Below are 118,907 nucleotides of genomic sequence, written 5' to 3'. Positions count from 1 at the left end.
AATAAATCTACATCCAATAGAAAGTGTTCAAGTTTGTTTGCTTCACACTGTACCATTACGCAGTTTGAAAGCTTTCAATCAATGGCCAGACCAAATTTGTCAGCAACTGGTCTGTAGCCCAATATTGAACTAAGTGTGACTTAATTCCGTCTGAAAACTTGGAAGACAAAGACAATAAAAACAAAAAAAAAGAATTATGTTATATGTGACAAATGCAGCCCCAATTTCAATTCGGAGATTGAATTTAAATGTTAAATGGATAATTGGTATGAAGCAACAGAAAATGTTTATGGTATGGAATTAATTAGGCACACCTATCTGTTTGTGCATCACTGTATATTTTCCACCCTCCAAAAAAATGCAGAAGAACTAGATATGCAGTAAAGGCCTATTAACTCTAAAAGTATTCAAATCTCAAAATGCAAAGTAAACAATAACATCGCTCTCTGAACAGCTTGTCATTAGCTGATTTTCATAATCATCATAATCATACTTTAATAGCCAAGAATGATTTGCAACATACAAGGAGTTTGATTTGCCATACAGTCATACCAATAAAAAGCAACAGAACACACTAAATACATTTTAACATAAACATCCACCACAATGACTTCCCCATTCCTCACTGTGATGGAAGGCGAAAAAAAAGTTCAATCTCTCCCTTTGTCCTCCAGCGATCGGGGGCCCCGAGCCTTCCATTGACGGGACAATCTTACTCCCGTAGCCACGCGCGGCCCACCTCGTCGGGGCGATCAAGCTCCTGCATCAGGGGGGAATCACAGCTACCCCGTGCCGGGCGATCTACCCCAGGTCGGGGCTAGTCGAACGTGATGCGGCTTCTGGAGCTTCCCAACGTCGGTCTCGACCCGAGACTGCGCGCCTTTGATGTTCGATCACAAGCTCCGATGGTAAGTCCACGCCCCGCAGTGGGGCTCAAAGTCAGTCCCGAGCAAGGCCTCCAGTTCCACGATGTTAGGTCGCAGAGCGACCGGAGATACAATCTGGAAAACATCTCCGGCAAGGTAAGAGATTGAAAATAGGTTCCCACCCCCCACATAACAAAAAACCAGAGAACATTAACACATACTTTTTAAACACACTGAAAATAACAAAAAAAAGACGAAATAGGACAGACAGGCTGTAGGCGAGGCTGCCATCGAAGCGCCACCCGGTAGTCAAAATTTTAAGGTATGACTTGCATTCAATTGTCCAGGAATATGATATCAATTGTCCAAAAGTTAAGAATATGAGTTCCAAGTCGAGATTCATTCCATTGTTGATAGTTCTCTGGCATGAAGTTTTCTCGATGCTGCATTTGTGTCTATTTTCAGAAATGCTTCCGATTTTCAGAGCTGAGATGAAGTGCAGTTTTATGATTTTCAATGAACTGTTGGGAGTGAAATAGGTCTTAACATCGGTGTAAAATTGTTGAGGTAAAAGATATTGAAACTCTCAATGTTGACTTTTGTGCATTATGCTTAATATTTTCTATTTGGTGTTCACATGCACCCTTGGTCATTTTGTACCTGGATGAGCGGTGTAGGTTCAGCACGTTTTTGTGAAATGAAATTTAAAATTAAGCTATTGTGAAAGGAATCCTCATTGACATGATTTGGGCATTTAAAAAAACAACAACATGTTAAAATAATGTAATAACAGACCTAATTTTGTGTTATGTTAAAACATTCAATCTCCAGAGCGAATTAAAGAATCCTTTATTAGATAATTGGAAATTTAAACTTTCTGATTGGACACCTATTCAATTTAAATGTCAGTATAAGAATTCCGATTATGCACTTTGGTAGTTAAATTTCTGAACCTAATGAGATTGTCAAATTTAACCAAGTAGACATGAATATAATGGTATCCAGCAAGTTGGTTAAGGATTATGAGTTCATGAGTGAAAGTTTAATCTATTATCCAGAATTTGAATCGAAGAATTTCTTTCAAGTTTGTGTTCATTGCAGAAACACTTTCAAATTGACTGTAGGAACACAGATGCTGAGTATACTCAGCAGGCCATGTAGCATCTGTGAAGAAACAAACAGAGTTAATGTTTCATTTTGACTACCCATTGTCAGAACTTAAGTTGTTCATCCTGATACTAGTTTGGCTTCATAAATAAATAGAAATTGCCTCTGAAATACGGTTTGGAATTAATGTCAAGCTGTTTGTAATTCTTGGAATCAACTAAATCAACGGTAAAACTTTGATTTGCTGCTTTTGTGTGGGTTGTATCCTTGTGTTTTAATGTGTCGGCTCAACTGATAAGGGTTAGCATCAAAAGCTTAACGGCAAATAAAATCATACACTGTCTAATGTTTTTGATAATGGTCCCAACTCTTTTTATTTAATAAAATGTGAATAACAATTGATATTAATAAATCTATTGGTTTACATGCACAATCTGTCTTTATTTGGTTCATGTTACTTGATTCAACAGAATTAGAGGGAGACTATCCATAATGTTCAATAACAATTCATTTCAATTCTGTTATTAAGAAGTTCATGGCCTGTCCCTCTCACTGTTCTAGTTTGCTTTTTTTTTAAATTGTATGAACAGAGTTCATGATTAACTGTGAAAAGTTTATCATATTTAGATTACACCAAGTTTGTTTCTGGTACTGAGCATACACAGCTTGCACACCTTATTCAGATACCCCGCTCTGCCCCTTTGATGAATCGCATTCAATTTCTGTTCTTGTCATCCGCACTTGATTTGGACTTGACCTGATTGAATGCTCTCTCCACATCTTTTCCCCACATACATTATTTTGACAATGATTTTGATCAACAGAGATGAATGAAGACATGTTCATTAATGTTGGAAGCTGATTTGGGGCAGGAGAGTGTCCTGAAGAACTCTAAATGCAGTGTCCTGACCCTGTGATGACTGACATCCAACAACCCTAATCTGCCATTGTTTGATTCTAGTGTGGTTTAGTTTATTGTCACGTGTACCAAGGTAGTCATCGGGGAATTCCACACCCTATTACCTGAATTCTTTAGAGATACAGCGTGGAAACAGGCCCTTCGCCTCTGAGTCTGCGCCGGCCAGCGATCACCCCCTGCACTACCACTACACTAGGGGCAATTTAAATTACCAAAGCCAATTAACCAACAAATCTGTACATCTTTGGAGTGTGGGAGGAAACCGGAACTCCCGGTGAAAACCCACACGGTCACAGGGAGAACGTACAAACTCCATATAGACCGCACCCGTAGTCAGAATTGAACCCGGATATCTAGCGCTGCGAGGCAGCAACTCTACTGCTCTGCCACTGATGCCCATTTCTGTGGATATCAGGTTTTCTAGGACTAAGCAGTGACAAACTTGGCCAATTATATTTTTAGTTCATGTCTGTCCAGCTGTAGAATCAACTTCGTTTTATGCATCTTTGAAGCACGAAGTCTGTGCTCAAACAGCGCATTGTTGAAAATGTCCCAAAAGCACATTCGCACTTCTTCCGCTTGGCACCAGATGGCGCTGTATTCAACAAACTGCAAATTGAACAGGATGTAGAAACAAGGAACTGCAGATGCTGGTTATTGCACAAAAGGACACAAAGTGCTGGAGTAACTCAGCAGGTCAGGCAGGAATCTCTGCAGAACACAGGTAGGTGACGTTTCGTGTCGAGACCCTTCTTCAGACTCTGGAAGGAGAGTCACAACCGATAATGTCACCCACCCATGATCTCCAGAGATGCTGCCCGACCTGCTGAGTTACTCCAGCACTTTGTGTCCTTTGGTGTTCCAAAGTACATTTCTCTGTAGAGTGGTGACTATTTCAGAAAGTGGTTGCAGAAACATTTACTATTAGGAAAGCTGCCTCATCGACAGTCAAATATCAAATATTGTATTTTGTTACCACTTGCTATTTAGAGTTTAGTTTTATTGTCGCATGTGCCGAGGTACAGGGAAAATCTTTAGGAACGGGGAGAGCAGAGACATTTTCCCCTCCAGGTGTTAGAAGTATCTTCCATTTGAAAATAAAATAGTATAGAATTTGTCACGCTGTAAAAGCAAAAACACTGGAAATCTGAAATAAAAATCGAAAAATCAAACGTTCAGCTTGTCCATGCAGAGAAACCTAGTTAATATTTCTGCCTAATGACCTCTCATCAAATTGTATACATGATATACGTTTTAGTTAGTTACTTGGATAATATCCTTGTCTTATAACAGTATCCACAGATGCCATCTGAAGTTCTTGTAAGTGCTGAAGTTCTGCTAAACCCACCGTTAACAATTATGTCTTAATGGAATGTTAGCACCATGTTTAGCACAAACATTGTGGGCCGAAGGGCCTGTTCCTGTGCTGTACTGTTTTATGTAATAAGTGATGTGGTTCTATGCCTTATGGAATAAGTGACAAATTATGCCTTGAGGTCCTCATTGTGGGTGTAGGCTCAAAACTGGTCCTAAAAGGGATCATTGTACTGATAGTGGAGTGTTTTGCCATAGTTACAGCCTGGATTGCTGCAAAGACCCTGACGACACACGTTGGTTGCATGGGGACTGTGGCCTGTCTAGGACGTGCGGCACGATGGCGCAGCAGTAGAGTTGCTGCCTTACAGCGGCAAAGACCCGGGTTTGATCCTGACGACGGGTGCTGTCTGTATAGAGTTTTTATGTTGTCCCCGTGACCTGCGTGGGTTTTCTTCGTGATCTCTTGTTTCCTCCCACATGCCAAAGATGTACAGGTTTGTAGGCTAATTGGCTTGGTATAATTGTAAATTGTCCCTAGTATGCGTAGGATAGTGTTAGTGTGTTGGGATTGCTGGTCGGCATGGACCCAGTGGGCCGAAGGGCCTGTTTCCACACTGTATCTATAAATTAAACCAAAACTAAACTTACTCAGTGAGGCAGTGACTTTCTTGTAGCTTGAAACCAGGTAGTCAAGTTGGGTTCCCCGGCAACCATTAATCATTCGGACGCATTATTTGTTTTAAGTCTCCATATTTTGTGAAGAACAACTTGTATTAGTCTTCCACATCCAAAGACACCACACAAATATATAAAGAGAAAATGTGCACAGTGTTAAAGATGGAGTTAGAAGTTAATCACAGTTGAGGGGGAGGAGATGAAGGATAGAAAGAGGTATGTGGAAATATTAAAATATATATAATTGGAGAATTGTACAAAGGATGACCAAATCGATGTCCCACTCCTCCTCTCTTGTACAACGGTCCAATGCTAATTACCCGCAATGTGAGCTTTGTGGATATTTAGTTTGGTTTAGAGATAGCATGGAAACAGGCCCTTCAACCCATAGAGTCCCTACTGATCAGCAATCCCCGTACATGAGTTCTATCCTACACACCAGAATAATTTTACAGAAGCCAATTAACCTACAAACCAGCGTGTCTTCGGAATGTGGGAGGAAACTGGAGCACCTGGAGAAAACCCAGTCACAGGGATAACATACAAACGCCGTACAGATAGGTGGTTGGGATCGAACCTGGGTCGCCGGAGCTGTAAGGCAGCAACTCTCCCACTGTGCCCCCCCCCCCCCTCCCCTTGACCTTTCTCTTTTCCATTCAGCTGAAAGGGATGTTGCCGACAGTCTATTTGGCAATCAGCACCAAAGACAGGAGATGAACAAACTAAGAAGGAAATGCATCCATTTAGAGAAGTTATTAAAATGGCAGCAAATAATATAACTTGCCAAAGGTCTAAACTGATTCCTAGTCACTACTGCAGGCGGCAGTGGTGTCAAATATGTGTACATAAACTACATATATCAGAAGAAACAATAAATAATCCATTACTTGGATGAGTGATAAGTTTACAACTAATAAATAACATTCTAAAACGTTGAAGCTCATTTAAAAAAAAAATGCTAACACACAAATGCTTTTTAAACAATAGGTGCAGTAGTAGGCCATTCGGCCCTTCAAGCCAGCACCGCCATTCAATGTGATCATGGCTGCTCATCCCCAATCAGTACCCCGTTCCTGCCTTCTCCCCATATCCCATGACTCTGCTGTTTTTAAGAGCCCAATCTAGCTCTCTCTTGAAAGCATACAGAGAACCTGCCTCCACCGCCCTCTGAGGCAGAGAATTCCACCGACTCACCACTCTCTGTGAGAAAAAGTGTTTCCTCGTCTCCGTTCTAAATGGCTTACTCCTTATTCTTAAACTGTGGCCCCTGGTTCTGGACTCCCCCAACATCGGGAACATGTTTCCTGCCTCTAGCGTGTCCAAGCCCTTAACAATCTTATATGTTTCAATGAGATGCCCTCTCATCCTTCTAAACTCCAGAGTGTACAAGCCCAGCTGCTCCATTCTCTCAGCATATGACAGTCCCGCCATCCCAGGAATTAACCTTGTAAACCTACGCTGCACTCCCTCAATAGCAAGAATGTCCTTCCTCAAATTAGGGGACCAAAACTGCACACAATACAAAAATGGTCTCACTCAGGCTTTTTGCAATTTATATTTAATGAATCATGATCTATAGAATGACTCAAATTATTGCTGGTGTCAGCTTCCTTACCAAGTGGTTTCTAAATTAGTTTGTCCACATTAATTCAAGTGTGCATCACTATGTGTTTGGAAGATAGCCCAGTGTTTCCAACAGTAGGTGACTAGTCTTCAATTCAAAGTATTTATGTTTGAAATCTGGGCTTTAGTTTAGTTTGGAGATACAGAGCGAAAAAAAGGCCTTTTGACCCACCGAGTCTGCACCGACCAATGATCCCCGCACACTTACACTATCCTACACACACTAGGGACAATTTACATTTATACCAAACCAATTAACATACCGTCTTTGGAGTGTGCGAGGAAACCGGAGATCTCAGAGAAAACCCACGCAGGTCACAGGTAGAACGTACAAACTCCGTTCATAGTCTGGATTGAACCTGGGTCTCTGCCACTGTAAGGCAGTAGCTCTACTGCTGCGCCATCATGAAATCCTCTGTTACATTCTTATTTGGCTAACCTCTAAAGAGCAAATTCAACAGCGATCACTATTGATCCAGCATTTTAGTGAAAAGGAGTGTTTTATCTTTGGGGTGGTGAGGAAGTGGAGCATGTATGAAAATTTACCAGAACATTCACAGTTACTGCCAAGACCATTTCCTGCTACTGATAACAAAGTGGCTTTAAGAACAGCCTTGGCAAAGATTGCTATTCAAACTAGGAGGTACAAGGAATGGCAGATGCAGGTTTGTACAAAAAAAAGGACAAGATGTGCTGGAGTAACTCAGCAGGTCAGGCAGCATCTCTGGAGAAGGTGGATAGGTCCCAACCTGAAATGTCACCTATCCAGGTCACCTAAGCTGAAAATAGCCAATCCTCAATTTGTACATTCTCCCTGTGACTTTCATGGGTTTTCAGAGATCTTCGGTTTCCTCCCACACTCCAAATACTTACAAGTTTGTAGGTTAATTGACTTGGTATATATAAAATATAAAATTGTCCCTAGTGCGCGTAGGGTGGTGTTAATGTGCAGGGTTTATTGGTCGGCGCGGACATGGTGGGCCGAAGGGCCTGTTTACTCGCTGTATCACTAAACTGAACAAAACCTAATGGTAGACAAACTACCAATAAAATGAGAGAAAAAACAATCAACTCTTTTAATCCAGTGTCACGAATTGAAAAATGAAAGGGTAGAAAGCTCACATCCTGACTTCAATGCATTGACTGCGACAAGTTTAAAAAGGTAAAAGGATGGGATGCCGGTCTTGTGGGACCAGTTGGATTCGGACGCCGCACGATTGGCAGCCCCGCCAACAGTCTGTCTGTTTTTTTGTGTTTTTTTATTTTTAGTGTGTGTTAAAAGTTTGTGTAAATGTTCTCTGGTTTGTTTTATGTGGTAGGGGAGGGTGTTGGAGGAAACTTTTTTTCAGTTTCCCACCTTGCCAGAGATCCGATTAATTTTTGGATCGCAACTCTGGTCGCTCTGCGGCCTACCATCGATGGAGCTGGAGGCCTCCTCTGACTGACTTGAGCCCCACCGCGGGGCGTGGACCTAACATCGGAGCTGATCCCTTGCCTGGGATCGCTCCAACCACGGCCTGCAAACTTACCATCAAGAGCTCGCAGTCTCGGGAGAGGCCGAGTCGGGAAGCTCCAACGACGCAGAGGCTCGACCAGCCCCGACCTGGGGTCCGATGGCCGGCGTGGGGGAGCTGACATCCCCCCCCCAATGCAGGAGCTGTGATCGCCCCAATGCAGAGGGCCCAAACGCCGCCGGCTATGGGAGTCATGATCGTCCCGCTAACAGAGGGCTCGAGGCCCCTGACCATGGGAGGACAAAGAAGGGAAGATATTTGAACTTTTTTTCGCCTTCCATCACAGTGAGGAACGTGGAGGAGTCAATGTGGTGGATGTTTATGTTAAAATGTATTTTGTGTGTTCCATTGCTTTTTATTTGTACGACTGACTTGGCAAATGAAATTCCTCATATGTTGCAAAACATACTTGGCTGATAAAGTATTATTGTGATTGTGATCCTGTCAGGTCCTCTTCCAAAAGTGGCAGTGGAATTTATTTGATATGGTAGTGGGTGTCCACTCACATTCCTGACTCTTTGCTCAAACTGTGCTGAGTTCACAACCCCACGCATTCACAACTGGTCAACAAGTAACAACTGGACGCTTTAATGGACACGACACAGACTAAAAATGTATGGACTTTAGTTTAGAGATTCAGCTCTGAAGCAAGCCCTTCGGCCCACCGTGTCTGCACCGACCAGCGCTCCCCACACACTAACGCTGTCCTACAAACACTGGGGATAATTTACAATTTTTCAATGAAGTGTCCCCTCATCCTTCTAAACTCCAGCAAGAACAGGTCCAGTGCCTTCAAACGCTCATCGTATGTTAACCCAATCATCCCCGGGATCATTCTCCAAAACCTCCTCTGGACCCTCTCCAATGCCAACACATCCTTCCTCAGATATGGGGCCCAAAACTGCTGACAATAGTGAGCAGTGCCTTATAAAACCTCAGCATTACATCCTTGTTTTTTATATTCTAGCCTTCTCAAAATAAAAGCTAGCATTGCGTTTGCCTTCCTGACGACAGATTCAACTTGCAAATTAACTTTTTTGGGAATCCTGCACCAGCACTCCGTTTACACCACCGATTGTGAATTCACTCCCCATTTAGAAAAATAATCTACGCCTTTATTCCTACTACCAAAGTACATGACTGTAAGGCAGCAACTCTACTGGTGTGCCATTGAACTGCTAAGAGAGCAACGGAACTGACCCAACAAGAGAGAAGAGAGCAACCACTAAACTACCAAGGAAAAAGAAAAAGCAAATGGGTGACTTTGCTTAAACTCTGTAATTCAGTTGGCCAAACAAAACTGTATGAGAATGCATATTTGTATAGAATAAAAACAACTGGGCACATTTGCTGCGGGCTTTCAATAGACACATGATGTACTAACTGGAACCATGTGTGATGTGGACTTTAGCAATGCTATCATTTATTTCTTGAGCATGGTATATAACATGTATCATTTGGGAGGGCCACATCAGTGACATTCCATTCATTCGTTAAAACCACACGTTATATTTTTCATAAAACAACATTGTGGTTCTCATCATCATCTCAACAGACAATCCTGTCTCCACAGACATCACGGGGTTTTATTTTGAGTTACTGAGATCATTGAAGGTTGGTTGCAATATGAAGCTTTTTTGTTACTTGAGTAATGTCAATTTATGTCAAAGAATCTCAGGCAGATTTGCAGTTCAACCATTAACCTCTTAAAGTCTTTACCAGAATGCTTCCTGGGATTAGAGGGCTTCAGCTACAAGGAGAGATTGGATAAACTTGGATTGTTTTCTCAGGAACATCGGAGATGGAGGGGAGACAACAGTAGATAGAAGTGTATAAAATTATGAGCGGCAGAGATAGGGTAGACAGTCAGAAGCTTTTTCCCAGGGTGGAAATATCCAACATGAAATGGTATAGCTATAAAGTGAGAGGGGGAAAGTTAAACTTGTTCCATTTAACATGTCCCATCTACACTAGTCCCACCAGATGCTTTGGGTAAACGTAACACAGCCCACCATGTGTATAATATTCGTATGCCCAGCAACATTGATCACCATCCAAAGTTGTGATATTCTATCTCATCATAGCAAGAGCTCTTAAATGGCTGAGGCAGCATCTCTGGAGAAAAGGAATAGGTGATGTTTCGGGACAAGACCCGTCTTCAGTCTCTGTTTTCCATGCCTTCTCTTTAATGACTTCCATTTTCCAGGCAATCTGATTAGTATGGGTCAGGGGTTATGGGGAGAAGGCACGAGAATGGGGTTGAGAGGGAAAGGTAGATCAACCATGATTAAATGGTGGAGTAGACTTGATGGGCCGAATGGCCTAATTCTACTCCTCGAACTTATGAACAGTCTTGACCCGAAACGTCACCTATTCCTTTTCTCCAGAGATGCTGCCTGTTCCGTTGTGTTGCTCCAGCATTTTGCGTCTATCATTGGTGTAAATCAGCATCTGCAATTCCTTCCTGCACTCTTAAACGTTTCAATGCTTCAGTGGTCTCTTTATTATCACATGTACAAAGGTACAGTGAAATACAGCTCAGCAAGACTATCTCCATACATGAGCATAATCACCCTGCTCGTACAAAATGTACAGAACAGCCCACTGATGACATACAAGAGGTGCTACAGTGATGCCATATTACAGTCCCAGCTGCAGCTGGCCACAAACGGCAATTGCAGCCATTGGCTCTATAGTGATGGAGGTTCACAATACTCACCGCTTCAGGTCGCAGGGCTTCAGGAACTGATTCTATCTCGGTCTTCAGATGAGCAATTATTGTCCAACATAGAAACATAGAAAATAGGTGCAGGAGTAGGCCATTCGGCCCTTCGAGCCTGCACCGCCATTCAATATGATCATGGCTGATCATCCAACTCAGTATCCTGTACCTGCCTTCTCTCCATACCCCCTGATCCCTTTAGCCACAAGGGCCACATCTAACTCCCTCTTAAATATAGCCAATGAACTGGCCTCAACTACCTTCTGTGGCAGAGAATTCCAGAGATTCACCACTCTCTGTGTGAAAATTTATTTCCTCATCTCGGTCCTAAAAGATTTCCCCCTTATCCTTAAACTGTGACCCCTTGTTCTGTTTGCACCAACATGTCAGAACATTGAACTACACAAGAGAAAGTCTGGCCCCACGCATTTTATCTAACGTCATTAGAAAGTAATAATCTGGTTAGTTGTTAATGGAGGCACCAAATTGTAGCCGGTTATATTTGAAACTTGTAATCCTGCTCTGAGCTGGATTCCAGTTTGAAGGAAGGAAATTGAGAAAGAGAAAAAATGAAAAGAGGAGAAAAAGGAAGGCAGATAAAAGGCTTGCTTTTCTATCATTTATTTTCATATTCTCAGACCACCTCAAGTAGTTTTGAAGTGTGTTCAAAAGATCATAAGATATGGGAGCAGAATTAGGCCATTCGGCCCTACAGGTCTGCTCCACCGTTCAATCATTACTGATCTACTTTATCCCGTCAATTCCATTCTCCTGCCTTCTCCCCGAAACATTTGACGCCCTTGCTAATCAAGAACCTATCAATGTCCACTTTAAAGATACCCAATGCCTTGGTCTTCACAGCCGAGTATGGAAACGCATTCCACAGATTCACCACCCTCTGGCTCAAGAAATTCCTCCTCATCTCCATTCTAAAGGCAAGTCCTCTTATCCTGATGCTGTGCCCTCTGGTCCTGGATTCTCCCACTACTGGAAACATCCACTCCATACCCTCTCTATCCAGACCCGCAGTCACTGTTGTCATCTAGGAAACAGTGTTTTGCAAAATCCTACAATGCAGGGACAGGTTTATTTGAAGCTGGGGGGGGAATGTTGAGACTGCCTGCATTATGCATTGCACTACCACAAAGAAGAATGGTTTGGTTATATTCATGCTTTATCTGGATAACACAAACTCTAGCAGAGTCAAAGCATTTATATCAGAACAGCACGGTGGCACAGCGGTAGAGTTGCTGCCTTAAAGCACCAGAGAATCTGGATCGATCCTGACCACAGTCTATACAGTTCTCCCCGTGGCCTGCATGGATTTTTTCCTGGTGCTCCGGTTTCCTCCCACACTCTAAAGACATACAGGTTTGTAGGTTAATTGGCTTCAGTAAAACTGTGTGTAGGATAGTGTTAGTGTGCGGGGATCACTGATCGGCGCGGACTTGGTGGCTGAAATGCCTGTTTCCCTGCTCCATCTCTAAAATAAACGCTAAAATAAAATCAGCAATTATGCCAATTGTTAGCAGTGAATGTAATTAATTCTGACATTTTGCAACTTCTGAACATTGATGTGAAATTTTCTGTTGGAAGTATAATTTGTGCATTGGTTAGGACTCAGCTTTCTTCCTCCTCGTTATAAAGCTGAATGTCACAGACATTTCAGAGGACAATGCAAGGTATTATTTATGAAAGGAAGGTAGTTCTGACATTGAAAGAACTACAGTGGAAGAACTTGAAGGAGATTGTATATAAGGGAATTTAGCAGGTTGTGGGGTCTTTGGGCTAAATTAATTTTGAATATGAATATTATTTGCATGGTGTAAATGTTTATAGAGTTTAGTTTATTGTCACGTGTACTGAGGATGCAACAGATTACTTTAGAGATACAGCTCGGAAAAACAGGCCCTTCGGCTCAGAGTCCGCACCGACCAGCAATCCCCACACATTAACAGGACCCGACACACACTAGGGACAATTTAACATTTACACATTCATACCAAGGCAATTAACTTCCAAACCTGACTACGGGTGCTGTCTGTACGTAGTTTGTACATTCTCCCCGTGACCTGCTTGGGTTTTCTCCGGGTTCTCCGGTTTCCTCCCACACTTCAAAAACGGACAGGTATGTAGGTTAATTGGCTTGGTATACTTGTAAATTGTCCCCAGTGTATTTGTAGGACACTGTTAGTGTGCAGAACAGTGTTAGTGTGCAGGGATCGCTGGTCGACGCGGACTCGGCGGGCCGAAGTGCTTGGCTGTTTCTGCTTGACTTGTAATCCTGCTCTGAGCTGGATTCCAGTTTGAAGGAAGGAAATTGAGAAAGAGAAAAAATGAAAAGAGGAGAAAAAGGAAGGCAGATAAAAGGCTTGCTTTTCTATCATTTATTTTCATATTCTCAGACCGCCTCAAGTAGTTTTGAAGTGTGTTCAAAAGATCATAAGATATGGGAACAGAATTAGGCCATTTGGCCCTACAGGTCTGCGCCGCCGTTCAATCATTGCTGATCTACTTTATCCCGTCAATTCCATTCTCCTGCCTTCTCCCCGAAACATTTGACGCCCTTGCTAATCAAGAACCTATCAATGTCCACTTTAAAGATACCCAATGCCTTGGTCTTCACAGCCGAGTATGGAAACGCATTCCACAGATTCACCACCCTCTGACTCAAGAAATTCCTCCTCATCTCCTTTCTAAAGGCAAGTCCTCTTATCCTGATGCTGTGCCCTCTGGTCCTGGATTCTCCCACTACTGGAAACATCCACTCCATATCCTCTCTATCCAGACCCGCAGTCACTGTTGTCATCTAGGAAACAGTGTTTTGCAAAATCCTACAATGCAGGGACAGGTTTATTTGAAGCTGGGGGGGGAATGTTGAGACTGCCTGCATTATGCATTGCACTACCACAAAGAAGAATGGTTTGGTTATATTCATGCTTTATCTGGATAACACAAACTCTAGCAGAGTCAAAGCATTTATATCAGAACAGCACGGTGGCACAGCGGTAGAGTTGCTGCCTTAAAGCACCAGAGAACCTGGATCGATCCTGACCACAGTCTATACAGTTCTCCCCGTGGCCTGCATGGATTTTTTCCTGGTGCTCCGGTTTCCTCCCACACTCTAAAGACAAACAGGTTTGTAGGTTAATTGGCTTCAGTAAAACTGTGTGTAGGATAGTGTTAGTGTGCGGGGATCACTGATCGGCGCGGACTTGGTGGCTGAAATACCTGTTTCCCTGCTCCATCTCTAAAATAAACGCTAAAATAAAATCAGCAATTATGCCAATTGTTAGCAGTGAATGTAATTAATTCTGACATTTTGCAACTTCTGAACATTGATGTGACATTTTCTGTTGGAAGTATAATTTGTGCATTGGTTAGGACTCGGCTTTCTTCCTCCTCGTTATAAAGCTGAATGTCACAGACATTTCAGAGGACAATGCACGGTATTATTTATGAAAGGAAGGTAGTTCTGACATTGAAAGAACTACAGTGGAAGAACTTGAAGGAGATTGTATATAAGGGAATTTAGCAGGTTGTGGGATCTTTGGGCTAAATTAATTTTGAATATGAATATTATTTGCATGGTGTAAATGTTTATAGAGTTTAGTTTATTGTCACGTGTACTGAGGATGCAACAGATTAGTTTAGAGATACAGCTCGGAAAAACAGGCCCTTCGGCCCAGAGTCCGCACCGACCAGCAATCCCCGCACATTAACAGGACCCGACACACACTAGGGACAATTTAACATTTACACATTCATACCAAGGCAATTAACCTCCAAACCTGACTACGGGTGCTGTCTGTACGTAGTTTGTACATTCTCCCCGTGACCTGCTTGGGTTTTCTCCGGGTTCTCCGGTTTCCTCCCACACTTCAAAAATGGACAGGTATGTAGGTTAATTGGCTTGGTATACTTGTAAATTGTCCCCAGTGTATTTGTAGGACACTGTTAGTGTGCAGAACAGTGTTAGTGTGCAGGGATCGCTGGTCGACGCGGACTCGGCGGGCTGAAGTGCCTGGCTGTTTCTGCCCCGTATCTCCAAACTAAACCAAACTAAACTAACTAGCTTTTCTGAAGCTTGCAGGGAGTTGGTGCTGTTGGGCTGAGGTAACCCCAGTTTGGCAAGATGTTTTGTAATTAACACATGCCTGGAATGGGCGAAACGCTGATTTTTTTCCATCGCTGTGACTGTTCTCCTGCCCTGCTTGTTGGCTGACAGTTTCTGAACTTTTCAAACTGCACTGTTTTTTTCTCTGTAGACCTACTTGTTTTTGTTACAATTAACGAGTGCCAGCACAGATGGATATAATACGTTCTGACAAAAGGCAATTACCCTGACCCCCACCACTCCCCTTAACAAACTGCAGCTGTAGATAATACTGTGTAGCCAGTCAACAATTTCAGCTCCTTTTATGGTTGGTCAGGCTTTTGCTGCAGGTCTTTCAAAGCCAAAACAAACAGTATTTTATGGAGAAAATGTGTGTTAATAGAACAAAACTCCACGTGGTCTGTGGAAATAACAGATCTGGGAGGAAATGGGCAACTTGCTAACACAAAGTAAACAACCTTATTTCTCTTGCAGAGAGTGTATTGAATATCATAACTTTTTTATTAATATTACTTAAGTTTAATTATGTCTTGCTTAAGTCCGATATTAATCTAATGTTCACAAATTATTATTAAGACATTGCTTTAGACTTTAGAGATACAGTGTGGAAACAGGCCCTTCAGCCCACCGAGTCCCTGCCGACCAGCGATCCCCGTATACTAGCACTATCCTACACACACTAGGGGCAATTTACAATTTTACTGAAGTCAATTAACCTACAAACCTATATGTCTTTGGAGTGTGGGAGGAAACTGGAGCATCTGGAGAAAATCCACATGGTCACAGGAAGAACGTACAAACTCCTCACAGACAGCACCCGTAGTCAGGATCGAACCTGGGTGACTGGCACTGTGAGGCAGCAACTCTGCCGTTCCACCACTGTGCCGTCTATTTTCAAAATATCTTTTCCTTAACCATTTAATCAATTGCTTCTTACGAGTGGTACTCCACATTTCAAAACTCAACTAGGAAATAATAGTTTTAACCTTGTAGCCTTTTGTTCCACATAATCGGCTGCTGAAGCCTTTCCTCCAAACCTCCAAAGACTGGCATGGTGGCGCAGCAGTAGAGTTGCTGCCTTACAGCGCTTGCAGCACCAGAGACCCGGACTACGGATGCTGTCCGTACAGAGTTTGTACGTTCTCCCCGTGACTGCGTGGGTTTTCTCCAAGATCTTCGGTTTCCTCCCACACTCCAAAGACGTACAGGTATGTAGGTAAATTGGCTTGGTTTAAGTGTAAATTGTCCCTAGTGTGTGTAGGATAGTGTTAATGTGCGAGGATCAATGGTCGGCGCGAACTCGGTGGGCCGGAGGGCCTGATTCCACGCTGTGTCTCGAAAATAAACTAAACCAAACCTTATTTATCATTCCCCCCTCACCCGCTCTACTGAAACATAGAGTCACAGAGTTGTGGAGTCCAAATAGCTGATAAATACCCATCATAACAAGAACATTTGGAAAGGCAGCAGCTCCATTTACTCTCCTGAATCTGCTTGCCTTTCAATAAGATAATAGAGTCAGAGTCACAGAGTGATACAGTGTGGAAGCAGACCCTTCGGCCCAACTTGCCCACACCGGCCAACATCCCAGCTACACTAGTCCCACTTGCCTGTGTTTGGCCCATGTCCCTCTACCCTGTTTCTCCTAATTGCCTCTTAAATGTTGCGATAGTCCCTGCTTCAGCTATCTCCTCCGGCGGCTTGTTCCATACACCCACCACCGTTTGTGTGAAAAGGTTACCCCTCATTGGGTTAGGAGAGAGAGATAGATCAGCCATGATTGAATGGCGGAGACGACTTGATGGGCCGAATGGCCTAATTCTGTTCCCATCACTTATGATCTTATGGTTATTATAAAATCTTTCCCCTTTCACCTTAAACCTATGTCCTCTGGTTCTCCATTCCCCTACTCTGGACAAGAGACTCTGTGGGTCTACACGATCTATTCATCTCATGATTTTATGCACCTCTATAAGATCACCCCTCATTCTCCTGCACTCCAGGGAAGAGAGTCCCAGCCTGCTATAACTCTCCCTATATCTCAAACTCTCGAGTCCTGGCAACATCCATATCAATCTTCTCTACACCTTTTCCAAATTAACAACATCTTTCTTGTAACATGGTGGCCAGAACGGAACACAATACTCCAAATGCGGCCTCACCTATGTCTAATGTAACTGCAACGTGACCTCCCAATCTCTATATTCATATTCTTCTATACTGTAACAGTTGATAATTTACCTCAGTTTCACTTTCCCGCAATGACCCTTTGATTCTGGGCAATATCTAAAAACATATTGACCTCCAAACTGCGAAAAGTTTAAAACAAACAAGACTGATTCCGAGAAGGAATATCGAGAGGAAATGAAAGCTCAGAAGTAAACATTTTGATTTGCAACTTTCGCTAGAAAGTATGACAAAGACTGATAAATGTAATGTAAAAGTTGACAGTAAGTACAACATTTCAAGGACAAAGACTAACAATTAGCTGAATTCTTTGTGATAACACCTCCATAATGACAGCTCATTTTTTTACCTTCCTCTATGTGCATTAACTCATTTAAGGAAGCAATTGATTGAATGTTTTTTTTAAAAAAAGGATACTTTGAAAAGGAACATTTAGAGTCATGGAGTCATTCAGCATGGAAACAGGCCCTTCAGCCCAACTTGCCCACACCAACCAACATGTCCCATCTACGCTAGTCCCACCTGCATGCATTTGGCCCATATCCCTCCAAACCTGTCCTATACATGTACCTGCCTAATTGTTTTTTAAATGTTGCGATAGTCCCTGCCTCAATACCTCCTCTGGCAACTCGTCCGTACACCCGCCACCCTTGGTGTGAAAGGGGAGACTGGAATATTAGACTTAAGCCAGAATCATGATTAACAACATTTAAAAGACATTTGGACACGTGTATGAATATGAATGGTGTTGAGTAATATAGAAGAATATGGTATATAGGCCAAAAGCGGGCAGGTGGGACTAGCGTAGATGGAGCATCTTGGTTGTTATGGACAAGTTGGGCCAAAGGGCCTGTTTCCATGCTGTATGACTCTGACTCTAACTCAATGGGCTCTGGTTCACAACACAATGTCAGCATGGTGGCGCAGCGGTAGAATTACTGCCTTACAGCGGCAGAGACCCGGGTTCGAACACATTCCAAAGTCGCACAGGTTTGTAGGTTAATTGTCTTCGTATGATTGTAAATTGTCCCTCGTGTGTGTAGGATAGCGTTAGTGTAAGGGGTGATCGCTGGTCGGTGCGGACACGGTGGGCCGAAGGGCTTGTTTCTGTGCTGTAGCTCTAAACTAAACTGAACAATGAACAGACTGCAACGCCAACCTGACACCTTCAGTTCAGTTTAGTTTATTGTCACATGTACCGAGGTACGGCGAAAAGCTTTTGTTACGTGTTATCCAGTCAGCAGAAAGACAATGTATGATTACAATCAAGCCATTTACAATGTATAGATACATGATAAGGGAATATAGTTTAATGTAAGGTAAAGCCAGCAAAGTCCGATCAAGGATAGTCTGAAGCTCACCAAAGAGGTAGATAGTAGTTCAGGACTGCTCTCTGGTTGTGGTAGGATGATTCAGTTGCCTGATAACAGCTGGGAAGAAACTGTCCCTGAATCTGGAGGTGTGCGTTTTCACACTTCTATACCTTTTGTCCGATGGGAGAGGGGAGAAGAGGGTGTGACTCGTCCTAGGTTATGCTGCTGGCCGTGAGGTATGAATGGAGTCAATGGAAGAGAGGTTGGTTTGTGTGATGGTCCTAATTTCTAGGCAGGGCATTTTCAGAGCAGCTGTTCTCATTGGCTCACTATTGTCCAGGAAAAAAAGCAGAAATATTTCAGTGGTTGCAGATCTCAGCCCCGGGCAGCAGAAATGACGGAATTGTGCAATATCCTGCGGTCACCTTCCTCTCTCGCTCAGTTCAACACATGCAACGTGCTTGATCTATAACTCTGTGAATACATCCAATGTGTCCTGCAGTGGCCAAGCCCTGCACCAGCTTACAGTATCTACCGTCTCTTGAGCCCCCATTCACTTCACTTTAGTTTAGTTTAAACTAAACTAGCGCCTCCCCTCTCTCTACGTCCCTCCCCCACCCTAGTCATCGTACAAGTTTCACTGTCTATATAACTCATTATTACCTAGCCCACAGCCAACAATGGACCATTGTGGGCTCCACCTTACCTTGACCATCGATACCGTTTGCATATCTTTAATTCATTTATTCTATATCTCTCTATATCACTGCCTATATCTCTTGTTTCCCTTTCTCCTAACTCTCAGTCTGAAGAAGGGTCTCGATCCAAAACATCACCTATTATTTTTCCCCAGGGATGCTGCCTGAACCGCTGAGTTACTCCAGCTTTTTGTGTCTATCTTCAGTGTAAACCAGCAGTTCCATCCTACACAAATCAGACTGTGACTGGTTAATACTGAGTTGGTTGGTCAAATATCAACCTTTTCACTAGAATCGGAGTTGGTCTGGATTCTGAGCTGCTCATTGCTGGTCAGTTCAGCGTGCTGGGTTAGATCTTGGCTTCCATTTCCTGCTACAAGATGGAAACTTGGAGCTGAATCAAGATTTCACTTGGATTAAAGAGCAAGAGTGTTAGCAGCTCAAATTCTGTTTGGATTTCATGGATATTTGTCAAACTGATCCAAACCACAGATATTCATTCAGCCCTTTCTTTCTTTTCTCATGGTTGGTTAAATTAATGGCCAAATTTCAAGCATTCTCATAAACAATATTTATTTTCTGGATATTAATTCCATGTACATAAACAGATGAATAAAAAGATTTTAACCATGACAGCAGTCCACCTTGAAATTATTATTTTTACTATATGAGAATAAGAGGTGATAAATTATTAAGGATTGTAAATTATAAATTATTAGGGAGTGGAGAATCTGTGGAATTCATTGCCACAAAAGGCTGTGGAGGCCAAGTTCACAAGTTCACAAATTATAGGTGTAGAATTAGGCCATTCGGCCCATCGAGTCTACTCCGCCATTCAATTATGGCTCATATCTGCCTCCTAATCCCATTTTCCTGCCTTCTCCCCATAACCCTTGATGCCAGTCCAAGTCAGTGGAGGATATTTTTAAGGCAGAGATCGACAGATTCTTGATTAGTACAGGTGTCAGGGATTGTGGGAAGGCAGGAGAATGGGGTTAAGAGGGAAAGATAGATCAGCCATAATTGAATGGTGGAGTAAACTTGATGGGCCAAATGGCCTAATTCTGCTCCTATCACTTATGAACATGAAGTTATGGACATCTCTTTGAGTCATGGAGAGATGGTGAGACAATGCTAATTATCAACCAACCATTTAAACTAATACTGCATTAATCCTATTTTTTTCTTCTTCACACACTCTCATCAATTCTTAGATTCTACCATTCACCTAGGGACAATTTACAGTGACCAATTAAGCATCCAATCCGTTTATCTTTGGGATATGGGAGATAGGATAGTCTGGGCTTGCCTTCTCTGGAACAAACAAGACTGAAGGGTGATCTGAAAGAATTATATAAAATTATAAGGCATAGATAGTGTTACAGGGGCATAGAATCATTCAGCTCCTAAACACACCCTTCAACCCAATTTGTCCATGTTGGCCAAGATAACGGCACAGTGGCGTAGTGGTAGAGTTGCTGCCCTACAGCACTTACAGCACCAGAGACCTGGGTTCGATCCTGACTACGGGTGATGTCTGTACGGACTTTGTACGTTCTCCCCGTGACCGCGTGGGTTTTCTCAGAGATCTTCGATTTACTCCCACATTCCAAAGACATACAGATTTGTAGGTTAATTGGCCTGGTATAAATGTAAATTGTCCTTGGCATGTGTACTATAGTGTTAATGTGCGGGGATCGCTGATAGGCGTGGACTCAATGGGCCAAAGGGCCTGTTTCTGCCCTGTGTCTCCAAAACTAGATCTAAAACTAAGGTACCAATACAACATTACCATCTATTCTAGTCCAATTTGCCTGTGTTTGACCCATAACACTCTAAATCTTTCCTCTCTTTGTATGCCAAAAGACTATTAAATGTTGTTGATATATCTGCCTCAAACACTTCCTCTGGCAGCTCGTTCCACACACACACACACACACACACACACGCCACACTAGACAATATTTTTTCCCCATGGTTGGAGTATCAAAAGAAGAGAGTGCATATGGTTAGGGCGAGAGTTTGGAGTTTCAAAGAAGATCTGAGGGGAAAGATTTTTATAAAGAGGCTGGTTGATATCTCAAGTGTTGCCAAGGGAGATGGTGGAGCCAGATTCAATCACTATGCTTTGGACGCATTTAGACAGACACTTAAACAGGCACAGCATAGAGGGAGAGAGGAGAAAACGAGTGAGGAGAGACTGTCCTGGTTACATTTTATCTTTGTATGCCTCCTTGTCACCTTCCCCTAGCTAGCAATGATCTAGACAATAGACAATAGGTGCAGGAGTAGGCCATTCGGCCCTTCGAGCCTTCAATGTGATCATGGCTGATCCCCAATCAGTACCCCGTTCCTGCCTTCTCCCCGTATCCCCTGACACCGCTATTTTTAAGAGCCCTATCTAGCTCTCTCTTGAAAGCATCCAGAGAACCTGCCTCCACCGCCCTCTGAGGCAGAGAATTCCACAGACTCACCACTCTCTGTGAGAAAAAGTGTTTCCTCTTCTCCGTTCTAAATGGCTTACTCCTTATTCTTAAACTGTGGCCCCTGGTTCTGGACTCCCCCAACTTCGGGAACATGTTCCCTGCATCTAGCGTGTCCAAACCCTTAACAATCTTATATGTTTCAATGAGATATCCTCTCATCCTTCTAAACTCCAGAGTGTACAAGCCCAGCTGCTCCATTCTCTCAGCATATGACAGTCCCGCCATCCCGGGAATTAACCTTGTAAACCTACGCTGCACTCCCTCAATAGCAAGAAGGTCCTTCCTCAAATTAGGGGACCAAAACTGCACATCTGTTCTACATTTTCCTTGATCTTTGTCCCCATCCTTGTTGTGCCTCCCTCTCCCCTGACTCTCAGTCTGAAGAATGGTCTCGAACCAAAAATGTCAGCCATTCCTTCTATCCAGCATATTGTGCCTATCTAAGGCATAGAAGGCAATGGATGAAATACGGGCAAATAGGCTTAGTATAGATGGGCAAAAATGTCAACATGCACATTCCAGGACTCATTTTAAGCTGTATAACTCAATGATCCTCTAATTACATTCAGATGTTGGCAGTGTTACTTCTTGCATCTAATTGATCCTCTATTCCTGCACCCTTATACTCATGTGGAAACAAGGAACTGCAGATGCTGGTTTACAAAAAAAGCCACAAAGTGCCGAAGTGACAGCGGGACAGACAGCATCTCTGGAGGAAATGGATAGGTGATGTTTCGGGTGGAGAACCTTCTTCGTACCCTTCTTCTGAAGAAGGGTCCCAATCCGAAACGTCACCTATCCCTGTTCTCCAGAGATGCTGCCTGACCCGCTGGGTTACTCCAGTACATTGGGTCTTTTTTTGTAAAAACAGCACCTGCAGTTCCTTGTGTTATACCAATATACTCATACAGAACACTCATATTGGTTTCATGACAACCTGAATCCCACCCATTCATTGCAATGTTAATTTTAGATAATTATATTTTGAATTGAATTGAATTAATTTTATTAGCCAAGTATGTATACATACAAGGAATTTGCTCGCAAGTAACAACATGATTATCTAAAATATTATTTGAGATATTATTTTCAGATCTGCATTGTATTTAAAGCATAGAACATTGGAGAGTACAGTACAGGAACAGACCCTTCAGTCCACAATGTCTGTGCCAAATTAAACTAATCCTTTTGTCTTCACATGATTCATATCTTTCCATTCCTTTCATGTCTATATGCCTTTCTAACTGTCTTTTAGATGCCCTAATTGTATCTGTCTCCACTAACACCCTTGGCAGCGCGTTTCCAGGTCTCAAACTTTATGCTGAGACCTGCTTCAATGCCCAAAGACTTCAAGGTTTGTGGTGTGTATAGGATATTACAAAGGTTCTCAAATTTAAAGTTTGTGAGGCATCGAGAGGCCCTTTCACCCATCAAGCCCACGCCAACCATCAACCACTAGCCCTACTCCAACTCATTTTATTCTCACCCCATTTCCAGCAAGTCCCCCATCTATCACACGAGGGACAATTTATAGTGTCCAGATAACTGACCAACCCACACATCAAGAGGGCTTGTATACAAAAACAGGGATGTAACACGGAGGCTCCATGAGGCGCTGGCCAGGCTGCTCTTGAAATATTGTAAGCAATTTTGGGCACCATATCTGAGGAAGGATGCGCTGGCTCTGGAGAGGGTCCAGAGGAGGTTTACAAGAATGATCCCAGGAATGAGCAGGTTAACCTTTGATGAGCGTTTGTCAGCACTGGGCCTGTACTCGCTGGAGTTTAGAAGGGGGGGACCTCATTAAAACATACAGACTAGTGAAAGGCTTGGATAGAGTGGATGTGGAGAAGATGTTTCCACTAGTGGGAGAGTCTAGGACCAGAGGTATTAGCCTCAGAATTAAAGGACGTTCTTTTAGGAAGGTGACGAGGAGAAATTTATTTAGTCAGAGGCTGATGAATCTGTGGAATTCTTTGCCACAGGAGGCTGTGGAAGGCAAGTCAATGGATATTTTTAAGGCAGAGATAGATAGTACTAATCTTGATTAGTACGGGTGTCAGAGGTTATGGGGAGAAGGCAGGAGAATGGGGTCAGGAGGGAGAGATAGATCAGCCGCGATTGAATGGCAGAGTAGACTTGATGGACCAAAAGGCCTAATTCTATTCCTATCACTTATGACCTTATGACCTTGTGATGTGGAAGAAAACTGAAGCACCCGGAGGGTTATAAGAAAACATGCAAAATTCACACAGACAGCACCGGAGGTCAGGATTGAACTCAAGTCTCTGACACTGTGAGGCAGCAGCTCTACTAGCTGTGATACTGTGCCGTCCATAAAGAAGGACGTTTTTTGAGGTCATTTCTGCCGTGTACGCAATGAGGTACAGTGGGAAAGTGAAGACAAAAAATACCAGGTCTTAGACGACAATTTTGTGAATTTCTTTATGGAAACAGGTGTAGATTAATGTCGCTCATACCGTGACTATTACTGTGGCTCTGCCCACAGGTTTAATAGAATGCTCTTTTCCTCTCTCTCTCTTAGTCTAGTGCTGTATGTTGAAATGAAGTTACCTATGCTGAATTGCTAATAAAATACTTTGGATTCCATTCACTTTGTGTGAGCCTTATCAATTCAACATGGTGTCAGAAAGTGGGATTCGAACCCACGCCTCCACTTGGAGGAGTTGCATTCCAGAGGAATCTGCCAAAAAGACCTCTTGGCGTCTAGTACTGTGAAAACAGTTGCTTCAGCCAGCTGCACTGCAATCTCTTCCACTGTGCGCATGGGATAGTACGGTCACTTAATGGCTGTGTTTAAATCCTTAGGATTGATGCAAATCCGTACCTCATCCTTATTTTTCTTTGTTACTATGACCCATGGTCGAGACCCAATCCGAGGGGTCAGCGACGGGGGCAATCACACCCAGAGACACCATTCTGTCGAGTTCACCTTGAACACGGTCCCACATGGCATGGGGAATCCTGTGTGCCGGACGGACAACTGGAAGTACCTCGGTGTTAATTGTAATTGTGTACTTGAAAGGCAACCTGCCCAGCTTGTCGTCAAACAAATGTTTGTACTGTGTCAGGAATTGTTGAGTAAAGTCACATGTTGTAGTCAGTTGACAAACAGATGCACTGAAGGTGACCAGTCCCAGGTTGTTACAAGTCTTAACACCCAGCAAGGATGGCACATTTTCACGAACAATAAAGAAACTCAGGCTGCGGACACGTGAGTCAAGACAGCATCGTAGCGTGACTTGACCGTTAGGGTGCACTGCACCTCTTGCAAATGGAAGAAGGGTGGCAGCCATGTGATTGATAGTCTCTTTTCTTCAACTTCTCTTCAATTCAGATAAGGAAAGCACATTACAGCGTGCACCTGTGTCGAGTTTCAGAAAAATACTCTTTCCGTTAACTAGCAGAACGACATTGGGATCTTGATGTTCATGAGACAATTCAGAAAGGAAATGCACATCGATATCAAGATCCTCATTAGCAGACAACAAGCCTGTCGCTTATGCTTCGCGCACCATGACTGACTCGGAACAACGCTATGCCCACATTGAAAAGGAAGTATAATGACTTTATCTTTGGACATACGGTCACGATTGAAACTGACCACCGACCCCTGGTCAGCATCTTTAACAAACCGATACAAGCCTCTCCAGGACGCCTTGAACAGATGTTACTTCAGCTTCAAAAGTATGACATTGCTCTGACCTATAAACGTGGCAAGGACATGCACCTGCTGACATCCTCTCGTGTGCTCCCCGAAAGACCTGCGAGGGTCCGCCCTCACCGGATGACGACTTTGTGGTAATGACTGTGTCGTTTATTCCCTCATCATGTGTGGAGGACCTGGTTACCCACACTGCTGCTGACAATACCTTACGGTCTCTTGCCTCCGTCATTAAGCGTGGCTGGTCTGACAAGCATTACATTGTACCGCTTCCAGTTCGGCCCTTCTTTACCGTCCGTGATGAACTAATACTACAAGATGGCATTATCGTAAAAGACCACAAGGCTGTAGTCCCTGCTTCTTTACACAGCAAGTATTTTGACACTGTCCATGCAGAGCAACTGACATGTTTGAGTGGCATGGCAAGCAGTACCTGGTTCTTGTCGACTCGTATTCCAGCTGGTTTGACATCGATCTTCTTAGTAGCATCACTTCTCATGGGGAAGTTCTAAAACTCGCTCGCCACTTCGCAGACCACGGAGCTCCTTGTCAACTGCTATCTGATAATGGCAGTCAATTTACCAGCCAGCACTTCAAAGACTTTGCTGCACGCTGGGGCTTTCGCCACATCACCAGCAGCATTGAATATCCTCAGTCGATTGGGCTGGCTGAACGGGCTATCAGGAGTGCCAAACAATTAATGGAATGATCCCACAGAGCTAAATCTGATTTATACCTGGACCTGCTCAACCTGCGCAAAATTTCCCGCGACCCTATCTTGGGTTCACCTGCTCAGTGTTTATTGTCAAGACAGACCCGAGCCACATTGCTTGTAGCAGATCAGGGACTATTCCCGCAGGTGGTCCCACCATCAGAGGTCCAGTCCAGGCCGCAACAACAGCTCGACATTCAAAAAGAATGGTATGACAAAACGAGCAGACCGCTGCCACCATTAACTGAGGGGACGGTGGTTCGTTTGCAAACCGACAAAGATCATGACAGTATCGGTGTAATTTCTGGAACTGCCCGTGAGCCACGTTCGTACTTGGTCAATGCTGATGGCGGCATCTACAGACGTAATAGGCAACATATCCTGCCTGTGAATGAGCCAGCTCCATCTCCGTACTATTCTGACCGCACAAGTGTACTTCCATCCACGTCCAGCGGCATCGGCCGGCCTGCACTAGCACAACAACCTGTTTCTGAAACGGTTACTTTACCAATGGCTACACCACCTCCGCCTGTGCCAAAGTCTCCCGTTTCCTCACCGGGAATGCCGTTTCAATCTCCAACACCAATTATACCACCGATTATGTCCCCGGTGGCGAATAATGGAAATGGTCTATATCGTAAGTGTGATGGTTGTGTTTGTAAGCCCATCATAAAGTACCCGGGCAAAGTTTGACTTTCCTCCAGCTTATTGCCATTTACTATGTATGCTTTATTTAGTCAGTAGTTTTGTATTTGCATTTAATTCTTTAAGAGGGAGGATGTAGATTAGTATCACTCATACTTAGTAACCACTTTCTGTCTCTCCCTTCGGGGGAATGCGACTTTCTTGTCGTTTCCCCCTTCTCTTCCCCCGCCTGAGCTGAGGCCTAATGGCGGAGCTGGTGGCCTCCAACCTGCGACCGACCTTGAGGATCCGGAGGTAGAGCCAGCCAGGACTTACCAACTGGCCGTCTTCGAGCTGCGGCGGCGTTCGGGCAGCGGCTCGACTCGGCGCTCTGGTGAGGGTGGACGGCGCGGGGCTGAGACACTCCTGTGAGGGCGGCCCGGCTCCCGGCTGGAAGGCGCTCCCGTGTGGGCGGCCCGGTGCGGCGCTGAGACGCTCCCGTGTGGGCGGCCCGGTGCGGAGCTGGAAGGCGCTCCCGTGTGGGCGGCCCGGCTCCCGGCTGGAAGGCGCTCCCGTGAGGACGGCCCAGCTCCCGGCTGGAAGGCGCTCCCATGTGGGCGACCCGGTGCGATGCTGAGACACTCCCATGAGGGCGGCCCGGTGCGGGGCTGGAAGGCGCTCCCGTGTGGGCGGCCCGGTGCGGGACGGAGACGGTGCTCCGGTGGCTGAGGTGGCGTTCTGGCGGCGGCGACCTGGATCCGGGGCTCGGCCGCGGGCCGGTGGATGACATCGTCGGGAGCTCGCGGGTCACAGGTTGATGCCTGTTTTCCGGAGCTCCCGTGGCAACAACTGCGTCCGCTGGACTGGAGGACGGCAGCTTCGACCACCCCCGGGCCGCGGAGCTTGAACCACAGGACTGACTTACCATCGCCCGGTGGGGTATCGCCTCAGCGCAGAGGGAGAAGAGGAGGGAAGAGACAGCAACCCTAAGACTTTTGCCTCCATCACAGTGAGGAGGTGCTTGGTGAACTCACTGTGGTGGATGTTAATTTGTGTTTATTGTGTGTTGTTTATTATTACATGTATGGCTGCAGGCAACGACAAATAAAGGATTCAATTATCTACCTTGACTCATACTGTGGCTCTGCCCACTAGTTTAATAGAAAGCTATTTTCCTCTCTCTCTCTTCGTCTGGTGCTGTATGCTGAAATGAAGTTACCTGTGCTGAATTGCCAATAAAAGACATTGGATTCCATTCACTTTGTGTGAACCTTATCAATTCAACAACGGGTGTTGACATTTTTTACACAGAGATTGGTAGGAGCCTGGAATACGTTACCAGGGATGGTGGTGGTGACTGATACAATTAGGGCACTTAAAAGACAGTTGGAAAGACAAATAGACATCAAGGGAATGGAGGGATATGAATCACGTAGGGACAGAGGGATTAGTTTAATTTGGCACAGACATGGTGGCAACGACATGGTTTGTTCAACATTGGTGGAATCAGATTAGGATCGCCAACTTTTTCACTCCCAAATAAGGGATAAAAAGTCAAAATAAAGGCCAAATACCCAACGGCAATTCGTTGACCGACTCAGCCGTGGCTGGGTGAATGATGAGTTGGCTCGGGTGCTGGACTGCACACAAAGCCCAGCCAGCGGGCCAGCTGAGGAGCTTTGGCTCGAGTTCCAGACTTTGCGCGTAACATCGCTCACTAAGTCCGGCATCCCATCCAACTCATGAACCGATGATCGGCCAGGAGAAGGAGGGGTGGTGGTGTCGGCGGTAAGTGAAGGTCCGAAGGTCGGACATGGGCGAGGTGCTGCTGCTGCACTCCATGGGCTGCACTACGCAGGGACGGGTGAGGCTGCACTACATCGGGACCTGACAGTCCCCTCAACCCGAGTAGTAGTAGTCAAATACAGGAGAAGGGCAGTCTTATATGGGACAAACCAATTTAGCCCAATATACAGGATGTCCCGGCTAATACGGGACAGTTGGCAACCCCAAGTCAGATATAATCGCTATGTTTCAGATGCATTTAGATAGGCACTTAAACAGGCAAGGTATAGAAGGATATGGGTGTAATACAGGCAAATGAGGTTACTATCGATGGGCACAAAAGTCAACATGATTTTTTAAGGACTCTTTTTGCTATCTATATCCATGATCTGTGATCTGTAACTATGCTGTGCTGCAATGTTCTATGCTTTACATACAATACATTTATCTAAAATTCAGATTGTCTTGCCAAACCAATATGACCGTACAGTATGAGTATATTAGTATAACACAAGGAACAGCAGATGCTAGCTTACAAAAAAAAGACCCAATGTACTGGAGTAACTCAACGAGTCAGGCAGCATCTCTGGTGATATGTCTGTTGAAGGGTCTTGACCCGAAACATCACCTATCCATGTTCTCCAGAGATTCTGCCTGACCCGTTGAGTTACTCCAGCACTTTGTGTCCATCTTTGGTATAAACCAGTTTATTTTTATTACACTTTTAATAAATATTTCAATCGATTGACATTGATGTACCAGAAATTGGTAATCAAAAAATGTTGCATATTATTTGGCAGCCCAAATACATTTTTTGCGACACCTTGGATTAAATGAATTAAAATATTTTTCAAAATGTAATAAAAATGAACTGGCTTATACCAATGATAGACACTTATACCAAAGACGGACCGCTGAAAATAGATTGTTAAATGCTGGAATCACTCAGCGGGTTGGGCAGCATCTCTGGAGATGCTCTGGAAATTCTCTCCAGAGATGCTGCCTGACCTACTGAGTTACTCCAACATTTTGCGGCTCTCTTTGAAATATTTACTCATTTATTTCAATATAAAGTTTTGAGTTAGAAACTGATATAGTGAGAAAATATTAATTTGTGCATGTAGATTTCAATTTTTCCACCAAAATTTTCAATGGTTTCTGAAATAATCACATCATAAAGAATTTTTCTTGATGTATCCATTTTTTCCTCAAACCTTTCTGCATCATCGAACCTCTATTTAGCACCGTTAAAAGTTCTTGAGCATTAATTTTAAATTATCCGTGTTCCTTCTTGTTTTCTGTCACTGAGAATACTTTAATGTGATTGACCATTAAGCCAGATTGTGTACATCACTGTTGCTAGGCGCCAGAAATCCTCCAGATTTGATAGCAACGGACAGCTGAAAATAGATTGTTAAATCTGTTGATAGACACAAAAAGCCGGAGTAACTCAGCGGGTCAGGAAGCATCTCTGGAGAAAAAGGAATAGGTGACGTTTCGGGTCGAGACCCTTCTTCAGACTGAGAGTCAGGAGAGAGGGAAACGAGAGATATGAGAAGGTACATAGAAAAAATGAATGAAAGATATGGAATAAGGAATGAAGGTCCTGCAGCGGTACTGTTGCTGCCGCACAGCGCCAGAAACCCAGGTTCGATCCTGACTACGGGTGCCTGGTTTGTACATTCTCCCTGTGACCTAAGCTCTGGTTTCCTCCCACACTCCAAAGATGCACAGGTTTGTAGTTTTGCAATTATCACGAAAGATCAAAGGAATCTTAGAAAAACACCATGTTGAACATCGTGTGTTACCAGATTGCCCCATCAAAAGCCATTGCGTTTGTTAGAAGAACATTGACGGGCTGTATCAGAAACTGCTACACTGTAGGTGTTGAGGATATATAATGGTCCTATCCGAAATACTTTAGTCAAAGAGTAGTGAATCGTGGGATACATTGCCACAGACGGCTGAGGACGCCAAGTCAATAGGTATTTTAAAGCAGAGATTGACAGGTTCTTCATTAGTAGGAGTGTCAAAGGTAACGGGAAGAAGGCAGGAGAATGGGGTTGAGAGGGAACGATAGATCAGCCATGATTGAATGGCAGAGTAGACTCAATGGCCAAATTCTGCTCCTATGCCTTACGAACTAATGAAATTCTGGTGAAAGTAGTGAAAGTGAAAATAGTTTTTAATGGAGTAGATAAATTGAATGCAAAAGTAAGATATTAGTAAGGACAGCACGGTGGTGCAGCGGTAGAATTGCAGCCTTACAGCACCTGAGACCTGGGCTTGAACCTGAATACAGGTGCTGTCTGTATGGAATTTGTACGTTCTCCCATTGACCTGCGTGGGTTTCCTCTGGGATCTTCGGTTTCCTCCCACACTCCAAAGACGTGCAGGTTTGTAGGTTAATTGGCTTGATATAAATGTTTTTAAAAAATTGTCCCTCGCATTATTGTGCGGGGATCGCTGGTTGGAGCGGATTCGTGGTCCGAAGGATGTATCTCCAAACTAAACTAGACTAAAAAAAGACAGAGAAACGAGTATAACATCTTCAGACACGTGGGCCTTAGCCAATGCATTTATGTGTGCTGCCAACTTGCAAACTTCTGTGAATTTATTCATAATTATTTTTGACAATTGTGCGAAGGACATCGGGTCGAAACTATCGCAACCTTAATTTCCACTGGAATTCCTCGCTCCCAGCCAAGCACAATTCATTCGAATGAGTACACAGTCAACACATTCCTGAGCTGCCACATCTACTGTTACGCCAAGTTCCACATGTTGGCAGATCCGTTAAGAATGCCTGAAAAGCAAGGCTTGCTAGAAAAATGAAATGGCACCTTGGCCACTATTGAAGAGGCAAGTACAGCTCTCACTTATTAACCTCAGAGAGAAATACAGCTTGGAGACGGGTCATTTCACTCCCCTGTCCCTGCAGTAACCATAAACCACCCACTTACAAACCCATTTTAAAAAAATACTCCCCACAGTGCCATCAATTTGCCCGTTTCTACCTTTCATAAGTTCACAGGTTCTAGGAACAGAATTAGGCCCTTCGGCCCATCAAGTCTACTCCGCCATTCAATCATGGCTGATCTATCTTTTCCTCTTAACCCCATTCTCCTGCTTTCTTCCCATAACCCTTGACACCTGTACTAATCAAGAACCTGTTAATCCCCGCCTTAAAAATTTCCATTGACTTGACCTCCACAGGCTTCTGCGGCAATGGATTCTACTACTACTTAAACTAGCCACACTATTTAAACTAATGACCCAGTGTATCTTTGGGACGTGGGAAGAAACTGGAGCATTCAGAGCAAACCCATAAGATCACAGGGAGAACATGCAAACTCCACACAGACAGCAGTCCAAAGACATACAGGTTTGTAGAGAAATTGGCTTGCTAAAATTATAAATTGTCCCTCGTGTGTAGGATAGTGTTAATGTGTGGGAATCCTTGGTCGGCATGGACTCAGTGGGCCGAAGGGCCTGTGTCCGCATGTTATCTCCAAATTAAATTAAATAACATGTTCCAATGAAAATTTCATTATCATGGGTTTAAGACAGTCCAATTCATGATGATAGCACAGGCTCAATGTATATGGTTTCAATCATTCTAGTCACTGGGGCATCAAAGGTATATGTTAATTGGTGCGTTTATGGATGGCAACCACAGAGATTATCCTCTTTAATCATTTTCAACATGTTTCTCATTTCACTAAAGGTCTATTCCTTCCATCATAATCATTCACTTTGACTTGATTATAATCACTTGCTTATCCCTTTACAATCCTCATTAAAATGTTAGGGAGATATACATGCTGTTTAACTTTCCTTTGATGCTTAACTCATAGGTTCATATGTGACAGAAGCAGAATTAGGCCATTCGGCCCATCAAGTCTACTCCACCATTCAATCATGGCTGACCTATCTCTACCTCCTAACCCCATTTTCCTCCCTTCTCCCCATACACCCTGTCACCCATACTAATCTATCTCTGCTTTAAAAATATCCATTAACTTGGCCTCCACAGCCTTCTGTGGCAAAGAATTCCACAGATTCACCACCCTCTGACTAAATAAATTCCTCCTCATCTCTTTCCTAAAGGAACGTCCTTAATTTCTGAGGCTGTGACCTGTAGTCCTAGCCTCTCCCACTGGTGGAAACATCTTCTCCACATCCGCTCTATCCATGCCTTCCACTATTCGAATGGAAATGGTCATCCTGAACTCATCCTGCTCCGTGTCTTTGTACCGACTGAGAGTTCTTCCCCCATCCAAAACTACTCATGCATGGACGCGAAAATTACTCCAACTGAGGTGGAATTTTGGCTGTAATAAATCTCGAATGTTTAACAAAACATTCGGCTGTCTCCTCTCCCGAGTCCAATCCTTCATTCTTTCAGGAGCAGATGGTTTGCTGAATGTAAGCGTAATTATTCACTGATTGTTTGGCAAGGCACAGCTTCATCCAGTGCCAGATGCATTCTTTTCAACAATAACCCTCTTTCGATTTAACCAGCAAGAAATGACGTGAAATATTTGAAGCTTTAAATTTTCAATATTCACTTTATTTTTTTTTAAAGTGAACACTCCCCCCTCCTTCCAACTCTCCAGGGATAACAAAGAAAGATCGATTTATTCATTTAAAAAAAAACCATGCCAACAATAAGTGTCAACTCTGCAGAATTTACATCATCCATCAGTTGGTATTAAGAATATTCAACATGGATTTCAAAACATGGATAGAACAAGCAGGACATTGCTCCATCTCTATTCATCAGTTCATCAGTTCTAGAAGCAGAATCAGGCCATTTGGCCCATCTTGTCTTCTCCGCCATTCAATCACGGCTGACCTATCTCTCCCTCCTAACCCCATTTTCCTGCCTTCTCCCCATAACCCCTGACATCCGTACTAATCAACAATCTGTCAATCTCCGCCTTAAAAATATCCATTGAATTTGCCTCCACAGCAGTCTGTTGCAAAAAATTCCACAGTTTCACCACCCTCTGACTAAAGAGATTCCTCCTCATTCATATCTTTCAATCATTTGTTCTTTGTACCTTCTTTCTCTCCCATTCTGAAGAAGGGTCCCGACCGGAAACTTCACCCATTCCTTTTTTCCAGGGATGCTGTCTGATCCACTAAGTCACTCCAACTTTTGTGTCTATCTTTGGTGCAAACCAGCATCTGCAGTTCCTTCCTGCCCAGGAAAAAGAAGAAAGCAGGTTGTAAAGTATTATTTCTTTTTTTAGTTTAGTTTAGAGACACAACATGGAAACAGGCCCTTCGGCCCACCGAGTCCGCACCGACCAGCGATCACCGCACACTGACACTATCCTACACACTCTCGGGACAATTTTACATTGGTACTAAGCCAATTAACCTGCAAACCTGTACGTCATGGTGGTGTGGGGGGGAACTGAAGATCTCTGAATGAACCCACGTGGTCATGGGGAGAACGCACAAACTCCGTACAGACAGCACCCCTAACCCGGGTCTCTGGCGCAGTAAAGCAGCAATTCTACCGCTACGCCACCATGCTGGCCTCATTATTCTTAATTATTTAAAAGTCTTTTTACGGTTTAATATTTAAAATATATATATTTTGTCCGTGTTTTGTATTTGTGATTGTTCATTTGATTTTTACATATAGCAGCTTTGATAAGATTGCATCACACTTGGCCATGGCTCCACACTGACTTCACTCTGCATGGGAAGCAGAATCTTTCAACCAACAATTCATCCTTTACTGATGCATTCATGCTGCAACTCGTGGGGAAATTGTGTAGCTTGGCAGCAAGGCAGTGTGATTCAGCACATTCTGGCCCATTGTATCCAAATCAATATGTGTAGGAAGGAACTGCAGATGCCGGTTTAAACCGAAGATGGACACAAAAAGCTGGATTAACTCAGCGGGACAGGCAGCATCTCTGGAGAGAATGAATGGGTGACGTATCTGGTCGAGGCTCTTCTTCAGACTGTGGGTCAGGGGAGAGGGAGATACAAAGATAAGGATGTGTAAGGTGTGTAAAAGGGGTAAAGGGGATGACGTTCAATGAAAATGTAGAATAGGTCATTGTTAGCTGGGAGAAGGTAACAACAAAGCAAACAGAGATAAATCAAGCTGAATTAGGAGTCAAATGCTAATAATGCCTGTGGGGCTGAACGTGTAAACATCAGGTAGGTCCTTGTTAAGTCAGGTTGTATCTTTAGTTTAGTTTAGAGATACAGCGCGGAAACAGGTCCTTCGGCCCACCCAGTCCGCACCAACCAGTAATCCCCGCACATTAACGCTACCCTATACACAATAGGGACAATTTTTACATTTATGCATAGGCTATTAACCTACAAACCTATACGTTTTTGGAGCGTGGAAGGAAATTTACGTTTTCGAAGTGAACCCATGCAGGTCACGGGGAGAACGTACAAACTCCGTACAGAGAAGCAGCCATAGAATCAAACCCGGGTCAGGGGGGAGGGAAACAAGAGGCCTGACAAGGTACGGAACAACTCAGAGCCGGCCGATGGCCAAAGAGCCCAAACTGGTCCATTTTTGGCTGTAGAGGAGGTGGTAACGAGGGGATATGAACAGTGAAACTAGCAGGATCACTAGGGTGGGAGGGGAGGGAGAGAGGAGAGGGAGTGAGAGAGCAAGCGTGAGAGGGGGAATGCAGTAATCTGCAGTTCCTTCCTACACACTCAGGTGAGGAATGTTCTTCAGATAGATGGGTCCCAACACGGACCATCCACCTACCTCCACAGATAGTGCCTGACCCTCTGAGATCCTCTAGCAGTTTGTTTTTGGCTCAAGATTCCAGTATCTGCTGTCTCGTGTCTCCATCTAACTAAATCTTTACAATTTTCTGGAAAGAGAACTTCTCACTAACAAGATAATCTGGGGGTCTGGATAGAGTGAGTGTGGAGAGGATGTCTCCACTAGTGGGAGTCTTGGACCAGAGGCCATAGGCTCAAAATAGGCTCCTTTAGAAAGGAGATGAGGAGGAATTTCTTTAGTCAGAGGGAATCTGTGGAATTCATTACAACAGACGGTTGTGGAGGCCAAGTCAGTGGATATTATTAAGGGGGAGATTGACAGATTCTTGATTAGTACGGGTGTCAGGGGTTATGGGAAGAAGGCAGGAGAATGGGGTTGAGAGGGAAAGTTAGATCAGCTATGATTGAATGGCGGAGTAGATTTGATGGGCCGAATGGCCTGATTCTGCTCCTATAACTTGTGAACATGACACGAGCCCGTAAGTATAACTGACAAATATAGTAAGCAGTTCAACCATTTTCCACCTTTAGTCTTTAAGAACGCAATATTTTATGCCACTATATTTTCAGAAGATTTTGGTGAATGCACCTTAACCTAGTAAATTGAACGTTTCATGGATGAGTCATGAAGAATAATAATTGACTGTAGAAACAAACTCCAGATGATTCTATACTTGATCAATTGATACTTTAGTGCCACATGTACTTGGTCTAGTGAAATTCATTGTTTTACATACAAGAGACAAGTATGCAAATAGTCACCATGTAAAGGGTGCTAAAAAAGTTACAAAAGTATTCAATATATTACTGATGGTCCCCCCCCCCCCCCCCCCCCCCCCCTTCATTCTCGGGTCACTTTTTGTTCTGGCTGGACGCCCCCATGCCAGGACCCACCTATTTCTCTGCCATCCCCCCCCCCCCCCCCCCCCTCATGCTGGGTCCCTCTTCGTTCTCGGAGGCCCACCCCCTCGCCACATCGGGTCACTCATCGTCCTCTGTGGCCCGCCCACTCTGGGTCCCTCTATGCTGTAGTGCACTTGTTCCGATGATGAATAGTTCCTGCAAGAGATGCAGAACTTGTGTACGTCAACAGTCCCACTGCTGGATGGTGTCAGAAGTGGCAATGGCTGAGAACTTCACACATTCGAGGTCTCCTTCCTCATTTAGCTCTCAATCTGTCTTTCAGTTCCTCTTGCCAGGGTACATGACCTCGCTCTTCCCCACGATGACCAATTGCCACATTTTTGGCCAGTCTGCCGACACCCATGGCAGAATCGCAGTGTCCCCATCTATTTTCAATACCTTAGCTCTTAATTTATGCACCAGCCTCTTGTGGCAATTTGTCAAATGCCTTTTGGAAATCTAAATACCCTACATCTACAAATTCCCTTCTGTTCACTCTCCCTGTTGCATTCTCAAAGAAATAGAGCAAACGTGTCAAACATAATTTACCTTATCCTTTTATTTCTTATCCTGATATTTCACTTGGGCAGCTTACAAACTAGGGGTACGATAATTGATTTTCTAACTTCAAGTAATCCTTGCTTTCCCTGTCTATGTGTCCCACCCCCATCTGAGTTCTCCGACAGGGGGGGGGGGGAGTGGGGGTGAGAGTGGGGGGAGGGGAGGGGGGGAAGGGGTGTGAGAGGGGGGAGATGGGGGGGGGAGAGGGGGGGAGGGGACTGGGGGAGAGGGATGGAGGGGGGGAAGAGGGGGAAGGGGGCAGAGGGGGAAGGGGGAGAGAGAGAGAGGAGGGGGAGAGAGGGGCAGTGGGGAAGAGTGGGGGGAGAGGGGGGAGGCAGGTGGAGGGAGGGGGGACTGGTGGAGAGTAGGGGGAGAGGGGGGAAGGGAGGGAAGTGGATGTGGAGGGTGGAGGGGGGGAGGAGAGAGGGGTGAGGTGGAGAGAGGGCAGAGGGGGAGAGGGGGGAGGGAGAGAGGAAGGGGTAAGAAGGGGGAGTGGGGGAGAGGGGGGAAGTGGTGGATTCCCTAGAGAGGGAGGGGGCAGAGAGGAAGGGGGCAGAGAGGGAGGGGGGCAGAGAGGGAGGGTAGGGCAAAGAGGAAGGGGGGGTAGAGAGGAAGGGGGGCAGAGAGGGAGGGGGCAGAGAGGGAGGGGGGGAAATAGAGGGAGGGGGGGAAATAGAGGGCGGGGGGCAAAGAGCCTCATTAAATTTTACTGATTATATACCTCATTGTCACCTTCCCCTCAGCGAACAATATATTATTCTACATTCCCTTGATCATCGTCCCCTTTAATCTGTGTTTTCACACCTTACCCATCCATATTTCTGTTTCCCACCCCCCTGTCTGAAGAAGGGTCTCGTTACCATTCCATCTCTCCAGAGATGCTGCCTGTCCCGCTGAGTTACTCCAGCTTTTTGTGCCTATCCTCTTATGACATCATTTGGTTTCCTAGTCTTTTCTTTAGCACTCACGTTGTTAAGAGGCGTTTATCCTACACAATAAGGACATTTTTTTACAATTTACAGAAACCAATTAACTTACAAACCTGTCTTTGGAGTGTGGGGGGGAAACTGGAGCACGCGGAGAAAACCCACGAGGTCACGGGGAGAACGTACCAACTCCACACAGACAGCACCAGTAGTCTGGATCGAACCCAGGACTCTGGCGCTGTGACACAGCAACTCTACCAATGCGCCACCGTGTCCTCAATGTCAAGACAAGACCATGAGTCCAGAAGGACTCATGAGAGATAACAACAGCGAAATTCATCGAGCGAAAGAATGCATGAGTTACTCAACAAAGAGCCACAAAGTGCCGGAGTATCTCAGGAGAACACGTATAGACGACGCTTCGGGTCAGAATGGGTTACTCAGTTGACTTGGAGGGAGGTCGACAATTTGTCAAAGTCCATTATGTGTCATGTGTCAAATGTCAGGCTTGACTGCAGCTGGGTTTCAGTCATAGGGGTTGACTGCACAGATGAAGGTCATTTGGCCCATTAGTTCAATACTCGCTCTTTGCTATGAAGTAATACAGCATTAGTAATAATAGGAAGGAACTGCAGATGCTGGTTTATATCGAAGATAGACACAAAATACTGGAGTTCTCTGGGTAGAAGGAATGGGTGACGTTGCAGACTCTCAGTCTGAAGAAGGCTTAAGAAACAATTTGTTCAAGAAGAAACTGCAGATGCTGGAGAATCTAAGGTAAACAAAATTGCTGGAGAAACTCAGCGGGTGCGGCAGCATCTATGGAGCGAAGGAAATAGGCAACGTTTCGGGTCGAACCCCTTCTTCAGACGGATGCAGGGTAGGGGGGGGGCGGGAAGAAGAAAGGAAGAGGAGGAGCCAGAGGGCTGAGAAACAATTTGACAGGTACATGGATAGGACCGGTTTGGAGGGCGTGGGGCAGGTGGGACGAGTGTAGCTGGGACATGTTGGTCGGTGTGGGCAAGTTAGGCCGAAGGGCCTGTTTTCACGCTGTATCACTCTATGACTATGAGACTATGACAAAAATATTGTGCTTTGTTGTAATTATCAGATTATTTATGATGATGAAATCAGAATTAAAGATGATTATTGGAGTCAGGGCGTCAAAGAGTTTACTTCTGTGATTTGTTTGGGGGCATTGGAACAAAGTGTTCACGAGTGTGCGATTAGACGTGATAATGACACAAAGAAAAAGGCAACAACGTGACTAACAAACTGGAATTTACAGAACAACAGAGCCCGGCATGAGTGTAATCTTTTTGTATCTAAAGATGATTTGGTCTTCAGTGTTGTGAAGGCAGCATGGAAATACATTCTCAACACTGAAGTAGAGATTATTGTAACATCGAACGCATTATTGTTGGGAAACGATGAAACAAAGTTGTTTTTGTGATAACATTATAATCGAAGAGGCAAATAACATTGTTTCTGATCCTTTGCTTAAATTCCTCATTTTAAAATAGATACAACCCTAACAAGTGAATGTTGCTTCACGGTCAGGCTTGTACACTCTGGCATTCAGAAGGATGAGAGGGTATCTTATTGAAACATATAAGATTATTAAGGGTTTGGACACGCTAGAGGCAGGAAACATGTTCCCGATGTTGGGGGAGTCTAGAACCAGGGGCCACAGTTTAAGAATAAGGGGTAGGCCATTTAAAACGAGAGGAGGACAAACTTTTTCACACAGAGAGTTGTGAGTCTGTGGAATTCTCTGCCTCAGAAGGCGGTGGAGGCCGGTTCTCTGGATGCTTTCAAGAGAGGGTTAGATAGGGCTCTTAAAGATAGCGGAGTCAGGGGATATGGGGAGAAGGCAGGGATGGGGTACTGATTGTGGATGATCAGTCATAATCACATTGAATGGCGGTGTTGGCACGAAGGGCCGAATGGCCTACTCCTGCACCTATTGTCTATTGTCTAATACTTGTCACTGTGAATGTCACCAGGCTTGTTCAATGTTTATTCAGGCAGATGTGTGTGAAGAAGGGTCTTGACCAGAAATGTCACCTATTCCTTTTCTCCAGAGATGCTGCCTGTCCCGCTGATTTACTCCAGTATTTTGTGTCTATCTTCGGTGTAAACCAGCATCTACAGTTCTTTCTTACACAAGTTCAATGTCCAGTTTAGTGTCCAGTTTAGTTTAGAGATACAGCGTGGAAACAGGCCCTTCGGCCCACCATTCCTCGTTGAACCAGTGAACAGCCAAGTACTAGTTCTATCCTAGTCACGGGGAGAAAATATACAAACTCCGTGCAGACAGCAACCGCAGTCAGGATCGAAACCGGGTCTCTGGTGCTGTAAGGCAGCAACTCTACCGCTGCGCCACCATGCCAATAGTGGTTGGCCTGCTCTATCTATAGACAAAATCTATTCTCCACTGTTTGCTGGTCATATTCAGAGAATGCACTATGATGTGCTTAGGAATAAGTTCATAAGTTCTAGGAGCAGAATTAGGCCATTCGGCCCATCAAGTCTACTCCTCCATTCAATTATGGCTGATCCATCTTTCCCCTCTCAACCCCATTCTCCTGCCTTCTCCCGATAACCCCTGACACCCGTAGTAATCAAGAATCTATCTATCTCTGCCTTAAAAATATCCATTGGCTTAGCCTCCACAGATGTCTGTGGCCATGAATTCCACAGACTCACCACCAGAATTCTGTTTTACATACAGATATTTTTAACTTCAAGAAAACAAAGGAAGGCTATCATTTTCTCTAATGAAGCTACCTCCCAAATACCCCATTCAATAGAGTCAAGGAATACGCTCTCTGGCACCACAGAAGTGAAATAACAAACCTTTATTTCAATGCGTTTACAATTTATGTAATTGTCTGAGATGGGCAACACCCATTGTATGAAATAGACTGGCTTTGACAACCAGTGCAAATCTGTAAACTGTAGCTATGTAATGGAGACAGAAATACAAGTTGGAGGCTGGAAAGTATTGTCTGGTAGGAAGCTGGCTGGATATTTATTGGCAATATTTATTGATTCAGGGTAACTTTTCTAAACTTGCCAAGAACATAGCTCTTGGGGTTATTAGTTTAGTTTAGAGATACAGTGCGGAAGCATGCCCTTCGGCCCACCGATGCCGCCCCGACCAGCGATCCCCATACACTAACACTATCCTCCACACTAAGTCGAAGATAGACACAAAAAGCTGGAGTATCTCTGGAGAGAAGGAATGGGTGACGTTTCGGGTCGTGACCTTTCTTCAGACTGGTTAGGGAAGTCATCAGGTCATAAGGTCATCAGTGATAGGAGCAGAATTAGGCCGTTCGGCCCAACAAGTCTACTCCACCATTCAATCATGGCTCCTAACCTCATTCTCCTGCTGTTTCCCCATATCCCCTGACACGGACTATTTACAATTTTAGCAAAGCCAATTAACCTACAAACCTGTACGTATTTGTAGTGTGGGAGGAAACTGGGGCACCCGGAGAAAACCCACATGGTCACAGGGAGAATGTACAAACTCTGTATTGTCTGGTAGGAAGCACCTTTAGTCAGGATGGATCCGTGTCTCTGGCGCTGTAAGGCAGCAACTCTAGCGCTGCTCCACTGTGCGTGCCGCCACGTTATTGAGATGTTATTATCTTGGTCAACATCTCCCTTCTGCACATGCACTGTACCAATATTTTAGTTAGCAGTTTAAAACAAGATGCAAGTAATGCATCTCAAAGGACCTGTGGGTTAACTGGCCACTGTAAAAATTACTCCTAGTGTGTAAGGAAGGGATGAGAAAGTGGGATAACATAGAACTAGTGTATACGGGCGATTGAAGGTCGGCATGGACTCCATGGGCCGAATTGCCTGTTTCTATGCTGGATATCTAAACCAAACCAAACTAAATGTTAGGGTGGTGGGTGTATGGAATGAGCTGCTGGAGGAGGTAGTTGAGGCAGGAACTATCGCAACATTTAAGAAACAATTAGACTGATACATGGATAGGACAGGTTTGGAGGGATATGGGCCAAACGCAGCAAGTTGGACTAGTGTAGATGGAACATTGTTGGCCGATGTGGGCAAGTTGGGCCAAAGGGCCCGTTTCCACACTGTATGACACTAATGAGCACCCAACTTCTCTTCCTGTTATTTGCATTGAATAATAAATACACGTGCGGCACGGTGGTACAGCGGTAGAGCTACTGCCTTACAACGGCAGAGACTAGGGTTCGATCCTGCTTACGGGTGCTGTCTGTACGGAGTTTGTACATTCTCCCCGTGACCTGCGTGGATTTTCTCCGAGATCTTCGGTTTCTCCCACACTCCAAAGACGTGCAGGTTTGTAGGTTAACTGGCTTGGTGTGAATGTAAATTGTCTCTCGTGTGTATAGAAACATAGAAACATAGAAATTAGGTGCAGGAGTAGGCCATTCGGCCCTTCGAGCCTGCACCGCCATTCAATATGATCATGGCTGATCATCCAACTCAGTATCCCGTACCTGCCTTCTCTCCATACCCTCTGATCCCCTTAGCCACAAGGGCCACATCTAACTCCCTCTTAAATATAGCCAATGAACTGGCCTCGACTACCCTCTGTGGCAGAGAGTTCCAGAGATTCACCACTCTCTGTGTGAAAAAAGTTCTTCTCATCTCGGTTTTAAAGGATTTCCCCCTTATCCTTAAGCTGTGACCCCTTGTCCTGGACTTCCCCAACATCGGGAGCAATCTTCCTGCATCTAGCCTGTCCAACCCCTTAAGAATTTTGTAAGTAAGTAAGGATCGTGCTAGTGTATGGGGATCGCTGGTCGATGCGGACTCGGTGGGCCGAAGGGCCTGTTCCCGTGCTGTGTCTCTAAACTAAACTAAACTATTGTAATGGGGACGTCTCCACAAAATGAACTTTCAGCAATCCACAAAGAGAAAAATAGAATACGGAGAAACCAACGAATAAGTTGCAAAAGTTCGGACTGGCAGGCAAACCAATCGATGAACAAAGCCATTGTACTGGTGGAGTCATCGAGTCACGTAGCATGGAATCAGGCCCTTCAGCCCAACTCATCGATGCTGACCATGAAATCCCAGTGAAATCGGTTCCATTTGCCTGCGTTTGGCCCACATCCCTCCTAATCTTTCCAATCCATGTACGTCCATGAATTCCTGGATTTCAAAGGAAATGGAAAGAAATGGATGGGGGAAAAAGGCTCTCAATAAATTAGCATGTAACACGAAATGGACTGCTGGTTTTAGGTCGCTGAGAAAACCAATGGTATAAATTGCTCACAACCCACAAACCTACAGGAAACAGCGGTTAAATTGCAGACAGAATGTTGAAGAAATGGTATGTAACTCGAGGCTGAAGCTGAGCTTTAATCTACAGAAACTAAAGCCACAAATTATAACCTCAATGTGATAATCAGGATTCAACTCTCAACTTACAAATGGTGCAACAGGATAATATGTTTTTGACTTTCCCAAGACACACTGTACCCAGATCTGGATATTTTAAGAAATAGAAAGAAATAATAAATCTATTGATGTTTGTACCGCAGCCCTTTGGTTCAGGAAAACAATCTGAAAACTTTTGTTGCTCTCTATTTGTGCGCAAGATTCGGTTCTATTTATCAAATTCTCTTTTTTCAACACCATCACTTTAGACAAATTGGAGAATTTAGACAAATTTTGCAAAATTGGAGGAACAGCAACTCATATTTCGCTTGGGTAGCTTACATCCCAGCAGTATGAACATTGACTTCTCTAACTTCAAGTAGCCCTTGCTTTCCCTCTCTCTCCATCCCCTCCCCCTTCCCAATTCTCCTACCAGTCTTACTGTCTCCGACTACATGTTATCTCTGTGCTGCCCACTCCCCTGACATCAGTCTGAGGTAGGGTCTCAACCCGAAATGTCACCCATTCCTTTTCTCCAGATATGCTGCCTGTCCCACTGAGATACTCCAGCTTTTTGCGTCTACCTTCGAATAAACCAGCATCTGCAGTTCTTTCCTGCACTTTAGACTTTAGACCTTAGAGATACAATGTGGAAATGGAACCTTTGCCCCACGGAGTCCACTCCAACCAGCGATTTCCTGTACAGCCGAACTAGGGACAATTTACAATTTTACAGATGCCAATTTACCAATGAACCTGTACGTCTTTATAGTGTGGGTGGAAACCGGAGCACCCGGAGAAAACCCATGGGGCCACAGCGAGAACGTACAAACTCCGTACAGACAGTACCCGTAGACACGATCGAACCCGGGTCTCTGGCACTGTTATGCCCCTGTCCCACTTAGGAAACCTGAACGGAAACCTCTGGAGACTTTGCGCCCCACCCAAGGTTTCCGTGCGGTTCCCGGAGGTTCCCGGAGATTTTTGTCACCCTACCCGCTTCCACTACCTGCAACCTCCGGCAACCACCTGGAACCTCCGGGAACCGCACGGAAACCTTGGGTGGGGCGCAAAGTCTCCAGAGGTTTCCGTTCAGGTTTCCTAAGTGGAACAGGGGCATAAGGCAGCAACTCTACCGCTACGCCACCGTGCCGCCCACTTGATGGTAAAGGAGTTTGAAAGCTTGGACGTCCAAACTTCAGAACAACTTCTTCTCTGCTGTGCCATTGTGCCACCCTGCATTAGGATAGAGTATCACAACTGTGTCAGGATGATTCGGTAGGATTGGTCAAAGCATTAGAGGAATATGTCAGGGGAGTGCGAAATCTCTGAACTTGAACCGAAAGCCAAGAGCTTGATATTGCCACTTTTCTACTCGGAAGCAGGTGCTGGGATTGAACTGTGTGTTGCAAGAGCCTTAAAAACAAGTATTGCAACACGACCCTGTGACGGAGCGTGTTTCATGAATTGGGGATTGTATATTGCAGGTGCGAATGGGAAATGAGCTGGACGGATGGATTTTTATCCGTGGATAAGGCATGTGTTTACGGAGATTCCATCGCTGCCGATTCAGAACATTCCCCGATCCGCACAGGAAAGTGGTGACGTCCTAAAATCTTTTGAATTTGTCTAATTATCAACCGGAGGCCGATTCCTTTGAAATAAACACGGAAGTATATTCTATGTTCAGTACATGCTGAGCAATTTAGTTACTGCAAAGTTCATAAGGTCATAAGGGATAGGAATAGAATTAGGCCATTCGGCCCATCGAGTCTACACCACCATTCAATCATGGCTGATCTATCTCTCCCTCCTAACCCATTCTCCTGCCTTCTCCCCTTAACCTCTGACACCCGTACTAATCAAAAATCTCTGCCTTAAAAATATCCATCCTCTACACCCTTCTGTGGCAAAGAATTCTACAGATTCGCCGTGTGCTTGGACCAGAGGGCAAATCCTCAGAATAAAAGGACGTGCCTTTAGAAAGGAGATGGGAAGGAATTTCTTTAGTCAGAAGGTGGTGAATCTGTCTTTGGCAGAGATTGACAGATATTTGATTAGTGCGGGTTTCAGGGGTTATGGGGAGAAAGCACATATCTGCTCTGTATCTCTAAACTAAACTAAACTAAATGATTAACATAATGACATATAGATTAACATAAGGATTATAGTTTTTCTAACAGAGCAATAAAATAAATTTCAACTAAGCAGAATAACCTTCTGAGAGAAATGAATTCAATCCAAATTGACGTCAAATGGAAATGGGATGGACACAGCTCATAGAAAGATATCCTTGTTTACAGGTAGAAGTAAAAATTACATTGAAACTCCTCAGAGAATTATTGCCAATGCTGCAATGCAAGAAGAGGCCTTCATTAGTTTTTCTTTATATCTTCAAAAGACAAGTATGTTAATAGCCTGCTGATTCTTCCCCACAGGTCTCTCCTTGCCTCAAATCAATGTGGATAAGTATCACTCTAAATCAAATGTCAGGCTTGACTGCAGCTGGGTTTCAGCCATAGGGGTTGACTGCACAGATGAAGGTCATTTGGCCCATTAGGTCAATACTAGCTCTTTGCTATGAAACAATACAGCATTAATAATAGTAGGAAGGAACTGCAGATGCTGGTTTACATCGAAGATACATCGAAGATAGACACAAAATGCTGGAGTTCTCTGGGTAGAAGGAATGGGTGACATTGCAGACTCTCAGCCTGAAGAAGGCTTAAGAAACAGGTACATGGATAGGACCGGTTTGAAGGGATATGGACCAAGCGCAGGCAGGTGGGACTAGTGTAGCTGGGACAAGTTGGCCGGTGTGGGCAAGTTGGACCGAAGGGCCTGTTTCCACACTGTATCACTTTATGATTCTATGACTCTATCTAGGGGTCTCAACCCGAAATGTCACCCATTCCTTCTATCCAGAGATGCTGCCTATCCCGCTGAGTTACTCCAGCATTTTGTGTGTATCTTCATTAATAATAGTTTGCCAGTTTAGTTGAAGCATATTCTGGGACTTTATTGTAAATATAGTCGTTCATGCTACTGATTTCATATCCAAGTCAGTTCAGCAGCTTGTCTCTTGAAACTCTACCGATGACTGAATGTAAAGTTCTCTGTATAGAGGAGACTGAAGAAGGGTCTCGACTCGAAAAATGTCACCTATTCCTTTTCTCCAGAGATGCTGCCTGACCCGCTGAGTTATTCCAGCTTTTAGTATATATCCGTGCATATATAAGCTGGTTAGCTTCATACGAAAACCTCAATGGATTTGAGGTGAAATCATTTGTCACACAAGGCTGCGGAGGCCAAGTCAATGGATATTTTTGAGCCAGAGATAGAAAGATTCTTGATTAGTACGGGTGTCAGAGGTCATGGGGAGAAGGCAGGAGAATGGGGTTAGGAGGGAGAGATAGATCAGCCATGGTTGAATGGCGGGGTAGATTGGGCCGAATGGACTAATTCTACTCCTATTCCTATGACCTTATGACCTCAATGGTCCCGTTTGACAAACTAAAAGCTTGCACACCCCTGTGATGTATATCTGTCAGCATCAGGCACGTAATCCAGAACTTCGTTTTGTTTCAACATTTCCCTTTACATAAAGGCATATCATTCCCTGCAGATGCTTTCAGTCAGAAGCAAACTAAAGCCTCAGGAAATGTATGCAATCATGACTTCCTGCTGCAATTGTGCCACTGTTGCTTACAACAACAAGATCCCACAATGACATTGTTTTTTTTCTCTCAGTTGCCGAGTTTCGAAATACAATTGTTCTCTTTCCTTCTTCACTCAGACAATTTTAAACATGTCAGTAACGACACAAGGATGTGCAAGTTTGTAGGTTAGAGTCACACAGCGTGGAAACAGGCCCTTCGGCCCAACTTGCCCTCACCGACCAACATGTCCCATCTACACTGGTCCCACTTGCCTGTGTTTGGCCCATATCCCTCTAAACCTGTTCTATCCATGTACCTGTCTAATTGCTTCTTAAACAATGCGATAGTCCCTGCCTCAACTACTTCCTCCGGCAGCTTGTTCCATACACCCACCACCCTTTGGGTGAAAAAGTTACCCCTCGTTTTCCTATAAGATTTTTCCCCCTTCACCTTAAACCTATGCCCTCTTCTTCTCCATTTCCCTATTCTGGGCGTCAACCCGATCTATTCCTCTTATGATTCCTCTCCAGCAGCTCGTTCCGTATACATGGCTAGATTGCCTCCTGTAAATTGCCCCCTAGTGTGTTGGATGCAAATGTGGGACAACATAGATTAACAGGATTTTAAAAATTGAACCACAATATTCCAACTGTGGCCGACACCAACGGTACAATTGCAACACAATGTCCCAACTTCTATTTCCTGATTTACGAAGGCCAATGTACCAAAAACTTTCTTCACCGTGGTATCTGCCCATTATTGCACTTTCAAGGAACTATGTAGTTGACCTCCTCGATCCCTCTGCTCTACAACATTCTCCAGGACCCTACAATTCACTGTGAAGGTACTGCCTTGGTTTGACTTCCCACAAACAACACCTCACATTTATCTGAGTTACATACATTAGCCATTCCTCAGCCTGATGATTATTTTCAGCATTTTTTGTTAATATTTGCATGTTTGTTTCTGTGTTCAAAAATTTTCATAAGATGGTTGCAGTGGCTTGGATAAAGCATATCTCTGGATTTCAACACAACAAGATGTTCATAAGTGATAGGAGCAGAATTAGGCCATTTGGCCCATCAAGTCTACTCTGCCATTCAATCATGGCTGATCTATCTTTCCCTCTAAACCCCATTCTCCTGCCTTCTCCCCATAAACCCTGACACCTGTACTAATCAAGAATCTATCTATCTCTGTCTTAGAAATATCCATTGACTAGGCCTCCACAGCCTTCTATGACAGTGTATTCCACAAATTCACCACCCTCTGACTAAATAAATTCCTCCTCATCTCGTTCCTAAAGGAACATCCTTTGAATTCTGAGGCTATGACCTCTGGTCCTCGACTCTCCCAAAAGTGGAAACACCTTCTCCACATCCACTCTATCCAGGCCTTTCAATCTTCGATAAGTTTCAATGAGGTGTCCCCTCATCCTTCTAAACTCCAGCGAGTACAGGCCCAGCGCCATCAAACGCTCATCATATGTTAGCCCCCTCATTTTGCTGGGATCCTGGGAAAGTTGTAACTTTAGTATAACAGCCAGTGGAGTAGACAGTAGGTTAGTCAGTCAGTCGACAGTCAGAACCTATCTCCCGGGATGAAAATATTGAAGTATAGAGTTTGTGGCTTTAAAGTGAAAGGGACAAAGCTTAAAGGAGATGCGCAGACTGTTACATAGTGGGCGATGGGTGCCAGGAATGCACTGCTAGGAGTGGTGATGGAGGCAGATACGATAGCAGTGTTTAAGAGGCTTTTAGAAAGGCACATGGATATGCAGGGAATGGCAGGATATGGATCTAGCAGAGGGGCTTCTGCAAGAATTAAACATTTGAAAGCAGTCTCAGTGTAATAATATAGGCAAATTTATTGGCAAGTGATCACCATGATATAATATAATTGTAACACAATAGTTGGGTGGAAAAGATACAGTCTGTGGTGAGTGGAATGGTTTTACCCCCTGCACAAGAACTTGGTGTCTATAGAGCCGAGGATGTTGATTCAAGGGTCTGAGCTATAGGGAGAGGTTGTGCAGTCTCGGACTTTATTTCTTGGAGCTCAGGAGGCTGTTGTGCAACAGAAGTGCAAAGAAGAGAGAAAGACCGGCGTGTAAAAGGTCCGTGACTATATTGGCTGCCTTCATAATAATAATAATAATAATAATATATCTTTTATTGTCATTGCACGTCAGTGCAACGAGATTTAGTGTGCAGCTTCCATCCGATGTACAAGAAAGGTAAATAAATACAATACATAAATAAACAAGCTGAATTGATTGACGTGACCATCTGAGGGAGACTGTCCAAAGGGGGTGGGTGGGGGGGCACTCATTAGGGCCGGTTCAGAGCTGCTATAGCTCTTGGGATGAAACTGTTCCTGAGTCTGGAGGTTCGAGCGTAGAAGGCCTTGTAACGTCTGCCGGAGGGAAGTAGTTGAAACAGACCGTGGCAGGGGTGTGATGAGTCCTTATGGATGCTGAGGGCCTTCCTGAGGCACCGCGTGTGGTAGATGCCCTCCAAGGCTGGTAGCTCTGTCCCGATGATCCTCTGCGCTCTGTTGACGACGCGCTGAAGAGCTCTCCTCTCCGCCTCCGTGCAGCTGAGATACCACACAGAGATGCCATACGTTAGTATGCTCTCTGTGGTGCAGCGGTAGAACGTTGTCAGCAGCTGTTGGAGCAGACCAGTCTTTTTTAATGTCCTCAGGAAGAACAGTCGTTGCTGTGCCTTCTTGACCAGCGCGGCGGTGTTTGTGGACCATGTGAAGTCTTCTGAAATGTGAGTGCCCAGAAACTTAAAGCTGGACACTCTCTCCACACTTTCCCCATAAATGGAGATTGGGGCGTATTCTCCAGAATGGGACCTCCTGAAGTCAATAATCAGCTCCTTGGTCTTGGAGGTGTTTAGTGCCAAGTTGTTATTGGCGCACCAGTCCGCCAGGTTCTGCACCTCCGCTCTGTATTTTGTTTCATCACCGTTGGTGATCAGCCCAATCACTGTTGTGTCGTCTGCAAACTTCACGATGGTGTTGGTGTCGAATGCAGGGACACAGTCGTGAGTGAAGAGGGAGTAGAGCATGGGGCTTAGTACACAACCCTGTGGTGTGCCGGTGCTCAGGGTGATGGTGGAGGACAGGTGCGGGCCCAGTCTCACTGCCTGCGGTCGCTCCGTGAGAAAGTTCAGGATCCAAGCGCATATCGGTGAGCTGAGGCCTAGCTGGTGGAGTTTGGCGGTGAGCTTGGTGGGGATGACCGTATTGAATGCAGAGCTATAGTCAATGAAGAGCATCCTCACATACGTGCCCTGTCTGTCCAGGTGAGTCAGGACAGTGTGAAGGGCCAGAGAGATGGCATCCTCTGTCGATCTATTTGCCCTGTATGCAAATTGATGGGAGTCCAGTGAGGCAGGGATGCTGGATTTAATATGGGAGAGGACCAGCCTTTCGAAGCACTTCATGGGGATTGGAGTCAGGGCAACCGGCCGGTAGTCGTTGAGGTTGGTGATTTTGGACTTTTTCGGCACCGGCACTATGGTGGCTGTTTTCAGGCACTTGGGGACTGTTGCCAGAGATAGAGATAGATTGAAGATTCTCGTCGGCAGGGTGAAGTATAGATGGAGCCGAAGGTGGGGAGGTGATTAGTAGGGGTGTCAGGGGTTATGGGGAGAAGGCAGGAGAATGGGGTTGAGAGGGAGAGACTTTGAATATTCGTACTCTTCTGAGGAAGTAGAGGCGTTGCTGCGAATTCTTGACCGTAGCTTCAATGTGGTTGATCCAGAACAAATTGTTGACAATATTTTCACCCAAAAACCTAATGCTATCAACCATCTGCATATCGGTTTAGTTTAGTTTCGAGATACAGCGTAGAAACAGTCCCTTTGGCCAACCATGACCGCGCCGACCTGCGATCCCCGCACGCTAACAATATCCTACACACACTTGGGACAATTTATAATTATACCAAGCCAATTAGCCTACAAACCTGTACGTCTTTGGAGTGTGGGAAGAAACCGTAGCACCTGGAGAAAACCCACACAGGTCACGGGGAGAACGTACAAACTCCGTACAGACAGCACCCGGTCGATCCCGGGTCTCTGGCGCTGTGATTCAGCAACTCTAATGCCACCCTGCCACCTTGTTACTAATTAAGACGTGTATTCCACCTCGCTTCCTGGTCAACAACTATCTCCTTCATCTTGAAGACATTGAGGGAGAGGTTGTTGTCTTAACACCATGTAACTGAGCTCTTAGAAACATAGAAACATAGAAAATAGGTGCAGGAGTAGGCCATTCGGCCCTTCGATCCTGCACCGCCATTCAATATGATCATGGCTGATCATCCAACTCAGTATCCCATCCCTGCCTTCTCTCCATACCCCCTGATCCCTTTAGCCACAAGGGCCACGTCTAACTCCCTCTTAAATATAGCCAATGAACTGGCCTCAACTACCTTCTGTGGCAGAGAATTCCACAGATTCACCACTCTCTGTGTAAAAAATGATTTTCTCATCTCGGTCCTAAAAGACTTCCCTCTTATCCTTAAACTGTGACCCCTAGTTCTGGACTTCCCCAACATCGGGAATAATCTTCCTGCATCTAGCCTGTCCAACCCCTTAACCTCTTAATCTATTCCTTCTCTCCATATCACCATTGTTGAAGATCTGTCCCACGGCAGTTGTGTCACCTGCAAGCCTGTACATGTGAAGCCGCACCGATCTACCTGTTCAGAGGGCAATTTCTAAGGAAAGTCTCTGAGATCAACTGCTGTCTTAAATACTTCTTCCTTAATGCACATATGCTTTTATTTTTGCTTGGGTTGTATGGAGGTAACAAGCAAGACAGGCATTTCCTGCTTTGTGTACATCCTAGGCTGCTTATCTTCTTGTTCAAGATAGACACAAAAATCTGGAGTAACTCAACGGGACAGGCAGTGTCTCTGGAGAGAAGGATTGGGTGACGTTTCAGGTCGAGAGCCTTCTTTGTGTTCAGATATCTGGCTACTTTCTGAAGGACAATTAATGACATTGGCACCATCTCCCAATCCTTTATCTAGCTGAAGAATGCTGGAGCGAGGCCTGTTTTCTGAACGGTGTCCTTGTCAAAGAATGTTGCCTTCATTTCCAGGGTTAAGTTGTTACCATCGACATGTGTTGTGCTGGTGGCCTGACTGCAACTGTGACAAACCTTTTTGTTTCCACTGCAAAGATTGCAAGTCATTCCCAACTTCTCACCCATTCTATTTGTTGCACTTAAATGCGGTTGTAACTGCTCTAGAAGTTTAGCCTGCGTTTGGGAAAATAGTGATGAGGACTCTTGAAGCTGGAGTTTCACTTTCACCAACTTTCACTGGTGGCGGCACGGTGGCACAGCGGTAGAGTTGCTGCCTTACAGTGCCGGTGACCCAGGTTCGATCCTGACTACGGGTGCTGTCTGCATAGAGTTTGTACGTTCTCCCCGTGACCTGCGTGGGTTTTCCCTGAGATCTTCTGATTCCTCCCACACTCCAAAGATTTCTAGTTTAATAGGCGTGATATAAATATTATTTTCCCTAGTGTAGGATAGTGTTAGCGTGCAGGGATCGCTGGTCAGTGCAGACTCAGTGGGCCGAAGGGCCTGATTCCACGTTGTATCTCTAAACTAACTTTTTTTGTGCTGCCATGTATAATGTAATAACAAGGAACTGCTGATGCTCTTTTATACCAAAGGTAGACACAAAATGCTGGAGTAACTCAGCGGGTCAGCCAGCATCCCTGGAGAAAATGGATTGTTTAGTTTAGTTTAATAATAATAATAATATCTTTTATTGTCATTTTGCACATAAGTGCAACGAGATTTGGTATGCAGCTTCCATCCGATGTCATAACATAACTAACTAATAAAATTTAGATTTAGATACCCTGAGAACATGGTTTGTAAAAGGACAGTAAAATAGTCAAAACAGTTCAAACAGATTAAAGTGCAGATGTGTCTGTGCGACGTGACCATCCGAGGGAGACAGTCCAGGGGGGGTGGGGGGCACTCAGCAGGGCTGGTTCAGAGCCGCTATAGCTCTGGGAAAGAAGCTGTTCCTGAGTCTGGAGGTTCGGGCGTAGAAGGCCTTGTAACGTCTGCCGGAGGGAAGTAGTTTGAACAGTCCATTACACGGGTGTGAGGAGCCTTTATGAATGCTGACGGCCTTAGAGATACAGCCTGGAAACAAGCCCTTCAGCGCACCGAGTGGGCCAGCAATCACACTGTACGCTAGTTCTATCCTACACACTAGGGGCAATTTACAGAAGCCAATTACCCTACAAACCCTCTGCATTACAACACGACCAGAGCCTCTGTGCCCCCAGTCTGAGCTGATTTTTCATCTAAAAGCCGCTACCAAATCTACCTCCACCACCATCCCTGGCAGCGTGTTGTAGGCACCCACCACTCTCTATGTGTGTAAAAGAAAAAACATGCCCCACACCTCCTTCAAACTTTGTGGATCTGAACTTAATGCAAAGCCTTTTAGTCTTTGACTGTTCCGCCCTGGGAAAGAGGTTCTGACTTGTTTATGTACCCGTGGTGTGTTTATTATTGAGAACTATTTTGAATCCTTGATCTTGTTGGCAGCTATAGTTTGTGAAAATGCCTTGAGGAAAAGCTTGTTTCAGAAGGAAAATGGGATTTCCCTCATTGTAACTGAGAGACACCGGGGAAATCGATGTATTGCATGAGAAAAGCGCACGGAGACCTCTGTTAGTTTATTGCTTCAAACTTAAAATCTGATTTCTGTTGTCCGAGCTTTGTGACATCACATGTCATGTACATTTTATTCCTTTTGCTGCTAAGAGCAAGGAAAAGTAACCTCTCTCAGGGATCAACTGCAGACATTTTGGCTTCATTAACCGCATTCATTCAAGAATGTGTGTGCAATTTTGCATTGCTTTCCACAAGGGCAAGGTTTCTGTTCTTGCCTCGTGGTATGGCTAATGTTGTTAACAGCTGCAGTTTTATTTTTTCTCTGAGTCATCTTAACGTTCAGCTTTGTTGGAAGTTCCGAGCATGGTTCTCGGGACCAAAGAATTGCCTTTTAAGTAAGTCTGGATGTTTATTTTCGTTTGAGTTGTATGACAAAGCAGCTCCACCCCCATCAGAGTTTTTCTTTCCCTCAACACTGACGCTGGCTGCAATATTGTGTAGGGTGGAACTGCAGATGCTGGTTTAGCCCGAAGACAGACACAAAAAGCTGGAGAAGTAACTCAGCAGGTCAGGCACCATCTCTGGAGAAAAGGAATAGGTGACGTCTCGGGTCGCGACCCTTCTTCAGACTGAGAGTCAGGGGAAAGGGGAACGAGAGATATGGACGGTACTCAGGACAAATGATTGGAAGATATGATGCAGAAAGTGTAAAGAGTCCAAACTCACACAGGTTGAAACACAAGCATCTTTATTGTTCAGGTTATTAACTACTAAGCAGGTCATCACATGTTCACACTGCTACTCTAACGGGTAGACAGTGGGTAGGATCTTACAATATGAATGTGTAATGATGCCGGGTTATAATTACTAAGCATTCTAATTGGCTAACATGCTATAGCCAATCTACATCTCTTCTTCTATAAATTTAAAATAGATGAAGCGTTATCACTGCGAGGAATACATAAATTGTTAAATGCAAAATACCACATCTAATAATATTGGGTAAACATAATCTGGTAAACTTTGATTAAACATAGTCGCCATATCTAACAGGATGCTTGCTAACCCGCCCAGTCCTCTTACGGTAAGGAGCTGCCTTTGGGGAGAAACCGTAGGGGAAGACCATCGCGGGGGTACCGGTGAACCGGTTACAAAAGGGGAAGGGGGAGCAGACCGACGCGGGGATTGCTAGAGCCAATCTACAGAAAGCAACGATAATCAAGGAAATATGCAGCCCACAATGTTTCATTGTTGGCTATGGAATAGGTGAAAGTGAGTTAATGCAGACAGTGGATTGCAATATTGTTCAACTGAATTGTGTAATATTTCCAGGCCTTTCCTTCATTTGCCAATCAAGAGGGGAGTGCGAGGATTACACTTTTGGTCAACAACAGGGAGCGGATTTTAAGTTTAAAAGTGTATGTCAAATGACTGACTAATGGACACTAGAGAGTGTGACTGGAGCCACACTTGTTTTGTAAGTGGGCCAATGGTTAAGGATTACGTAGTGGAAACAGATGACAGAGTTAAGATCGATTTTAATAAATAAAAGGAGTGACTTTAGATAACATGTCAGCAACTTGCTCTTTGAGCTCATTTATCTGTCACCACATTAGCAAGCTTCCTGATTGTTTCATCTGAAGGAATATTTAAAATCAGCATTGACTATTTTATTCCCCCAGCATTTCATCAGACTTTATCCCCAGCAAAAGTCTGAAGAAGGGCCTCAACCAGAAACGTCACCCATTTCTTCTCTCCAGAGACGCTGCCTGGCCTGCTGAGTTACTCCAGCATTTTGTGTCTTTCTTCAGTGTAAACCAGCATCTGCAGTTCCTTCCTGCACACATTGACTATCTTCCACTGGTGAGCCATTATGTTTATTAGTGGTAGATTAGTCAAGACCAATGTCTTCATGAAACACAAAATAAGAAGGGTTTCGGCCCGAAACGTCGCCTATTTCCTTCGCTCCATAGATGCTGCTGCACCCGCTGAGTTCCCCCAGCAATTTTGTGTACCTACAAAATAATATTGTTTTCTTTGCAGAGTTAAAATATCTACAGTGTGTGTGTGTGTGTGTGTGTGTGTGTGTGTGTGTGTGTGTGTGTGTGTGTGTGTGTGTGTGTGTGTGTGTGTGTGTGTGTGTGTGTGTGTGTGTGTGTCAGAGCATTTGTCAGAGCGTGTGCCAGTGTGTCTATCTGTGTCTGTGTGTGTCTGTGTGTGTGTCTGTGTGTCTATGTCTGTGTCTGAGTATGTGTCTGTGTGTCTATGCCTGTGTCTGAGTATGTGTCTGTGTGTCTATGTCTGTGTGTGTGTCAGAGCGTTTGTCAGAGCGTGTGTCAGTGTGTCTATCTGTGTCTGTGTCTGTGTCTGTGTGTGTGTGTACATGTGACAATAGTAAACTAAACACTCAGGACAATTTACTGCAACCAATTAACCTCCCAACCCGCACGCTTTTGGGATGTGGGAGGCAACCGGAGCACCCGGAGGAAATCCACACAATCACAAGGAGAACTTGCAAACTCCACACAGATAGTACCCATGGCTGGAATCTCTGGCGCCGTGAGGCAGTGACTCCACCAGCTGTGCCACTGTGCCGCCTAAGGTGGACTTCCATTGGGTCAATGAAGTCCAGATACAGATTTGATTGGCTTTATTTAGAATCACAGAGTCATAGAATCATACAGCATGGAAACAGGCCCTTCGGCCCAACTTGCCCATGCTGACCAAGATGTCCCACCTACACTAGTCCCACCTTAAGAGTTATTGGTACAGAAAGCATATGTCCCATCAACCTCATTCCTGTGGGATTTTTGTTTAATAATGGTCAATCAATATTCATCCAGGAAGTTCAATCATGTGTGGGTATCAACCTAAATTGTTTCCTGGGTGTTGGATATTCCTGTGCAGGAAGGAACTGCAGATGCTGGTTTAAACCAAAGATAGACACAAAAAGCTGGAGTAACTCAGTGGGTCAGGCAGCATCTCTGGAGAAACGGAATAGGTGACGTTTCAGGTTAAGACCTTCTTCGGACATTTGTCTGGAGATGCTGCCTGACCCGCTGAGTTACTCCAGCTTTTTGTGTCTATCGTGGATGTTCCTTGTTTGACTGCTGATTGGTGTTACACCAGAAATTGTCCTGAATATTTCTTAACAGTCAATCAATTTGCCTTCTGGGTGAAAAAATCATCAACTATTGAAGTTGCATTTGAACTGCACCACTGTAACTGAGTAGATGTGGAGAGGATGTCTCCACTAGTGGGAGAGTTCAGTATCAGAGGTTAAAGGATCAGAATTAAATGACGTTCCTTCAGGAAGGAGATGAGGAGGAATTTCTTTAGTCAGAGGGTGGTGAATCTGTGGAATTCTTTGCCATGGAAGGCTGTGGAGGCCAAGTCAATGGATATTTTTAAGGCAGAGATAGATAGATTCTAGATTAGTATGAGTGTCAGGGATTATGGGGAGAAGGCAGGAGAATGGAGTAAGGAGGGATAGATAGGTCAGCCATGATTGAATGGTGGAGTAGACTTGATGGGCCGAACGGCCTAATTCTGCGCACACAGAGTGAAATCAGTAATATTTATGCTAAGACAATTGAAAGTTGAAAGAAGGAGGAGTTCTGCTTAATAATTTTGCATGCGCATAAGACTCGAGTCAGAACAAATTCTGGTTTGCATTTTTTTTCATTTTATATATAATAATCTTGCTGTGAACAACTTTTTTGGGGGGGGGGGGGGGGAGGGGGAAGAACGCAATGAGGATTCCCTCTTTCACGTTTTCCACAAACACAAAAGTGGCTAACATCAATTTCCTATATTTAAAAAAAAGATGCTTCTAGAATGTATTATCAACAGGATGCGTTTTGGTTGAAATATTTGTGCGAGGGCTAGTGTCAGTGTACGATTGACAGCAGTTTAAGCCGAGGAGATGCATTAAAAAGTCTGTAAGGCAGGTCAGATCTCTGTATTTAATTTTATGACCAATCCATTTTTTTAGATGAATTGACTCACGACAATGGCCTTTGGGGATCCGGTAGCTCATTATACAAGGATTTTTTTTTGTGTAAAAAATGTCAAAGAGAGGGAAAGGAGGGGGAGGGAGAGAGTGGGGGAGAGAGATATGGAGAGAGAGGGAGGGAGACGAGGAGAGAGATGGGGAGGAGGGGAGGAGGGGAGGAGAGGGGGAGAGGAGAGGGGGAGAGGAGAGGGAGAGAGGAGAGGAGGGGAGGGGGGGAGGGGAGGAGGGGAGGAGAGCGGGGAGGAGAGGGAGGGCAGGGGGAGGAGATAGGGAGGAAGCAATTAAAACAACATGCGTCTTTGATATTTCCCTAAACACTGGCTGCTTGCTGCAACTGGCCCTCCAAACAGGGAGGCGGGGACATATCCCGCGTTAAATAGGGCTCTGCTGTGAGAAGGGCGGCCAGGAGAGGCAACAGCAGCACAAGGCAACTTGATGTTATTTTTTTTACCTCGTTGGATTCCTTCTCATTTACTGCGATCACACAGGCTGACACAACTTGCCCGCTGTTCCCGAAGCACCTGCACCCGAGGCGTTCTCTGCTGAAGGACGACAAGAAATATTATTTTGAGGGTAGGGAGGGGGAAAAAAAAAAGAGAAAATGAGTGCTTGGTTCAGCAGTTTGGTGGCCACGGTGTTAGTGCTTCTGGTGTGGAGGGTGGAACAGATCGCCGAGGCGTGTAGCTGTGCACCGATCCATCCGCAGCAGGCGGTGTGTAACGCCAATGTTGGTGAGTCCTGCTCATCGTTTGTGTGTCCGGCTCTGGCTCGGTCCACAGTGGACCCCGGCCCCGCCAACCTCACCCAGCCCAGCCCACCCTAGCCCAGCCCACCCTAACCCACAGTCTGGCTGGAAAGTTTAAAGAGCCGCCTATTTATGCCTTTGGTCTCAGTCTGCAGGCGATCACCCCCTAACGTTACCCCCCCCCCCCCCCCCCCCCTTCCTTCCCTTCCCAAACCAGCTTGAAATATCCGTGTGTTCATTGCAAACGTTACCCTGTGTGAATCGGGGTTAAAATGTGTTTACTTGGAGGGCGAAGGGAAGAAGAGGGGAGAGATGGGGTTGTGAGTGGAAGGGAGAGAATAGAGGGGATGAAGAGGAGAGGGAAAGGGGAGAGAGGAGGGGGGTGAGGGGAGATGAGAGAGGGTGTGTGAAGAGTAGTGGAGAGGGAATGAAGAGGGGAGAGGTTAAAGGGGAGGGGGTGTGGGGAGGAAGAACCAAGGACCTGTAGCTTATGCATTAAAGCCTCGACTGTCTGAAGTTTCAGATCCGATTATAAAGGATGTGTTGAGATCCTGCACATTAAACGAGAGCCGTCTATCTAATTGACTTGTGCATCTACGTGACTGCCTTGTGTTTAGACTGGGGCTTGTGACTGGGTTGTGTTGTATCCTGTTGATAGCGGTCGGAGTTCGCTCTGTTTGTTTGATGTGAGTCTGTAAACTGCAGACTCGGACGTAAACACGATCCAAAAAAGGATGGCAATTAAGCTATTTTTCTTCTTTTCTTCTTTATTTTAATTTGGAAAATATCCCAGGCACTATTTTAGAGCCAGAGCATTCTTAAACCATTGCACACACTTCTAGCGAACTGTTCGTTAGTATGACATGCATAAAACAATGAATAAGAACGCAAAAAAGATCTGAAGAATGGACTCGACCCCAAACCTCGCCTGTTCCTTTTCTCCAGATCTGACCCGCTGAGTTAATTCAGCATTTTGCGTCTACCGTTTAAAACCAGCATCTGCAGTTCCTTCCTACACAATTAATAATAACAGATGTGGGGGGAACTACATTCCAGCAAGGATTTCATTAATTAGCTTGAACGAGCCACTATCTGGTTCTCTGGCCATGACTGGTGATAGCTGAATAATTTCCTGGCACAGATGCTGGTTTACACCTGAGGCATAAAAGGCTGAGGTAACTCAGCGGGTCAGGCAGCATCTCTGGAGGGAAGGAATAGGGTCACCTGAAAAGGAAGGTATTTCTTCCTGAGAAGGTCGACAGCCCCCTTCAGACAGTGCTAGTAATAGTCACTGTTACTAGTAATAGTTTCAGTCCAGCCTGAAGAAAGGTCTCGCCCCGCGGGAAACGTCACCCATACCTTCTCTCCAGAGATGCTGTCTGGCCCGCTGAGTTACTCCAGCATTTTGTATCTATCTTCCTAGTAATAATTCTTCAGGCTAAATATTGAGAATGTGCAGATTATCACATTGATGCACGGCATATAAGGGTGAGATTAAGCGGCAAATGTACAAAATGTCCAATTGTTACTGAATTATTACACAACCCATCATGGATTACCGGAAAATGCAATTGAATTGATTTGATGTACTGCGAGCACTTTGTCTTCAACTTTGACATCATGTCCAATGTATGTACTGAATCATTGAGGTACAATTTTGTGAGATTCATTAATTGTATCCATACTTTATCCACAGTTTTGTTTATTGTCACGCGTGTCAATGTACAGTGGAAAGCTTTTTGTTGCGTGCTAAGCAGTCAACGGAAAGACAATACATGATTATAATCGAGCCGTTTACATGCAAATGCCTGATACTTGTGAAAGCACTAACTCGTTGGCATATCAAGCAAACAGTAAAAATATGATCAATTATTTTTTTTTAATCAAATTTATCAAATTTATGATATTTCAGTTACTATTTCTAATAAATAATATAATGTTTATTTCATATTTCCACATACTTTAAATAAACATTATATTATTTATTAGAAATAGTGACTGAAATATCATATTCTAAAAAATAATTTTCCTTATGCTTCAATAGGAGTGATGTCTGCCTTAGGAAGTTAAATAATGGGAGCGATAGACCCAGCCTTCCACACTGTCATGGGCTGTGGTATATTCCAACTTGGAGTTGGGGTTGATGTGATAATCCCATTTGGGATAAATCTCCCTTCCGAGGGGATTTTATTGGAGGCCAGATGCAGTTTGACTTTGTCCACGAAAGCTAAATGGATGCAGTGGGCTATAGATGAGCAAGAAATCTGAAGATCCTTGAGAACTCCCACCAGTCTTGTACGTATCATTCCTTGTTCAATTCTTCCCGGGTGCGTGCCGCCCAGTGCCAGTGAAAGGGGACAAGCCTGCTGGTTGGAAAACCTGCCCCAAACCTCTCATTCTTATCATGGCAAGATTTACAACAGCAGACTTGGGTGACCTAACCACAGATAATATACAGAAGGACACTATGTGCTGGAGTAACTCAGCGGGTCAGGCAGCATCTCTAGAGAACATGGATAGGCGACGTTTCCGGTCGGGACCCTTCTTCAGACTGATTGTAGGGAGGATTTGGGGGAGGGGTTAAAAAAACTGAGAGGAGGAACAGGACAAAGCAAGGCAGGTAAGAGGTAAACACAGGTGAGGTGAGGGAGGGTGGGGGGTGGTTTCCACGCTGATTATTGAAAGTCTTTCCTCTTACATCTCTCTGGAAGGGGGAAAAAATGCCTGTTTTTTCCAAATAGTCATAAAGAGTGGAAGCAGGCCCTTCTGCCCAACTTGCCCATGCTGGCCAACATGTCCCAGCTACACTAGTCCCACCTGTCCACACTTGGCCCATATCCCGCTACATTGCTCCTATCCATGTTCCTGTCCAAATGTCTCTTAAACATTATGATACTACCTGCCCGAACTATCTCCTCCAGCAGGTAGACAATAAATGCTGGAGAAACTCAGCGGATGAGGCAGCATCTATGGAGAGAAGGAATAGGCGACGTTTCGGGTCGAGACCCTTCTTCAGACTGATGTCTGAAATGTCGCCTATTCCTTCTCTCCATAGATGCTGCATCACTCACTGAGTTTCTCCAGAATTTTTTGTCTACCTTCGATTGTGTCAGCATATGCAGTTCTTTCTTAAATATCTCTTCCGGCAGCTCGCTGCAAACACCCATCCCTCTCGGTGTGTAAAAAAAAAAGTTGCACCTCAGGTTCCTACTAAATCTTTCCCCCTTCACCTTAAACCTATGTCCTCTGGTTCTCGATTCCCTTACTCAGGGCAAAGACTGTGCATTGGAGATACAAACTGGAAAATCCATGACTACAAACTCATTGCTTGTAAATTCCACAGCATCCATCTCTCAGGCAATCCCTTGGGTTCTACTGGCAGCTTTTCTTACAGACACTCGACCGCAGAAAAAATCAAATCACTGCATTAGACCTTCAGACTTATCAGCAGTCTCCACAATATTGATTAGCACTAATGGGAACAGTGGGGTGAGGTGGTTGATATTGCTAGTGGTTTATTATTGTCACATGTACTGAGTTGCAGGGAAAATACTTTATTTTGCATGCCACGCAGGCAAAACATCCATGCAAGAGTGCATTCAACCCATGCAGAATATAGTGTTGCAGTCACAACGAAAGTGCAGGAAAAAGAAAGGATAGAAGGGCCACGACGAGATAGGATTCGGGTCTCGGGAATATGTCTTTGGCTTATAAAACGCAGCGCAGCAGTAGAGTTGCTGCCTTATGCCCCTGTCCCACTTAGGAAACCTGAACGGAAACCTCTGGAGACTTTGCGCCCCACCCAAGGTTTCCGTGCGGTTCCCGGAGGTTTTTGTCAGTCTCCCTACCTGCTTCCACTACCTGCAACCTCCGGCAACCACCTGCAATCTCCGGGAACCGCACGGAAACCTTGGGTGGGGCGCAAAGTCTCCAGAGGTTTCCGTTCAGGTTTCCTAAGTGGGACAGGGGCATTACAACACCAGAGACCTGGGTTTGATCCTGACTACGGGTGCTGTCTGTATGGTGATTGCACGTTCACCCCGTGACCGTGTGGGTTTTCTCCGGGTGCTCTGGTTTCCTCCCACACTCCCAAGAAGTAATTCTACTCCATTTCCTTATGATCTTATGACTCCAAAGATGTGCAGGATTGTAGGTTAATTGGCTTCGGCAAAAACCGTAAATCGTCCCTTTTGTGTTAGATCGTGTTAGTGTGCGGGGATCGCTGGTTGGAGCAGACTCGGTGGGCCGAAGGGTCTGTTTCCGCGTTGTATCTCTAAACTACACTAAAAAGGATTGTAGAACATTGATGGTGATATTTCTGCTCAGGAACGTAAAGCTCTTGACCACCTCCACTTCAGCCCCATAGTTATTGACTGGGATGAGCCCACCACGCTTTCTGAAATCGACAATTAGCTCCTTTTTGTTTTGCTGTCCTTGAGGAAGAGGTTATACACAAAGTGCTGGAGTAACTCAGCGGCTCAGGCAGCATCTGTGGAGAAAAGGAATGGGTGATGTTTCGGGTCAGGACCCTACTTCAGACTGAAGGTAGAGGGATGGGAGAGGAGGCTTTTTCCTATCTCCAGTTACCCCCCCCCCCCACCTCCCACAACTATGCTCATTTTATACTATGTTTCAATGTACCTGGAAGCACAACGATAGACACAAAGTGCTGAAGTAACTCAACCCTGGCGTCAACTCTGTAGAAAATAGATAGGTGACATTTCGGGTCAGGACCCTCTTCAGTCCCAAAACATCAACTATTCCTTCTCTCCAGAGATGCTGCTTGACCCGCTGATTTACTCCAGCCCTTTGTGTCTATCTTCGGTATAAGCCAGTATCTGCAGTTCCTTCCTACACACCGAGGGAGAGGTCGTTGTCTTGCCACCATGTTGCAAAGCTCTCGATCTCCTTCCTTGTCCTCCTCTTTGTTCGGGATGTGGGCAATACGGTGGTGTCACCCGCAAAGCTACAAACGGAGTTCGAGCAGAATTTGTCTGAACCGTCCTTTGCTAATACGTGCCTGCTGTCCAGGGCAGGGACAGACAGTTAAAGCGACATTTCCAGCGAGGTTGTGTCGGAAGGAACTGCAGATGCTGATTTAAACCGGAGATAGACACGAAAAGCTGGAGTAACTCAGTGGGACAGGCAGCATCTCTGGAGAGAAGGAATGGGTGACGTTTCGGGTCGAGACCCTTCTTCAGTCTTTTTGTGTCTATTTCCAGCGAGGTTTACTGGCAGTATAGTAGTATTGTAAAGTGCAGCAGTTTCTGCGTCCAGCTTGTGACCAGAAGCTGAATCTGTATTTCATCAAACAATTACAGTCTAGAGCCTGCTTCCTGCAGCTAAACTGGAATCAATTGTTTTAAAGAGATCATAAAGACATTGAGTATAGAGGCAGCCGCTTGTTTGCCTCTCTTGGATACTTTCCATTGCAGCTATTACATTGCACAGTTCAGGAAAAAGAAAATCAGCCTTAAAACTGCTCCATAAATGGACTGTAATTTCATGTCTGGTTAGGTATTCTATTTTGGTGCATCAACTCAGGAGAATGGGGCTGCTGGAAGTTTTTAGTAGTGATGTTTTACGAGTTTATGTTGAATAAGCCCCACTGTCTGACTAACCAGCTGCAAAATGCTGGAGTGCTCCTGATTTATTTTGTTTAAGTTACGTTTTGAATGGGCAAACTCATATTTGGCTATCGGCAACTAATTTTCCTTTCCTGATCTATTGTACATCATTAATACCTCGGGTCCACTGTCTGTATGTTCAAGAGATTTGGGCGGCGCAGTGGCACAGCGGTAGAGTTGCTGCCTTACAGCGTCATTGACCCGGGTTCGATCCTGACCACGGTGCAGTCTGTATGGAGTTTGCATGTGACCTCGTGGGTTTTACTCCGGGTGCTCGGGTTTCCTCCCACACTCTTGATTAGTACAGGTGTCAGAGGTTATGGGGAGAAGGCGGGAGAATGGGGTTAGGAGGGAGAGATAGATCAGCCTTGATTGAATGGGGGTGGTGGGGGGGTTGACTTGATGGGCCAAATGGCCTAATTCTACTCCTAATCCTTATGATCTTATGACTCCAAAGATGTGCAGGTTTGTAGGTTAATTGGCTTTGGTAAAATTGTAAATTGTCCCCAGTGTGTAAGATAGTACAACTCCGAGCAACTGGTCGATCCTCTCATCAGCTAGAGGGCAGTGCTGACCTCCCATCTACCTAACTTGGAAACCTTTGAGCTAACTTTAATCAGACTTCAATGTTATATCCTTGCACTAAATATTGTACCCTCTATCCTTTGTCTGTGCACTGTGGACAGCTTGATGTTTCTCTGACTGGGCAGCATGCAAACAGAAGCTTTTCACTGTACCTCGTACATGTGATGATAATAAACTAAACTAAAAACTGAAAAGATTTGATGCTCAATCTTATAGGAGAATTCAAAATTATCACTCAATGTTCTACCTATCATCAACTGAAGTTAGTCTTTATAGCCAGGGTGATGTTCTCAATAACCTTCCCCAAAACATGCTCAAAATTTCAATCTACAGGACTTGGGCAGCGGCAGAGTTGCTGCCTTACAGCGCCAGAGACCTGGGTTCAATCCTGACCACGGGTGCTGTCTGTACGGACTTTGTACATTCTTCCCGTCACCTGCGTAGGTTTTCTCCAGAATCTCTGGTTTCCTCCCACACTCCAAAGACATACAGATTTGTAGGTTAATTGGCTTGGTATAATTGTAAATTGTCCCTAGTGTGTGTAGGATAGTGGAAGTGTGTGGTGACCGCTGGTGGGCATGGGCTCGGTGGGCCGAAGGGCCTGTTTCCACGCTGTATCTCTAAACTGAAGGACTTAATACAGCTCAGAAAGAATGGCACTAAAAATAGTCTTAATAAGATTGCAGTCTCCTCGTTAACAGGCGAATAATAAAAAATCTTTTCCCCTCTCTCTCTCTGGAGACATTTGGTCAATAAATATTTATCAAGCATTCGTAGGTCATGCGGACTAAAATGAAACAAAAAGTTCACTGATCCTCTCCTGCTGTAGCTGATGGGGACAGACGATAGAGTGCACATCCTGTTTATCTGATGGGGAAAAAAACTGTTTAGATGCGGTTTAAGAAAAGAACTAACGAACTAAGCATGAATGGCTCCAACATTACATGTTTGTTTTGCATACCGAACAGGGCAACCCTGCTTGTTGATTTAAGTGGCAGACTTCACAGTCGAGGTTATTTTTAGTTTCTGCAAGTTCAGTCTCCTCTCTATCATATAATAACTACATATATTCTTTGCAAAATGATAATTTAAATTCATTCTGCAAGGAATGAAATGAACGCACTTTTCAGTCATTTTTTCCCCACTGAAGGAAGACCTGATTAGGGAAGAACGACTGACTTTTATAAGTTCAAGAAGCAGAATTAGGCCATTCGGCCCATCAAGTCTACTCTGCCATTCAATCACAGCTGATCTATCTTTCCCTCTCACTATTCTCCTGCCTTCTCCCCATAACCCCTGACACCCGTATTAATCAAGAATATATCTTTCACTACCTTAAAAATATCCATTGACTTGGCCTCCAAAGCCGCCGTGACAATAAATTCCACAGATTCACCACCCTCTGACTAAAGAAGTTCTTTCTCTTGGCTATAACTACCCCAACTGGTCATGAGAGGTTACCCTGAAATGCAGTCATGTAATATAAATATCATATGATGGATTAATGAGGCTGAAATACATTTGGATGTGCCGTCAGATGGTAGTTTAATCCACACGGTGTGTGCTAGGCCTCAAAGTCAACCCGTTGATTTTCTAATCTGAACTTTGGCCTGCTTGTAAAACAGGGTTGCGCAGAGCAGATTTGCATATAAATTGATGTGAACAAAATTATATCATCCACCTGTCTCCCATTTTGATTACTGTTTTCAATTTGGTGTGAATTTGTTGATTTTCCTATGAACATGGCAAGATTGAGAGAGGGCAGTACAGCAGTGCAGTGGTAGAGCTGCTGCCTCACTGTGCCAGAGATCTGGGTTGGATCCTGACCTCGGGTGCTGTCTGTGTGGAGCTTGCACCTTCTCTCTGTGACCACCTGGGATTACTCCGGGTGCTCCGGTTTTCTCCCACATTCCAAATATGTGCAGGTTTGTAGGTTAATTGGCCCTCTGTAAATTGCTCCCAGTGTTTAATGGGTTAACGGGTGGTCAATGGTTGGGCCGAAGGGCCTGTTTCAATGCTGTATCTCTAAAATAAAATAAAATAAACTGAGGCTTGGTTTGGTTAGGTAGTCAGAACCTTTTTCCCAAGATGGAGAAATCAAATACTAGAGGGCATAGCTTTGAGGTGAGAGGGGCAAGGTTTAAAGGAGAAGTGTGGCACAACTTTTTTTTATACAGAGTGGTGGGGGCCTGTAACATGCTGCCTGGGTTGGTGGTTTAGGCAGATGCAATAGTGGCGTTTAAGAGGCTTTTGGATAGGCACATGTATATGCAGGTAATGGAGGGATATGGATTATGAGCAGGTAGGTAAGAGAAGGTCTGGCATCATGTTCGCCAAAAACATTGTGTGCTGAAGGGCCTGTTCTTGTGTTCTGTTCTATGGTCTATAATGTTATATGGAATGAACGTGTTAACTGACTTTGATTCATCTAGGATTCTTTACTATTAATAATTTTCTGGTTGACGTTGTTCGATGTGAGTTGGAGAACCAGTTTTTTAGGGATGCCAAGAGTTAATTTGTGTTTTGTCAACAACATGGCCAAATTTGCATTCTGTGTTTTAGATGAATTGGGTTAACATAGAAACATAGAAAATAGATGCAGGAATAGGCCATTCGGCCTTTCGGGCCAGCACCACCATTCAATATGATCATGGCTGATCATCCAAAATCAGTATCCCGTTCCTGCTTTCTCCCCATATCCCTTGATTCTGTTAGCCCGAAGAGCTATATCTAACTCTCTCTTGAAAACATCCAGTTAATTGGCCTCCACTGCCTTCTGTGGCAAAAAAAATCCACAGATTCACAACTCTCTGGGTGAAAAAGTGTTTCCTCATCTCAGTCCTAAATGAGCCTTAAACCCCTTATTCTTAAACTGTGACCCCTGGTTCTGGACTCCCCCAACATGGGGACCATTTTTCCTGCATCTAGCCTGTCCAATCCCTTAAAATTGGTGGTTAGATTAGAATGTAATGAATACCCACCAAGATTTACCACTCCCTATGCATCCCTATCTGCAATTGTTTTGTACTTTAACCCCTTAAATGCCAATTATTTTGGTTAACATAAATAATTCTTAAGGGCATGGAGTGGCAATGTTTCGGGTTGGGACCCTCTTCCAAGATGGCGCCCAATTCAGGTGACTAAATGTGTGCTAGCCATAAGTAGATTTACAATCATATATCACAATCGCTCCACATTTTAAAATCTGTTTTAAATCTCGATCTGTACACTGTGGATGGTGTGATTGTAATCAAGTATTGTCTTCCTGCAATCCATGGGAGGGGGAGGGGGAGGGGTGTGAAGAAGGGGTGGAGTGGAGGGGGAGGGTTTTATAATTTCCTAAAATTAGAGAATTCAACGTTCATACCGATGGATTGTAAGCTACCCAAGTGGAATATGAGGCGCTGTTCCTCCAGTTTGTGTGTGGTCTCACTCTGGCCGTGACACTAACCACCAACCTTGTTTCATTCTCCCGACATTACCGTCATTCCCTCCAGATTCTACCACCCATTCAGAGAGCAAAGACTAGTTACAACGGCCAATTAACCAGCCTTCACGTCATTGGTATTTGGAAGCAAACAAAATCACCAAAGTTCATTCCATATACCCACCACGCTGAGTGAAAAAAGTTGCCCCTCTGGTTCCTATTAAATCTTACCCCTGTCACCTTAAACCTATGTCCTCTGGTTCTTGATTGTCATATTCTGTGTAAAAGAATCTGCCTTCTCCTTATCTATTCCCAATTTGATATTATACACCTCCATAAGACAATAGACAATAGGTGCAGGAGTAAGCCATTCGGCCCTTTGAGACAGCACCGCCATTCAATGTGATCATGGCTGATCATCCCCAATCAGTACCCCGTTCCTGCCTTATCCCCATATTCCCTGACTCCTCTATTTTTAAGAGCCCTATCTAGCTCTCTCTTGAAAGCATCCAGAGAACCTGCCTCCACCGCCCTCTGAAGCAGAGAATTCCACAGACACACCTCATCCTCCTGCGCTCCAAGGAATAAAGTCCCGGCCTGCCCAAATATCTCCTATAGCTCAGGCCCTCGAGTCCTGGCAACATCTTCGTAAATCTCCTCCGCACCCAGGTACTCCCACACAGAGAGCACCAATGTTGTTAGACAATCCAAGTGGCTGGAGATGTGAGATGGCCGCTCAAATAACTGCGCCACTCTGCTGACCAAAAAATAAAGAAATATATTATCCGTGCTGCCAGACTATTGCACCCGTGGCAGAAGGCTAAGGTGGACACATTTCAAAGCTGGATTGATCCACACTTTTGAAAGTACTTGGCAAGTATAAGCAAGAACATATTTTCGTGTCCTGTTCAGCAAATCTGTATTTGACTATTGAAACAATTTAATACTACTGATATATAAAAAGGCCTGTTTGTCCTATGACTAATACGCCTGTTGCTTTTATGGCCAGGAAGGCAATTTCTCTGATAATTAGTTTAGAGATACAACACTGAAACTCTTAGGGCGAAAGGAATCAAGGGAAATGGGGAAGAAGTCGGAATGGGGTACTGATTTTGGATGATCAGCCATGATTATATTGAATTGCAGTGCTAGCTCGAAGGGCCAAATGGCCTCCTGCTGCACCTATTTTCTATGAAACATCGAGTCCACACCAACCAGCGATTCCTGCACACCAACACTGTCCTAGACGCACTGGGGAGCATTTTTACAATTTTACCAAGCCAAGTAACCGTCAAACCTGTACGTCTTTGGAGTGTGGGAGGTGACCGGAGCTACCGGTGAAAACCCACACAGGTCACAGGGAGAAACTCCCTACAGACAGCACTCGTAGTCAGGATCGAACCCGGGTCTCCGGTGCTGTAAGGCAGCAACTCTACCATTGTGCCGATAATGTGACTGAAATACTGTAGGCATTCTGGCTCCTGCTATATCAAGATTAGCGCATGACCCCTCAAAGGGTGCAAAATGGAGATTTTAAAGAGATCACTAAATGTGACAATGCCTTAAAAACTAACAATGTTAGTTATTGCAAATTTCTGTTTTTAATTTGTTGGATCATCAAAAATGATGCAATCTGCCATTTCAATATATATCACGTTGCCTTGTATTTGATCCAGACTTTTATGGTTCAGTTTTGAAGTTTATAAACCCCAGATAACTGCAAAATAATTCCTTGTGAGTTCTGGGGATGTGGACAGTTGCCTGATGTCATCAGTGGCTCCATGCCAAGTGTGAAGATCAGTGGCTCCATGCCAAGTGGGAAGCAGATACTGGGTGTGAGACATTTCAACATCTGGTTTCCACTCCATTATTATTCAGAGGTGACCAAAAGGTACCCATGTTAAGGTCACTCAAGCACATATATATAATTTTATTATACATAATTATAATGTACATTATGCATAATTTGATGAGCATTCAATATTGGTCTTCTCTACGTAGTTCCACAGGGCTGGTTGTAAAAAACACAATTGTTTTCTGTTTGTGTGTGTGTGTGTATAGAGAGGACATAGATAGAGAGAGCATACCATAGTCAAGAGTGTTTTATTGTCATCTGCCCCAGATAGAACAATGAGATGCTTACTTGCAGCAGCACAACAGAATATGTAAACATAGTACACTGTAAACAATATAATAAACAAGAGAGAAAACAAAAGTTCAGTGTGTAGATATACACACACACACACACACACACATATATATATATAAAAGTTCAGTGTGTAGATATACACACACGTATATGTATATGTATATGTATATATGTGTATATATATATATTGGTGTTACAATCTCGATGGCATAATGTGATAGGAATGTACAATTTCATCGGCAAGCCGCAGATGCTGACAATCTGAAATAAACACATATATATATATGTGTGTGTGTATATCTACACACTGAACTTTTGTTTTATATATATATATATACACACACACTCGCGCATGTACACACACACAAAAACATAGAGAGCGCACAGGTCGAGAGAGTCACACACAGCGTGTATGAGGGAGCAAGAGAAACAGAGTGTGTGAGAGAGGCGGAGTGTGTGTGAGAGAGAGAGACAGAGTGTGTGTGTGAGAGAGAGAGACAGAAAGAGACATTGGGATACAGAAAGAGCGATCTGGTCTTGACTTGACAACATAGCACTTGTAAGAATTTATTGGTGTTACAATCTCGATGGCATAATGTGATAGGAATGTACAATTTCCAGACTCCACCCAAGCAAGGAAATCATTAGCTTCCAATTTGAGGACACATGAAATCACACATATGCCTCATCCAAACCCAACACTATTTCTGTCACAATGATTATTTTATATCAATGGTAGAGGTCATTTATAGGTTTTGAAAATAATTGCCAATTTTAACAATCTACCCTTTTTAGCAAATGTCTCAAATATGTCTCTGGCTCGATGTCGTTGGTGCCAGTTTCACCAAGGTAAATGATGCTTGCCTGAGTTCAGCTGTTATTGGGATGATGACAGAGCAGTAGATTACAGCCTGGCATCTAAGATGTCACCTGTTGTGTTTGTTATATCTCGTGTCAGTTAGCATTTTGATTTTTACTAGATAGCCTTGGGCAGAAATCCAGCTTTTAAAATTAGCTGGCGCATGCTTCTCCACAAAGAAAGGAGTTTATTATGCACATTGATGTAACCAATATTATTGCCTTTAAATATTGTAACAGATATCCAGCTTAAAATAGAACAAACAAAATGAATATGTTCAACGTACTAAAGATGAAGGATGGAGTGGGGGGGGGGGGGAGAAGAACGTAAATACTAAAATAATATGAATTTATTTCCCGAGTTGCCCAGGAAGATATTAAGTTAAATATGAAAAAGGATGCTCATTAAAGTTTTGGAGTACAAATGAACTGCAGATGCTGGTTTACACCAAAGGTAGACACAAAATGCTGGAGTAATTCAGCGGGTCAGGCAGCATCGGTGGAGATAAGGAATAGGTGACGTTTCGGGTCGAGACCCTTCTTCGACTCGACCCGAAACATCACCCATTCAGGAAGAGATGACGTTTCGGGTCAAGACTCTTTTTCACACCCGAAACACCTCCCATTCCTTCCCGCCAGAGATCCTGTCTGACCCACTGAGTTACTCCAGCTTTTTGTGTCTTATCGTTGGTTTAAACCAGCATCTGCAGTTCATTCCTACACATCAACAATCTTGCTCATGCAGAAATTCAGATGCAAAAACATGTTTGCATTTATTTTTCTGTAATAATGTGGTTCTTGGAAAGAATACAAGACCACTAAATTTGAAAAAAGCGATCTGATTTTCAGCACCAAAGAACGACAAGCCAGAAATGGTTTCATTTCACTTCCAGAACATGAATGCACACAGAACAGTGGAACTGACACTCCTTCTCTTAAATGGGGATAGTTTGGTTGCAATAACCCATGATTTATACTCTATGTATTATAGATGCACCATTTTGTATGCAACACCACATTGCACAACATGCAGCAAATAACAGGACGTTGACCTGCTCCATTATCTTGCGAGTGGTTTGGAAGGGCCAACAGTTGATAGCATTAGCCAGTTGGCAAGTTTGGCCGAAGGGCTTGTTTCCACCTGTATCGCCCTATGACAGGCCATGATTGAATAATGACAAGTCCCACCCACAATTAGGGGGCCTGTTTCCACGCTGCAGCTCTAAACTAAACTAAACTAAAATATCATACTGGCATGTTGCTGAGTTTAACCTATGCAGCAGGGAGGGAAGATTATGGCGATCAGAATAAGAGGTTTCTGTGTTATACCCATTGGATTCAATGATGTACTGCACTCCGATGTTGCTGGGAGGGCTCAGCAGAGGCTGCACTTCCTCAGGAGGCTGAAACAAGCGAGGCTTCCCGCACCCATCCTCTCTATGTTCTACAGAGGTACCGCAGAGAGCGTCATGACCAGCCGCATCACCGTCTGGTACGGCAACTGCATCGCACCAGGTAGGAAGAACCTGCAGCGATTAGTCGGTACAGTGGAGAACATCATTGGGGAGCTTTATGGACATTTTCAACAGAAGATGTCTCCGAAAAGCCTCCAACATTACAAAGTACTCCCCCCGCCCCCACCCCTCCCATGGACTCTTTGCCCCATAGCCATCTAGCATGAGGTATCAGAGCATCAAGGCCCAGCACCACCAGGATGTGCGACAGCTTCATCCCCCTGGCTGTTTGAATGATGACACCTTGCTGCCCCCCCAACACACACACACACACGCACCTCACCCAAAACACACACACACACACATGCGCTGCACTCACACCTTACATCAATATCAACCACTGTGCACCTTGCACCTCAGCCCGTGACGAACAGCATTTTGTTCAAATGTATACTTATATGTTCAAATGACAAATGAATTATTGTTATAATCTTGATGACGTTGAACAAAAGAAAATGTTAGGATGGAGAGTGACAATAGATAATAGGTGCAGGGGTAGACACTTTGGCCCTTCGAGCCAGCACCGCTATTCACTAGGATCATCCCCAATTGAGGGGAAATGGAAATTGGAAATCTTAAGTATAGTAATAGCCTTGTGATAGTGGACTGATGATTTAGTGGGCTAAGCATTTGTACATGTCTGTTGAACTTGTGTCACGTGTCTAATCACCACCACAAGGGGGAACATTTATCACATAAAGGCTAACTGAAACGTGGAGGGAATGAAGAATACCGGGATGGTGTTTGGGAAATGGACCAAGGAAAGGCGACGGTGGGGAAGATGACCGACGTTGAGAGTAAAGTCATTGAGGTTTTTAGTGGGTGATGCAAGGTCGATGAAATCCATTGTATGAAGCTTTGTAATGATTCATACAAATGATTTCATACAAAGACACCACTTCAGAATACCCAACTTAGTCTCGATTAGGGGGCATTGGTGAGCCTAAAACTGGCAGACAGACACAAATAGCTGGAGTAACTCAGCGGGACATCAGTATCTCTGGGGAGAAGGAATGGGTGACATTTTGGGTCGACCCGAAACGTGAGTCTGAAGAAGGGTCTCGACCCGAAACGTCACCCATTTCTTCTCCCCAAAGATGCTGCCTGTCCCGCTGAGTTACTTCAGCATTTTGTATCCGTCTTCGGTTTAAACCAACATCTGCAGTTCCTTCCTATCCACTGACTTGCAGGGACTTGGATAGATGGAATGTCTACGTAATTGGCTTGCAATAATAAATTTGTGGCCTGTGCAGATTAAATGCATCAAATATATCTGTACACCGTAAAGAACTGTAGGACTATAAATAGTAGTGAAAACATTACTTTTTAAAAGTACCATCAATTATTTTTTTATTTTAAAGGTACAGCGTGGAAACAGGTCCTTCAGCTCACCGATCCCCGCATGCTAACACTTGACTACACACGCTAGGGACAATTTGCAATTATACCATAGCCAATTAACCTACAAACCTGTACGTCTTTGAAGTGTGGGATTAAACCGGAGAATCGAAGATCACGGAGAAATCCCACACAGGTCACGAGGAGAACGTACAAACTCTGTACAGACAGCACTCGGAGTCAGGATCCAACCCGGGTCTCTGGCGCTGTAAGGCAGCAGCTCTACCGCTGCGCCACTGTGCCACCTGCCATCTAGTTTTGAAATATTTCATTTAAGCATGTGTTGCATCATATTTGGACCAGGGCAACTATTAAAGAATGCTGTTTTTGTTTTGTTGTAAATATCAATGTCCACCACAGTTGATAAATATCCAGCTGAACTGCAGAAGTCCCACAGCGGCCTCTCAGGAAGCTCCTAGTGGTACGTAATCTTGAAAGACTAATGTTCGGAATATCAAGACGTACAAGTTTACATACCACAGGGATCAGAACAGCTTGGCACCAAGTCAGATTACGCAAGCATGAAACTTCTAGTGTTTTCATCAGTGAGGATAGAGTGCTTTGCCTTCACAATCATTGTTCTGCATGAAAACAGCTGTACTTGCAAAATGCAATGGAATGCCGAGGGACACAAAGGCATAATAGCTTAAACATAATCTACAATTACTTTCTTATGGCTCCATTGCCTGCCAGACTTCAACCCACTTGTCAGCATGGCTTTCCTCCTCCTACTTTACACTGAAGATAGACACAAAATGCTGGAAGAACTCAGCAAGACAGGCAGCATCTCTGGATAGAAGGAATGACGTCTCGGGTCTTCAGATCTTATTTTATACTGTTTGTTCAACACAATATCTGTGGTGCTTTTCAATCCATTGGTTATAACTTCCTAGGTTCTAGGAGCAGAATTAGGCCATTCATCCCATCAAGTTTACTCTTCCATTCAATCATAGCTGACCTAACTTTCCCTCTCAACCTCATTCTCCCGCCTTCTCCCCATAACTCATGACACCCTTACAAATCAAAAGTAAGAGACCATTCACGTTTACAAATCAATATACAACAATAGACTAAGAAATAGACTCCTGCCGAGCGCTACAGGGCATTTGTATTACTGCTGACCTTTTCTGCTGAGTATCTTTTGAGGAATATTTGATGCAACCAAAGTAGTAATGATCCCAGGAATGAGTAAGTTGACTTATGATGAGGGTTGGTCGGCACTGGGCCTGTACTCGCTGGAGTTTAGAAGAATGAGGGGGGACCTTATTGAAACATACAGAATAATGAAAGACTTGGATAGAGTGGATATGGAGAGGATGTTTCCACTAGTGGGAGAGTCTAGGACCAGAGGTCATAGCCTCAGAATTAAAGGACGATCTTTTGGGAAGGAGATGAGGAGAAATGTCTTTAGTCAGAGGGCGGTGAATCTGTAGAATTCATTGCCACGGGAGGCTGTGGAGGCCAAGTCAGTGGATATACTGTAGATTCTTGATTAGTACGTGTGTCAGGAGTTACGGGGGGAAGGCATGGGAATGGGGTTAAGAAGGAAAGGTAGATCAGCCATGATTGAATTGCGGCATAGACTGGATGGGCCGAATGGCCTAATTCTGCTCCTACAGCTTATGAATTTCTGTCACTTCTTCCCAATGGTGGCTTTGAGGTGAGAGCATGTCCAGGATGATCATAAGTGATAGGAGCAGAATTATGGGTTATTTTGGGCACCATATCTGAGGAAGGATGTGCTGGCTCTGGAGAGGGTCCAGAGGAGGTTTACAAGAATGATCCCCGTAATGAGTGGGTTAACATTTGATGTGCGTTTGACAGCAGTGGGTCTGTACTCGTTGGAGTTTAGAAGGATGAGGGGGAAACTTAACGAATAGTGAAAGGCTTGGGTAGAGTGGATGCGGAGAGGATGTTTCCACTAGTGGGAGAGTCTAGTAGAGGTCATGGCCTCCGAATTAAAGGCCATTCCTTTTGGAAGGAGATGGGGAGGAATTTCTTTAGTCAGAGGGCGTTGAATCTGTGGATGTGGGTCTTTCATGATATTAGCTGCCTTTTCTTGAGGCAATACTTCGATCCATTCAGTGGTGGGGAGGTCAATACATGCACTGGACACCCAAAGTCCACTACATGTGTAATCATTTAAACTATAGATGGTAGTTGTGTTTAGTTTAGCTTGGGATCATGTTCAACATACCTGTTGTGCTGTTTGCAACATGTTCCCACAGTCAGGATATGTTGGGCTGAAGATCCAGTATCTGTGCTTTTTTTTTAAATTTCAAAAATAAACACTCTTCAGTAATATGTACAAAACAAAAACTGCGTTTAAACTCTTCATACATTCTTACTGTCTGTACATTCAATAATGTCATATTCGGTAGTGTTGATGGAAGTCAAAATGAACATGTAAGTTGTTTCACAAAGTCCTTTCTCATTCACCTTTCTGCCATCTTTTACACAGTTCACTTTTAGAAACACAGGGATGTAATCTGAAGGCAGTTTACAAACCAGTGGTATGCCTATGGATTTCTCCAACTTCAAGTAACCCTTGCATCCCCTCACTCTCCATCCCTCCCCCACGCCAAGTCCTTGTACTAGCTTCAAAGTCGTCTTGTTGAGTCTCATTGTCTATGTCGTTTTCACCTCGCTAACAATGGCCTGTTTCCTTCATCATCGTTACTTTTTTGCATATCGTTCATTCATTTATTCTATATCACCGTCTATATCTCTAATTTCCCTTTCCCCTGACTCTCCGGCTGAAGAAGGGTCTCAACCCGAAACGTTGCCTATTCCTTTTCTCCAGAGATGCTGTCTGACCCGCTGTGTTACTCCAGCTTTGTGTGTCTATCTTCAGCACAAACTACCTACAAGTCTGATTAGCACAATTAACAGCAATTTTGCTGCTGTCTTTTTGATTATTGCAAACCACTTCAAAATGACTTTGAACATTCTTTGTGCTTGAGAGCATTTGGGGCCACATTGTTTTGAACATTTACAGCCACGCTTGTTTTTCCCTTTTTACTTTTAATTGCTGGAAAGCATCCAGTGTCAGGCTTGGATAGAGTGGATGAGGAGAGGATGTTTACACTAGTGGGAGAGTCTAGGACTGGAGGTGTTATCTTTGTGTTATCAGAGGCTTGCTCATTACCACTCCGGTTCTCAATCTCTTCTGGGCTTTTACAGCACGCAATTTGCTCGTGGAAATTCGGCAGGTTTATATCTGTTCGGTCGGGTACTTCATTAACCATGAGGCAGAAAAACCTGCTTCTATTTTGCAGTGAAGGCAATGAATCCTGAGAACAATCAAGAATATGAGCATGTACTTTCTTGTCTATTCTGCAGTAAAATTAATCCTGGCGTTTGTGTCTCCACTAGTTTTACTACATGAATTACAATTTTAATTCCAGTACTACCCGAGTCACCCTGAACCGAAGTAATTCCTCAGCAAGAAATTCAGATCTTTTAAGGATTGTTTTTTTTTTATTGTTGCTGGTTTCATTTGTGAGAAGCACCCATTCTAATCTGTGTTTCTAACGAAAAGAGGGCAGAATTGAGACGGGTGGCAAAATTCAGTTTGCTTCATCATATTTACTTTGCTTGTAATATCCAAAGATAATTTTCCCAGCAAATTGCATTTATCGCTGTTTAAAATTTTAATGCATACAATTTATTTTTGGAAATTAGTTTAGTTTAAAGATACAATGTGGAAACCAGCCCTTTGGCCCACCGAATCCACTCCGACTAGCGATCCCCGCACACTTACATTAGGGACAATTTAAAATTGTACAAAGTTAATTGGCGTACAAACCTGTGTGTCTTTATAGTGTGGGAGGAAACTGGAGAGCTCGGAGGAAACCATCGCAGGTCACAGGGAGAACGCGCAAACTCCGTGCAGACAGCACCCGTTGTCAGGATCGAACCCAGGTCTCTGGTGCTGTAAGGCAGCAACTCTACCGCTGAGGCCACCGTGCTGCCCAATCTGAGATAATAGTCACAGCACGGAAATAGGCCCTTCAGCCCATCTTGTCCATGCTGACCAAGATGCCCAATCTAAGCTCGTCCCATTTGCCCACGTTTGGCCTTAACTGCCACTTAAAGCGGGTTATACTGAATTTAGCCATTTCAAGACAAGTCCCAACTTTGAGTCCCAGTTTCTGAAGCATGAAGTATGAATATTGTTAATAGCAAAACGGAGCTATCAGGACAATAGCAAAGTATAAATTTCAGTTTTGACTGAGATTTGAACCAAACCCATTTGGTCCTGAGCAGTATCGACCTTGGACAAATTATACCATTGATAGGTGATGGGGCAGGTGGCATAGGGAAAGCAGGGACTCTGCAGAAGTACCTGGACAGGTTGGGAGAGAGGGCAAAGACATGACAGATGGAATACAGCGTAGCAAAGTGTGCAGTCATGCATTTTGGTAGTAGGAATAAAGGCGTAGACTATTTTCTAAACAGGGAGAGGATTCAGAATCTGAGGTGCAAAGGGACAGATTCTTGATTAGTACGGGTGTCAGAGTTTATGGGGAGAAGGCAAGAGAATGGGGTTAAGAGGGAGAGATAGATCAGCCATGATTGTGTTTAAGAAGGAACTGCAGATGCTGGAAAATCGAAGGTAGACAAAAATGCTGGAGAAACTCAGCGGGTGCAGCAGCATGTATGGAGCCAAGGAAATAGGCAAAGTTTCGGGCCGAAACCCTCTTTCAGCCATGATTGAATGGCGGAGGAGACTCGATGGGCAGAATAGCCTAATTCTGCTCCTATGGCTTATGCGATATAGAGATACAGTGCAGAAACAGGCCCTTCAGCCCACAGAGACCGTGCCGACCAACAATCTCCGCGCTCTAACACTATCCTACACACTCTATGGACAATTTACAATTTTACCAAAGCCAAATAACCTGCAAAACCTGCACGTCTTTGGAGTGTGGGAAGAAACCGGAGCCCCCGGAGACAACCCACACAGGTCACGAGGAGAACGTGCAAACTCCCTGCCGACAGCAGCCGTGATCAGGATCGAACCCGGGTCCCTGGCGCTGTAAGGCAGCAACTCTATCACTGTACCACCCTGATGAGTTTATGAATAATTTCCAGGATTATTCAAAAGGTTCGTGAAAAACCATAAAAGTACTCGTGCTGTCTTTCTTTCGTGATTTCTTTCCCCAATTTTGAAGTGAGCTTTGTTTTCTGAGCTTTGTTAAGAATGAGCGTACGGTGCAGCCTTTTGTCTGAGCATCAAAGCGCTGACAAGGTGGTTAACTCGATTCTGAGTGCAGTGATTACACGAGTCCCCAATTGTCAGCGGGACTGTTAGACCAATGTACGGTAGCTAGGAAGCATAACTGAGGCTTAGTGAAGGCAATCAGAATTTGGCTGGATTTTCCAAGACATAGCACCTCTTAGTGCATGGACACAAAAATGCTGGAGAAACTCAGCGGGTGCAGCAGCAGCATCTATGGAGCGAAGGCAAAGGAAATAGGCAACATTTCAGGTCGAAGGGTTTCGGCCCGAAACATTGCCTATTTCCATCGCTCCATACATGCTGCTGCACCCGCTGAGTTTCTCCAGCATTTTTGTGTACCTTCGATTTTCCAGCATCTGCAATTCCTTCTTAAACACCTCTTATTGCATGTTGAGGGACTGGCATTGAAGCGGGTAATGGAGCAACCTGTTGTGTTATATTTCACTTGGGTCGCTTACAATGCAGCAGTATGAACATTGAATTCTCTCATTTTAAGTAACTTCATCTTACACCCCCCCTCCCTCCTTGCCCCCTTCCTCCACCCTATTCGTTTTACCAGTTCCATAGTTCTCTACATTGTTTCTCTTGAGATCACACCTTCGCTGGCCAACAATGGGCTGGTCAGGCACCGCCCTGCCTGAGGTCATTTGGTGTTTGGCTCTGGTCTTTTCTCATCTCCAGTTTTTCTATTCCCCCCCCCCCCCTCCAACCTTACTTTCAGTCCAAAGAAGGGTCTCGACCCGAGATGTCACCCATTCCTTCTCTCCAGAGATGCTCCCTGTCCCGCTGAGTTACTCCAGCATTTTGTGTCTATCCTTGGTGTAAACCAGCATCTGCATTTCATTCAGACAACAAGCCATCCTTTTTCACAAAATGCTGGAGAAACTCAGCGGGTGCAGCAGCATCTATGGAGCGAAGGAATAGGGTCTGAAGAAGGGTTTCAGCCCGAAACGTTACCTATTTCCTTCGCTCCATAGATGCTGCTGCACCCGCTGAGTTTCTCCAGCATTTTTGTGTACCTTCGATTTTCCAGCATCTGCAGTTCCTTCTTGAATCCTTTTTCACAAGCCTGACCCGCTGAGTTACTCCAGCACTTTGTGTCTTTTTTTGTGTGTTATCTGCCCTGGTCTCTCCAGTATGTGAATGGGGGAGTGTGTGTGTGTGTGTGTGGTGGTGGTGGTGGTGGGGAGGGGGGTGGGTGCGGGGGGGGGGGGGAGGGGAGGAGGAAGATGAGCCGTTAAGGAGGGGTAAAAAGCCCTTTCTAATCCTGTTGCCCAGTAATCCATCCTGACCTGATATTTTTGGCATGCAATGTTTCCATGAGAATTCTGCCAAATTTCCAATGTCAGCTCTGCAGTTGAAGTAATTAGGTTTTTTTTATCACGACAACAAAAAAAAAGCAAATTAGTTAGCCATTGAAAAAGTAATTGGAAGAATTCTATCGTTGATTGTCTAAACAGTTATCAATCTGCACAGGATCTTAACTGGGTGCAACAATTGTTTCCTCACTGTCACTTGGTCCGCACCCTTAACACCACCTACAATTCCATTAATTAGTAAATGAATCCTAGTTTAACTTATTTAAAATAGTGTCTGGACACTAGCCCAAAGGCAGGGCAAAATGCCCAGGTGGGTAATGGCAGTTCTGCCACCAACTGGCAAATGTGAAGAAATTAACAGCTCATCCCTGTAATTCAAATCTCACTAACTCTGTAAGTACGAACTTTATGATGTTTGTGTAGGAAGGAATTGCAGGTGCTGGTTTACTCTGAAGATAGACACAAAATACTGGAGTAACTCAGCAGGACAGGCAGCATCTCTGGATAGAAGGAATGGGTGATGTTTCGGGTTGAGACCCTTCTTCAGACTCTGAATGCTGGATCTGGAGCAATTTAATTGTGTCGCACTTTTCTTTCGGGGGATTTGGAGAAAGCAATAGATAATCGTAACAAAGATGTATGTACCTCTGCGAATAACAGATGAAATATTAGTTTGTGTGAAATGCCAGGGTGATGAAGTCAGTTTTTGAATGAAAGGAAAAATAATGTTTTTCTGCATAGCATGGCTGCACATAAAGTGACATAATAACATGTGCTATGTGTTATGACTTCATTCTTGCAAAGTGGTTGCCAAGGGAAGTAGTAAAGAATGGACAAGGATTTGGATTCTAATTTCCAGGACAAAATTAAAAGCGGCCAAACTCATCCATGTGTAATAAGCCCTAGGTTTGACAGTCAAAAATAATTCCTATAAACCATGTTATAGGAAAGATGTTGTCAAGCTTGAGAGGGTACAGAGAAGATTTACGAGGATGTTGCCAGGACTAGAGGGTCTGAGCTACAGGGAGAGGTTGAGTAGGCTGGGACTCTATTCCTTAGAGCGCAGGAGGATGAGGGTTGATCTTATAGAGGTGTATAAAATCATGAGAGTAATAGATCGGGTAGATGCACAGAGTCTTTTGCCCAGAGTAGGGGAATCAAGGACCAGAGGACATAGGTTTAAGGTGAAAGGTAAAAGATTTAATAGGAATCTGAACGGTAACTTTTTCACACGTGAAGGGTGGTGGGTGAATGGAACGAGCTGCCAGAGGAGGTAGTTGAGGCTGGGACTATCACAATGATAAAAAAACAGACAGGTTCATGGATAGGTCAAGTTTGGAGGGATATGGACCAAACAAGGCAGGTGGGACCAGCATGGCTGGGACATGTTGGCCGGTGTGGGCAAGTTGGCCGATGGGCCTATTTCCACGCTGTATCACGCTATGACTTTATGACTCTAATTATTCATGCACATAAATTACTATGATGTTCCGTGTCAGAGAACAGATCTCTGCAGTGTAAAGGGGCAGCAAAGGGGTGAGTCAAAATTGAGGTCGAAGCATCAGGTCAGTTGTTTGGATATAGACACAAAAAGCTGGAGTACCTCAACGAGTCTGGCAGCATCTCTGGAGAAAAGGAATAGGTGACGTTTCGGGTCGAGACCTTTCTTCAGACTGAGTCAGGGAAACAAGCAACATTCGTACGGCTGGGTTGGAGAGGCTGTAGAACAAATGAAGAAGGATCTGAAGAAGGGTCTCGACCCGAAACATCACCCACTCCTTCACTCCAGAGATGCTGCCTGTCCTGCTGAGTTACTCCAGCTTTTTGTGTCCATCTTCGGTTTAAACCAACATCTGCCGTTCCTTCTGAGAACAAATGAATGAAACATATGCAAAAAAAGTAACGATGATCCCTTCTTCAGACTGATGCAGGGTAGGGGGGGGTGGGAAGAAGAAAGGAAGAGGAGGAGCCAGAGGGCTGAGAAACAATTTGACAGGTACATTTATGGACAATTAGCCTACAAACCTGTACGTCCGTTGGAGTGTGGGAGGAAACCGTAAATCCAGGGGAAACCCACGCAGGTCACGGGGAGGACGTACAAACCAAAGATCCTCCGCTATAAGATCTTTGGTACAAACTCCGTGCAGACAGCAACCGTAGTCAAAATCAAACCCGGGTCTCTGGTGCTGTAAGGCAGCAACTCTACCGCTGTACCACCGTGCCGCCCACTTTGTGTGTGTTTAAGCCCGTGTGTAAAGTCCTCTTGTGTACTGTTTGCAGGCATCGTTTATGTGGGTATAGCCTAACACAGTTACTTCCCCCTTGGCTTCCATGTGATAGTCACGGATTATGCAGTTTTGTTGGCAACTCATGCTAATGCATAGCTTGAGTTTGTGAAAATCTGAAACTCGATGCCTAAATCAAACTGTTGTGTGTTGGAAAATAAGATCATGAGAAATAGCGGGAGTGGGTAATGGGGTCCCTGGCGCCTGTTCTACCATTCATTCAGATTGTGACCGGTCTTTTACTTCTTGGTTGAAGTGCACAGTTCCACGATTTTCCTGCATCAACACCATATCCCTTGATTCACAATGTTTTCAAGTCTTTAGACTTCAGATATACAGCGCTGAAACAGGCCCTTCGACCCGCCGTCCGCGCCGACCAGCGATCACTCCGTACACCAGCACTATCCTACATATTGCATACAATTCACAATTTTACCGAAGCCAATTAACCTACAAACCTGTACGTCTTTGGAGAGTGGGAGTAAACCGGACCATACGGAGAAAACTCACGTGATCACAGGGAGAACGTACAAACTCCATACAGACAACACTTGTAGACAGGATCGAACTCGGCACTCTGGCGCTGTAAGGCAGCAACTCTACCTCTAACTCTTGATGACTAAGCATTCACAGCTCTCTTGCCCAATAAACTTCAAAGTTTTTCAACACTCAATGGATGAAGAAATTTCTTATGTCAGTTTTGAACGGCATTCTCTTCATTTTGCGTCTGTGAACATGGTCCACACCCCCCCACCAAGTTTGGCCTAATAAACCAGATAATCCTAAGTAAAATGCCCGTAATATCTGTCACGTATACTGAGGTACAGTGAAAAGATTTTGTTGCGTGCTATCCAGTCAGCAGAAAAAATACACATGATTATATAGAAGATAGACACAAAAAGCTGGAGTAACTCAGCGGGGACAGGCAGCATCTCCGGAGTGATGGAATGGGCGACGTTTCGGGTCGAGACCCTTCTTTAGACTCTTCAGTTTTTTTAGTCTGAAAAAGGATCTCGACCCGAAACATCACCCATTCCTTCTCTCCAGAGATGCTACCTACTATTGGTGTCTATCTTTGGTTTAAACCAGCATCTGCAGTTCTTTCCTACACATGAACTGATGGATAAATTTAAGTGAAAACATCTAATTATGCCTTTATATACATCACGATTGCAATATTTTTGTCTGAGCATGAGTTGCCAAATGCATTTTTTAGGATAACACCCCTTCAACATAACAAATTATGCAAAGTTGCAAAAAATATCACTTCATTGAGGATTTAGCCCAACAACAGAATAAGGTTTGCTTCAGACATCGGCACTGGCATTATTCAGACACAAAATTAATGGAATTTGCCTGTAGATTTTATGGTACTCTTTGCTTAGTTGAAGGTTAAAGCTAATTAGGGCAACATCAAGTAAAAACTATTGTGATTTCAAATGAATTACAGCCTGTGTTCTCACACTGGATAATTAAGACAAGGTGCTATTTAACAAATTATTTTCAAAGGCTTTAACTGCCAATTAATAAGTATACCCTAAAGCAGCATCTGGTGGCGAGTTAAAATGACTCGCAGAGGAAAACAAGTCTGAAGAAGGGTCCCGATCCAAAACGTCACTTATCCCATGTTCTCCAGAGACGCTGCCTGACACACTGTGTTACTCCAGCACACTGTGTCCTTTTGTGTAAACCAGCATCTGCAGTTCCTTGTTTCGACAAAGCAAGCAAACTTGTTCGGGTCTCAACCCGAGACTACGTCAGTTCATCCATATCGCCCCATAGATGTGCCCGGCCAGCTGAGTTCCCCCCAACGGTTTGTTTTTTTGGAAACAAAGAACTGCAGATTCCGGTTTATACAGAAGATAGACACAAAGTGCTAGGGTAACTCCGCGGGTCAGGCAGCGTCTCTGGAGAAAAAGGATGGGCACAGTTTTGTTTTTTTTTTGCTCAAGTTTCCAGCACCTGCTGTCTCTTGTGTCTCAACTTGCTGATCACTTTTGAGGGAGTTTCTTCAATGCACAGGTGTATTTGTCTCCAGTTCTTGGAGATGTGTTTGGGGATTGTTATTGTCAAATTTTTGAAGTGTGATTTGTTTTAATGTTTTATTCTTAATGGTTTACTGTATGTCGTGTTGTTGCTTGCGAGCGGAGCACCAAGGCAAGTTCCTTGTATGTGTACATACTTGGCCAATAAACTTATTAATTCATTTATTATAAGTGAGCTGTGCAAACATGAAGTGTTTCCAGGGATTTGGGAAACGCCCTTGACTTGAATAAAATTGACTTTGACTTTGTCAATAGACCATTAGCAACCCTGCTATTTATCGTTCACTGGGATCAGGAATATAACTGATATAGTGGCAGGATTTAAATAATCACTGTCTCAATAGTGATATAGATATCCAATGGTCCCTACATTATCAGAGCTTCATAGGAACGTGGATAATGTCCCTCTATGAGTTGACTGGGGATATCGATGCATGTTTTAAAGCTGCGCTGACAAGATTTGCAGAGAAAATGTGTAGGAATGAACAGCAGATACTGCTTAATACACAAAAGGACACAAAATGCTGTAGTAACTCATAAGGTCAGGCAGCATCTCCGGACCACATAGGTCGATGACGTTTTGGATCGATAGGGTCTGAAGAAGGGTCTACCTCATCTTCTGAGAAGCTGCCTGACCTGCTTAGTTACTCCAGCACCTTGTGGTCCTTTTTATTAACCTTCAGAACTGGTTGTTCCCTGCCGCCTTTAAAGACCCTGTCACTCGATTGTATCGCAATATTGCTTCTGTCGTCTCGGACACAAAATGCTGGAGTAGCTCAGCGGGTCAGGCAGCATCTCTCGAGAGAAGGAATAGGTGACGTTTCGGGTCGCGACCCTTTCGCTTCTGCTATGCCCGGTATTCATTTGAACATGTGCAGCCACTTAAAGAGTTCCACTTGCTTGATCCTCTGTAGTTGAGTGAGTGATTTAATTCCACGTCTGGACAAGTGAATGCTTAATGTGATCCTCGGCCTTGGATACTAGACAGAGAATAACCGACAACACTTCATATCCTATTTCATCATTGTTCTTGGTTTCAAATTGTTTTCAGACAATTGTTGGCTGTCGACACTTGACATGAATAGTGAATTTGGAGGGGAATGGGAACATCACGATTATGTTACTGGGTTTTGTAATCTATCATTGCATTTGAATGGAATATTTCTAAATCCACAAATTCACACTTGGTAATAAAGACAAAGGCTGCGTTTTAATTAATTATACTCAAACTTTATCTGCCAGTAAACAGGCAAGTAAATAACAGTACCTCAAAGCAACAAGTTACGTGTTGGGTTAAAAGGACTTGCAGAGGAAACTAAACGACTTTGTTTATCGACATTTTTAATTAAATCAAAGAAACAAAAACTGGGCGGAGGATCTTGAAAACCATCGAGGGGTTTGATGTGACACATAATACATTAAAATCAACGCCTCGATAACATGGAAGCCAATCTGGGTCAGTAAATATGGGGATGATGGGTGAACAATATTTGGTATGGCTTAACACTGGACTGCAGAACTTTGGTTAATCTCTCTGTTAGAGTGGGTAGTTATAATTTACTTTGGAGATACAGTGTGCAGACAGGCTCTTCGGCCCACCAAGACGGTGCCGACCAGTGATCATCCATACACTTGTTCTACCCTACACATTAGGGACAATTTACAGAAGCCAATTAACCTACAAACCTGCGATAGACACAAAATGCTGGAGTAAATCAGCGAGTCATGCAGCATCTCTGGAGAAAAGGAATACGTGACGTTTTGGGTCGAGACCCTTCTACAAGCCTGCACGCCTTTGGAATGTGGGGGGAAACTGAGCACCCGGAGAAAACTCGCGCAGCCACAGGGAGAACGTGCAAACTCCGGACAGACAGCACTCATAGTCAGGATCGAATCTGGGTCTCAAGCACTGTGAGGCAGCAACTCTACCACTGAGCCACCGTGGCTCTGATTGGAAGTGTGGGAGACTTGGCAACAGAGGCGGTGAAGCAAGACTTGAATTGAGCGTTATTATGGAGATGGAGGTTGACAGTAAGAGGTGTGAAATTGTACTTTGTCAGCAGGTGGGTCACAGTGTCCAATGTATCTCCAAGGTTGGGTAGCATTTGGTTTACCTTTGGTCACTTCTCAGGAAGAGGAATAGTTATTGGTGGACATGGGGGTGGAGTTTGTCTCCGAGATTGAAGACCACAGATAAGGGCGGCACGGTGGGCTGCTGCCTCGCAGCACCAGAGACCCGGGTTCGATACTGATCTCGGCTGCTGTCTGTGCGGAGTTCGCACGTTCTCCCTGTGACCATGAGGTTATTCTCCGAGTGCTCTAATTTCCCCCCGCCTTCCAAAGACATGCAGGTTTGTCGATGAGTTGGCCTCTGTAATTGTCCATAGTGTGTAAGACATAGAACTAATGATCGACACACAGTGCTGGAGTAACTCAGCAGGTCAGGCAGCATCTCTGGAGAAAAAGGATGGGTGACGTTTCGTTACATTATTTCACAGAATCTCTTGGGTTGTCTTCCAGAATATTTGCAGAATCTGGGTCATCCCGTGACATATTTGAAATTTTAATCGGTATTAATTGGTTCTGTAAGTTGTATGATGTTGTATAACGGCATTTGCATAGCCAAACCCAAATATCAAGGATGAGGTTAACTCAAAATTTAATCTCCACTAAATATACACTGGTGATTCTAGTTTGTCATTGATTTATACTTAACATTGGTACTGGTGTTAGATTCTACTTCAGACGTCATTGAAAGGTTCATTTACTTTGTTGAGTATAAAGATCAGACCACACAACGGGGGGTGGGGCGACATTACTGAACAGAACGAACAATAGCAACATAGCTCCAAAGCAACTTAACTCAGTAACAGGGTGCAGTAGAACATACTTGTCACATAAAGGAACAAATAACCAAATCATCTTCACTCTGTCTTTATGGGGGAAAAAAAACAGGAAAGCAGATTATAATCTAAATGGTGTCAATTTGGGAAAAGGGGAAGTACAACTGGATCTGGGGGTCCTTGTTCATCAGTCAATGAAAGTAAGCATGCAGGTACAGCAGGCAGTGAAGAAAGCGAATGGCATGTTGACCTTCATAACAAGAGCAGTTGAGTATAGGAGCAAAGAGGTCCTTCTGCAGTTGTATAGGGCCCTGGTGAGACCACACCTGGAGTATTGTGTGCAGTTTTGGTACCCTAATTTGAGGAAGGACATTCTTGCTAGTGAGGGAGTGTAGCGTAGGTTTACAAGGTTAATTCCCGGGAAGGCGGGACTGTCATATGCTGAGATAATGGAGCGACTGGGCTTGTATACTCTGGAGTTTAGAAGGATGCGAGGATATCTTATTGAAACATATAAGATTATTAAGGGTTTGGACAGGCTAGAGGCAGGAAACATGTTCTCGGTGTTAGGGGAGTCCAGAACCAGGGGGCACAGTTTAAGAATAAGGGGTAAGGCATTTAGAACAGAGATGAGGAAACACATTTTTACACAGAGAGTTGTGAGTCTGTGGAATTCTCTGCCTCAGAGAGCAGTGGAGGCCGGTTCTCTGGATACTTTCAAGAGAGAGCTAGATAGGGCTCTTAAAGATAGCGGAGTCAAGGGATATGGGGAGAAGGTAGGAACGGGGTACTGATCGTGGATGATCAGCCATGATCACATTGAATGGTGATGCTGGCTCAAAGGCCGAATGGCCTACTCCTGCACATATTGTCTATTGAAAAGTAAACTTTTGGTTTGAGATCGTTGCAATTTTTCTCAGGATTATTATACAATTGTACAGAATTGCAACGGAGCCACTGGCTAAACAATAGGGACTCCTTTACATTCATTCCAATTCTCCCAAATTGGCCTGGATAGAATGGATGTGGAGAGGATGTTTCCATTAGTTGGAGTGTCTAGGACCAGAGGTCATAGCCTTAGAATTAAAAGATGTTAATTTTGGAAGGAGATGAGGAGGAATGTCTTTAGTCAGAGGGTGGTGAATCTGTGGAACTCATTGCCACAGAAGGCTGTGGAGGCCAAGTCAATGGATATTTTTAAGGCGGAGATATTCTTGATTAGTACGGGTGTCAGGGGTTATGGGGAGAAAGGCTGGAGAATGGAGTTGAGAGGACAAAATATATCAGCCACGATTGAAGGGCGGAGTAGACTTGATGGGCCGAATGGCCTAATTCTGCTCCTATCACTTGTGAACTTCAACGCCCCTGCAGTTCCTACACACTGGGAGCAATTTAGAGTGGCCAAGTCATCACCTCTTGAGAGATGGTCTGTGGTAGAACATGTGGAGAGGACAGGATCGGACGCCATCAGGTCAAAGCGGGAGATGGGTACATTCAGGTGATGTCATTCACCACTGGGTGCGTGGAAGGAGAACAAAGGTCAGATGGAAAATAATTTGCAAAATTGAATGGCGTTTCACTCAAGGACCTTAGCAAATGTAATCAGAATTTGAAGCATCCAGTTGATGACGATTGCACAATTCTAAAGGAATGCCTGGAACGTGCCAATTCCATATCATCAAGCATTCTTTAAAATTAGGACTCCTCCTGCATTGTTATTGTGTGTCCTATACAATGACGTATTTTTTTTAAATCATGGGATGTAGGCATCAATTATGAGGGTAGCATTTATTGCCCACCCATCCACAGTTGCTGTGAGAAAGTGGTGGTGAGTCACAATCTTAACTTTGGTATCGGGCATGCTTATTCATGTCAAAGACCAATTGACAATCTGGTGCAGTTCAAAGGACCTGAGGTCATAGAGTCTTGTGTGATAGGTTCTGCCGAGTAGTTTAGTTTAGAGATACAGCGTGGAAACAGGCCCTTCGGCCCACCCAGTCCGTGCCAACCAGCCATCCCCCATCCTACACGGACAAGGGACAATTTACAATGTTACCAAAGCCAATTAACTGACAAACCTGTACGTCTTTGGAGTGTGGGAGGCAACCAGAGCACCTGGAGTAAACCCACGCAGATCACGGGGAGAACGTGCAAACTCCGTACGGGCAGCACCCGGGTGGTGCAGTATTTATTGCCTATCCTGAAGAGTCTGATACAAGAGTAAGCAACATGGTGAAGAGGTGGAGTATGAGCTGGCAAGTGATAGATGGATCGAGGAGAGGAGGGGTTGGTTGGCAGATGCTGGAATCTGGAGTAAGAAGCAATCTGCTGGAGGAACTGTGGGAAGTGGACTGTCAACGCTTTGGGGTGGGACCATGAATTGGGGCTAAGAGAGCTGAGGGGAAATAGCCAGTACGAAGAGGTGGAAGATAGGGCTGGGCTAAGAGATGGTGAGTGAGAGGTGGATCGTGGTGTGGAGAGGTAGATTTATGGATGGTGTTAGGTTGGGGGACGGCGAGAAGGGTGGAAATAGCGACGGAGGATCGGAGGAGGCAACGAAGGGCTGCGGGTGGTCGAGTCCGATCGGAAAGGATGATGACTCGAGGAACCAAATAAGGGGGGTGGCGTGAGCAGATGGGAACATTAGGGGAGGGACCCAGTGGGAGGAGGGTGTGGGCAATGGATTGATGAAGTATGTGGGGGAGGGGAAAGAAACTGAGCGATAGTGAGCTTGGTGGGGGGGGGGGGGGGTCAAACTGCTCCAGTCTTGAGGACCAGCACTTCGCAATTCACCTGGGTAGTCTACAAACTAATTGAGTCCTCCATCTTCCGCTAACCTGTTCCCCCTCTGTCCCTGTTTCTCCCACCTGATCTGCCCTCACACGCACCCTTCTTGTCAACCCTCCCCTTTCCCCTCCCACTGGTCCATCACCCACAAATTTGTCCCACCGGGTCTCCTCCCTCCTTTATTCCCATCTGCTCCCCCCTCCCACTTATTATGCTCCATGCGTCACCTTCCCTTCCCATCAAATGGCAACATCCGCACCCCTTTGTATCCTCCACCCATCCCCTCCCAGCTCTCTGTCCCTATTTCCACAACTTCCCTCCCTCCGCTACCCGACTCCATCTTCCAACCAACTCTCCTAGATCCAACTATCACTTGCCAGCTCCTACTCCACCGCTTCACCCAGTTGTGCCCTCTCTACTCGTTCAAGATCCTAACCCAACAATTTATTTCCCTGTGTAGGATAAAACCGAAGATAGGCTCCAAAAGCTGGAGCAACTCATCGGGTCAGACAGCAATCTCTGGAGAAAAGGAACAGGTGATGTTTCCGGTCGAGATCCCAGTTGACCTTCTTCAGTCTGAAGAAGACTATTCATTTTCTCCAGAGATGCTGTCTGAACCGTTGAGTTACTCCAGCTTTTTTCTGTCTGTCTTAATCCATTTCCTTCCACAATTGTTGCTCAACCTGTTGAATTCCTCAAGCAATTTATTTTCTGACACAAGGTCAGTTAGGCGTAAACATGCTTCCTTTTTCCTGGTTTGATTTATTTCTGGCCCAACCAGCTTTTTAAGCTTTGCCTTCAGAAAACTAATAGCTACCTGTATCTTACGTGATTTAAGCTGAATAACAACACTGATTTTTTAAATGAGTCGGTGTAGGAGCGAATTGAAAGGCCACGTGGAGTTGGAGTTGGATGTAATGGGCCATTTATTAAAACTGATGCGCACCAGGAGACCAGTCCAGGCTGATCTCCTGAGCATAACTTTGGTACAGCTTTTACATTCTCAGCTGACAAGAGTACACAGAAAATTGATTAACATTATAGAAACATAGAAACATAGAAAATAGGTGCAGGAGTAGGTCATTCGGCCCTTCGAGCCTGCACCGCCATTCAATATGATCATGGCTGATCATCCAACTCAGTATCCTGTACCTGCCTTCTCTCCATACCCCCTGATCCCTTTAGCCACAAGGGCCACATCTAACTCCCTCTTAAATATAGCCAATGAACTGGCCTCAACTACCTTCTGTGGCAGAGAATTCCACAGATTCAAAACTCTCTGTGTGAAAAACGTTTTTCTCATCTCGGTTCTAAAGGATTTCCCCTTTATCCTTAAACTGTGACCCCTTGTTCTGGACTTCCCCAACATCGGGAACAATCTTCCTGCATCTAGCCTGTCCAACCCCTTAAGAATTTTGTAAGTTTCTATAAGATCCCCCCTCAATCTTCTAAATTCTAGCGAGTACAAGCCGAGTCTATCCAGTCTTTCTTCATATGAAAGTCCTGCCATCCCACGACCATAACAAGGTCTTGATTACAGAATAGACTTAATAGCAAATTTATCTTAATTACAGAATAAAATGATTATCCACAAGTCCATCTTAGTTGACAGCAGATCCAATTTTCTGTTACAATGATGGGTGCACACTTTAACAGAATCAATGGCATTCCTGAATCTAGGGTGTCGTTACTGATGCATTCCACGTCTCTATTTTTATGCTTTGTCTTCAGTTCCCTGTCACTACATTAGCATGAAGATAGACCCAAAAAAGCTAAAGTAACTCAGCGGTACAGGCAGCTATGGAGAGAAGGAAGGGGTGGCATTTTTGGTCGAGACCTGAAATGTCACCCATTCCTTCTCTCCAGAGATGCTGCCTGTCCTGCTGAGTTACACCAGCTTTTTGTGTCTATCTTCAGTTTAAACCAGCACCTGCAGTTCCTTCTTACCACATGAGCATGTTCCACATTCATGTTTACTAGTTATCAGCCCTCACTATTCTTTCCCCTACAACAGCAGGCAATTATTCCCTTATCATGCATCTATACACTGGATCGATTGTAATCATGTATTGTGTTTCTGCTCACTGGTTAGCACGCAACAAAAAGTCATTGCGAAATCTCCCCGAGGCACTGTTTGACTGTACCTCGGTACACGTGACAACAAACTAAACTAAACTAAACTAAACTAGGCCCTGCAGGAGCCTGGGGTTTACCAAGATTGGGAAATACTCCCGTAGACCACGAGCGCAAACTTTGAACTTGTGGAAATGGCGCCAAAACATGGCGGCGCCTGCATGTGTAAATATGCAAAAAGAATTTCACTGTGCAGTTGTACATGTGAGATATAAAGCGGCATTGAACATTTAAATCTATCCTGACGTATTTAAATCTTCTTTGTTGGAATTTCTAGCAGTACGTTGCAAGGGATATTGTTGGGAATGGGATTTATTTATCCCAGCTACAAGGAGTTAGACAAAGTGCTCGCAAATTCACCAGGTTTCTGGATCTTGCCCAAGAACTGCAATGGAAATTTCTAGCTTTGCCTTGAGGGGAAACCCCATGGGTATGTGTACATTAAACTAACGGCAAGAAGTTGTTCCTTCCCTCCTGCCACCTGGAGCCATGCCCAGAACTGCAGTGGTCACGAACTCTGAGATTCTGAGGGAATGAATCATAGTTGCTCTCTTAAGGGATGGGCTGGGGTTGAGGGGGTGAACAATTAGAAAAAAAAATCTCCCAATTGCTGATAGAATTACATTAAACCGAATACACCTTTTCAAAATCTATGAACAACCCTTCTGAATTATCATCCATCATTTTATTTTCAGTAATACAATAGCTGAACTGAACTGAACTGAACTTTATTTATAGAGCACTTTAAAAACAACCACTGTTGCAACAAAGTGCTGTACATGACTAATCATAAACATAAAACAAAACAATAAAAACATTAAAAGACAGTAAAAACAATAAAAAACAATAATAGAAACACTAAAACAAGAGCAAAGTCTCATGCAGGGGCGAAAGCCAAGGAATAGAAAAGGGTTTTAAGACTAGTTTTGAAAATGGACAGTGAAGGGGCCTGTCTAATGTGCAAAGGTAGAGTGTTCCATAATGTCGGAGCAGCAACAGAGAAGGCTCTATCCCCTCTGAGCTTCCGCTTAGACCTCGGTACCTCCAGGAGCAGCTGATCAGCTGACCTGAGGCACCGAGCAGGAGCGTAGGGATGAAGCAGCTCAGAGAGGTAAGGCGGGGCGAGACCATTTAAAGATTTAAAAACAAATAAAAGAATCTTAAAATGAACTCTAAAGTACACAGGCAGCCAGTGGAGGGAGGCCAGAATAGGCGTTATGTGCTCCCTCTTACGTGTTCCAGTTAAAAGGCGAGCAGCAGCATTCTGAACCAACTGGAGACGTGCAAGGGAAGATTGGCTAACTCCAAAATAAAGTGCGTTACAGTAATCCAGCCGAGACTTAATGAAGGCATGGATTACTGTTTCAAAATGCTGTGGTTCAAGAATGGGCTTCACCTTTGCCAGCTGCCTTAAATGAAAGAAGCTGGACTTAACTACCGCGCCTATTTGACGATCTAATTTAAAATCACTGTCCATCTTAAAACCCAAGTTTAAAACTAATGAAGACCATAAGACATAGTAGCAGAATTCGGCCATTCAGCCCATCGAGTCTACTCTGCCATGGCTACAATAAAGCCCAAATTATAGTGAGGACTAATTTTCATTGTTGCCACTGGGGGTTGGGTCTGGGGCAATAGGATGTTACAATTCTGCGTAGATAAATAGGGTTGATAATGAACACGGCATGAAGTTTTCACACTTTTCCATCTACAGTGAATGGGGGAAAACTGAGAACCATTTACTTCTCCTTTCCATATCCTTGCCACTCTTTTTATTTTATTTTTCATGGATAGGACAGGTTTGGAGGGACATGGGCCAAACGCAGACAGGAGAGGCTAGTGTAGCTGGGACATGTTGGATGGTGTTGGGTCGAAGGGCCTGTTTCCACGCTGTATCACTCTAAGAGGATTAGTCTGTACGAATGCCAATGATATTTGATAAACTGCTTTGAAATCCTTTTGCAACAAATGTTTCACGGGGAATAAGAAATTTAGAAACTCAAGCCCTGGAGTTATAATCCTTATTTTTAGTTTTTCTACCAACTCAAAGGAATTACTACAATCGCTTCAAGTGCAGTCACGATCTGTTTCTTGATAGGCGGTTGATGGACGTAATCAGTCCAATTCGTGTCAAGCTTGAAGTGGGACATTTTTAATCTGTATGGGAACCTTGCTGTCTTGATTTTTAAAATGCAGCATTGTTTTTGCACTAAATAAAATGTATTTTAATAGCAAGTGCCCTGTTAAAATGCCTTTTGCCTGACCTCAAAAATAATGTGTGCTATAGACCTTTGAAATAAGAAACTGTTAGAACAAATAGAGTCTGAAGGGTCTCGACTTGAAACATCGCCCATTCCTTCTATCCAGAGTTGTTGCCTGTCCCGCTGAGTTACTCCAGCATTTAGGGTCTATCTTCAGTGTAAATCAGCATCTGCAGTTCCTTCCTGCACAGGACTCTGTGTATGTTCCTTCTAGGTGACAGAGCTATCTGAATAGTCTCGGCTGCATCCCAAAGACCATGAGTTTCAATTTGTATGTTTTCAACAGAGAATAATTGATATTTAATTCAAGTTACAGTAATTCAAGGCGGTACGGTGGAGCAGCGGTAGAGTTGCTGCCTCACAGCTCCAGAGACCCAGGTTCGATCCTGACTACGGGTGCTGTCTGTACGGGGTTTGTACATTCTCCCCGTGACCTGCATGGGTTTTCTCCGGGTGCTCTGGTTTCCTCCCACACTCCGACAGGTTTGTAGGGTAATTGGCTTGATAAAACTGTAAATTGTCGCTAGTGTGTGTTGGATAGTGCTAGTGTATGGGAAACGCTAATCGGCGCAGACCAGATGGGCCGAAGGGCCTGTTTCCGCGCTCTTATCTCCAATCTAAACAATGGGGTTTATGATAAGTGAGGGTTTAACCCCCTCATAGATTGATGTAAAGTCGTTTATTCTCGAGCGAGTACTTCAAAATTAAGATATCTTGTACAAAAGATACAAAGATAGAAAAAGAATATAACAAATATCTCTAGATTTTACTTATTTGAGGCATCTGTGGTACTTGCAAACAATGTAACATTGAAAACAGCACATCAGGAAATATTCATAACAGGAAATTCTAAGTGGCGTGAGGTTTTTAAAAAAAACAAGTGGTCTCTATCTGTGATAAAAATTTACTGAGAAATCTGTTTTTAATTGGCACCATATTATTGGGACACAATTGTCAAGGAATTTCTTCCTTCCTTCTATGCAGCTGAATTTCGGAAGACGTGCACATTTAACAGTTCAACTGGATTGGGTTACAAGACAAATATCAATTTTCAGCGATATACTGTAAATGACTTTTTTTTTTAAACCACTCATTAACTGTGGTTGAAATTCACTCGTTGGTGGTGGGGTCAAACAGGGGCACGGAAGCCAACTGTCCTCAATAATCCCGTCAGTTTATGCACTTCAGTGCACTGATTATCACGATTATCACCAAAGATGCACATGCATCCTTCTCCCAAACAGCCAGTAAAGTTAGAGACTTGCACATGACACCCCCAACTAACCAGAGCTAAGTGTGTGTAAGAGTTTTATCCATTGGTTGCATTTACCACACAATAATAGCCCCCACCCACCCCAACCCTCTAATTTCTCTCAACTCTCACCTTGGTCTCATGACTTGGGAAATTGCTCTTCCTGATTCATTCTGTTGCTTCAACTTGATCTGCTGGGAATTATATTTTCTCTTTTGTGTTTACTCTTCCAGTGATCAGGGCAAAAGTCGTTGCACATACAGAAGTGAGTACTGGAGCCGACACCTATGGAAACCCCATCCAGAAGATCCAGTATGAGATCAAACAGATTAAGGTAACGAGAACAAAGCCTGAAGGAAAATGGGAAGTTATTTTGGCATGTTGTGATTTTTAATAAGAGTCAGGGGAAATGGAAACATGAGGTATAGACGCTAATATAGATGGTGAGGTACTGGTTTCAATGTCATCCTGGTCTCATTGTCTGTAACTCATTTTCACCTAGATCACAGCTAACAATGGACTGATTCCTTTATCATCGTTACTTTTTGGTATATCTTTCATTAATTTGTTCTATATCTCTCCATATCACCATCTATATCTCTCGTTTCCCTTTCCCCTGACTCTCAGTCTGAAGATGGGACTCGACCCAAAACGTCACCCATTCCTTTTCTCCAGAGATGCTGTCTGACCTGCTGAGTTACTTTTTTTTGCCTATCCCAGGATTAGTTGTTTAGTTCAGTTTATTGTCACGAGTACCGAGGTACAGTAAACAGCTTTGACATGTGCCAACCAGTCAGCGGAATGACAATACATGATTACAATTGAGCTATCCACAGTGTACAGATACATGATAAAGGGAATAATGTCTAGAGCAAAATAAAGCCAGTGAAGGATCCAGACAGGATGTCAAAGGTTTTCTGCTAACGGAGACAGCTAACTCAGCACAGCCAAGAGCCACATCAGGCATAGACACAAAGAGCTGGAGTAACTCAGCAGGTCAGACAACATCTCTAGAGAAAAGGAAAGAGTGATGTTTCAGGTCGAGACATCACCTATTCCTTTTCTCCAGAGCTGCTGTCTGGCCCGCTGAGTTTAGTTTAGTTTAGAGATACAGTGCGGAGACAGGCCCTTCAGCGCACCGACCAGCGATCTCAGCGCATTGACACTATCCTACACACACTGGGGAAAATGTTACATTTTACGTTTATACCAAGTCAATTAACCTACAAACCTGTGCATCTTTGGAGTGTGGGCGGAAACCGAAGATCTCGGCGAAAACCACGGGGAGAACGTACAAACTCTGTACAGACAGCACCCGTAGTCGGGATCGAACCCAGATGTCTGGCGCTGTGAGACAGCAACTCTACCGCTGCGCGACCGTGCTTCCCTCCATTCTTTTGTGTCTGTCTTTGGTTTAATCTAGCGTCTGCAGCTCCTTCCTCCACAGCCACATCAGGCATTGCAGGATAAGGATGGTGAACATGATGTCTGGACAACCTAGCTCCTGGCAGCCATGTTGCCACTCATGTGTTGTCTTTCCACCTGCCACACCTCCAATGTATACTCCTGCCTCCCATCCCTCCTGCATGATTTTACCATTCTTCATGAGAAACAAATATAGCCCACTGATGACTTGTTCCCACCTTTTTTACATCTCCATGACAGAACTGGGCTGTGACAAATCCTGTAGAAAGGAACTGCAGATTCTGGTTTAAACCGAAGATAGACACAAAATGCTGGAGTAACTCAGCGGGTCAGGCAGCATCTCCAGAGAAAAGGAACAGGTGACGGGTCTCGAGCCGAAACGTTACCTACCCCTTTTCTCAACAGATGCTGCCTGACCTGCTGAGTTACTCCAGCATTTTGTGTCTGATCTTCAGTGACAAATCTTGGTTTTGAACAGTAAAAGGCCTGTAATAGAGTGAATGTGGAGAGGATGTTTCCAATAATGGAAGAGTCTGGGACCAGAGGTCACAGCCTCAGAATAAAAGGATGTACCTTTAGAAAGGAGATGAGCAGGAATTTCTGGTGGTGAATCTGTGGAATTCGTTATCACAGAAGGCTGTGGAGGCCAAGTCAATGGATATTTTTAAGGCGAGATTGACAGATATTTGATTGGTACGGGTATCAGGGGTTATGGGGAGAAGGCAGGAGAGTGGTGTTGAGAGAGAGAGATAGATCAGCCATGATGGAATGGCGGGGTAGGTTTGATGGGCCGAATGGCCTTCATTGGCTATATTTAAGAGGGAGTTAGATGTGGCCCTTGTGGCTAATGGGATCAGGGGTTATGGAGAGAAGGCAGGTACAGGATACTGAGTTGGATGATCAGCCATGATCATATTGAATGGCGGTGCAGGCTCGAAGGGCCGAATGGCCTACTCCTGCACCTATTTTCTATGTTTCTGTGTTCTGCTCCTAGAACTTATGCACTTATAAAGGGGAGAGTTGCAAATGCCAAGCAGTTGCTAGTATTCCTGCAGCTTACCTGCTGTCTACCAGTGCATTTGATCAATGCTTCACAGAGGCTGTATTAGTTCTGAACTGAAATCTCCTGTGGCCAATACTGCATGGAATAGCTTTATAAAGCTAATATCCCCACAGCACGTGGAAGTTAATGTGCAAAGGGAATTTGACTGGGGACTTTCCATGCTGCTCCCCCTGCTGGTAAATGGCTTAATTAACTGGCACAATAACAATACTGTTAATAATGGAAGATGGACACAAAATGTTGGAGTAACACAGCGGGACAGGTAGCATCTCTGGATAGAAGGAATGGGTGACGTTTCATTCCTTCCCTCCAGAGATGCTGCCTATCCCGCTGAGTTATTCCCGCATTTTTCATCCGCCTTCGGTGTAAACCAGCATCTGCAGTTCCTTCCTACACAGTTAATAATGGCATTGCTCCATAGTTAATCTCAGGGAATGTCAAGGGCCCTCATATTGCAAACGCCAAGTTTGCTTATATGAGAACAATGGGCAGTGCAATGTTTTAAAACAATTGTGCAGGCACCTCTGAATCCTACAGCCTCGTCAACCAGGAACAGAGGACATAGAACAGTACAGCACCAGTACAGACTATTCAGTCCTCAACGTCCATGCCCAACATGATACCAAGTTAAATTCATCTCTGCTGTCTGCACTTGATCCATATCCCTCCATTCCAGGCATATCCATGTATCCAAAAGCCTGTTAAATGCTAAATAATGATGTCTTAAACAATGATAATTTCTCCCTAAAAGCCCTGTCCCACGGTACGAGTTCATTCCAAGAGCTCTCCCGAGTTTGCCCTGATTCGAACTCGGAGATTTACGGTAATGGCCACTCGTCGGTACTCGGGGATCTCGTGGACATTTTTCAACATGTTGAAAAATCTTCACGAGTCTTCCTGTGCTTATCTGCCGTTAGCGAGTCTTCCCGAGTACCTGCCGTTAGCGTTACGGGCTGCTAAGGGACGTCCCCGAGCTCCGACGTGCCCGCTACGTTCATTCTCCGTGCTTACCACGAGTTTGATTTTTTTTAAACTCGGGAGAGCTCTTGGAATGAACTCGCACCGTGGGTCAGGGCTTTTAATTTGCATTCCATTTCAATGCAAATTTAATTTGGGCGTTAAAATCATAAGGCAGTGTAGTACAGGATCTTTGGCCCACAAAGTCTGTGCCAAACATGACTAATCTCGTCTGCCTGCATATTGATCCATATCCTTCCACCCCTGCACATTATCCACATCCTTCCATTCCATGCATATCCATGTGCCTATCTGTGGCTATCAATGGCTTGATTGTGATCATGTATTGTCTTTCTGCTGTCTGGACAACAGGCAACAAAAGCTTTTCACTGTACCTGACAATACCTGTAACAAAAGCTTTTCACTGTACCTGACTTTTCACTGCACGTGACAATAAACTAAACTGAACTGAACTGAATTCTAAATGCATTTTTAACACCACTATCCTACCTACCTTCACCGCCGCTCTTCCGGGCAATGGTCAAGTGGCCTGGCTACAGTTCCCTTGTTGTGCGAACCTGTTTGATGAAAGAGGTGTACCAAGTGAACTTAATACTACAAACAGGCTGAATGCATAAATCAATAGCATCGGCTGAAACTTGGAGACTAACAGCAGAGAGATGCAGGCAAGGTGATGTTGAATAAAATGCTAGTGTACAAAGCTAATAAGTTGTGAATCCACGCAAGATAATGGTTTTATCAATGAGATGTTGAAACCTGGGCCAATCGTAGGATTGAACATGAACCACCAATTGGGAATAGACACAAAATGCTGGAGTAACTCATCGGGACAGGCAGCATCTCTGGAGTGAAGTAATGGGTGACGTTTTGGGTCGAGACCCTTCTTCAGAATTCGGAGGAGATTATCACACATCTCGCTGCTGTGCAGCAATACTTTTATTAATTTGGATCTATAATTAAAAACTCTAAATTACAGCGGAACAGTGGCATAACGGTAGAGTTGCTGCCTCACAGTGCCAGAGACACCGGGTTCAAACATAACTATGGGTGCTGTCTTGCACAGAGTTTTTATATTCTCCCTGTGACCACATGGGTTTTCTCCAGGTGCCCCGGTTTCCTCCCACACTCCAAAGATGTACAGGTTTGTAGGTTAATTGGCTTCTGTAAATTGTCCCTAGTATGTAGAATAGAACTAGTGTACGTACTGTATGAGAATTGGTCAGTGTAGAATCAGTGGGCCGAAGGGCCTGTTTCCATGCTGTATCTTTAAGCTAGTTCAGTTCAGTTCAGTTTAGCTTATTGTCACGTGTACCGAGGTACAGTGAAAAACATTTGTTGCGTGCTAACCAGCCAACGGAAAGACAATACATGATTACAACGAGCCATTCACAGTGTACAGAGAGATTGTAATATGTGATTACAGACCTGCTTCTGTGGCTAGTACACAAATAGTCGCCTGGTTTGGGAGCCATCTTGGAACTGTAGGGCTGTGAAAAGATCAACAATTGTAATTGGTGGTTAATCTGATATTCAAATACTCCTTCATGTAATGAGGCTGGTACGTGTTCAGATCTTCCCTGGAAATTAATAATAATTGGAATTAAACTAAATAAGATGATGTGATTTCCGTGTCCGTGGCAGTCTCTCACACATACATTTGGGAAGTGTAGACACAAAAAGCTGAAGTAACTCAGCGGGCCAGGCAGCAACTCTGGAGCAAAGGAATGGGTGACGTTTCAGGTCCAGACCCTTCTTCAGACCAAAAAATTGTTTTCCACCGTTCTTGGAGCAAAATGCAATGTGTGCTTCATTTTAGTCCTCTGCTTGGTCATGGCATTAACTTGTAAATCGCCATTATAACACAAAGTGAGTGCTATAACATCAGATAAGCATTCGACCAAGAAAACCAAGCCCAAAGCCAAAGTAGTATCTAAACTGCTTATAGACACTTCTGCTCCAGGTCAATAAGTAACTCCATATGCGATAATAAGCTACCTACATGTTAACAAGCATATAAAAACTGATCGTGTAGATGCCAGTACACCATTGGGGGTTATCAAGTGGGCGCCTCTCTTCACTGGCGTTTTGTTGAGTTCAGCCCACGGTACCTGGGGAAGGCTCAGGGACGCCAGTCCCAGAACCACACCCCCCTCAATACCTGCTCTCATCACCATCACCTGTATCGACTAAATCAAGGAAACTACATGTGATTTACTCACTCAAACAAATGTGAAAACATAGGACCCTGATCAATTATACAGAAAGTGGCTGAACCTTCCCTGGGATAATCGAGAGTGCTGGGATCACAGTTAAACTCCGTCCTTGGCATCTTATTCACACATTCTGGTCCACAGAGGGACAATTCATGCTGTTTACGAATTTAATTAACAAAGTAGCTTTTATATTCTAAAATGCTTTATAAAAAAAATACTCGATGTATCAGTGACTCGTGGAAGATGCCTGGAGCAATGGAGGAAGTTTCTGCCATTCCGTTGAACTCCTCTGGGGTTGTGAAAAGATCAACAATTATAATTAGTGGTTAGTGTAATATTCAAACACTCCTTGATGTAATGAGGCTGCGATGTGTTCAGATCTTTCCTGGCAATGAATCATTTAAACGCCTACTGTGCATTTGATCACTCCATATCACACACGGTTTACACGAAGGCACAGAAACCTTATGGCAGAAAACCGACCAAAGTTCATAGATCTTGATCCCTCAGTGGCAACTCGTGTACAAAGGAGTAATTTTCTTGACTGAAGGTAATCGTGATATTGAGCTGTGATGGAAATGAATCTTGGGGCAAGTGTCTGTCACCAAAATTGCTTTGTTGTAGCATTTATTGTACGTTACTGCTTCTGAAAATGTCAGATCTCAGTTGGAGGCAGAGAGGAAGCAAGATATGCATAATTCAGAAATGCCAGTACGCAAAGATCTAGCTGCCTGAAGCATTGAAATGCCGTCGATGAAAAGAGACCATTCTAATAACCCCGAAGATGCAGGACTGGAACAATGACATCAACAATTAATCAGTGTTTAGTTTAGTTTAGAGATACAGCGTGGAAACAGGCCCTTTGGCCCACTGAGTCTGTACTGACCAGCGATCCCTGCACACTAACACTATCCTACACACGCACTAGGGACAAATTACATTTATACCAAGCTAATTAACCTACAAACCTGTACTCCTTTGGAGTGATGGTTAAGGGTTTTATACAGGATTCATAGAAAACATAGAACATAGAAAATAGTGCAGGAGTAGGCCATTCGGCCCTTCGAGTCTGCACTAGAGTCACATTCATTTGCACTAGAGTCACAGTCATAGAGTCATACAGTGTGGAAACAGGCCCTTCGGCTCAACTTGCCCACACTAACCAACATGTGCCATCTACACGAGTCCCACCTGCCTGCATTTGGCTGCTAAACCTGTCCTATCCATGTACCTGTCTAAATGTTTCTTAAACATTGCAATACTACCTGCCGTAACTGCCTCCTCTGACAGCTCATTCCATACACCAACCAGCCTTTGTGTAAAAAAAAGTTATCCCTCAGGTGCCTATCAAATCTTTAACCCCCCACCACTAGAAAATACGTTTTAAGAAATAGTGCATTGCAGCCAGAATTTCAGTGACAAATGATAAATCATCATGAAATACTGTAAGATAAATCACCCATTTCCGTGTTATAGCAGAAAAGGTAAGCTTGGTACTTGTCCACTTCCCTTGTCATTTTATAGTCACAAAAGGCTGTAGTAACTCAGCAGGTCAAACAATATCTCTGGAGAAAAGGAATGGGTGACGTTTTGCGTCGAGACCCTTCTTCAAAAAGGGAGGCCTGAAGAAGGTCTCGACCCGAAACGTCACCCATTCCTTTTCACCAGAGATATCGTTTGACCCGCTAAGTAACTCCAGCTATTTGTGTCTACCCTCGGTTTAAACCAGCATCTGCAGTTCCTTCCCATACATCCTCTGCGATTTTGTTTATTCTGTTATTCAAGTAATCTTTATTGATGGCATTTTATGCCACCGAAATAACTTGACACCATTATGATATGCCAAAGAATATCCTGCCTGGAATTCCGTCGGCAGGCAAGACTGATGTGGCAGACATAAAATGTTGGAGTACCTCTGCGGGACAGGCAGCATCTCTGGAGAGCAGGAATGGGTGACGTTTTGAGTCGAGACCCTTCTTCAGACTGAGAGTCAGGGGAGAGGGAGTCGAGAGATATGGATGGGTACGGTGTGAAAACCATAGATCAAAGCAGACGATATTCAAGGAAAGTTCATTGTTGGCTGAGGGAAAGTTGACAACGAGGCGAACAAACAGTAAAATTAATCAGGAGGACAGTGAGACTTGTCAAAGAACTAGGGTGTGGGGGGGGGGGGGGGGGGGGTTTGCAAGGGTTTCTTGAAGAAGATAAATCAATATTTAAACCACTGGACTGATATGATGTTCAACTTTTCCAGCTAGCAATTTATAATTTAATCTTCAATATGAGAGCATCCATGTTTAGAAAATTCAAAACACAAGACAAAAATCTTTGCAGGGAACACTTATTCTGCCGAGTATCGAAAGTGGTAACCTTTTAATGAAGGATAATGAATCAATGGATTTCAAAATTGTCTGTGTTTTACTGAAGTCAGCCACTAATTTCTTGGATTTCACAAATGTAATATAGGCAAATTTCTATTAAATTCCTGTTAAATTATTTTGTTTACAGATGTTCAAAGGGCCAGAGACCACTATCGAAAATATTTTCACTGCCCCATCTTCAGCAATATGTGGAGTCACACTCGAGAAAAAAGAATATCTAATTACAGGTACTGAACATGCTTTTAATTTTGAAGGTTCTGTCAAGATCTATCATCAGGGCAGCACGGTGGCGCAGCGGTAGAGATGCTACCTCACAGCGCCAGAGACCTGGGTTAGTCCTGACTACGGTGCTGTCTGTACGGAGCTTGTACGTTCTCCCTGCGACCTGTGTGGGTTTTCTCCGGGAACACTGGTTTCCTCCCACACTTCAAAGATGCACAGGTTGTAGGTTAATTGGCTTCCGTAAAAAGAAAAATTGCAAATTGTCCCTAGTGTGTAGGATTGTGCTAGTGTACCGGGTTCGCTAGTTGGCACGGGCTCGGGGGGCCGAAGGGATGAGATTGAACAGAATGAAAAGCTACACTTGTCGGAGTGCTTTCCCCATAAGGACCACAACTGTTCAGGAAGGAGCCACATCCCCATCTTCTGGAGAGCAATTTGGGAAGAAGAATAAATACTGGCCTGCCTACAATGCCCAAATCCACCCAAAAGTAAAATCAATAAATTTAAAAAAGGAATATGACAACTGAAATTATAGCCTTTGGTGGGAAGGAGTCCTCACCACCCAGTGATGACCCCTTCTCCTGTCTCCACTGATCCCCCTCCTCTTGGACCTCCCCAGACGGCCTTCTATCCTCTTTAGACCTCTTTCTTTCTAACTGCCTGCGTGACATCAACTGTCTCAACATTTTGACTCCCCTTACCTACCCTTAAAGAGTTTGAAGAAGGATCTCGACCCGAAACGTAATCTATTCTCCAGAGATGCTGCCTGACCCGCTGAGTTACTCTAGCACTCTGTGAAACGACACCTATCCATGCTCTCCAGAGACGCTGCCTGACCCGCTGAGTTACTCTAGCAGTTTGTGTCTATCTTTGGTGTTTAGAGATGAGCACTTATCAAGGTCGTGCATGTATGAACAAGATATATTTGTCAAATTGGTTCAATAACTAGGTGGCACAGTGTTGCAACAATAACTTACAGCACCGGAGACCCTTGTTTGATCCTGACTACGGGTGCTGTCTGTAAGGAGTTTGTACGTTCTCCCTGTAACCGCGTAGGATTTCACTGGGTGCTCCGGTTTCCTCTCTTATTCCAAAGACCCGTTCAGGTTTGTAGGTTAATTGGCTAATGTAAATTGCCCCTTTTGTGTAGGATGTATAAGTGAGATAACATAAAACGAGTATATCGATGCTCGATGTGTACTTGGTGGGCTGAGGGGCTTGTTTCCACACTTTGTCTATAAACTAAACTAAACTAATGCTGGACGTGTAGGTTTGTAGGTTAATTGGCTTCTGTATTGGCTTGTGTGTTGGATGCAAAAGTGGGATAACATGGAACTAGACGGTACGGGTAATCGATAGCTGGTGTGTACTTGGCTGGCCGAAGAAGCCTGTTTCTACGCTGTATCTTTAAATTAAACTAAGCTAAACTAGACCTCAAGTTCACCTTGTTTTATATAATTGGATTCAGTGAGCGAAAGTATCAAGTGATTGTCCAAATTAACTTGTGTCCATTTTAATAAACCCACAGGCAAACTGGATGAGGAAGGAAAGATGTTAATCACACTCTGTGATTTTATTTCCCCATGGGACCAGCTAACTCCCATGCAGAAGAAAAGCTTGAACCAGAGATACCAAACAGAATGCGATTGTAAGGTAAGGAGAACCATTTGTTTTAAATATAGTGATAGGAGCAGAATTAGGCCATTCGGTGGCCTTATTCCGTTCCTATCACATATGAACTTATGAACTTAGTGGATAAGTGGATAAGGAATTCATACAGCACGATGCCAGTGGGCTGCATAAAGAAAACAAGTGGGTTTTCTCCGGGTGCTCCAGTTTTCTCCCACACACCAAAGACGTACAGGTTTGTAGATTAATTGGCTTTGGTAAAATTGTATATTGTCCCTAATGTATAGGGTAGTGTTACTGTTCATTACAAATGATTCCAAATGGTGTGGGGGGGGGGGGGTGTGTAATTTGTAACTTGCTAAGCGCCCTTTATGGGTGACTATTTGGATACCTTGGCACGCTATGCTAGCAAATGATTTCACTGTGACTCGTCACAGGTGACAATAAAGAATCTAATTCAATTCAATTCAACTTCAACGCTAATCTATCTCTCTGATCCCCAATAGATTGTCAGGTGTGCATCAGCTCCCTGCTACATCAACTCTCGGAGTGAGTGCCTGTGGACAGATTGGATAACTGAGAAAGAAATTCACGGCACGCAGGCCAAGAACTATGCATGCATTAAGAGGACCAACAATTCCTGCGCGTGGTACAGTGGTGCATTGCAGCCCAAGAAAGAGTTCATGGATGCAGAAGATCCATAACTTTATTTTGCCCCACTCTCATTTCAGCCGAAAATACACCCCCCCAAAAAAATTGTTGTCTATAATCTGAAAAAAATGTAACCCAAATTACTCTGTCCAGTATAGCAGATCTGTTTGCTTACTGTCTGGTGATACCTGTACGTAATATGGCATATACTTATATTTCACATTTGGCGTCAGCTGCACAGTGACTGCATTTCTCTGGCTAAAAATAGAAATGCACTTTTGTTTGTTACGGAAAGCTGCAGTGTTGAAAATATTTGGTACAAGCCTGAATGTGTTTAAAGTGAGGATTGATTCCTCAATTTTGTAAGTGTTTTTACCCCTCTTGAATACTCAGAATAAAACCTTTGCATTTGTGTTCAAACATGATTCTTTCCCCATTTTTTTCACTTTAGGAAATGCTTTTGATTTTTTGCAGATTTGGGACTATTCTTGATCTAATTTAATAACCTTGTTGCAGTAACTTAACAATACTGCAGTTTTAGATTTTGCCTGATGGAGATACACGTTGCAAGCTGAAAATGATAATCCATGCTGAGAGTCTTAATATTTATTCCTTTTTGCAATCTAATAACTTCCTTACTTATAGTTGTCACGATAATATTTAGTGATGAAAATATTAACCCAATATGAGCCATGATATTGATTATCATTTGGGCTATAATTGTATTTTGTTTTATGATAATCTTTAATGAGTAATTGAGTTGATTAGTAAGGGTGGCAAGGGTTATGGGGAGACGGCAGGAGAATGGGGTTGAGAGGGATAGACAGATCAGCCATGATTGAATGGCAGAGTAGACTTGATGGGCCAAATGACCCAATTCTGCTCCCAGAACTTGTGAGGTTTTCCATGCTGTATGACTCTAAGTACTTCTGTACATCAAGTTATTTTATTGTGGGCGGGTAACTACTACTCATTATACCTGGCAATATTCTTAATTCATGCAGGACACTGCTTTATTCAGAGTTACATTTCTCTCTTTTCCCACTGTGATTCCTCGGCTCTCTAATGGTCAAATGTCCCAAGGTATTTCACAGAAACGTTATGGTTCAGATTTGACAGGTGGCCAAAAAAAAGGAGCTATGAGGATATGACCAAAGACATAGTCAGAAGGTGGTGAATCTGTATAATTCTTTGCCACAGAAAGGCTGTGGAGGTCCAGTCAGTGGATATTTTTAAGGCAGAGATAGATAGATTGATTCTTGATTAGTACGGGTGTCAGGGGTTATGGGAGAAGGCAGTAGAATGGTGTTAGGATGGAGAGATAGATCAGCCATGATTGAATGGCGGAGTAGACTTGATGGGCCAAATGGCCTAATTCTACTCCTATTCCTCATGACATAACATAGTTCAAGAAGAGACTGGGAGAAAGAGAGAGAGCTAAAGAGGCAGGGAGATTTAGAAAATGAATTCCATATCTTAGGTCGTTAGGAGAGCAATCCTCAGTGATGAATATATCCTCGTGACTCTAAGTTATGAGGGTTGTTTTCCTCTCCATTCAGTGTTTTTAACTGGGAGCTGTTCTTGCTCTGGAGATCAATGATTGCTGAAAACAACAAAGCAATTGAACAAACTAAGGTGCTTCCAATCAAACAAGCAAAAAAATGATTGTTACCCAACCAAAATATAACCTAGATTCCTGGAGTATAAAACTAGCATTTCACTGATGGCAGGTAGACAAAAAATGCTAGAGTAACTCAGCGGGAAAGACAGCATCTATGGAGAGAAGGAATGGGTGGCATTTCGGGTGGTGTCTCTCCAGAGATGCTGCCTGCCCTGTTGAGTTACTCCAGCTTTTTGTGCCTATCTGCAGTTCCTTCCTACATATTTAACTAATGACATTGTCCAGTGGTCTGCTCCTGTCCAGATGCTCCTTGCATCTCATGACTTTTGGTAAGATCTATATCAAATTCGTAATTTGCAAAGAAGGTGTACATAAGATTATTAAGGATTTGGACACGCTAGAGGCAGGAAACATGTTCCCGATGTTGGGGGAGTCCAGAACCAGGGGCCACAGTTTGAGAATAAGGGGTAAGCCATTTAGAACGTAGACGAGGAAACACTTTTTCACACAGAGAGTTGTGAGTCTGTGGAATTCTCTGCCTCAGAGGGCGGTGGAGGCCAGTTCTCTGGATACTTTCAAGAGAGAACTAGATAGAGCTCTTAAAATTAGCGGAGTCAGGGGATATGGGGAGAAGGCAGGAATGGGGTACTGATTGGGGATGATCAGCCATGATCAAATTGAATGGCGGTGCTGGCTCGAAGGGCCGAATGGCCTACTCCTGCGCCTATTGTTTATTGTCTATATTCCTCAGAATTCTTAAATGACAGTTAGTTGTGGGTTTTTGCGGGGTGCAGCTCTCTAAAGTCTTATTGAGTTCTGAGATCTTTTTGTTGACTCCTCTGGAATCCCCTGGAGAGGTGTGGAAAAGGGAAGCATTCACAAACTGAACTTCTGCTCCACATTCCGAGCAGGGAATATCCTCATCTTCCATGGTAATGAAATAAAAGGGATTTATTGGTCCACATTGTGGACTATTCCATCCGATGGCAGAATCTAGAACAATAATCCTGGAGCTCAAATCTGGTTGTTCATAAAAGTAATTAGGAAACACCACATCACAAAAGGTAATGGAAGATTGTAATTCTCCAAAAGGCCGTTGGATGTTGGGTCAATTGAAGGGTTTATTTTTTTTTAGTTGACATGGATGAGGAATATGTGAAACGCTGGATAAGTGATGTTTAGTTTAGAGATCCGGCAGAAATAAAGTTAGGTAAAGTAGATAGAATCGGTGAGGAGGTTGGAAGTCTGAAATAAAAATAAATAATGTTGGAAATACATGGAAGAGCAGAGAATGGCACCTGTGCAGAAAGGAATAAAAGGTTTAAAGCTATATTTAAGAGGGAGTTAGATGTGGCCCTTGTGCCTAAGGGGATCAGGGGGTATGGAGAGTAGACAGATACGGGATACTGAGTTGGATGATCAGCCATGATCATATTGAATGGCGGTGCAGGCTCGAAGGGCCGAATGGCCTACTCCTGCACCTAATTTCTATGTTTCTATGTCCACAAAGCAATTGCAGTGCCTTCCCTCACACCCACCCGGAATAAAATTCTGACCTGTTCACAGATGTTTCCTGACTTACTGGGTGTATTTTTTTTAATATAAATGTGATTAGCACATTCTTTGGAAAGGCTGGAAATGTAAAGAAACGCCTTTTGATTTCGCAAATTAAGTGTGTCCTTTGAAAGCGCAGTATTCAATCAATTCTCAGCATCGTGCGTTTATCGATAGTTGGGGGGGGGGGTGGACGTGATTTTGGATGCGGAGGCATTCATTGGGGAGAAATTCCTCGCATGTCAGGAAGCCGATCTTCAGGTCCAGAAACAGGGGTCACGCAGTTTAAGAATAAGGAGTAGACTATTTAGGACTGAGATGAGGAAAAACCTTTTTCACCCAGAGACTTGTGAATCTGTGGAATTCTCTGCCACAGAAGGCAGTGGAGGCCAATTCACTGGATGTTTTCAAAAGATTTAGCTCTTGGGGTAAATGGAATCGAGGGATATGGGGAAAAAGTAGGAACGGGGAACTGATTTTTTTATGATCAGCCATGACCATATTGAATGGCGGTGCAGGCTCGAAGGGCTGAATGGCCTACTCCTGCACCTATTTTCTATGTTTCTATGTTTCACGTGGGCAGGACAGGAAATGGGGATTGTCTTGTTCCCAAATTCCAGGAGGACATTTAAAAAAACTTAAGGAAGCTGCAATCTTTTTTATTTAACCCATATTGCAGATGTCATTGTTGGTAGGCAGATTTTCCCATGCCTTCCAGATTTATGCAAGTTTGGCAAGTGGATCTCTGTGGTACCTCCTCGGGCAAAGTCTGCTTCCCTTGTAACACCAAATTTCTCTGGAAGCACCCACCTGCTCCCCAAAGAGGTTCTTGAATCAGACAACACACCCTAGGCTTGAGATTGGGTCTGCTGTTCCTGCAGACTGCTCCAAGTTATTTTTCCAGTCTGTTAGCTGGATTGATACCTTCACAGTGAACTCACCAGGGTTAAAAGACTTTTGGCAATGTGTAAGGAAATATTGACCGTCCTTCCCAACACTGTCCCTGGCGTTATGCGGAGAAGGCAGGAGAATGGGGATGAGAGGGAAAGATAGATTGAATGGCGGAGTAGACTTGATGGGCCGAATGGCCTAATTCTGATCCTATAACTTATGAACTCCCTCCAACATCCCTGACCATCTCCAATGCAATGCTCATTAGTAAATATCCTAGTGTTGGAAATGAAACATTTGAAAATTCAGCTCAAAGGAATATTAATACGACTTTTATTTGTCACATTTGTCAATGCCTGTTACATTATTTAGCGGCTTTATATATGTATGAAAAGAATCTGTTTTCTAACATGGAAATATCACTGCTCGTACAGCTGCCTTGTAAATACCTCGTGAATATTTCTTTCTTAATTAACAAATCCTTTAATTATTATCAATAACAAAGATGAGCTTTATTAACACCATGGATAGAATGTCACATACCAAAAGTTATTTTTCTACATTCTTGAAGTATCTTTGTACCTAATGCCCGCGCACTAAGATCTGATCTACTTCTTCTGTAATTCTTCTAAGTTTTATTAATAGAATGTTTAAGTTATAATTATTTTAAAGCTAAGCCTTTTGAGTAATAAGTGTTCTAAAAAATTGCTGCCATAATTTAAGGCTTTGATATTTTTGCAATGATTGTTCGAAGATTAAAACAAAGGTCAGAGACTTGCAATTTGATCTGTGAGGATATGAAAGGATGTGAGCAACATTTGGCGCATGTGGTTACTCTGTATAATTCATGTAGTAAATTCCATGTGGACTGAATTCATGGAATTAAAAACTGTATTATCAAATAAAGATTTATTACTATATGTTACTGAATTGTTTCTGTGTTAAATATCCAGGGATAGGAAATGCGAATTTTGGACACGCGTACAATGCGGGATTTGTCAAATCAGCAACCCTTCATAGGTTGCACCAATATTCGGTTTAATTGCAGAAACAGTGATGGAATAAAGGGCCTGTCCCACTTTCATGCTGAACATTTTTCATTGAGCAAACTGAGTCCGCGAGTATGCGGGAACTTCCCTCGAGCATGAAGGAGAGTTCCAGTGACCTCATAGAGCCTCCTAGGACCACGTATCGACCATGCTGCGAGTTTGAGTCGAGGGCAAACTCTTCTAAACTCGCAGATTAGGTCGCCGCAGTGGGACAGCCCCTTAAGGTCTACTTGTGACCACATGTGTTTTCACTGGGAGTTCCGAGTTTCCTCTCACACGTTTGTAGTTTGATTGGCTTCGGTAAAATTTGTAAATTGTCACTGGTGTGTAGGATAGTGCTAGTGTGCAGGGATCGCTGGTTGGCGCAGACTCGGTGGGCCGAAGGGCCTGTTTCATCGCTGTATCTCTAAACTAAACTAAACTGAACATCAGAAACCCCATTGTTTCAGAATTTGTGATAACTATTCTTAGTGTAAGGACATTACTTAATTATTAGTAGACAAAAGCCATGGTGCCAATGATCACTGTTTCCAGATTATATTTCTGGAATAAGGTCTTCACTGTAGTAGGGCCATAATGATCCTAAAAATTAACAAGACCAAATCAGTTGAATAAAACATAATTGAATCTAATGTGCAAAAAGTTCAGATTCAGCTGGAATCTTGATGCCATCTGCTTGTTCTGATGAAATTGTGTGCTATTACACCACAGCGGTATGAATATTGACTTCTCTAACTTCAAGTAACCCTTGCTTTCCCTCTCTCTCCGTCCCTCCCCCTTTCCCAGTTCTTCGACCTGTCTGATTGTCCCCCTGATTAAGTTTTATCTCTGTATGCTTCGTTGTTACTTTCTCCTCGATAACAATGATCTATTCCACATTTTCCTTCAGCTTCATCCCCTTTCATGTCTTGTTTTCACACCTTGCACTTCCTTAACTCCTTGTCTCCCTCTCAACTGACGTATTCTGAAGAAGGGACTCGAGCCGAAATGTCACTCATTCCTTCTTTCGAGAGATTCTTCCCATCCTGCTGAGTTACTCCAGCATTTTGTGTCTATCTTGTATGCTAAAGTAGATTGATGTCAATACCAGTCTATCAGCATTGAATATCTTGTGATTCTTCACTGACTTATAGTTCAACCTGACACATATTTGTACAAGAATAAAATCCATTTTAAGTTATAAATAAACTTTAAACTTAGGGCACATGGTACAATCCACAGTATCAGTAGAAATCCAGAAATTAACAGCACCCCATATAACATTAAAGCACAGAGGTACTGTCGGGCTGCACCGTGGCACAGCAATAGAGTTGCTGCCTTACAGCACTTACTGCGCCCGAGCCCTGGGTTCGATCCTGACTAAGGGCGCTGTCTGTACAGAGTTTGTACGTTCTCCCGTGACCTGTGTGGATTTTCTCCAAGAACGTTCCACGCTCCAAAGATGTACAGGTTTGTAGGTTAATTGGTTAAATGTAAAAAATGGCCCTCGTGTAGGATAGTGTCAATGTGTGGGGATCGCTGGTCGGTACGGACTTGATGGGCCGAAGGGACTGTTTCGGCACTGTATCTCTAACTAAACAAAAATACACTAAACTAAGGTGCAATTTCTGTCAGTAAAACCATGCTAACACAATTCAACAAGTATAATTAGAAAACAAATGCTGTCTTATTTCATAATTGATTTATGAACTCTAGATTTAAGAATGTTAAAATCATGCTTTTCTAATCATGCAACGGTGTGAAATCCTTGCTTTGTTTGCTAACAATTTGTAAAATCCAACAATATGTCTCTATGGTTTGGACCCATTTTATATCCATTAAAGTGCGTTAAAAATAAATTTTTCTCCTGTTCAAATGAAATTTTGCCCATTGCCAGTGGAAGTCTTGCCCATCAGGAAATTGGGCCTTGAAGTTCAGGGGACAGACCAGGTGAATCATGCATTCATTAACACAGAGTCATAGAGTCAAAGAGTGATACAGCGTGGAAACAGGCCCTTTGGCCTAACTTGCCCACACCGGCTAACATGTCCCAGCTACACTAGTCCCACCAGCCTGCGTTTGGTCCATATCCCTCCAAACCTGTCCTATCCATGTAGGTATCTAACTGTTTCTTAAATGTTGGGATAGTCAATAGACAATAGACAATAGACAATAGGTGCAGGAGTAGGCCTTTCGGCCCTTCGAGCCAGCACCACCATTCAATGTGATCATGTGAGTCTGTGGAATTCTCTGCCTCAGAGGGCGGTGGAGGCAGGTTCTCTGGATGCTTTCAAGAGAGAGCTAGATAGGGATCTTAAAAATAGTGGAGTCAGGGGATATGGGGAGAAGGCAGGAATGGGGTACTGATTGGGGATGATCTGCCATGATCACATTGAATGGCGGTGCTGGCTCGAAGGGCCGAATGGCCTAGTCCTGCACCTATTGTCTATTGTCTATTGTCTATTTGTCATTCTTATGGCATTTAGAGCCTAAACTACCATTTTTATCCGCTGACGTGTGCTGAACTGCTGGTTGACATTTGGAACCGTTCTAAAGTGGTGCATTGTTAAGATGAAAACAAATGTTAATTTTGCAATAGAAGTTTTATATTTCAGCATGTTGTATTAGAATATTATAGCACTGAAGAAAGACATCCAGTGATCTCTTGTGCTGGCACCCACCCTTATAGTTCCTAGAATTTTGTCCGTGCCAAATAGTTCATCAGACTGAAATTAAATTTCAATGTCCATGCAGCAATGAAAATTTCCGGAGGCCCTTTTGCATTGTCTTGCAAGGACGTGTTCAGATTTATAGAGTACAGGTTTACATACCACATCCACAAGTAACTGTGGCAAAAAATCTATGCTATTAACAAAATCTGAAAGTAATTTAAAATTTTGAGTGAGAAGGGCCTGAACCTTCGTTCATGTAAACAGGAAGGAGTGGAATTCTGAGGCTAATTTCTGCTTTGGGCATTAAAAGAACATTTTGATTGGAGTGACTGTAATTTAGTATGTTCTAAAATGTGTTTGTACAACACAAATGTAAGATCTTCCTTGCAAATGTAAGATCATCTTCGGTGGGACATGGTGAAACTGGGCAGCATAAAAAATCGGGTAGCTTACAACATAATGGTATTAATATTGGACTCCAATTTTAAGTAACTAACCTACAACCTTACCCTCGCCCCCCTTTTCCTGTGTCCCACCTGGACTCCCATGCATTCTCCCCTCTTCCTCCCTTCCCCACTATATTCCTTCCTCTGGCTTCACAGTTTGCACTTCTTCTATCCTTATCTCGCTTTTTTTTAAATCTCTGGTCTTCGTCCAACCATCTGTCTATTAACCTCCCCCCCCCCGCTTACTTGCAACCACCTATCACTCGCCAGGCTTTGTCCTGCCCCTACCTGTCTGCCAGCTTTCAACCCTTGCCCCCCCCCCCCCCCCCGCACTCTGTCTACCACCACAATCAACCTGAAGCAGGATCCCATCTCGAAACGTCACCTGTCCATATTCTCCAAAGATGCTGCCTGACTCGTTGAATTACTCCAGCACTTTGTGTCTTTTTTAAGAGCAAATTTTTTTTTATATTTCTATTAAATTCCTATTAGATAGTATTCAATGAAGTTAAGAGTGGGAACCTGGAACAATTTTATTATTAACAGTTAAAATGCAGTTTCCATAAAGGTATTCATTTAAGTAAGTGCATCCTCTGTCAATAAATAATTGCACTGAGATCATTAAAAAAATATGGCAAAGAAACACTACTCTGCATTAGTTAACCATTTTATTAATGTTTTTTTTAGCTAATTGAAAATGTTATGATGTGATAAAAGCATAAAATGTCTGTCAACCATAGTATCAACCTCTTGAACAAATCATCTAGCTCTTTCCTCTTTATGTAGCAACAGTTGGAGCACAAGAGCGATCAAATAGCAAGCTGAAGATCGGTGCATGCAATTAATTTAATTTCTGTTTTTTACCTAATTCGAACTTTGAGGTAGGTATACTAAAAGGTTTTGACTGTGTCAAACCTTGTTAAGATTTCAAACTGGGTGGCTAAAACAACAGCAAAAAAATCTCAGTTGATTGAGATTGACAAATTTTCAAAACATTATAACAGTAACTGTGCAAAGTAAAAGATTGACCAACCTTTTTTTGGTTCGTGGAGACCCAGTCAAGTTAAGTCACGTTAATTGCCATATGCACAAGTACGGTGAAGTGCAGACACAATGAAATATCTTGCTTGCAGCAACATCATCGCGCATAGACTCAGAAACATTAATTTCGTAGCATCCTATCAGATACCTTAAGCATTTAGTACATTTAAATGAGATCATCTCATCATGCCACTTGCTTAATCTCTGCTCATGTAGCAAACCTGTTATCCCAGAAATAATTTTGTGGATCTTCACTTCAATCTGTCCATTGGGAACTTTAGCTGTATTATTAGTTACAGTGCAATTTAAATAACTCTTTAAAACTTAAAAGTTAGCTAATTCAGCCTGGCCTGGCCTCACTTATTTTGTTGGAAGATAGTAATCTCTTTTGATCTTAGTTTAATTTAGTTTAGAGATACAGCATGGAAACAGGCCCTGCATCCTGCCGAGTCCGTGCCGACCAACGATCACCCCATACACTAGCACTATCCGACATACTCAGGACAATTTGTTATTTTTTAGTGTGTTAAAAGTTTGTTTTAATGGTCTTCGGTTTGTTTTATGTGGGGAAGAGGGGAGGGGATTGGAGGGAAACATTTTTTTCAAGCTCTTACCTTCCCGGAGATGTGATTAAATTTTGGATCACATTCTCCGGGCTCTGCGGCCTACCATCGATGGAGATGGAAGCCACCTCGAACTGTCGTGAGCCCCACCGCGGGGCGTGGACTTAACATCAGCGCTGACCCCTTGCCTGGGATCGCTCCCACCGCGACCATGGCGGAATCACCATCAAGGGCTCACAGTCTCGGGAGAGGCTAGTCGGGAATTCCAACGTCGAGGAAGGTTCGACCAGCCCCGACACGAGGTTCGATCGCCCGGCGCATCGGGGAGGCTGACATCCCCCCGATGCGGGAGCTTGATCGCCTCGATGCAGAGGGCCCGAACATCGCTGGCTACGGGAGTCAAGATTATCCCGTCAACGGGGGCTCGAGGCCCACGACCGAGGAAGAACAAAAGGAAGAGACTTGAACTTAATTTCGCCTTCCATCACAGTGAGGAATGTGTGGGAGTCACTGTGGTAGATGTTCATGTTAAAATGTGTTTTTTGAGTGATCTGTTGCTTTTAATTGTATGACTGACCTGGCCAATGAAATTCCTCGTATGTTGCAAAACATACTTGGTGGATAAAGTGTGATTCTGATTCTGATTCTGATTTACAATTTTACCGAAGCCAATTAACCTACAAACATGCACGTCTTTGGAGTGTTGGAGGAAACAGGAGCACCTGGAGAAAACCCACGCGGTCACAGAGACAACGTGCAAACTACATACAGACAGCACCCGTAGTCAGGATCAAATCCGGGTCTCTTGTGCTGTATGGCAGCAACTCTACCGCTGCACTATGGTGCGGCCCTCTGTATAACATACGGGGGACAACTTTATTTTTAAGTCCGAAGAACATTACCGATTAAAATGTGAAATATGTCACGGGATGACACAGGTTCTGCAAATATCTGGAAGACAACCCAAGAAAGATAAAGTAACGAAACGTCACCCATCCTTTTTCACCAGAGATGCTGCCTGACCTGCTGAGTTACTCCAGCATTTTGTGTCCACCTTTGGTATAAATCAGCATTTACATTTACATTTTATTGTATTTATTTTTAATACTAAATAATAGGTTTGTTCAGCTGTGTTACATATGTTACATTTTCTCCAGTATATGGCACTGGAAATATAACTTATTTCTGACTTCTACAGTTCAACAGATCTCCTGCAATGATATGGCAAAGCTGACAGAGAATGGTTCAGCAGTGCCCCCAGCTGAAATATTACGAAATTGCAGCTGTTGAAAATAGAGTAATAACATTTATGCACAGAATTTATTTTGCCCATTTAAAAAAAAAGTAATTATCTTTCTTTCTCCATTCTTTTCACTTAAAAAAGCAGTGCTTTACATCTTAAATCCTAAGGGGAACGTCAGTAGGCTGAACTATCCAGGGGCTCGCCTGGATCGGGCACCGCTCCATAAGACCTGGAGCGCAGAGCGAACTTTGGAAACGGTGCCAATTCTGGCAACTCGAAAATAATTTCAAAATATTTTGCACATGTGACAATAAAGCACTATTGAACTGTTGAATCCTGTTTGAGATTGAATAAATTATGTATGAGATATTTAACTATGTGGCCATTTTATCCAATACTGATCCCTGATTATTGATTGTCCAATTCCTTCAACTTTAAGGATCATGGAAATGTTGCAGAATTGTGAGCAATGACAATTTACTTCTCCCTCGTGTGGAGATGCGAGATATAATGCAGCCTTTGTGGCTTTTCTGGAGAAAGGTGGGTGGCACGGTGGCGCAGCGGTAAAGTTGCTGCCTTACCAGCGCCAGAGACCCGAGTTCGATCCTGACTACGGGTGCTGTCTGTACAGAGTTCGGACGTTGTCCCCGTAACCGCGTGGGTTTTCTCCGGGTGCTCAGGTTTCCTCCCACCCTCCTAAGACGTACAGGTTTGTAGGTTAATTGGCTTGGTATAAAAGTAAAAATTATCCCCAATGTAGGATCGTGTTAGTGTACGGGTTCGCTGGTCGGTGAGGATTCGGTGGGTCGAAGGACCTGTTTCCGCGCTGTATCTCTGAACAAAACTAAACTAAACTAAACTAAAAAGTGCTGTTAAGCAGACAATTTAACACTGGTAAACTGGAAGGTAGAACATTTTCTTCTCCCAGAAAAAGGACTTTAATGTTGGATCAAACTGTATTGAGTGATTTTCGGCAGATGATGGTATAATTTGATCTGGCTGAAATATAATACTGTTGCAAGAAAAGAAATCACCCAATGAACCACACAGAACCTGGGTTTGGGTAATAATTTTATTTTGTCACTGGTACCAAGATGAAATGAAAAACGTTATTATTGACAAGCTTTTAATGTTTTATTATTATTAATGTTTAGTGTTTTCTGAGTCATTCGTAACTGTCACTGTATATCATGTTGTTTCTTGTGGGCGGAGCACCAAGGCAAATTCCTTGTATGTGAATACTTGGCCAATAAACTTGCTTACTTACTTACTTTGCTTGCTGTCCAGTCAAATTATACCAACCTTGATACCAATCAACACAACTATAGCAGTAATTGACTTAACTACTCTGCATTTTCTAATATTTCCCTTATGTGCCTGTCCCACTTAGGCGATTTTTAAGGCGACTGCCGGCGACTGTCAGAGTGGAACTAACACACACACACACACACACACACACACACACACACACACACACACACACACACACACACACACACACACACACACACACACACACACACACACACACACACACACACACACACACACACACACAC

The 118,907-nt window shown here is 43.9% G+C and overlaps 1 protein-coding gene across 1 annotated transcript; it reads left to right on the top strand.

Annotated features, from left to right (window-relative positions):
* The first annotated feature begins 57,636 nt into the window (after positions 1-57,636).
* Positions 57,637-111,280, top strand: timp2 (TIMP metallopeptidase inhibitor 2). Its single transcript, XM_033044291.1, has 5 exons — positions 57,637-57,985; positions 95,961-96,061; positions 103,915-104,014; positions 105,538-105,662; positions 106,145-111,280. The coding sequence occupies exons 1-5, from the start codon at positions 57,856-57,858 to the stop codon at positions 106,340-106,342; spliced, it is 654 nt and encodes a 217-aa protein (XP_032900182.1). The 5' UTR covers positions 57,637-57,855; the 3' UTR covers positions 106,343-111,280.
* The last annotated feature ends 7,627 nt before the right edge of the window (positions 111,281-118,907 follow it).

This window comes from Amblyraja radiata, chromosome 26 (assembly GCF_010909765.2).
Source record: "Amblyraja radiata isolate CabotCenter1 chromosome 26, sAmbRad1.1.pri, whole genome shotgun sequence".
Classification (NCBI taxonomy): Eukaryota; Metazoa; Chordata; class Chondrichthyes; order Rajiformes; family Rajidae; genus Amblyraja; species Amblyraja radiata.
This window is presented reverse-complemented; position numbering and strand designations above follow the sequence as displayed.

Coding starts and splice junctions, on each gene's coding strand:
- timp2 (XM_033044291.1), top strand. CDS start 57,856: ATGAGTGCTTGGTTCAGCAGTTTGGTGGCCACGGTGTTAGTGCTTCTG. Junction 57,986..95,960: donor GGTGTGTAACGCCAATGTTG/GTGAGTCCTGCT, acceptor TTACTCTTCCAG/TGATCAGGGCAAAAGTCGTT. Junction 105,663..106,144: donor AAACAGAATGCGATTGTAAG/GTAAGGAGAACC, acceptor GATCCCCAATAG/ATTGTCAGGTGTGCATCAGC.